This window comes from Prinia subflava, chromosome 3 (genome assembly GCF_021018805.1).
Source record: "Prinia subflava isolate CZ2003 ecotype Zambia chromosome 3, Cam_Psub_1.2, whole genome shotgun sequence".
NCBI lineage: Eukaryota > Metazoa > Chordata > Aves > Passeriformes > Cisticolidae > Prinia > Prinia subflava.
Window position 1 is genome coordinate 43,946,895 of NC_086249.1, and position 144,179 is coordinate 44,091,073.

Consider the following 144,179-nt stretch of genomic DNA (forward strand, 5'->3'; position numbering starts at 1 on the left):
TTGTTGCACGACTCTATATGCATTCTTCCATTTCATGGTGATGAATGCAAGAGATGAGTGGAGTGAGAAGTTCTTCACTTTTGCTGCTCTAAATTGATAAAATACAGCTTTGTTGGCTCTAATGTTACACTGATATCAGTGTTTCACACCTCAGCAGTCTGGAAGTGGCCATAGTGTCGATGGGCTGAGGAGCCCCAAAGTGGAGTCCATACAAACCTAGAGTCTTGCTGGTACCCTTTCCACTGCAGCATCAATGTTAGAGGGAGCAGGAAAAGGTCTTTCTGCCCCCACAGGCTACCATTTGCCTGTGTTAATGATATTTTGAGTAATACCTGTTTTGTCTTCAGTTTTCTGAACCTTTTTGCCTGGACAGGGTTGTCCCAAATATATGTATCATCAAGGAGCCCTGCAAGGGCCTCAGGACATCTGGAGTCTGAGGGAGAAATAGGAAACTTGTGCTGGGGGTGAAACAGGCTGCAGTGTCAAACCAGACATTTAAAAGAGATCCAGACTCTGCAACACATGGACATAAATTAAACTAGGGAAAAAAAAGAAGTGGTAGACTCATGGTATCCTCAGTTAGAGGTGAAAAACACTGTTCTTCTCTTTCCCACAGTGAAATAGGATGATTTCTTTCATAACTGTACTGTCCAAACCACTTTTTCAACTCATGGCTTATTTCCATGATTTTAGCAAAGGTGTGTCTCATTCTGCATGTAGTATTTGAAATAGGGGGGACTTGGTAGAGCTTTCCAGGTTAGCTAGTCCATAACCACACAGAATACTATCATGAAAGAACAACTTCTCAGTCTCATGCAGAGGGAGGAGAAATTGAACACAGTTAAGAAAATGCAGATGCAACCCAGTTTTTGGGAGGATTTTTACAGTTGTTGGATGCTACAGATGGTGGAAGAGTCTCTCCAGAAACTCTTGGTTTGCTCTTTATCCTGGCACATGCTGAACTCATCTGCACAAAGCAAACAGAGACACTAGAATTAAGTCAAGGAATCAAACGCTTTTTCATAGAAAAGCTCATGGACCATTTTAGGTATCTCTCCCCCTTTTTTTTTCCTTTTTTTTTTTTTTTAATTTTTAATGAGAAAAGCAGTTATGTTTAAAACCATCATGGGGAGTAATTCTGAACTGGCAGAGAGATGGGATAGATGATTGAATAGATTCTTTCCATCTCCACATTTTGTGATCTGTCAACTCACCTTTGGGAAACTTTTCTCATTTCAGACTGAGTTTCACTCCCCCAGGGCTGTCTGAAGAAGGTGAGAAATTTAACCTAAGCAGCATTAACACTACCACTGTGTTTTGGCTTTAAATGCTAGCAAGATGTCTCAGCCTGAAGAAGCCATCACAGCATGACTCCTCTCTTGTTTGCTTTCTTCCTGGAGGCCTCTCCACCATTCTTTCTGCTGGTGCTTCACACTGCAAGCCAGAGGTGCAGGATGTGCTGTGGAGCACATCCATCCTAAAGGGTGCTGCACCAAGTCCCCTGTGACCTTTTGCTCCCAGCTTGTTCCTCACAGGCTGAAAGCTCACATGAGGGACGCACTGAAATACAGTGCCCAGTGCAATTTTTAACAAAAAGCTCATATTTCTTCCCTGCAGTGGGTGGCCCCCTTGCCAAGGACCTTGTTGAGGTATCTGCAAGCCCTGAGAAGTCCTGCAGCTGCTGCTGCTTCCAACACCAGGTCGGTGTTTAGTGAGCATGGCAGTGTCCTCAGCCAGTAATCCTGTTTAATGTGACTTCTTGTAGTGCAGGGGAACTGGGTGACAAGCATCCAAGTAGTTCTTTTAACTGAGGAATGTGCAGAGAAGTTCATTTGGGAGGTTGGGGGTTTTTTCAGAGAGCAAACAGCAAATTAGGGGAGAGCCTTCAAAAATGAAAGGTGTGGAGGAAAGGACTGGATTCACCAAAATCAGTCCAAAGCATTTGATCAAACACCTGGGAATGAGGATTTAGAATAGTTTGTAGGAGTGACAGTCTGTGCACATGTAGTGATCTATTGTGAGGCTTGCAAAAGGATCAGGGAGATCCCCAGCTGTAGAGCAACTGATTTTCCTCTGCTTCATTCCAATGCAAATCCCTTCTGTCGCAGTACTCAAGCATTGCTTCACCTAGCTTGATTTCTTCTGGGTGGTTGATTTTACTCCAAGCAACTGCATTTATAGCCAAAAGCCTGGGATCCAGAATAATGTTTTAGTTTACAGCTAAGAGGATGTAAGAAGGAAGTAATGTGGATATCAGTTCAGGGAAGAGAACAGTAACCTGGAAACAGAGACATAAGAGGACATTCACCCATTTCAGCTAGAACAGTTTGCCATGGTGCTAAGAGGACAGCATCAGGCTGATATCCGGTGGTCTAGAGGTTTTCTTTATATTCTTATTAAACTTTCCAAATTAGAGAGTGCAAAGTTATGTAAATAAAAGTATGTAATACATAACTATTTTTGATGTAAAAATTACTTCTGGTGCCAAGAAACATTTTATATTTGAAAAAGAAAAATCTCAGGAAAGTCTCATTTCATTTATATTTCTTTTCAGACTGGAACTTTGTGGCTTGGAGAATGGATACACTGACCTTTTGCTGGTGTGCTCTTCAGCTCTTGCCACAGGCATCTGAGTGCAAGGGAGCTTAGTTGTCCTACCCAAACCCCTACACATGCAGACTCCTGTGATCAGGAGCCTGTGCTGGTCTTGCCACAGATTTCCTGTGCGGTCTTGGATAGGAAGGTGTCTGTATGCCTCAGTTTTTCCATCTGTAAAATAAGAACGATGTTACACTGCTTCACCAGTGCAGCTAAATTTCTGCTTTAAAAGCACTCTGTGACCTTTGGGTGAGTGGTAGTAATGAGCTGTTTGCCTTATTTATAAGTATCATTTGCTGTGATATAAATATATTTTTGTATTGTTCATACTGTGTTTATTTTTTGCAAGTGAATACAGTCCCAGTGAAAGCAGTAGACCAAGTATTTTGCTTTCCCACGTAACTCAACCAGCATTCCCAAATTCTGATCTCTAACACCTCTGCTATTGCAGTCCTGGGCCTCTCTTGAGCAGAAACTGCTGATCATGCCAGATTCTCTGGTGGTTTGTAATGTGGGCTAACATGCACCGAGGTTTGGATGAGACCAATAGACTCATTTTCACTTAGGGCCTTCGGCAGCACTGAAGCTGGAGAAAACAGAAGTGAAAGGTCAGTCTTTCCCATCCCTGAGCCACACAGCTCCTTTTTGAAAACAAATAAAAATATCAAGTGACTCCTAATATTTATAAATATTTTTTTATAGTTTTAGTGCCTCTCTTCTAACTTTACACCAAGAGGAAATTTAGATGTTATTACTTTTATACATTTGCATTGTTTCTTACTTGTAAGGTTTGCTTGAAATAAAAACAACTTGTAGACCTATTACTTCTTGCATTTTTCTAATTTTGTGTGTCTCAGTTTATGTGTAGAGCATTAGCCAATATTTAGTTGGCTTTCTGGACCAAAGTGGGTGAATATGACCATGTACTTTGAGAAAATAAAGTCTGAATATGGATAGATACTTAAGCAACTTAAGGCACAAATTTAGAGCATGATTAAAGTGAGCATGTAGCTTGCGTGAGCTGGGATTATGTGCATGACAAATTACTGTGTCTTGGAAGATGAAGAATAAATTGTTAAATCACAACAAATGGGCAATTTAGCATGTCCACATCCTGAAGGACATGACAGTATGCACTTTCCACTTCTAAACGGCGGTTTCAGCTGCTTTTCCGGATTTCTTCTGGAGCCAATCAGAGAGGCACACAAAAGCAAAGAGATGTTTCAGCTTATTTTGTGCATTCTGTTTTGGAATGGTGGAAATCAAACACTTTGATGGTAAGATGGTCAGATGAATCCTACATGAAATACATAAATGATGTTATTATCAGAACTCCTTCTTTTCTTGGAGGAGTGCAGCCACTGAAGGTTAGAATCCTAGAATGATTTGGGTTGGAAGGGACTTTAAGGATCATCTCATTCCAAATTCCCTGCCATGGACATGGACAGCTTCCACTAGACTGAGTTGCTCAGAGTTCCATCCAACCTGGCCTTGAACACTTCCAGGGATGGGGCATCCACAGCTTTTCTGGTCAACCTATTCCAGTGTTTCACAACCCTCACAGTAAAGAATTTCATCATCATCATCTGTGCACATATAAAATCTTGAGACGAGCTTAGCAACTCAATATATACATCAAATACTGAGAAAGCTGGTGATGCAGCCAAGGGCTCATATACCACTGCCACCACCCCATTTGTTTTGAGAGGAGTTCTACTGTGGACAGCTTAATGATCTAAGAAGGACTGCTTCACAACAGATATACTACTTGAGACAGTCATGTCATGTTTCTGAAGCACCCATCAAAGCAGCACATAAGGAATTACTTCAGTACAGAAAGACAATCCACAAGGACATTTTATCTCCAGCTACTACATACCATCACATCCTGGAACCTACACAGAAAATCACTGAGCAACTGCTGCTTAAGCTCATATCTCACTGTAAACTCAGTGCTGCCTTCCAAACCTTTGTCCAAGACCTGATATCCAGGTCCCTGTCAAAGGAGACACTGGATGGAATGTATTGCATGGTGCTGCCTCATCACAAGCAGCACAGTATAAAAGTCTGTGGCAAGGTATACAGATCAAATCCCAGAAACAGCAATTAGCAAATAAGGGTGAATCACCAGAAATCTGAATCAAGTAGTCACTAAAAGCATTGAATACTGCTGAGAATTTTATGAAAAACCTGAAATTATACTCTCATGAGATTGCTCACAATTTTCATCTCTAATTACATGAGAAGGACTAACAAAAAAACAAAAAAACAAACAAACAAACAAAAAAACCCCCCAAAAAACCAAAAAAACAAACAAAAAAAACAAACAAAAAAAAAGAAGACCAAATAATTTTGTGTTTTTTGTTGGAACTTCTGCTACAGGTACTCATTACCATGAGAAATATGAAGCTACAGAAGAAGCAGAAGAAGGAAAACCAGCTGTTTGTGCAACTTCTGTGAAACTTTGAGTTTATTTGACTGAGATCGGGACTGCAAGTTAACCAAGTATCAGAAAGTTAACCTTTATCAGAAACCAACCTATCTACGTTATAATCTGCCTGCTTGACGTTGCTTTTATTCTTGGTGGTGAGGATCTTCCACTGAAGCAGATATACAGAAGTTATTGTTACCCTGGGTGTAACATCTCACCTTACAATAGTTGCTTTGTGATTGAAATGCGTTTTTGACCTGTCAGAGTTTATAATGAGCCAAATTTGAGCAGTTACAGCCCCAGGTCACTTGAGAACATTACAGGGAGAGAGCAAAAGAACTTGATGGTGACCAAGAAGCTGGCTGGGGAAGCCTTGCTGGTGGAGTCCTCTGCACTTGCTCTTCATCAAACCTCAACAAAAGTTTACAGAGAACAAGCAAGCAGTCCCTTCCCTACTGGGCATAGTATATTTGCATGTGGTAAAGAATTAGGTGGATCCATTTTCTGCTGTATTGAAGAAAAACAGGATATCAGGATGTATACTCTGCTGTATATATGATTGGCATAACAGCATAATTGGAAAAGGGCCTCCATGTTTCTTCTCCTTTCTGGAAATAAATTCCTGTACAAATATAACCAAAGGCAATAAAAGTATCAGTAGGGAAAAAAAATAAAGACAAAAAACATTCTTTGCTGAAGATAGTAATGCAAACAAGCAAGCAAGGATTTATCAGTGTGAGGCGAGGAAAAGGAGAGAACAAGAATAATGTCAAGGGGAGCACACAGAAAGAAGATGTGGCATTTGTCTGCTAGGAGAAAGATTCTTTTTCCAGAGATTAAAGGAATCACTTTATCACCTGCAATTTTTTTCTCAAGAAAAACAAAGTGGCAAACCCAAGAGAACTTCCCCAGAAGCAGGCTTGATGAAAACTGAGGTGCATCCCCTGTGGGCTGCAACTCAAGCGTCTATCAGTGAGAAGAAGGGGGAAGGGTCAGAAGTCCATCACGCTGAAAAGGGAGGCAAGCTTGAGGGTGGCACTTTGACAGCCATGGCCATGGAGGAAAGCCTGGAACAGGCAGTCATGAATGGAGCTCAGATTCAGTGACCTCTATGATCAGGCCATGTATCACAAGCTAAAGTGAGTCCACTAACAAAACCTCATGACTTGCTTGGTAAAATTTCGTTGAAGGCGTTTTAAAATGTGGCCAATGAAAAAGCTACATGCTCCTTTCCAGACTTGCTTAGGGAGGAAGTTTCTCTGCTCCAGAGCTCTCTTCAGAGATACTTGGGGTAGCTCAAAGTATCACTAAGGAACAGTTTGTCATCTATAGGGCACTTCAGTTTTTTGTCCACTTTGATAGGTCCATGTAAAATTCGATGTGGTGCTCTCACCGAAACCACCTTTTCCGTATTTTTTCCCTACAGGAACCAATTGTGTACCAATTCGGTTAAGGGAATGTGGCAGTTCTCAGCTACTACTAGAAATCTGTTATTAGACATGAACAGTAGTGTGGGTTAAATTTACTTGGAAGAAGTCATTTACAAAAATATTTATCATGAATACAAAAAGAAGGCTGAATAATTTTAATACACATGAACATCTTAATTATTTCAAAGCTTCTAGCATGCACTTTAATTTATCTCCTCTGGCTTATATATTCATGTTGGTTCATGCACCTATGTGTAATATTTAAATCTTTTATCCATATAGTTTCTCATATTTTGTGTTATTTTTTATTATATTCTTCAAAATTATCTTTAACGAACCCCCAAATTTTGGTAAAACTGAAATTACTAAAAATATGTTTATAAGCTCTATCTCTTTAAGAGCAAATATAAAATCAGACTGGAATTTCTTTTAGTGTAAGCCACCTTCAACTTCTAAATGAACAAGGAAAGCTTAGAAGAAATTTTTGAAGTGTTCTCTGAAATATCTCCTTACTTAAAACAAAGCCATATCACATCAGCCATTACAAAAATATTCTCTTTTGCCAAGAGACCACACGTGAAGCTTCAGGTGGGAAAAAATTAAGCTTACAAAAGAAGAAGAAAAAAATATTGGGTCTTCCAATAAAAATCAACATGGAACTGCTACTGTAGTTCCATTATAAAGACTCATAAAAACATTTCCATTGCTCTCTAGCAGGTCTCATTTCCATAAGCAAAACCCCTCTTTATTTCTTCCACAGTTTCTTATAAGTCTTTAAGGAGCTATGAAAAGTCTCTTGCCAACAGGGAATTTCGTGCAGAAATAAAGTGTCTTAGGAAACCTTTTTTTATAGATCTGGAAACATATTAATGATTAAAGGCCTGATCCTTCAGAGCTGAGTGTTTGCAGTTTCCATTGGCTTCTGTGTGAATTACAGATGCTGGGTATCTTTTCATATCAGCTATAATATCTGCATACCTCAAGTGTTAGATGACTGCACCAGGATTGTCAGAAACCTTAGTGCTTTGCCTTCTGAACCACACAACAGAACACAAATTCTCATATTGAAACCCATGAGTTTCAAATTCAGGATTCAAATCCTTAAAATCATGGGACAGGCTTAGAATACATGAGCTTTTTCAGGTTTTATGTGATTCATGACTTTGAATCTTTTCTTAAAGTCAGCTTCTTGCCTTTTAGGTTTTCTCTGCAGAAATCCAGGCTGGAAATGCACTTTTCTCTAGAACAGAATGTTTTACTTACCTGTCTCCTGCAGCTGCGGCTAAAGAAAGATGTCAGATGTTAGTGTTGCATTACGGGCCTGGATGTGGCTAAATCATTGTTCCTCTTGCAGGTCTGGTGCTGTGCTCCTGCCTGTCTGTCCTGGCACAGCCCTGTGCTTTCTCAACACTTAGCTGGGGACACAGAATCAGAGCAGGAAAAAAAAAAATCTGTGGGAGGCAGAGCTGCAGCTGCTGGAGGAGCTTATTTTATCTGTCAGCAACTGTACATGAACCCTCTCTACTGCAGGATAAAATCTGACAGAGAGGCATAAGTCCTGACAGAGAAAGTTTTATGTACAGTGAAGTCCCCATCAACCTGTCAATGCATAAATGGGCATGTGCAATGTAAGTGATGATTAAAAGTGATCCAAAAGAAAGCATTTAAAAACCAAATGAACCAACCCACTACACCAGCTCTACACCAAAGCTTCTTGATAAGTTAAACTGTTTTTAAGTCGGAGATCAGCAACAAAAGGCCTGACTGCCAAAAGGCATTTTAGACATTCAGCAGACTTCCTATTAAAATGTGAGATAAGAAACCATCAAAATATAAATGAAAAAAGACCCCAGTCAACAGTATAAAATTTCTTGAGGAATCAGGGAAAGTGTGTCCCATTTGTGGGACTACTTCCAAGGCCTTTTCCTCCTCCTCCAGCTTTTGTGCTTTTGTGTTTATGGCAAAACCAGTTTAGAGTTGGAATGGCCACATTCAGCCTACAGCCCAACAGTGGCTCCTCTTGGAAAGATATTTATCATTCCTGCTGCCTATAATTGCCTGGTTAATCTGTGTAACCAAGTACTGTAATCCATGTAATTCCATGGCCCTTTCACTTGTCCTTTATTGACCAGACAGGTATTTTGTATGCTGCTGCTTGTGTTCTTCCCTCCACACAGGCTGTCAGCTCTTCACATGTGATGATTTCCTACCACACCCAGTGTTTGTACAGAGCTGGCACAACCAGCTTGAAGCTTCCAAGGGCTAAAAGATGAAGCAAACAAATACCTCTGAAGCCACCCTAGTGATTTGCTGAGGCTTATTTGCTTATTTATACCATTGAAGCTGGCAGAGGGCAAGACAGTGAGAAGAAAAATGATATTTTCCTTAAAAAAAAAAAAAAAAAAGAATAGAGAATCAAGTGCTGTGGGGAACCAAGCTCCATCTTTTTCCATAGTGTTCTCAGACCTCTGGGTAGTCACCTTCTTAGGAGGTACCAGACAAAGACTCTGATCTTTCAAAAATGAAAATCAGCTTAATGTATTCTGCAAGGCAATAACAATTAAGTCAGCAATATTTCCTTTCCATCAGTATAAGGCACTCATTTAATTGTGTCACTGAAATAACATTGCAGTTGTGGGTCAAAAATGTAGTTCTTCATTTTCCTGCATTTCTGTGCCACTGAGGTTAACAGATGTACCTAGTTCAGTGATATGTCCATATGAACGTCTGCTCTAGACCTACATGCTGAATAAATGCCTGAGGATATTTGTCAAGCTGCCCCTGGGAGTGGCCTCATATTTTTTGGAGAAGCTTCAGATAAAAATCTAAACATCTGGATACTTATAAAAATCATCCAGAGCTCCTGGATGTCGAGTCTTTTCTCTCATTCATTTGGACTGAAATTGTCAGTGGGCACAGAAGTGTTGTAATGTGAGGCATAATCAGCCAGTGGACAGAAATAAGAATCAGATGTCTTTCAAATAAAACTTGCCTCTCCACCAGCAATCTTCCAGCGAATCTCCCACACCTGTGGATGAGGGTTACGCTGCTGTTACTGCCATTCAGAACTCTTTTAATGCTGGATATATTTTTAAAAGACAGCTCTTGCAGCTTATAAAGCAAGGTTTTGGCTTCAGCTAATGAAAAGCATTAGTGTACTGTGGGAGGTGCAGGGAGAGAAAGATTATAATTAAATCTCTCCACTCCTCTCCCGTCTCTAAGGGCTTGGATAAGAAACAGTTCTGCTGGGCAGCTGAATTTTAGCTAAATAAGATAGCTGGGGGAGGGAGCCTTCTTGGTGGTTTCATATATGCTTGCACATGTGGTAGGGCCAGGGAACATTTCTGATGAAAATAAAATTGTTCTGGGCTCAATCCAGCTGAAAATACCGGCAGCCTGCCGGGCCCTGCAACTTTCATAAGGTTGCAGATCCTGGCTCCTAGCAGGAAGTTTGGCCCGGCCACTGTAGAAGGCCCAGCAAGCAAAACAATAGTTTTATGCCTGAAAATTGCACATCAAATTGGGAGAGGCAGGAGGATATGTGCCAACATGCTCCCTCTATCCCAGTGCTTCCAAGGCTGGCCTCCTTCTTGTACCTTCAATCCCCCTTGCCCCACACCCTGTGAGCACAGCCAAGAAGTTACAGAGGAGCCCAAAGCTCCAGGCTGTGGCTCCTGTGCTCACAAAAAGGGCTGGTGGGCCCTGCTATCTCGCAGGCTGTTGGTGATGACCAGTAATGGTCTGCTGCAGGATGAACATGGTTCTCCTCTCATCCTCCTGTGTGTTCCTTTTACTATCACCCTCTCCTGAGATTGATTTGGTCTTGAAGGGCAAACGTTTGTTGAAATGATTTACGGCTTATATTAATTTATATAGAAGCCTTTAGGAACATCACAAGTGGGTCTTTATAAGAAGTAAGTTTGAAACAATGTAGGTGCAAGTTGCCAAAAAATACAGCTATTGAAAAAAGAAGACTAAAACACCCCAAACAACATTTTTAAACTTCTGAAGGAATTTGATATAAAACCTTTTCTTGGAGGGTAGGGTAATGTTGGATTCATAGCTTTGGATTGCTGGGAGATGTGTTTAATACACTCTTAGGCTGAGAATGGAGACTGAGCCTATGTTGGGCAAAAAAGCCAAAAAAACCCAAGCTCATAACCTTGATCAGATATTAGAGACATGGGCAACAAAAAGGTTTTCAGCCTTATGCTATAGAAGTAATTCCTGCATATGTTTGGACCAAACTCAGCTCTGCATCATCTCAGTATTTGCATCTCATCACCCTAAAATCACTGGTGGTCCAGAACTTCTCACATCATGACAAGATGGCCTCTTCCAGGACCAGAAACAGGGAGCAGCATGAGCAGGGTCAGTTCACCTTTCTGACAGACAATCCAATGCATCTGCAAAATTTTGCTCTAAGTTTCTTTTTAAAGGGAAAAAGACAGGCTTCTACCAAAATGCAACCTTGATCCTGGCAACTCTGTACCTTTCTGAGGATTATTCTGCACTGGAGGAGTGGAAAGGCCCATGGCCACACTGGTTTCCACCCATGGAAAGGTTGGGTTTTTTTAAAAAGTTGTTTTTTTCCAAAAACATTCCTTACAAGGAACATTCACAAGCATAGAAAACATAGAATATAATGAAAATAATGTTGAGCTTAAAGCAGGCTGCTAGTGCCCCTTATCATGTCTTTAATCACTGATAAGTCCTCGCACCCACAGATATTTCATCTAATTTAAACCAGCAGTAATTAGTCCCCATCCAAAAGAGTACCTAAAACCATACATCAACCCACCATGAGGACTGATACCCTAAGATGCTAGACACACCCTTGCACACATTACTGAAGCCTGCATTTTCCCTTTCTTGTAGGGTAACCGTTCTTCAACATGTGACCATGGAGTTAACTTCAAAATTTGCCTGACACTCATTTTTTTCTGCTCTAGAAAAGCTTACCCAAATATTCAAGCAGCAGAAATCCAGTAAGTGTGTGACCTGTGTTTTCAGAGTTCCTCAGCATCTTGGACTAGCAGAGCAGTCTCTCTTTCGAAGCATATATTTGAAGAGAATGTGAATACCACTTATATATGCATGTGCATACACACACATTGGCTCCATGCATGCATGCATACACATACAATAATATTACTATTTTTCCAAAATTGTGCAAACATGTTACCTGATCAAAATACAAGCCAATATTACTTTAATGGTGGAAATCTTTGCTTTTCACTGCAGTTGTCTTTGTTGAATTAAATAAAGACAGCATTTTTATCAGAAATATACCTAGACATGTAATCCAAATGACACAGAACCCTGTTAAGCACAGACAGATATTTTATTTTCAGTTATACCAGTGTAACTGCTGCTCAAGATGAAAGACATCCCTCTGATCTTACACCAGGAAGATGTAAGCAAAATACATGAAAGACCTGTCAGACTTGTGCTCCTCAGTGGGATTTATATCTCTGTAAGTGGGCCTGTTTGAGTTGAAGATGTGTGTACATTCATTATGGGAGATTTTCTTCTTCCCCTAAGTGCAACATATGGACCCATAACTGCATTACATATAAAAAATAAAATGTTTTGCTTGCAAACATGCAATAAAACACTAACACATCAATTTATGGGAAGTATTTGTGCATAGTATGATTCTTGATTTTATAACATGTTTTAATCATAGTATAATGCTCTCTCACTTTGAAGTGATAGCCTGCATGGAAAGATGACTCATGGGATAAGCCAAGAGCCCTTTGCTCGTGCAAATACACTGTAAAAACAGGCTGCAGCTCTCAGAAGAAATGCACTGAATGGGTTTAGACCAGGGGTTCATTGGTCTGGATAGCACTCCATAGGACCCTGGTAGCATTGCTTGGGAAAGACCAGGGTCCCAGCAGTCCATAGCTCCCTGGAAGAACCATCGTCCTTAAGGCCACATTACAGCTGGGCCCATAATGGAGAGGAGTTATGTAGAATGTGTTCTGCTTGTATAAATGGCACCTCCACACCAGATCTTTGATGTGCTCTCCAGGGCAGTGATGATTAATTTTAAATAAACACTGGGAAGGCCACACCTCCCTCCATGCCCCATTCAGCTGCTGCTTTCTGCTGAAGTGCCAGTCTTGTGCATCGCACTGAGAAGGAACATGTTATTCCAGATAGTCCTGTGAGGGCTCAGAGAGTCACTCTGCCTTGGGCCAGGGCAGCTGGCAGTATTTCAGACCACATAAAAGCTGCCACATGATGGAGTCAGGACCATTTGCGAAAAGCTGTGAGCTCAGTGCATCAGGACAAGGGTACAAAATGAGCAGGGAGGGATAACGTGACCAGGGAGGGGGGCAGCAAGACAGTGGGGACACCACGTGCCTGGTGTAAGTCCAGGATAGAAGGGACACATCTGCTCACAGGAATGAAGTCAATAAAATTGCAGTGCTTCAGGAAGCCTCTCAGAGTAGGCAGGGTAGTCTGTAAGTATGCCTAGAAATTCATGTCACAGCATTAGTGATGGACTTCCACAGAGAAGCAAAAGGGGTTACTTTTTGGATCTTAAAAATAATTTCCTTATTGTAATGATGGTACACAATGACACTGTTCTCTCAGTATTTAGGTACTGAATTCCCCTTTTTTAGAAGGGACTTAAACTTGAGTGACCTGTGGACCCACCATCCATGTACTGAACCTTCTTTGTTATTTGTGCTTTTTGGAGAGATTATGCTCTCATGATTTATATAAAGAGTCTGCCGTCTTAGAGGGGATTTCATATGACCCCATGATCCCATTATTTAAGGACTAAGATCCTTCTTGTTAGAGGTTACTTTAAGCACCATTTACACACTCAGCTCCCCAGAATAGGGCTTTCCCCACCAGTGTCAGTAAAGTTAGCTTTTGTTCAAGTGCTCTTCCTCTGCAATTAAATCACGCTTGAATGGCAATAATCCTATTTTTTCATAGCATGGTATCAGTCTGGCTGCATCCACCCATGCCAGTGGCATGTTAAACAAAATCCAAACCCCAGAGTGGATGTTGACTGTGGGTTGTGCAGCCACGGCTGTGGCTGGGAGTCCCATCACAAGTCAGCACAAGAGTGCAAGGACTGAGCATGGAATGGTGATGGCATCCTAGAAGACTGTGATGAACTCCATAAACAACACATGCTCAGGCAAACCCCAAATCATTGTCACAGCAAACTGACATGATGAAAAGAACTAACTTTGAAACTGCTACGTCCTTGCCTTTTAATCTCACGCATGTCATATTTGTGAACCATGTGCTTTGTGAGCAGTTATGATGATAGCATAAGATTAAAAGCTTTGTTTTAGCATGTTTAGGTAAAGAACGCTTAATAGAACTCACAGAGACTAAATACTAAGACAGTTTTAATTATAAGTGGAGATAGGATATTTCAAATTTCAGGGATTCAAAAGAAAAGCCAGGAAAAACCATGGTGAGGAATAATGCCTTTTGGAAGACAAGTGCTGCATGGACCAGAGCATTTCAATTCCACAAACAAGAGACAGAAGAAGATAACTAGGTAGAAAGAAACTACGGTGATAATATATAAGATGTGGCAGGAAAAAGATGATGTAGACACAAACATGGCAATGCGGAAAAGTAATGCAAAAAGTAAAGGCACAGGGAAATAAACAGGTCTATTAAATACCTATCTTTCCATAGTAGAACTCTATAGGTGGATCATGAAAGGAAAAGAGGCCTGTGAGGAATTCCTCTAGGAACTTCATAGTCTAGAGATGGCAAAAATTCTTTTAAAGTTGTAGCCAGTGATGTTGGAATAAAATCATTCCATGAGACACTTCACAAACAGTGGAAGAAGCTAGGTGCTGCTCACATGAGTATTACAGAGCAGTGTACCTACAGAGGCTGTTAAAAATCACCTGTTCTAAAATAAGATACATCTGAGGTGACTTTTGGCATAGTGGTCTGATATTTAGGAGATGTTTAATAGATATTAGTGTAACAGGATAATTTCAGAAAACTGAGATATTCACTTTCTGCCAGGATTCAAGAAGGCAAATAGTTAACTATAAACAGAAGTAATGAGAGGTTCTCTCATCAAACAGAAGTTTTAAGGAAAAAAAAAAAAAGAAAAAAAAATAGAGTAAATGAAGTGAAAATCATTAATAAAGGAAGCAGAATAGAAGTCTTTCCTATTCAGTTTGCTATTCTATTCTTTAAATTGTTCTAGATTGATGACTTAAAAAAACCCTACAATAGGTTGAAGAAATTACTTTATTTGACCCAAATAGAAATATTTTATTTGGTATTGAAGTATAAAGTCTTCTTACAATAAAGCAGAAGCAAATTTTGAAATTAAACATTTCAGACTGAAACATTCAAATACTTAGTTTTTAAAATGTCAACCCAATACTTTTCATAGATTTTTAGGTCCTCCTTGTACTCATACATATATAAAAACATGAGTTTTCAGCTGCAATAATGTCAGAGATATAACATTATTTCAGAAAATTTATTGGTCTGTTTCAATTTGCATTTTTCAATGGGAAAAATGAAGTTTTAAAGAAACTTTTCACTCAAATGTAACAAGGAAATAATAGATGAGAAAATATTGCCAATCAATATGGTTGGAAATACAGATACAATTTTACATTTCTACATAACTGCAGGAACACAGATGTTGGAACAGTATGTACAATTCTGGTCATCCCATATTTATAAAAATAAGTTGAAAAACTGAAGAAGATGTAAAAAATGAGCCAGGAAAAATATTCCAGTGTGGGGCAAAAAAAAATTCTGCACAGTGGAAGACCTAAAAATCTGATCAAAAAGAGGGTTAATAAGTACCTTGAATGTGCCACATGTTCTTTCATTACAAGATATTCTGGGACTAAAGTGAAGAAAAGTACAACTAAACAAAAGGTTTTAGAAAGCCAAAGCAATTTATTGTCCCAAAAGTCTTCACTTCAAGGCTAGATGTCTGTATGGAAGACTGGGATTCAGAGAAACTCCAGGTAGAAAATGTGATATGGAATGAATTTAATTTAATCCAAACAAACAAACACAAAAAAACCCCCACCCCAATGCCAAACAAATCTGAACAAAATAATGGCCTATTTTATCCTGAGAAATCAATCCTGATGATCTAATAGCCTTTCTGGACACATCTGTGTGACTTGCTGACTCTGTTTCTGTGGATAACACTTTGTGGAGCAGACCCAAATCTTCCTGCACATCCAGTTTACCTTTTTTTGGCAGAGCACTGAGAGGATAGTTGTGCAGCTATTGCCAAAGCTAACAAGAAGCATATCTTAGACAAGACAAAGCCCTGCTTGCAGGGAGATTTAATCTGAAGTGATGTATATCTTTAAGCAAACAGCAAGGTCATAAACACTCTGGAGCCCGTTCTGCCTTCGGTTCCTCACTGCTCTCGAGGGGTGTTAAATGATAATGGAATTCAGGGCTGCTGCTGCCCTTCCTATGCACATCTGTGCCTTCCCACTTCTGATGCTTCATGGTACTGAGGAGACAGAAGCTCTATAACATTCTCGTCCCTCTTCTACGACAAAGCCATTAAGACTTCATTTAAATCTGTATCTCTCCACTGATTTCTAAAGGTTTAAGTCAGTATTTTTGAAATTTGTCCACAGTGGTTTGCTGTACCCAGAGCTCCCAGCCCAACTTGAGTTACTGTCTTCAGAGAGGCCTGAGCCTTCAAAGAGCCTTTATTTTCTACCCCTATGCTTCTCAACTTGGAATCTTCAACTCCTCTTATACACACTGACAATTCAAAAAAGGATTTGGGGATCATGTCTAAAATTATTTGGAATTTAACTCTCATAAATCCTTATCTGTTAGAGGGCTGGAATTCTCCTTTTCCTAAGGAAGCAAACAAACATCATTTCTTTTTTGAAGTCCAAGTATCCTGGAAACCTTATTGCAAAACAATACTGACTGTACAGACACCTGTGCATAGTGTTCCATTCTGACTGTCAGCTAACATCAAAATTCAGATAATCAACACCACTAAAATCAATAGGAAAACTTGCTGAGAGAGAATAAAGTTTGCAGGACCCAATCCTCTGCAGAGTTGCTTTGTTCCCAGAGACATTTTGTGCTTCACTAAGTAAAAAATTCATCATATTTCAAAGTGAAATTTTGCAGGCCATTGATCTAGAATGTGAGATAGTTCCTTTGGGTATTTTGAAAAATGAGAAACAACATATTTATTTAATTTAGAAAAATTACTTCCGTCCAAGGCTGTTTCTCAAGAAATATTCATGACAGCCAAACTTGCAAACTCGCTACATATACGTGCCAGGCATAGCATAAAGATAAATAGCTCAATACCTTGTGAAATCTCTCTGAACAAGAATTGCATATTGGATTGTAGCAGATCTTAAAAGAGCTTCCAGTGTCCTGGAAAAATAATCATAGTTTTAAAAGGCTAGTAAATCTTTGCATGGTAGTTAGCAAATGTTTCAATAAACTGTAAAGATTCCTTCTAACAGTTTTCATACCTAGTCACTGAATGATTAACCTTGTTGCTTTTTCTAAAATTTATATTAAAATAATAAGAAATAGACTTCCCAAAATAGTAAAACGTTGTGATTCTTATGCCAATAGGAAAAGCCAAGGGCATTAAAAATTAAAGATGACATCTCCAATCTGGATTTTGACCCTAGCTAAGTAATTTTCATGCTTCTGGACTCCCTTGGTACCCTGAGCAAAACAGACAAAATCATTGTCCCAAAAGCTGAGGGTACACCTGACCTAAATTCTTATAGATTACAAATTTAGGGAGCAGAAACCCATGTCAGCTTAATTATTGAATTTATTTGTGTTGTTACGTAAGACGTGGTACACTTCGGAGAAATAACTGCTGAAATAACTAAGTGAATTATAAGCAAAGTGGTAGTCTGAAAAGAAAAAAATGAGTGTTTGGTTGTGTTACCTTTGGTTTAAACCAAACCTTTGGTTTGGTTTAAAGGAGTTAAATTTTCTCTTCTATACTTCATTATTTTCTCCTTTATGTTTTTAAAGTATATCCCAAACTTGAAATTTGATAAAGGTTGGGATTTTCTTCTCTTAAAAATTCAATCTTTTTTAATAAGAGCCTCTGAATGTTGGGGGAGGAGGTGTGTGGGTTTTTTCTTTGTTTGGTTTGGTTTTTTTTGTTCTGAAAAACATAAAGATAGAACATGCAGAAAATACTCAGATGGCAACAAAACTTTGCTACCAGTCAGAAAGTTTACTTGTACTTCTCTGGAAACAAGATTAAAGGTTCATTTTGTCCTGAACCAGGCATCCTGCACCAAACATCAAAGAGCAAACAAATAGCAGTTCTTCAGAATAGTGTCTAGGAGTCATGGCTCAGAGACTTTCTGTGCTGGTGTTGGTGTGTTTGTATCTAGCAGCACACACAGGATTTGTCCCCTGAACCTTTATTGTCATCTTGTTTGAAGGACATCCTCAGCATAAACACACGTGAAAGAGCTTCCTTTTGCTTGCTCTCAGCCTGACATCTGCCACAGGTCCTGTGTGATTCTTGTCTGTGTGAAAGTGAAAGAGAGGGTTTTATTCACCTTCCCACTTGTGTCATTCAGCATTTCAGCTCAAAACTCTGAGGTCTTTGTGGTATAGACCAGAAGGGAATTATTTATGGACAGTTCAATAAAACAAAAATTAAATGTTCTATTAAGTTCTATTAAGTGCCAAACTTTCAATGAGATTCTTGTGAAATATTTTCATTTTGTAAAACCAGGGAAACCTTTTCTGACAAAAAAACCCCCCTGTCTTCTGGAAAATTTTCAAGCTTATTTCAAGTGTTATGCTACATTTTTGGCCAAAGAAGCTCAGTAAGGGCTCTTTATTTTTATTTTAATACAAGGTGTCAAAATTAATTATCAGAAATTTCACTGACATAAAGGAAAATATTTGGGCCAGGGCATTCATTGTTATAAAGACTATTACCAGAATTTTCACGCTGCAGCCATAACCACATATTCATGTAGACTAACTAAATAAAATACAGATTGCAAGCAAGCAAGGATAGAATTTTTGGCTAATACACACAAGACAATATCTTTTGTGAAGTTTGACTTTTATTAGTTCATGTTGCTCAGATTTGACTACAGATATTTTGGACACTTAACAATCTGCTCATTTAAAGAAGTTGACTCAGAAACGAGGGAGGCCAGAGGCCTGCCAGAGATTTTGCCATCCCTCTTATGGAGCTGTCTCAAGAAAGGAATGGCAAAAAGGCAATTTTGTGTTTGGTATCTGTATCTTGCCTAATCCCACTTTAGCTGCTCAGCTCCTGCAGGAGATTCTCAGTTGCTCAGACATATTTTCGCCTTTATAAATATATGCTGACCTCTCCCAGTCACCGACTTGGCCTTGATATGTTTGGAAATGGTTTTGTTCTAACCCTTTCCTAATGATTGGGTTGAGGGTGACCGGCTTATAGTTCCCTGGATCCTCCTTCATGTCATTCTTGAAGATAAGAGTGAAATTTACTTTTCTCCAGTCCTAGGGAGTCTCCTGAGATACCCATGACTTTTTCAAGACCATCAGGAACAACCTCACAATTGCAACCACAGTTCCCCCTCATTAATGGTAGAGATTGCCAGGTCCCTGGGCATGGGTACATTTGGTTTGTTTAAATATTCCCTAACCTGGTCCTTCTCCACCAAAGGAAGTTCTGCCTTGTTCCCACCTTTTCCACCAGTTTCAGGGACCTGGGATTCCTGAAGGTATATCTTACCAGTAAAAACAAGGAGGAGAGATTTGAGTACCTTGGTCTTTTTCCATGTCCTCTGTCATCAGGTCTCCTACCCTATTCTGCAGTGGGCCCACATTTTCCCTGGTCTTCCTTTTGTTGCTGTGGAAGATTTTCCACATCACCTTTCAGGTAAGCTCTGGCTTTTCCAACCCTGGTGCAGTGTGCTTAGGCAGTATCACTGTGTTCCTCCTAGATCATCTCTCTCTGCTTCTACTTCTTTAACTGAAGTTTAAAACATCAAGCTTTAAAAAAAAAAAACAGAAAACATTCCAGAGAGGGAAGAATAAACCTGACAAACTTATGGTACCTCACACTGCTGAAGAGGCACATGGACCACATTTCCTGAGTGTTGATGGCTCCTGTCATGTACCATGTTGTCCAGCTGAGGAGCAACAAAGATATAAAAAACCCAAAGCCTGATTTTAGCCCAGAAACATCATTCAAAGATGTCTATTTTTGCAGGCTTGGAGACTGCAAGGGCTCCAAGGCTTCACTAAAACAATGGCCTCAGCTGAAATAATATGTGTGTGATATGTCAAACACAAGATCACAAAACCTTGGAATCTTTCACAGGGGTATGGGCTGGGAAATATGGAATATTCCTGAAAGGTTTGGCATTAAAAGTGACACCCATTATTGTGACTTTTGTTCATGAATATGGCAAGAATTGTTCATAACACATATTGATAGCCATGTAAGCTATTTAGCAGGAAAAGTGAATGTCTATTTTTTCTTCTTGGAAGAAGGAAATTCCACATGGGAATACTGAATATTGGGTTGTTCTCCTTGAAGATGCTGGATAAATTGAGAAATTTCCATTCCCCCGCACCTTTTTTTTTTTTTTTTAATAAGTCCTTATTTCAGTGGATTCCAAGTTAATTGTTTTTCAGAAATATTTAGAGGGAGAGAGAGTGTGCTTAAGGCACACTAAAATAGTTGATGATTTCTTGCAGCACAAACCTTAGAGGGTATAGACACTGCTCAAATCTCTTTCTCAGGGTTTGGGGCCCAGGCTTGAGCCAGGTGTCTGAATCCCCAGCTAAGCAGCTGCACCAAGAGGTGCCTCTACAGGAGTTGTCCCCTTTCTCTTTGGAGGGAAGCTTGGTCTGGAACTTCTGAACAGGAGTTTTCAGGAAAGATCTAGTTGTAATAAAGATTTTCTTGTTTCAGCAAATAGTAATTTTCCAATTTAAAATGTGCTGTGGACTAAGTTTCCTGCCTTGCTCCAAGGCTGGGTGTCTTCAGAGTCTGGAGATGTTTGGGAAGGTGGAAAATGCTTCACACAGAGGGCAGAGGGCCCATTATCTCACGAGACTACACAGCAAACATAGGAGATGCAACCACAGGAATGAGCCTGTGCCAGGGCTTTTTGTAGTCACCCAGAACTGACTAGAGTTTGTTGCTTAATGCAGCAGTTTGGCTTGGGGAAGACTGTTGGCCTCTTTAGGTTGTTGTCTTGTCCTGAGGGACGTGGCATTTTCCAGTGCAGGAGGGACTGATAAGAGACTGAGCGAGCCAAGCTAAACCCCCCGAGAAGGACTTCCTGAATCTGCCATGTCATCAGAACAGTGAGAAGTTTTATTGTTTAATAATATTCAATTTTTATGCTTGTGAATACTTTTTTTTTTTTAAAGTGTGGTGGGGTTTTTTAATTATTTTTTGGGAAAAGGTGGTTTTTTCCACTTTTCTCCAAGTAAATCTTTTTCTGGAACCAGTTGGGGGAGGGACCACTTAAATCTGCTTTCTTGAGGGACCCCTTTGGAAGTTTCCTCCCAAATTTGCCCTAAAGAAGGACAGAAGGCTTGGGGAAACTAAGAACAGGAATATGGGAGACTGGTGAAACTTCTCCAGAAAAATAGTTATCTATCCAAAGGATTTGGTGAAAGTTGGCTTTTCTACAAAAGTCCAGGTCTGGACACATGCATGCTGATGGCATAGCAAATTCCTGTTTTGCAATTACAGTCAGGAAGAGAAAGGTTTTCCATTTGCTGCCTCTCCTCCCGCTTGCCCAGTGTTGGATAAGGATGTTATTCAGTTCAGCCAGAAAGATGGAGAGTTGGGGGATAACAGGAGTTTCATGGACACAAAGAAAAAGACAGGAGTATGAGGAGAAATGGACAAAGAGGGGGAGGAGGAGGTAAGTGCCCTGGCACAAATATATATGCATTCAAACTCACAAAACTGGACCTTGTTAGAATATAAACAGTGTGCGATGGAAATGCAGGTTCTGGTGTGATTATTTCTGCTGCCGGTGAAGCTAGGAGGTTAAAACAGGGAAATGATGGCTCTAAACAGCAAATGTGGAGGCTGTCCGGGCACTGGTACACCCACACACACTGGGTTGATGACCTGGGCCAATGGCAGAACCAGAACCCTGTCCAACTTTCCTTTATTTTTTCCCCTTCTTGCAAGAAAAAGCATGAGGTTAAGCTGACCAGAGAAAGCAAAGCTACCACAGCCTTTTGTGGCCAGTAAAGCTGAGTACAGACTGTCATTGTCAGGCTGTGTAACACAGTCCACTTTTGTTGTTTACTTGCAGCAGTGGGTGAAAGGAGCTGCTCTAAGTTATGTTTGGTGATGAGGAGCCAGGAGAAGGGCTGTCGTGGGAGGAGGCTCTGCTGTCTTCCTAAACTTTCACTTTTGATTTTTAGCGGAGCTGGAAATGCGATTCTATTTTGTTATTTTCTTTTAGTGCCTGGACCTGAGGCGAGATCCTCATCTGGGATAAATCAGCTCCTCTTCCCTGTGGCCAAGGGAGGTAGGAGGATGCACAGTGGTTCTGGATACAACCCGCTTTGTTTAGAGACTGGAGCGCTTCTTTTCCCTGGTAAAATTGAGATCACCATATTCATGTGCTCAGTGATGAAGTATGTGAACATTTTTCAAAAGCACAACTTCCCAATGACCCAGAGTGTTTCAATAAAGAAGTGCTGTTGGACCTCAGCAGTGTGAAAGGAGCAGTTGAAATCCCTGTCTTGCCCAGCTGTTAAACCTGTGTTTGATTCCTGAAAAACCTATAGAGAAAAAGGGTTAAAGGAGACCATACAAGAAGTAGAAGAAATAAATTGAATGCACATGTGCAATCATTATTCATACTAACGTTCCTTGTATTACTTCATAACACAGCTGTATACACAAAAAAACCAGTCCAGTTTGGTTTCTTCCTATTTGAATCCTATTAATTTCTGTTTAATGGAACACAAATGTTTGTGCTCTTCATTTTGACGAATACAGCCTCGTGGTGTATTTGTTAAGCATTAGCTAGCACGGTTGTGACGATCTAATACAAATGTCTCTGGGCCTTTCATGCCTCCTGACAGGACATCTTTTGAGCATGACAGTTGCCATGGGGACGGGTGCAATGCCTATTTGGAAGGAAAATTGGGAGCAATGCTCATTACGTCAAAAACTACATTGGGGAGGGAGGGAAGGACAATGTTTGCTTCTTGTGCTGACACTTAGCTGCTTGTTTTACCCGCCACCCACACACTTCCATCAAACAATATCTCTTTCAAACGCAGAAGTCAAAGTTTGCATCTCCTATCGTTCCAGCTGGAACAGGGAAGGGCTGTGTGAAATGAATATCATCGTGCTCAGGGCCGGGGCACTGCCTGGCTGGCTCTGTCACTTCGTAACACAGCAACACTGAGCCCTCTCAGTCTTCCCCTCCTCCCACCCTCGGCCAAACGCTTGACAGAGCTCCCTGGGGCACGGTGGGGACACCAGGGCAGTGCAGGGAGGGGCCAGCTGGGGAAGTGTAACCAGTTAACTCAAAACCATTGGATTTATTGTGGGTTTACTCTGGTGAGAGAAGGATCAGCTTCTGTGTGTATCATATCTTCCACAGATTGGGGAGGCGGCAATAAAAACCCCAAAGACCTTCATCTCCTCCTCACCCCCCAAGATGCTGTGAGAAGTCAAGGGAAAAAACCCTCCTTTTTCTACAAAAAGAGCCCAGAGCTTGTACTTTCCATGTATTCCTTAAATCTGCACATTTCTTCCATTAGAAATTAGCCATCTCTGTATTTTTCACTGACTTGTTCTGTTGACTTAGACTTTCAAAAAACCCCTAAACCTACACTGAGAAAACCCCCAAACCCTGCAAAAACTGGATAGCAGCCAAAGAGTTGAAGAGAGAGACGAGACAGACTCGCCACGAGGCCCAGGTTTGAACAGGGCATGTTTTCAAAGTGCTCAAATGTCTGACTTTGGGTGCTGGTGTAAAATAAAAATATCATCTTGGTGAAATACAGGAGGTATTAACACCTTGCTGATACCTGTGGTGGCCACACTGAATTGTCAGAATGGGAGAGATGCTTATTCCCTGAGATACCTGCACTTTGAAGGATTTGCTTTCAGGTCCTGCTTTGCTTTCTGTGTTTTACAGGGGCCAGGTGTTCATGGCAGCGCCCAGGGGGTTGCATTTCTCCTGACCTCAGGATCATCCAGGCAATCCAGAACCTCTTTAGTCCATGCTCTAGACTTCTTGGAATTACAACTTCCCTAGCATCTGGGCAAATACAAATTATCTCCCATATGCAACAGGGACAGGATGGTGAGGTTGGAGTTGGTCTCTACTATGTGGGGGCTGAGTGTGTCTGTATGTGCGACTTTAGCGTCATTTTGTGCTGTCAGAGCCCTTCTCCATTCTCTTCACCATAAGATTGCAAATATGAAACGTGATGCAGAGAAAGAAGCAGCTTTGACACACTTGCAAGTTTCCTGGCCATCGTCAGTCTGTGGGAGTTCCCACTGGGGACTCCTCACCAGAGAGGCTCCTCAACTGGCTCTCTAACTGCAGGCAGCAGTTAATTTCTAAGGTTCTATTTACATAAAAAAAGCCCCAAATTACCAAGCCTCAACCCTCCTCTCCTATAAATAAATGTCTTTATGTGCAGCTGTAACAATTCTCCCTTTCTCCTCCTCCCTGTTCAGTTGTGCATTGACAGCTGCCTTCAAACTTGAACTTTCTCTACTCCTGCACAGCCTGCTACCACTTAAACTGCTTGACTAATATCACATCATCTTGCAACGGCAGCAGCAGCAGCAGATGTTGTCTTGTCTGGGGAGAGAGGTTTCCAGGTCTGAATGCCAGAGTTGCAGTGGGATCTCATGCATTTCCCATGGAGTCACAGCCCCCAGGAGTCATAAAGCTGATTCTGGACAGGGGAAGTGGGAGTCCCAGGGGGTGCCTGGACCTTGGTACTCTCCTCTCTCCTCTATCTATCTTTTTGGGGCACTCACTAGCCAGGAGGCCATGTCTGAAAGGAGCAGGAGATTGCCTCTCCCTCATCTTGCCCACCATTTGATGATCCCTTTGTGAAAGGCTCATTTAGCCCCATTAGAGGACTCTTTCTGTTCATTAGGGTGACACGTGGGAAAGTCCAACTTCTCTTGCTTTCTTCCACAGCCAGGTGCTACCCTCTGGATTAAGAAATGACAAATTTTTCTAGAAGATTATTTTGTCTAAATACTGATATGTTTTATGTGGGTTCATTGTCTGCTACATCAAATTCTGCAATCAATTCAATATTTATTCTTACCAAAAAAATTATATAAATGCATATTTTCTTTCTAAAACAGTTTTCCTCTCAGTTCCCACAGCTAAAAAGAATTATAACACATGAAAAACTAGCATTGCAGCAAGTTTCAGAGTCAACCTGTGGTATCTGTTTGCCTATGGCAAACACGAAGCAACTGAATTAATTTAGCCATCCCTGCCTAGTCACATCCTCCATCACCATAATTTATTTGGCCATCTGATAATTTTGTTTTGTTCAAACTTTAGGTCCAATTTTTTCTCCAGATTTATGCATGCAATGACATGCACATGTCTCTTAGGTTTAGTGGGAACTATGTCTCTGAAGGAAGAGCTCTAGATCAAAAGTCTACATGTTTTCACAAAACTTGCATGAAAACTACTCTGCAGAAAAGTGGTCTACAATAGACCAGGGCAAATTTATTCTCAATCTTGCTTTTTGTACTGTCTGAAGGTATAATTTTCATGAAAAAATCTAAACTTAGTTGTAAAAACCTAGATTTTTATAATATCTGATATAAGTTACTAGTTTATCACTTTCACAATGAAAATAATATTTTCAGAGCTTCCAGAACTTCTTTATTCAGTTTTGAAGGGATTTAATGTTTAAGTGTTAATTTATTTTTTTTACACAATGTTCTGGCATTTATGCCAGCATCAAAATTAAAGCAGGAGACACTTTAAAATAGAAAAGAAGATAAAAAATTTAAACTTGCTAAATGATACATGCCTCTCTTGCCTCTGTGATTTTTAAAGATAACTTAAATAGGAGTGCTTCAGAGAAGTAGTTGCATGCTGTCATTAATTACACATTCTATAATACTGTGAAAAAGTAAAATAAAAATTAAAACCACATTACATTAGCTAAAAGAAAATAAATTTAAAAAAATAAATTCTGAAATGGACTTTTTCAAATCATTAGACATTTCCAGTTTCCACTTAACAGAAAACTTCAGCTGTATTTAGTGATGTTCTAAGTCTCTGACAATTGAAATAGATGTTAAGAATCTCAAAGCAGGAAAACATATGTCATTTCAAAAGACTACTATTACAATTAATTCTGTTCTCCTACAGTGACTTTTCCCTAATCAGGGAATAAACACTGGTCTAAGTGTTTACTAGGAAGAAACTCCCCTTTCCAAACACTTGAAGTAACTGCTTTTTGTTCTATGGCAACCAGGTTTTGAAATTAAGATGTTTCATTCTTCTCTGGTACAAACCTCCCACACACTTTTGCTTTCTCCTGCTTGCAGTGGTTCACAGAGCTGCACTTGGCAGGCAGAGACCCAAAATCAACCCTGGCACAAACAGCCCCTGATTCCCAGGCTGCTGGCCTACAGCTGTCTATAGACATGTGTCTGCTTTTCTGCCCAGGGTCCAGCCTTCCCTGGGGCTGCACTGCTTAGGAGTCATTTGATTTAACAGAGGGGATGAGTGAACAACCCCCTTGGCCTTCACTGGAAAATGAAAACTATGTCCCCAGCAAAACACTCTCCTTAGAGTTTACACAGTCTTCAGTGGTGCTGTGCCATGAGGTGCTCACTCAAGCATCCTCTCTCCTGGGCTGTACTGTATTTTACGTATTCAGAGGGTGTTCTGAGTGCAGCATTTCCCTTGGCACTCTGAGGATGACTATACCTCCACAGCCTCGTCATGAGGCCAAATTCCTCCTATCTATTGAAAAGAGCACTATTTCTACCATTGGAATGAAAAAAAATTTTTTTTTAATGAGATGGTTATCCTTTTTCTTTGCAGACAGCCGGGGAATTCTTCCCTATTTGAATTTGCTTAGCAATACTATAATTGTTCAGAGAAACAGCTTCCCTTGAGCCAGCAGTATCAAGACAGCAAACAGGCTTGGTTTGTTCCAATCACCTCTGCCTTTCTTTCCAAGCTCAGTGAGCAGTCCATGTGGCCAGGCAGAGGATGGAAAATCCTACTGTGGGTCTTGATCTCTCGAGAAGAAAACAGTAATTTAGGGAAAGGTAACAGAGATTCAGACCCAAGAAATACTAGAATATAAGAAATGTTTGCTTTCCCAGGGTTTTCTGGTCTTGGTGAGGGCAGCAGCCCCCTTAAAACTAGTCAGCAGAAAGGCTTGCTATCTAAGTGCAGGGGATACCTTTAGATATCCTCTCCTTGCTGGTGCAGGAATAGCTGAGATTACAAAGAACATGAATGTCTGGTACAGCTCAAGTGTACTTGTGTCAGAATTCCTACAAAGTGCTCCTGCTGTCATGGTCACTTTGTCATTCTCATTTAAAATAAAATCACTGTTGGTGATTAACACACCCACACACAAACACACAGACACAGAAAAAAAGAAAGAAAGAAAAAAAAAAGAAAAAGCAGTTATGGTTTGATATATTTGCTGGGTCTGGATCACTGGTACATGTAAAAGACCATTGCTTTACCCGGGAAGATTGCCATCAGAGACTGAGAGCCAGGATTGCACCCAGACAACACAGCACAGGTTGTCCAGCTAACCACAAGACACCATTATCCAGACATCCTTGAGGAAAGAACTAGGAGAAGATATGTCTGGAGATAATAGATCTGTGAAGTTTCCCTTTCCTGAGTCAAATGACTGAATCACTTAAACAGGATGATGCTCTCGACATGCCCTTGGAATAGCCTCTCCCTGGACTGCTGACTTTCTCTTCTCCTGCAGTTCTCTCTTCCAACACCAGCATTATTAAGTATAATTAGCTTCCTCTTCCATAACTAAAGCCTAGATTTATGCAATTTTGTGTATTCTGCTGCTTCAGTCTGTGTTCTGGCCCACATGCCATTTATACCAAAGTTGGCATTCTCAGTTAAAGCTGTTCAATCCCTTAATGCATTTCCAGCCTGAGGCCAGTGTCCCAGTTACCTGCTACTGAGGTAATTCAGTGTAAATGGGTTCCTCTGTCCCTTCTAGGAAGTGAAAGTTCAAAATCAAATGAGAATAACAATGTTATCATATTTCTTATAATTCCCTTTTTCCTTTTGCCGTATAGAGTTCCTTGCTTTTTTAAACTGTCCTCTTCCCCTAATCCTTCCCATGTGTCCTTCATGAATCCAAAACCCACACTCTTGCCCAAGGTGAGGTTCCCATGCATTTTCTCACAGTCATAAGGGGATTCAATTCGCTCCTCTTTGACTAACACCCGAATTCAGGCCCTAAATGCTGAAACCTCTCAAAACAGCAGAAAACAATTCCTGCTTGATGTTTTCTTAGGTCTATTTCTCAGGCTTTGCAACCCCAATGCTACAGCAAACCTCACACTGTATCTTCACAGGGTTTCATACTGCCCATACTTCTTAACAATGACCATCTGTGTTGCTTCATTCAACATACATATCAGTCCTAGGTTTTCTTCCATCCTCTCTATTGTGACTGAATGTTTCAGGATTTCTCCACAAATAAAATGGCATGGAATTTCTATCTTCCTGACAAAGAAGGAAGAAAAGAAATCAATTTTTTATGCAATTGCTCCTCCAAAAATGATGCTGTTTTAGGGAAAACAATGAGGACAAAAAGCAGGTTTTATTCCTAATTTTAGCCCCACAGGATGAATTCCCTTTGCATTTGTTCTAGTCAGGCACATTCATAATTCTTGTGCTTATCATTGATTTTGCATCTCTGCTCATGGCTTTCAATCCATGTGGCCCAAAACCCCCTCCAAAGATACAGATCCTAGCAGGAACCTCAAGTTTGTTCTATAATAAGCAAGTACTTTGCATGGGAAAACATTTCTATATCAAGCTCTTATTTCTTCATTCTTTGAAGAGGAATGTTCTATAGTTACTAAAGAAGCTTGTGCCATATGGTCCCACCTACATGTTCTTCCTTCCTGTTTTCACAGTATATTTTGCGCTATTTAGCCACTTTTTTTTGTTTTGCTGTTGATGCACCCACAGTGATCCAACAACAACTCGTTTCCTGCCGTTCAACTGCAGAATTGTGACACCAACCATTCTGTGCCTGAATGTGATTGAGCCTAATAGAGGGATGGTCATTTTTCCATACACTTTTCCTTCCAGTTACATCCTCTGTCTGATCTCCCATTATTAGTAGTGTTAACAGTGTTCTTGTAACAACAGCCAGAGGCTTTGGCCTCTAGCTACAAGAAGCACTGAAATACATTTTTTTTCCTTTTCTTTTTCACAATCTATTAAGATCACAGCGAGATCTGCTTTACATTCTCATCTGGTTTCCCCTTTATTAAATGCAAATATGTTTTTATATTGCTATGTGGGAATGTTGTTAAGTGAAAAAAACAAGTCTGTAAAATTAGAAAAATGCCAAATGCCCTGTGCAGAATTAATTTGCCTGTCTCTGCCCCCATCTGCCAGTGCCCACAATAACTCAACATTTTTTTCTATCATAGTCCAAGAAGGCAGAAACTAAGAAAAAAAGCACAAAGCAATGACAGGAAAATAGGAAAATTTAATTTAAAAAATCACAAATGGGGGAAAAATAATAGAAGTCATCATCAACAACTAGACAAAAAACTCAATGAGCTACAACTCTGGTATCCAGCTGAGGGTCATGTCCTGAAATGTCTATGGAACATCCTGAAAATTTCCTGAGCTATTAGAAACTTGAACTATTTAGTCTTCAGTAGTTATTAAAGAAAACATTAATCACAGCAGATTGTTTTATACTCTACCTGCTATGTGAGGATCACCCCACAATTTATAAGGTCCAATGTCATGGCTCCTCTGAAACAAACATTATTCCTATTGCATGGAAAAATGTGTTTAGATGTGCAGAAAATCAGACTATTTTAAAATAATTTTTATACTTAAAGTTATGCCATGATTATAAATAGAAATAGATTTAATTAAAAGGATATAAAGGATTTTCTATAGTTTCCTATGTTAGTCCTCAATTTCTCTCTCTCTCTCTTTCTTTTTTTTTTTTTTTTTTTTTTTTTTTACTGTGTTACAGATACAAATTAAAACATATGTAAAAAGTAACACTGAACCTGTGAATCTGTCACTTACTCCATGGCATATAAGTTCACCATATTTGCTACATATTAAAGAGGTTGACTGTAAAGTTATCTCTGTTTTTGTTTCACTATCTTGGGAAATTGGCTACTGTTCTAGGTTTAGGGGAAAAGAACACAATCAACCAATCAAACAGAAAAAAAAAAATCATTAGCACAAAAACTTCATTCCTTTTACTTTTTAAGGGATAAAGTCTTCAAGATTTATACATCATTAAGATGAGATACAAACAATGATCATCAGACTTTTGCAAGATTGTTTCCAAAGTGAAACACACTGATTTACTGGCATGACCATGATGAAATAATTAAGTAAAACTTGGTCAGAAAAGTCACAGAGGACTCCTTGGCCCTGTTTGATGATTTTTTTTATATAGGCAAAAACTAGGTTAAACTGGGCCACTTAAATGATGGGTTCAGTCCTGAAAATACTTGTGAGAAAATCCAGCTTTTCACATCTGAGCAGCCTCCACCAAGTCTAGAGGAAATATTCCCATGTGTAAAATTTACTCAGATTTGTAGCACCAGGACTTAAATTAGGAAACAGTGCTGCAGGCCTGCTTGGGGGAACAAAATAGAACAGCTGCACCTAATATGTGTCATTATTATTACTGGTTTAATCTGTCCCCTGTGTAAATAAAATTATGCTAAAATGGCATTTGCCTAAACTGAACTTGAGAAACAATTAACAAATGTAGTTCCAAAGCATAACAGAGACTGGAGGATCCTCTGCCACTGATGACACACATGCTGTGTGCAGTGACATGTGGAGATGTGCAGAGCCAGGGTCAGGGGTGTCCAGATGTCTCCTCCTGCATTCGTGACCATGCAGTGGGGCACAAGGATGAGCTTTTTTGGTGGTGGACTCCTTCTCTCTGTATGTTCTTTCAAAGCCCAGGAGTCTGGCACTGAGTACACACGGCTTCTTTTAGACGTCTTTCTCCCTAAGCACATAGGATTTAAGGCTATTTCCAGGAGATCTGTGTGGATCAATGGTCACTCAGATGATGGTCCACATGGAGCTGGAGAGAATGAGGGAAAATTGCAGACTGTACAGGCTGAGTGCAGGAAAAGACAGGCTGTAAAAAGAAACACTGAGAGATATTCCCCAAGAGGCTGCTGAATGAGTGAAGCCTACCCTGCTGAATGAATGAAGCTGCTTTGATTTGCACTTAGTTCAGCAGAGGTTTTATGTGAGCACCTATCACAACAGCTTCAGCAACCCACCCCAATCCAGAGAGCACTTTGGAGATGCAGGGAACCAAAGGTACTCACGGGCTGAGGGTGGGGGCTCTCAAACACCCTGACAAGGAGAAACTCTTAGCCAAATAATAAATGGGACATGTGAGCCTGTCAGCATATCCTGTACAGCATCACTTTGTTGTTGACTCTCATGCCATTTAGAAGGTTGCAAAGAAGTATCATTGCATGTGGAGAAAGTCTTCCTCTGTGCAGCTGGACTACCAGGAGTGCAGCCAGGTCTTGTTGGGCATATTCTGTGAGACTTCCCTGGTGCTAGGGTTTTGGGAAAAAAAGAGAACATGGGTCCATGCCAAGTGGGAGATGCAGAGGGAGGAATTCAGAACTCAGAAAGGATCTCTAACGGCAGAATCTCCATCGTAAAGGAGGAAACATGAAGTAAGTATCAAAAGACACTATAATCTTTTATTTCCAGATACAACCAGTTGGGTCTTAATTAAATTGTTAATAACAATTTCTCAGGAACCACATGTAATTAAGGACACCTTTAAAAAGCAGAGATGAAAAGACAGCATACTGTTTGTATTGCGCAATTGTCTCAGCAAGACAGAAAGGAGCAAATGCAAATTAATTCTGGAATAGTATGAAGTACTGTGGTGGCAGGTGTGACCCCTCTTCTCCACCCCAGCACTGGCCAGTGCAGGGTTGTACACGGGGGGCTGCACAACCTTCTCTGTCTGGAGCTCTGCCCCACCATGTGGAGCATCAGGTTCTTCTGGGGTAGCATCACCTGTAAGAGATAGGTGTCATGTTCAGCCTTACTTTTCCTGGACTTTGCACGGATGTGAGTTGGGGAATGGGGAGTGCTCTGAGGGATTATAAGAAGGAAGTCATCCTGGACGTTTCTGGCTAAACTAAGTGGTGTGCTGCCCACAGCTGCAGTAGTGCTGACAATCCAGATACCTCCATCTCATCCCATGTTCTCCAAAATACTTGTGAAAAGATTCAAGTGAGGTTTGAAAGACACTAGAAGATGACACTGGCTATCTGAAGAGCTCCAAGGACCCAGAACCTTGGCTTGGACAGTTCTGGTGTTGTAAGGATATCTGCATGGTGGTATGCCATGGTGGAATGTCTACATTCATGATGTAAAAACATCCACATGACACAGGTGGTGATGAGTATATCCACTGCAGTGTCTGGGATGGTCAGCAAAGATTGGATTCATGTTTTCTGGCATCTCTGCTGCTGGGGCTGTTTGGAAGCACAGCAGCTTTGCTGTACAGGTGGTGTCAGAGCTGTAGAGAGTCTGGGCAAAGGGCTGCTCCCTCTTTGCAGCTGCCTTGCTGGATCTCTCTGCTAAATTGAACCAAGCAGGCCCTGCTCTCTTGGGGTCTTGGACAACTGCTCAGAGTTCTCACCTATTAAGCCATCTCTGTATAACTATTTTCTTCTATGCACACCAGGACCCACAAAGAGGATCTCCTAAGACCTTGTTTTGGAGCATCAGACCTTGAGATCATATTCAGCTTTCTACAGACTGCCAGTTGGTGTTAAACAGTTCAGTTGTTTCCTCAGCTACTTTGGTGGGTGGGAAGGAGGGTCATATCATCCCTCATTGATTGGGGCTGCTGGGACATGGCTACCTTTCTAGATAAGAGAGGGCTGCAGCCCTGACGGCAAATTTTTTTAGAAAGTTTTCATGTAACTGTTGTGTAAGCACTGGTTGATTATTCTTTCCAACTTGTTAAATTTATGCATGATATTCACTGCTGTCATTTTTATGGCACAGAGCTTTAAGGCTGTGACTGTGAATGGTGTTACACATTGTACATTTTTTTTGTTTTCCAGAACAACTGGAACAACTTGGTGTGTATTTTTATGCAGTTCTCATAGATACAGATAGGGCTGTGTTGCTTCTCTACATCTACTCTAGCCAATGTACTCCACCAGTGCTTCAGTGCCTGCTAGCCAATATCACTTGTTACAGTGGAAGGAAAACCTGTGATGATCTTCCTAAGTACTGTGCCAGGTGAATGGCAAACACAAGAAGTGTCTTGACTAGACAGAGGATCTTCACACCTTTTGACAGATGCACTATATACACAGAAAATACAGTGGTATTTTTCCAGCCATGAGTCTTACCCTCTGCATAAACATCAAAGAGAACATATCTGGAATATTCAGCTAGATGAAGAGTGTGAATTCATCACAGATTTCTCCTCATCATCTGCCTAGACTTAAAATAAGCAGATCCAGAAAGATTACTGCGTTAGAAGTGGGGAGAATCCTGCCAAAGGTGAACTGCCTCTTTCCTGGATGCTGCCAAGAGGTGGGTAAGGGAACTCTACATGACTTCTATGATGCTTCTGCTTGGTATTTCAGCTAGTCTTAGACTGAGATGACCTTGAAAGGCTGATAACTCCCTCACTCGTGACACTGGAAGATACTGGCAGAATGGTAGAGACTTTGCTATAGCTGTTCCCGCTTTTTGTACAATTGGTGGAGGTGAGCACTCTTAGCACTCAAATCTGGTGCCTGCAGGGCATCTGTTTTCCACTCATGTGAAATCTATATGTAACTGTCAGCTGTTACTAACTCTTACTTATGGTTTATGGACAACTAAAACAAAGTATATTGTAAATAGCATATTTGTGATGCACAGCACTTTTTCAGTACAGGAGAAAGTCAGGGCTTGGCTGAAGGCTTAAAGTCAGACCATGAACGGACCAAGCTGAGCTGGGACTGTCAGAAAGGGAAGAATATTAAAAGGACCAATCAAATTTTCCTACTCTAGAAAAGCAGAGAATCTCACAAAACAACACAGGGAAAAATCTCAAGGCCATACTGTACACACATGGCTTGGAAGGAAAGTCCCTGAGTAGTGCTGCCTGTCATTTATTCATACAGGTCTTGTTATATCAGTAATGCTATGTAGAGATGACAGTCCACAATTCTGCATGGGGAAGAGAGTTGTGCAGAAGGTTTTTTTAGCTGTTTAAGAAGTGCAGTGTGGAGAAGGAAATGTATTGCTCAGGAAGAGCTCTTCAACACGGCTGAGACCTGGGCACAGCCTTGCTACATCCAGGTTTCATCCTCTCAAATATCTGTCACTTCCTTTTTACCCCGTCATTAAACCTGGGGGCCCAGTTAAGGAGCTGAGCCTTCTGTTTTGTGGTCAGAAACAGGCTATTTTTTTCTGTCTTGGTTTCAACCAAGGATGTGAGCGGCAGAGTGTGGAGCTGTGTGGTTATGTCTTGGTTGTTATACTGTACCACCCAAATCCTTGCTGTGTCAGAAGTAAATGGATTCTCACCCCTTCTTCCCATGCAGATGCACAGGAGAGTGTTGGGTACACCAAGGTGTTTGCAGTCAGATCGCGGAAGTTTCATGTGGCAGCAGCACACCCTTCCCTTCCCTTCCCTTCCCTTCCCTTCCCTTCCCTTCCCTTCCCTTCCCTTCCCTTCCCTTCCCTTCCCTTCCCTTCCCTTCCCTTCCCTTCCCTTCCCTTCCCTTCCCTTCCCTTCCCTTCCCTTCCCTTCCCTTCCCTTCCCTTCCCTTCCCTTCCCTTCCCTTCCCTTCCCTTCCCTTCCCTTCCCTTCCCTTCCCTTCCCTTCCCTTCCCTTCCCTTCCCTTCCCTTCCCTTCCCTTCCCTTCCCTTCCCTTCCCTTCCCTTCCCTTCCCTTCCCTTCCCTTCCCTTCCCTTCCCGCACCCTTCCCTTCCCGCACCCTTCCCTTCCCGCACCCTTCCCGCACCCTTCCCGCACCCTTCCCGCACCCTTCCCGCACCCTTCCCGCACCCTTCCCGCACCCTTCCCTTCCCTTCCCTTCCCTTCCCTTCCCTTCCCTTCCCTTCCCTTCCCTTCCCTTCCCTTCCCTTCCCTTCCCTTCCCTTCCCTTCCCTTCCCTTCCCTTCCCTTCCCTTCCCTTCCCTTCCCTTCCCTTCCCTTCCCTTCCCTTCCCTTCCCTTCCCTTCCCTTCCCTTCCCTTCCCTTCCCTTCCCTTCCCTTCCCTTCCCTTCCCTTCCCTTCCCTTCCCTTCCCTTCCCTTCCCTTCCCTTCCCTTCCTTTCCCTTCCCTTCCCATCCCTCTTCAAACTAGAAACAGGAGCTGTTTCTATTTTGGCTCCTGAGATATACCAAATAAAAGCAACTTTAATTTCTACTACAAGCTGGAAACATCAATTCCAGTAAGCAGTCCTCAGATGTAGGCCAATACAAGACTAATGAAGAAATTAACAGCAGTGAAGCCTGATACTGACTGCCTCAAAAACTTGAAAATTATGAGGTTATTACCCCAAATGAGACTGGATGAAAAACAAGCTATTTTCTTTGGAAGCATGATTCAGGCTGCTTTTATGGAAAGTCTAAAGTCAGAGTGTAGTTTCCAGGTCCTGTGCTCACCTGCAATTTTTTCTCTTTAAGTGCAAACATCCCTGTAATTACATGACCATATAAACTAAGACGTTATTGAAAGAAAAGAATCATTGCCATAAAAATTTAAAATCTGATCACATTGTGGCCCTGATGAGAAAAGTGACTTTTCTAAAAGAGAAAAAACATTTGGGTCAGTAAGGTTTCTTTTTTCTGGGTTTCAGTATCTCAAAGATAGTCATGCAGAACAATATCAGCCCATCTGAAAAAATAAACAAGATATATATATATATATATAAAACAGTAACTTATCTTTTTGTTAAGATTTTTCACCACTTAGCTCTAGATTTCACCAATAGTAGTATAAAAATTAAGCCCTTCTCCAGGGAAATAGCATTAGTGAATTAAACCCTTCTCCAGAGAACTTGTATTAATGAATATCAATAAAGGGAGAGTGGGAGCAATGAAGGCTACTAGATATTATTATTATGTTTTTAAAATCTTCTATATTTTGAAAGCATAGGGTTTTTTTTTTACTTCTAGTGCCAAGAAATAAAGGCACTTTGAATGGAAAATACCTGAGTTTTTTCACATAAACATATACAGCGCTTTGACCTTTGGAACTTCTGAGAAGCAGCCCTGGTTTATAAATACAGCAAGTTGGAATAAGTAGCTGTGTAGTGAGTAGTAGCATTATCTCATCAAGGAAACTCCTCAAGTAGAAAATTTAAGGACATACAGAACTGTTTATAGGGTCAGGATTTCAGAGCAAGTGATGAGTGCAATGGAAATCCCTAGACCAAAGAGACAAGGATCCACATCTTTGATCCATCAATTACACAGCCCTTTGCATACACTGACTAATGACCATACATCAACCTTGTGTAACAACCATCACAAATATTTTGATAGTCCTTATTTTACAAGCAGTAAAGACCTGGTGGAGAAGGCAGTAATTGTTCTGATTTATGACTGGCTCAGAGAAGTGTTTGCTCCAAGGTAAGGAAAGGGCTTTGAAACAAAACTTAAACCATGGTGACTTCCATCAGTCTTTGCTTCTCAATTAGCTAGATGGCAGTGCTCCAGCCTACAGTGAAACTATCTAAATGTTAGATATCTGGCCAAGGCTATTGCTTGGGTTCTCCTTGTAGGTGATGAGCAGACTCACAGCAGCCTTCGTGCTGGACTGGAATACATAAGCTTGGGATGAGAGACAGCCTTGGAGGTGTTATCTCTCTCTGCACTAATTGTAACTGGGTGAGTGACTCAGAAAGGATGCTAAACCGAAGGTCACCTAACACCAGACTGAAGGAGTTTCTGACCTTACTAAGCAAGTTTTGACCTTGGATGCTTCACAGTTGAGAGCCACTATGGAGCCATTCAGAGCCTTTGGAGGCATCTCCTGACCAATGGAGCACAATGAGCTCAAAGCAACTGCCCAAAGACACCCCACGTCTTTAAGCGTTCTGTTTTCAGGAGCATCCAGAGCTTGAACACAGCCTCTTTAAGCATGGCTTGTATGTCAAAAATGTGGTATGATCTTGGACATCTGGGAAGTATATGTATATGCTTAATTGAGAGAATAAACATTCTTCAAAGATGCGGAGTCCTGAGATTGCAACCTTGACTTTAACCTTTTGACTTTCTTCCCATCCTAGTAAATGCAATCTATTCACACATACCACATCAGAGTCTACCCCAAAGAAACTGGAACAGATCACAGTTCTATGATGCTGAAAAAAATTATTAGTGATAGGATTTAGAAATGTAAGATTACATCGTAATCCTCTCTTCAAAAAGGAAAATGAAAAGAAAAGCTGAGGAAAAAAAACCAAGAGAAGCAAATTATTCCTGCTGTGGCATATGAAAACTAGAAGAATTTAATTTTCTGGTCTGTTTGTCCTAGTATGCTTCTCGAGGCTTGTCATCAGTTCCACTGGAACACGGGGAATGTAAAAGATATTTTAATACAAATTACTGAATTTGATTCATTCCATTCTCCTTATAAAATTATCTGCTGTAAAATTATGTCTAATGTGAAACAGTTATAATTTGCTTGCTGCTCACTGTATTAATACCTATTAAAACTGACCACAGCAGCATGCACCCAGTTGTTGCAACATGCAAAAACCCACAAGATTTATTTCAGTGTGTCTGGGGAGTGTCAAAGCATGAAAATATATTGAAATTTAAAAGGTCTAATGTAACTATTATATAGATCCTTGAGAAAACTGCCAGTCAACTCAAAATAGTACAGTCAGCTATTTCTAAATATCACAGACCTCTTATAAATCTATTTTTGTGACATTTCCTACATGAGTTACACCTATTACAGGATTTTTTAACCTCGATTTCAAGACTTACAGTGTCCACAGACCTCTTTAAGGACTGGATTTTTCACAACACAAAACAAATTAATTTCAGAAAACACATCTATAAGCTGCACTAAAGTCACCTTGCAGAAAGCCCTTACGAGCAGTATGTTTATCATCAGTGTTAATTAAAGCCTGGAATCTGACCCCAGAGTTAGAGACTATCCCAGTGCTGGCTGCAGATCAGCCCATCTAGCAAAACAAACCCTCTAAGCAATACCACATGGAAGACCAGTGGTCTCCAGTAGGATTGGCTTTTGGTGATAAGATCAGTGGGGAGGCAAACATGACTAACAATATTTCAGTGCTTTGATACTCTGGGGATAGGCACTGTGAAAAACCTCAGACAGCTTGTACCAACCTACACTCACCAAGCATGGCAAAGTGCCAGCTCAGCCCTTTCTCTTGATGGACAAAAGCAATGCTGGGGATGGTTTTCCTTCCTACAAAACAGGAAGTAGTGGACAGAGGTTCCTCAGTGGGTGAGGTGATAAATTGACAGCATTTTCCTCCTGCAGGAGTCACATAATTTTCTCATAGGAGGATGAAAATGGCAACCACAGAGTGAGCAAACCAGCTAATAAAGATTATTGTGGGCCTGTTAACATGCAGAGTGCTAAAAATTTGCAAACTTCAATCCTTCCTGTGTATAATGTGTATTCAAACTAACTCTTACTGCTTCCAGCTGTGGGAGGTTGAACATATGCAGCAGGAAACCTGCAGCTGCATGTAAAGGGAAGCAGGCACCCAGATGTGTGTGCACAGATGGAGCGAGCCTGTGCTGACAGCACTGCCCCTCATCCAGCACCAGATGACACACGGGAGCTTCTGGGAAGAGATAGACAGCTGTGTGGGGACACTGCAGAGCCTCCATGCCGTGTGGGGTTTATTTAGGCCTCATTTTGATGAATTTGGAGGTATCCTGACCTTGGTCTGGCCTTCTGTCCTAGGGGCCCTATGGAACACTTGCTCAGGGGAGCATGTGGGGTGGATGAGGCTTAGTCAGAGGAAACCATGTAAATCTCAGCAGTGGCTAATTTGTGGCTTCATCTACAAATCATTTAGGCAGACAAGGGCAACATAGTTCCACTGCAAGGCTGTAAACACATATATGTTTCCTAATGCCCCTGTTCTATCTGAACCCAGAAAGCATTTACTAGCCTGCCTGGAATGTCTTCTCTGCACCTAGTAGCTTCTAAAAAGGGGCTGGTTTAAGACTGTAATCCCAGAACACAACAGAATCCCCCATTTGCACTGGAGGGAGCATCTGTAGAGAGACAGCTCTGGCTCTGTGAAGGAGGGTCACCCTGCTCTTCTCTAGGACTTTCCCCATCAGCTCTCTTGGGTACCTGTCAGCTTATTGGCCATTGAAGATCCCACTGTCTGCTCAACAGATGTAGGGCCTGTCTGAGTGAAGGGGACCCTAAACATGAGAGAATGCAACACCCAGGACCCTCTGCCAGCACTGCAGCCCTAAATACCTTGCCTGTGGGGGCACACAATAATGGGTCTCCTTGCTCGATTCGTTGGCAGTGTGCTATGTTAATGTGACAGAACAGATTAGAGGACTGATGAGAATAGGAAATATAGGAATACAGGGAATGAAAACAAGAGCATGAGGTCAGAGAAATTCTACTATCAACACTAATAAATTGTGTCCATTGCTGTAACATTGAAATAAGGATAGTGGGCAAAGGCTGGGCTTCACTTCACTTACACCATGCAGATCTTCACAGAGGGTGACCACACCTAAAGATTTTGAGGGGAATGGTTGGTATTCCATGCGTACTCCCAAAATGAAGAGTGTTTGAGATACTGGTGTTTGGGCTGCACTGAAAAATCTGCCAGGAAGAGCAGTTACTCATTAACAATAAACACGACTGAGTCTTGGTGCCCAGACATGTGCTCTGGCATTGTTCAGTTTATTGTCACGTGCTTTGCCTTTGAGAACCAGTGGCCATGTGGATTAGGTGACACTTGTACCACTGCAATGTGTTAAATGCTACGTTTGAAAAGATAGTCTTCTGAATATTGTTGCAGGAGGCAAAACAAAAGGAGCAGGAGCTTCTGAAACTACGAGTATATCAAACACAAAAGCACCCACTCAGTCTCTGAAAGTAAGACATCGTTTCTTCACACAGAGCAGCAGCAAGGTCACTCTGATTAGATGAACATTAAAAGAGCAATTTAATTACCTGGTAAACCTAACAGTGGATGGGACCATCTTCCCTTTGAGTGACATTCTTGACACATTCTCATAGCAAGGACATAAATACTCCCTTACTGTATTGTGGAAAAAAAAAAAACAACTGAAAGAGGAAGAGAATATAACCTTTAGTGAGACAGAAATTCCCGTTCAGATCAGTCAAATGCCTTCTGCAATCTTTTCTTCTGCCTGAGTGCTGTTAGCACAGGTGCTTTGAAGAAAGGTGCAAACACAATGTACCACTACCCAATGACTTGCCCGTGGAACAGTTTCTGCCTAAGACATGCATTATGTCCCAGAGCATGACAGTTTATTGCAGCTTGTGTGACTGCTACATTTTTATCCTAGCTTGTGTAAGGGTAGATGGGATGATTCATACATATCATTTGGTGCTGCTTTTAAAAGCATTTGTGAGGAGGTGCTAGCTGTTTCCTCTAACCCTTTGACTGATTCTTACCACTGGAGTTACCAGAGGGGTAGTGACAGAAGAGGCAAAAACAGGTGCTCTGGCTTCAGCTTGTAACACAATTAGATTCGGGTAATTTCTTCCAGACTCAAATTATCAGGAGCTGCAAAGGGAACTACATGGTATTAGCAAGGCCAGCCTTGTTTTTAACTATATAACTTGCAGGCTGAGCCAGACTTTATTTCTGTTTGTGTTGTGGCATGACACCTCGTGACTTTGATTTAAGTGGGGGAGCAGGTGAGGGCATTGGTGACTTTCCACTGGCTGGAGATTTCCCACCAGGAAACCAAGTTCACCTGCTGGCTTCAGCTGTGAGCCTCCAGGCACCTCCAGGCTTATTGACTTTGAAGCCTTTCTTGCCCCATGGGTGGGTTAACTAATGACATTCCTTTGCTCCTGCCACCTTCTCTTACCCAGAGAGCCACAGAGCTCTCAGGCCCCATTGATGTGGTCCCATCAATCCATCATCATGTAATGTGGTGTGGGCCCCGACACCTCCTCCCACCCCTCATGCCAGCTTCCTCACTGGAATTGCAGACCTTGTTTCCATTTGCAAGCTTGGATCTCTGAGGAAGGAAGAAATGCTTTATGAGTCACCACCCTCAAGAGCTTTACACTCTGAGATGTAAATGTAGGAGGATATTGTTCAGAGGTCTCTCAGTTTGCTCTAAAAGCCTGCAAAATCTAGTATAGAAACCAAAATTATTAATTTCTCTATTTGGCTATATGGAAATGATTATCACAAAATGCTGATACCTGCAGAACTTTCCATCTAATTTTCACAGTTAGGAAACAGCAAACACAAAGCTCCTCAGCTCTAAGCTGACTCACGAAAAGAGTTTCCATTTACCATTGTGTGCTTTGCTCTTGCTGGTGCCAGTAAACTCTGAGCAAGTTGTCTACAATAGCAAATACTTACATAAGTATAAATGACATGTTTTTACAAAGGATTCCAACATATTGGCTACATCACAAGGGGAAATAAGTGGAAAAGATGATGAAAATATAGTTCTTAAATGGCTTGTAGCAAAGGGAAAGTCCAGCTCCTAATGTATTGTGGAACTATCTTATAAAATTATGCTCTTGGGTTCCATTTCATCCACAGATTAGAAGCACTAAAGATGCCACAAGAGGGGCCAAGAGCATTGGCAAACTAGCACACATACTCCACCCTTGGAAGATCTGTAAATACTGTACTCCAAACCCATCTGACAGCCCTCCAAAACCACTACAGGAAAGTTAGGTATTAATAACTGCTGCTAACATCCAAAAAGAGTAAACTGGGATTTCTTCTGGATGATGGCTGGTGTCTAAGACCATCTCAATAGCTCCTACTGTGACCAAAGTTGGAAAGAATTGAAGAGAGGAGGCCTAAGAAATGAGGAAATCTAAGCTAATTCCAAACACTGAATTTAATCCCTAAAATATTAGGAGTTTAAACAAAACAATAGTTGTTTGTCTTTTGATCTGGACTCGTAGACATCACTGGGTTGACTTGCTGGACAATTCTACTTCAGCTAAGAGTGTCCATTCCTTTTTCTTTTTAGGAATTGGTAGCCGCTGAGAATTTGAATGTCAAGGAAAATGCTAAATACTATGTCTATGACAGATATAAAGAAGCAGAGGAGGGAAATACCCCTGATTAATCAGCCTCATGAAACCTTTCTTGCAGTTTTAGTCCCCCTGTTCTGCTTGAGAAAGCAGATGTTGAGGGTGCCAAAAAGGTAAGATCAGAAGAGTTCTATATGATCTCATTTGACGTTGGATGTTTATGGTGGAGGTTTATGGGGCTATATCAAAGACTGGCTCAGGGGCCATCTCAGTGAAAGACACACACACATTTTTGGGATGCTTGCTATGCTCAGACTGAGTTAAAGCCAGGTCTCTGACCTTTAGAACACAGATCTATTGATGAAGCCAGGAGTGTTTCTGCTAGTTTATCAAGAATCAAAGAGGGGGTGCTCAGATCAGCCTCGGCTAGACTCACAGGAGTGCTGGAGCCCAGTCTGCCCCAAGATGAGAGGGACCAGTTCTGAGGGAGAAGCTCATTGGTGCAGATAATGCTGTCATGGCATCACCCTTTATCATCAGTTGTGGTAACAAGGAACTACCGGGGACAGTTGCAAGTTGGCAGAGTCCTTATAGGGTTTTGTGCACAACACGTGCTGCAGGGAGATGGATGCTAAATCAATTTCTCAAGACAAACATGGCGCTCAAGCTTTCAGCAAAAGGCCCCAAAGTCCCCTTTGACCTTAGCATGGCCAGAGATTTTATTGCTGCTTCTGCCAGACATGACTTAATTTTTGATGGAATTTTGATTTTCAAAATGGCTTAGTCTTGATCATAGATAGAATCATAGAAACTTTTATGTTTTGAAGGGGCATTTAAAGGTTGTCTAATCCAACCCACCTGCAATGAGCAGGGGCATCTTCAACTAGATGATGCTGCTCAGAGCCCCATCAAGCCTGGCTTTGAATGTCTACATCCACTGCCTCTCTGGGCAACCTCTTCTAGCTTTTCAATACCCTCACTGTAAAAAAAAATCTTCCTTGTACCTAGTCTAAATCTACCTTCTTTGAGTTTAAAACTATTGCCCTTTGTGCTGTTGCAATAGGCCCTACTAAAAAGTTTTTCCTCATCTTCTGTATAAGTGCTCTCTAGGCACTGAAAAGCTGCAATAATGCTTCCCTGGAGTATTTTCTTCTCCAGGCTGAGCAAGGGAGGTTGTATATAAGGGACCTGGAGTGGGGCCAGAGCCACAGGGCTTTGCATGCCCAGGTGCCAGTGCTTGCAGAGACTGGGCTCCAGGGGCAGATGTTGGGCAGGCTGACAATCCAACTCCATGGACGGAGGCACTCACATTACATGAATGTGTCCGTTTCCCACTCCTAGAACTTCCTAGAACTGCCAGAGAGCAGGACAGGATTAGCCCATTTGAGCCACATGTCTATGTGTATTTCTGCCTGTGCTGATCTGTATGGCCAGCAATGTGTGTGTGTGCATGTTGTGTGAGTGTGATGAGCTCCTGTGGTGGCTGGGTGCTCAGCCCCTCCACGCCACAGTCCTGGGGCACAAAGATGTGGCTACCCTGCCTCAATCAGGCTGCTGGGTTTGGCAGTCCCTACAATAGATTACTTTGCAGAGGCAAGGCTTGATTTCATTTAATGTCCATTAATCAGTTTTGCTGAGAGTACATGGAATAAAGTACTAGCAAAAAAGAGAATTTGGGCTGATCAGGTTTCCTTAAAAACAACAGGTGTGTCTGGACTGTAGAGCTAAGATCCTAAGATCCTAAATCAGCTCTCTATTAGTCTTGCTGGTGTAGCTTAAACTTGAGTGTACTTTAAACACCCAAACCATTTCCCAAGCCTCTCGGCCTCCTCTGTCAGACACCTGACACAGAGAGGATCACTCAGCGTGCAGCATTGCTTTTGTTTCTCTGCAGGTCATAGATTTTAAGGACAGGCCTCACCAAGAACCTCAAAGGTTCTTAAAATCTGCACTGAGGTTGCCCCTGGTTCTAAAAACCTGCAGCCCTCTGAGGTCTGGCCTCATCTTCAGTCACATCTCTTCATGAAAGATAATCATAAGGAAGAAAGAGCCACTGACACAAAGCTGTGAGAGAAGAGCCTGAGATGAGAGACCCACCTCACTTGCCTTCATGTAAGACCGGCTCTACCCCAACAGCTCTTTTAGCCCGTTTCCCTACTTGAATCTACAAAAGAATTAAGATAAAATAACCCAACAATAGGGCTCTGTGTGATTCAAGCCACAATACTATGTCTGTCACAAAAGAAAAAAGCTTTTGTTTGTATTTGGCTGGTATCAATGAATCACAGAGGCCACAAAGATTTGCACCAACCTTTGCACCATCTTTGATAGTTTGCAGATGTTCCCCACTGCTGCTTAATTTCAAGTTAGAGCTGCTTTAGCAAAGACACATTGGAGGCAGCAGCTCTGATGGCCTTTCTCTGAACTGGCTTTTACCTTACATAGTGCTTCTTCCTTTTTAAAGCTTTCCTTGTTTTGGGGTTTTTTGTGCTGTTGGGAATTAGTGACACTGCCAACTTGCTCAGTGGTGTTTTCACAGACAGATATGATGGCTTGAAAAAGAACAAAGCAAAAACACCGTAAGATTTCCTCCTCCATCTTATTTCCCCAAAAGGACAAATCTCTTCAATAAAGAGTATCTCTTCCAGTCTGAGGAAATATTTGAATATGATGTGCTTAACAAGATATTGAAGATGGTGAATAACCACTCTTCTCCCAGTGTGCTGTTTGCTGATTTTATCATTAGATTATTGCACTGTGGCTTTTTTGAATGGTCAAGCTGTTACACTCACCCTAAATAACTACACTCTTCTGAATGAAACATGTCCTTGATTAAAATAATTTCTTTCACAAGGAGTGGGGCCTCCTCTGTCAGACACTTGACTCAGAGCAGATTGCTCAGCATGCAGCATTGCTTTTATTTCTCTGCAGATCATAGATTTTAAGGACAGGACGCACCAAAGATGCTCAAGCCAATGTTCTTTTTCCATGGACCACAGGACTTACTGAGACCAGTTCAAGCTTCAGATCCAAAGACAATGGTTGGAATAAAACAGATTTCTCTGGAAAAACTTCCAGTATAAACATTTTTTTAATCCATTGTGAGTTGTTCTGATGTTGAAGTACTTTCTTACAGTAAATTACTTTTAATTAAAAATGTATTTCCAACCCCAGCCACTGGATCTTGTTTTGTATCTTTGTCTGCCAGACTGAAAGAGTCTCTCCAGTTGTCTGTCTGTCCAGTTGTCTGTAGGCAGCTCTAGGTTGTAATCAGACCACCTTCTGGTTTGCTGGTCCCTTTAGACCTCTCCCAGGTACGTTTTTCAGTCCTGCATATTTTTGTGCTTTGTTTGGGAAGAGTCTGAAGAACATCAACACCAGAGTGAGATCCCTAATTCCCACCTGCTTCCTTTCTCCCACGATTCTCTCTCTCATGATTCACAGAAACACATGTATAACAGAAACATCTTTAGATGATGAACATACCCCTGCAGAAGAGAATTTGAGACCAGAAGATGACCTATTTTTGGTGTATCTGGCACATTCCCCATTGATTCTGCATCACCCTTGCTGCCTGATAACAATGTCATGCTGTACCAACTCCACTTTCTAGGATCCCCATCGAGCTGACAGGTCTACAAATTATCTGGTTCATGCCACTTATTGTGCTAGCTTTCTCCCAGGCATCTGGAACTTCCCCAGTGTGCTAAGATTTATTTTCTTTGGCTTGCCCTTTTTTTTTAGATTGCTGGATACAGGTTACTTGGATCCTTGCCTGACTTTATTATCTGCTGTTTAACCTCCTCTTTAGTTACAACTAGAACAAAAATTAGGTGAATACTGTTGGTTGGCATGAATAAATGATTAGGATTTGGGTTTTTTTCCCTGGACTGAAGACAAAAATACAACAGAATAAGCCTCTTTTTAACATCTTTTCCTATTGGCAGTTTTACTATTTTCATCTCATAATGGACGCATGTCATTTTTAGTGTTTTTATTCTGGAAATTCTAAAATAAAATTCTCAAAATACACAAAAAAAATCCTCAACAGGCAGTCTTTGCTCAGCTCTGCATGTACTTGTGATCTGTTTCCCCTTTTATCTATTTTCTCCAAAATCTACCTTCTAATTTACAGGTATTGACATTGGGATCTTTTTGCATTTTCTCCTGCGATCCAAGTACACATATGCATAAGCAGTTTTACTTCCCTTCTGCAGCAGGCCATTTAATGAATGCAGATTCTTTTGCTGGGTGGGGCTTTTTTGGGCATCTCCTTAAGTATTATCCAGTATTCTCAATCATCATTCAGATTTTTCTGTTAATAAGTCTTTCTCCCAGTTGAATTTCTCCCAGCATTGTTTTTAGTTAAACTGATTTTTTTTCTTTAAAGCACAATTAATATCCTTTATTGGCTTGGATTTCCTTCTGTTTGGAGATAACAATAAATATAATCCCACTGTCATAAGCTATACCCAAGCCATTGCTAATTGTTCATTTTTTATTTAGTCTTTCTGCTGTAGTAAAGACAAATCTAACCTAGGAGATTTCCTAGTTGAATGTAGCACTGAAACTGTTGTCTGTAACATTTTCAGTGGTAGCCTCTCTTTTATTTAGTAGAGAAAATACGAACTATTTCAGAAAGTCAAGCTACACAAAAGATAAAAAGCCCTGGCAAAAAAACAGGTCAAGAAAACAGCCCAGCTTCTTTGCACAGCTGGCTGTATTCTGTGGAAACATCCTGCTGGTCGCTCAGAACACCAGTCCTGTAATATTTTGCAGACTTTAATAGAAACAGCACCTTCAGCAGCCCATGACATGTCACCGTCACTCAGTACCTTCCTTCAGCAGGGATTCAGAAGGCTCACAGGCTCACTGTTTGCATAAAGGGGTCTCCTCTGATGCCAAAACCAAAGGAGTCTGGCTGCAGAGACACCACAAAGCTTCTGGTTAAAATGGAGGTTTAATGCACTGTGCACCCAGTTTGACCTTTATTGTTATCAGTATAACAAAAAGGATTAAAAAGGAAGATGCACTTGAGAAAAAAGTTTGTAAACACAACCCCTGGAAAAATATCACCTGGGTGTCTTTTTCTGCACAGCACAGAGATGAGGCAAATACAACTGTTTCATACAAATGTAGGAATAGCAAGTCCTGAAGCTCACTTTGTGTCAAAGGGATTCACTGTTAGATTCCTCTGGTCCACCAACATTCATGGCATTCTCTCAGTTCCATTTTAGAAGCCCAGTTACTCAGTGCAGCAAAAATTGGTAACATTTTGTGTCTCAGATTTCCCAATATTCTGTGTTGCCTTCTTTGTGCTGTGATGAGGAGTGATAGATAGTCTAAAATACTATCCTAATGTAAATCTCCATGTGATAGGGAGGACATATTATTCCAAAAGACTTACATGAGAAGACAAATTTTTAAATTCCATTTCTCACACCTACTTTTAGCACACTGCCAGCATCTGCAATGCTCACCTATACCACAAAGCCTGAAAAAAGTACCAAACAGGTCTTGCATGAGGATTTCATTTTTTAAAAGAACAGCATTTTAAAACATCAGTCTGATTTCTGCAAACACGTGTGCACTTACACAGACAACCAGACAGTTTGCCAATTTTGAGTTTAGCTTGCAGCATGCTCAATGTCTGCAAGAACTTTTCCTCCTTGCTGGACTTTTTCAGACAACCCAGGAGAATTTAGATTTTGTTGTGAGAGGATTTTTCCCTTTTAACTATTTAGTCTTTCTTTCTTTCTTTCTTTCTTTCTTTCTTTCTTTCTTTCTTTCTTTCTTTCTTTCTTTCTTTCTTTCTTTCTTTCTTTCTTTCTTTCTTTCTTTCTTTCTTTCTTTCTTTCTTTCTTTCTTTCTTTCTTTCTTTCTTTCTTTCTTTCTTTCTTTCTTTCTTTCTTTCTTTCTTTCTTTCTTTCTTTCTTTCTTTCTTTCTTTCTTTCTTTCTTTCTTTCTTTCTTCTTCCTTCCTTCCTTCCTTCCTTCCTTCCTTCCTTCCTTCTTCCTTCCTTCCTTCCTTCCTTCCTTCCTTCCTTCCTTCCTTCCTTCCTTCCTTCCTTCCTTCCTTCCTTCCTTCCTTCCTTCCTTCCTTCCTTCCTTCCTTCCTTCCTTCCTTCCTTCCTTCCTTCCTTCCTTCCTTCCTTCCTTCCTTCCTTCCTTCCTTCCTTCCTTCCTTCCTTCCTTCCTTCCTTCCTTCCTTCCTTCCTTTCATTCTTTCATTCTTTCTTTCTTCCTTCCTTCCTTTCTTTCTTCCTTTCTTCCTTTCTTTCTTCCTTCCTTCCTTCCTTCCTTCCTTCCTTCCTTCCTTCCTTCCTTCCTTCCTTCCTTCCTTCCTTCCTTCCTTCCTTCCTTCCTTCCTTCCTTCCTTCCTTCCTTCCTTCCTTCCTTCCTTCCTTCCTTCCTTCCTTCCTTCCTTCCTTCCTTCCTTTCATTCTTTCATTCTTTCTTTCTTCCTTCCTTCCTTTCTTTCTTCCTTTCTTCCTTTCTTCTTCCTTCCTTCCTTCCTTCCTTCCTTCCTTCCTTCCTTCCTTCCTTCCTTCCTTCCTTCCTTCCTTCCTTCCTTCCTTCCTTCCTTCCTTCCTTCCTTCCTTCCTTCCTTCCTTCCTTCCTTCCTTCCTTCCTTCCTTCCTTCCTTCCTTCCTTCCTTCCTTCCTTCCTTCCTTCCTTCCTTCCTTCCTTCCTTCCTTCCTTCCTTCCTTCCTTCCTTCCTTCCTTCCTTTCATTCTTTCATTCTTTCTTTCTTCCTTCCTTCCTTTCTTTCTTCCTTTCTTCCTTTCTTCCTTTCTTTCTTCCTTTCTTCCTTTCTTCCTTTCTTCCTTTCTTCCTTTCTTCCTTTCTTCCTTCCTTCTTTCCTTTTTTCTTTCTCTCTCTCTCTTTCTTTCTCTCTCTGTCTCTTTTTTCTTTTTTTCTCTCTCTCTTTTCTTTCTTTCCTTTCTTTTCTTTCTCTCTTCTTGCCCTAGCAGGAGCAGGCTGTGTTTGCACTATTGGCCCCCAGTTGCTGATTCAACAATGCAGGAGCACAAACACTCAGGCTCACTGTCACACACACACACACAGAGCTCCACAGGAAAGTGATTGATGACCACTTTTCATGTCAGAACTGTGATATTTCTGGCTGAACAACTTTCTACTTTTTTTGTTTTGTTTTGTTTTGTTTTGTTTTGTTTTTTGTTTCTTTTTTTTTGGTTTGTTTTTTTTTTTTTTTTGGGTACAAAAGCCATGGCATAAAGATAAGAAGCAGAGCACTTAAGACATGTTTACAAAGATTAAACCACTGACTTGGCTTCAGTTAAAGTAAATTCTCCTGCTTCCCACTGTGCAATGTAGGTTTACAAAGGGAGGACTGGCAAAGGTTGCTTTATCTTTTTTGCTGGCACTGTCTGTTGGCTCCAAAACAAATGCACAACCTAAACCACATAAAAGTGCAGCAAGGTATTAGCACTTTTGGAAAGTTCAGCATCTGACACATTCCTAATCTGCCTGGGTAGATTTTTGATCTGAGCTGTTGCACTGCCTTTATAATGACAGGGCAATTTAACAAGCCCAAAATTCAAGATTCTCTCTGCAGCAGAGGAGTTACCAAGCCAGCACTCAGCCCCTCTCTGGTGTCCTGTCACTGGGAGGATGCCTGCTCCCGGCTCTCCCCTGAGGCCAGAGAGGTGCAGGGAACCCCAACCCCCCCTGTATTATAGCCCAAAATGCTCTCATTTTCCCCAAGGTTCAGATCACAGTAGATCAACCTGAGGAAGGATTTTAGGAAGTTATAAAATGGTAAAATTGCACAACTACAGACCTCTGGCATGAAAGATAATGTTTTACTGAAGGGAAGATGCTGTCTGCTCAGACAGTACCTGGAAGCAGAGGGCAGCAGAACAACCGTGGCACAGCAGGGAGGAGGAAAAACTATAGAAAATAGTAGGGAATGGCAGAAACACAAATCTCAAGAGAGCAGATAAAAAATAACTAGGTAAGGCTCATGGAAAAATTCATTTAAAGATCTCAAGTACATCTAGAAGTGTTATATTAATGTATTTGCATTAGTGTTACTGTGATACGCTATTATGCTCTGCTTGGAGGAGGAGATGGTCTTGGTTGTGGCAAGAGAACAAAAAAGGACAAAGTCATGTCTACCTCCGAATAAATGATGTGCCTAAAGATTATTTATCTCAGAATTCATTATTACAGCAAATAATTATTTATTAACAGTAAACATGAGCATGGAGAAAGGAAAGGAATTGAACTTTCACTTTAGTTTTTGTCCCTGATGAGGAAAACAGTCATTGAAGTCAGCTTTGGTGAGGTGTAATCCAGAGGAAGACGTGGTGGAGCAGGAGGTTTGTACCGAAAGGATATTGTCTTGCCAGCCCAAGTGGAGGGACATATGGGTTAGGTGTGGCACAGCCTCTCCCAGATTTAGTCATATTCAATATTTTTATTCATGCCCTAGACGATGGAACAGAGAGGATATACAGATGGCAGCCAGCAGGGAAGGACTGTCAGGAGTTTGGAAGACATGATTAGAATTCAAAATGAACTTGGAAAACCAGAATTTTTAAGGTCTAACAGGAAAACTTGCTACTCTGGAAACAAGCTTGCAGATTCTTCCTCACATGGGCAGTAACTGGCTGTATACCGCAGGAAGGATCAGCTTCCTGGGCAGCAGCTCTGCAGAAAACCATCCAGAGGCTGTAGAAGATCACAAGCTGAACAGCAACTTTGTGTTGTTGTGGAAGAGGGTAGCTCCAGACTTGCAATGCATAAAACCAGAATTACACCCTGTGAAACATAACCAATTTTCATCCCTGCAAAGGGACTGTGAGTATCCGTGTGTAGCCTGGTAAACTGCTCTCCCAGAAAGATGTGGTTTGGCTGTGCTAAGTTGAAATAACAGCAAAAGGGATAACTAAAGGTCTAGAAACACAATGGAGGAGAAAATTTAAATTATGGAGTTGCTTGAGTGGAGAGAATTTTCTGCCATGGCACACAGGGTGACAAAAGACAGACATAAAGAGAGGCAGACTGATGTTAGAGATCAGGAAGCACTGTCCTAATTCTAAAGGGAGATCCTACAGGAACAACTGAACCATGGCATGTCCACCAGGGTAGGCTTTTGAAATGCTTGCTGGAATATCTGAGATGTAGCTGATTGTGGTGGACAATGGAGGGATGGTCCTACAAGCCATATAATCTCATATAAATGAGATCAAATGGCTATATCCCAGCCCATTTCCTCAGGGTACACTCAAACCACAGTTTCTAGATCACAAAATTGCCTCTCAGCACTTAGCCCAGGGCAGGAGAACACCTCAGTGGAAGAACCCAAAACACAATCATGGCTTAAAGTGTCTCATGATCTACCACATCCTTCATCATACTTGGTTCTGGGAGACACATCCTTTAACACCCAGCTCCCCATCTTTGGGATACAGCAAGCTGGGGTCAGTGCTAGAGAGTCTGAGGATCTGCACAAGGCCACTGCAAGCCTGGGAGGCATATGTTATGGTCTTGCAGGTCAAGCTACAGTCATAATCACTGAGCTAAGCTCATTTCATTAGAAATAGAGAGAAATAAGTCTTACTTGGCAAAAAACCCCATGTACTCCAAATTAACAAGTGAGTCAGAATAAAAAGAAGATGACTAATAAGATTTCTCTTCTAACCCCATACATTGTGGCCTTTGCTACAATACATATACAAGGAAAACAGTCTTTGGTAACCCCTTTTCTTTAGAGACAAATAAATTTTGAGTCAAAAGAAATTAAAAGCAGGCTTAGGGTACAAATCTAGCAACAATCTCCAAAGAAACAAACCAAAGAGAAAGATGTAATTTTTGAAGGATTTCTCTCCATTTCAAAGCAAAACAATGCTTTAACATCAAATTTCAGCCAATACTGTTAGTGCGTACTGGCAACAATAAATATTTATGTCACTCAAAAAAAAAAAAAAAAAAAAAAAAAAAAAAAAAAAAAAAAAAGAAAAATCAAAAAAATAATATTGCAGACAACAGTGGGTTAGAGTCTTGGGAGGGTTTAAAAGGCAAAGCATGGAACCTGTTTATCAAAATTCATAAAGGAATAAGTGTGTTTTAAGAGTTTTCAAGGGCAGTACAGTACATTTTGCTCACACTCAAGAGTGTGAGTGTGGCACAGCCAGCTGGGTTTTTAAATGCCTGCCATTGTGGTTTGCTCCAGCCATCAGTCAGTCAGCTCCCAGATAAAGCTTATTGCAGCATTCATTTCTGGGCCTTAATGCCCTTAAGAACCAATGAACTGTCGATTATGGGGATGCCTCAGACTGTCAGAGGGTTTCTTTTACCATCATTACATGGCTTAGATGTTGGTGGGAAATAAGCAGATAGAGCAAACTGAAGAAACATCTAAAGACCGTGAAAGAACGTATTTTCAACAGAGACTCCTACACAGCCCTTTTGCAGAACTTGCAGACATGTCTATTTGCATTTGGCAAGTGGGTGAATGAACAGAGAGATGACATTTTATACAGGCATTTGCAGTTACTTCTTTGTTGTACACAAAGAGGTTGCACAACCATGCAATTTTCCACACACAAAATGGATGCAACTGTAAATTTTTCAGGTGCACTTTAAAATGCTGTTAAAAACCTCCATATGACTCTTTCAACATGGAATTCACTGTTCTCACTTCCACTTCTTCCTTACCTCATATCTTTAGCCAGAAACATTAAAAATACACAGAGCTCATAGAGAAGCAGCAGTCTCAGTTCTCAATCTCCATGTTTTTCTGTGTTTGAATAAAACGTTTGATGTTACTTGAGCTGGCGAGAAAGGTGGGGGGTTCTGTGTGTCTTAGTAGAAATTAATGTTTTGGTTGGCTTGACAAGCTCAGGAAATTTCTGTACTGAGCATGATGAGAGAGGATGTTTGGCAAGATGTTTTCCAACAGCTGGTACAGGTGAAGGATTAGGGAGAAAAAATGCTTAAGAGCCTTTCCCCTAAATTTTCTGCTTTGTAGCCTCTTAGATATACAATTAATTTTAAAGTCTCATACAAATCTCACCAAAATCCATGGGTGTCTTTCCACTGGCTCAAAAAGACTTGAAATAAATAGTCCAAATGCTGTGCTGGTTATTAAAAACATTTTGACATTCCTCCCTGCCCTCTTAAACACAGCTATTTTGGGAAGAAGCAGCAGATACTGGCCTCTCTATGCAGTCTGAACTCAGAGAAACCACCCAGGTGACTCTGCCCTTGGCCAGGGGCTAGACGACCTGTCGGGGTTCCAACATGTTAGGAGATGGGGTGACTCGTCCCAGTGTTCCCCCATTTCTGCACAGGTGAGGGGTGGGGGAAGAAAGGCCATGGGGGGCACAGGCCTTCAAACTGCCTGATGGCAAAGGAGGTATAGAGAGGGGAACAGGTTTGGATATGGTGTGTTGTGCCTTGTGGGATGTGAAGGGTGGGGATGGTCCTTAGCTGGTGCCTTTGCCTAAGGCTCTTTGCTAAAGAGTGCATGATGCAAAGAAAGAGCAGGATCAGCCTTTAAAATTCAACATAATTTGTATACAGAGAGTTTCCAAATGTCTTCTCCCCATTCGCTCAGCAACAGAACTCTGCAACACCATTCATAGAGTATTTGGTATTTGTAATTTATAGGTACTTCTGAAAAGTGAGCATTTATTGACTTCAGAGTTGCTTTTGTTTCATTATGAAGACCAGAATTATTGTAAATCACACAAATTGGAACAGCATTTTGGCATGCCTCTGATTTTGAACCAAGTCAATAAAAACAATGATATATAGTATTCAGGTATCATTTAATCTTAGGAATCCACAGTGAGCACAAGGACCAAAATAAACTCTTGCAACACACGTTTATTCACATATTAAGATTCCCTGAGACTGCTCTGCATTACTGACTTTCATATGCTTGGAAAATAAGGCTTTTTCATATTCATGCTCAGTGAGTGAAAACACATCACTCAGGAGACCATCTGCTTCTCTCTGGAGTGTGGATCTTGACCTTAACACATTGGGCTGCATACAAACTCTGAGGGGAAAAGATGTATTTGGGTGCTTCAGCACAATCTTAAGAGCATAGATATTTCAGTCAGCATTCAGAGGATTCAATGTTAATTCAGCTACTACAGCAACCAGAATTATGGCAGATGATTCACGTTTTCATCTATCTGCTGTGGTGCAAATATTCTGCCACAACCCATTTGCCATTTTTTCCCAATTCATTTACACACGGCCATACCTGGGTCCCTAAGAAACAGATGACAGTTTTGCCACTGACTTCCCTGTAACCATGATTTAACCTGTGGCAAGGAAAAGAAAAATAAAAGAAAAAGAAAAAAAAAAAAAAAAAAAAAGAGGGGGCAAAAAAGGAAAGAAAGAAAGAAAAGGAGAAAAATAGAGGCAGCAGAAGGTCCATCTGGAGAGTGGCGAGCTGCCTGCCACCTCGGTGCCCACAGTCAGCGCAGCCAGAACAAAGGCAGAGAGGAGAGAGCTGTGGTTTGGATATGCACTGGTTTTATCCTCCTAAGGGCTCCCCAGGCTCCTGGGGTTTCACAGCTCCTCCTTGGGGGACCTCTCTGGAGGGAGCCGCTTTATCTTCCATCATTATAAACAGAGAGCTGGAAGAGGCTGCCCCACAGCTTCTCTGCTCTCAGCTTCAAGTGGCTTCAGGATTAAGCTGAAGGTTTAGCTAGGCTGGGGTGGAGAGAGGACTTGCCTTTAGGATATCTTGCAGCTTGGAGAGTCAAGGTGTTTTGGCTGGTGGGGCTGTGCATGGAGGAGGAGCTCAAATGCTTTAAATGTTTTCAAAAACCATTATTATTTCCCAGGTTTGAGTCCTAGAAGGACATTGAAACAAGTTCCTGACAGATGCCTCTGCTGAGGACATGCTCTCTTCTTTCTGAGTAAAGATAATTGCAAAAGAGCATTTTAAGAGGAACTGGACACAAGAGTGAGAAGAAAGTTGCCATGATGGAGTGTTCCCATGCAGATTTAAGGGCATGGAAACCACAGGGTACAACATAAACTCTGATAACCTGCAGCAAATTAATTTCTAACTCAGGGTTTAGGAGTTCCCAAGCTGAAGCTGAGCCAAAGTAGGGTTTTCCTAGTTGAGGTGGCTCTGCCACAGGAACATACACTGTAGATAAGTCAGGTAATAGCAGGAGAAGTGGTAGTATCATCTGCCAAACCCTTCAGGAACTTGAAGTATTCAGGTAGCATTTCCCTGCTGCCACACCTGCTGCTGTCTGGTTACCTAAAGCAGGGTAAAATTTACTTGAGCAACTTGCACTTGGTCAGGGCAAAATTGTTGTTCATGACTGCTCTGTCAGCATTGCTTCAGGTCTAGGCTGTCATTAGACTGTCTCAGGATAAAGATACAATTCATCTGCCTTGAAACCACTTCTCTGAGGTTACAGCAGCTTGGTGTGAGCCGTGTACACAGTGTAATGCAGAAGTAGAGGGTTTTATGGGTGGGAGAACATAGATGAGAGAACTGGTCATTTTATCCTGACTTGAGGTGAGGGTCCAATCTAGTCCCAGGAGAAAAATTAGGTGAATACAGCTACTCAGTGTCAGTGAGAAAACTGCTCCTAACAGCTACCTACTTCTACCAAGGAGAGAAGAAAATTAGAGGCAGTAAATCCACCAGGCAGTGGTGGTTGTTCCTTGTATCCACACTCAAATGAGCCTTGATTCTTGCCCACGATGTCATGAAAAGTCCTGGAGTCCCACAGGTATTGCGGAGTGTGATCAAATCCCACACATGCATGAAATGACCACACTTTCCAAGGGGCACATGGAAAATGCTAACAGGAAAAGCACCCCTCTCCAAGTCTCAGAAAGGAAGTCACAGATGCAGAGAGTGAATGTCTTCTTGTGTGAGCATTCACAGTGGCACATGGGTGTCTAGAGGAGAAGCAACTTCAGAAAGAGAACATTAAAGGCATAGGTTAAGGACATAAAAATATCTTGCAGCCTATGAGAAGCCCAAAGGGACCAAAGAATAACCTGGTAATAGGGTGAAAGACAGCTTTTCCTGATGAGAAACCAAAGGAAAAAGATGAGCTGCAATGACAACACACCGGTACTCAAAGGTAATTTTCATTTGGAAAAGAAAAACTACAGATTGTAATATCAACCAACCAAAAAGACTGAGACTTCAGAAAACTCCTTTGTGAATGAGATGGCAGAGACTAGTGTCCCAGTGGGAGACCGCTGGAAATATTGTTACGAAAGCTGCAAGACAGTAGAGCAACACTTGGAAGAAATCCAGGTACAAAGAACAAGGGATGGTTTGATAAAGACCCTGAAGAGTCTTGAAAACAGCATGTGGCAAGGGTCACATGCTGCTAGGCTCACAAGATGATAATTGTGGGGTGAAGGAGACAGAGAAGGAGATGCTCCTAAAAGCATCTGACCAAGGAGGAGTCACGGAGAGTGTCAGCCTCAAGGAGCTTGGACTTGTGGGAGAAAAAGAAGTTTCTCCACATTCCAAGGCACACCCTTGACATGGAAAGAGGCTTTGGCTTTGCAAAATACCAGTACACAACTTGCCACCTCCATGCTCATAGCCCAAGGCCTGAGCTGCTGCAGGAGGTGCCTGTGCAGCCGCTTGGCTACAAGCACAGTAGCACACATAGCAGGATGGAGCACCTTGTTGTCACCTCCCCAAAAGGACAGTGTCAAAGGAGAAAGATTGATGACACCTTTCCTGCCCACAGAGCAGTTCTGAGCCAATTCCCGAAGCATCCCAGTGGTAATCAGATAAGGCCTCAGGAAGGGTCCAGAGCTGGGTTTTAATAATGTCCTGTTTCTGCCGTGTTATTAAAAACAGGGCGTGTAAATTCAGTCAAAGACTTTGAGAATGAGTTTTGTAGACTGGATGGCTTGAATTGATTCCAGGGGAATGGCAGGTCTTTTGCCTGATTGTGCACAGAAGGGACTGAGAAGAGTCAAAACAGGCTGGAATATCTCCTTTCCCAGTGCAGCATGCAGAGGCAGAGCCTGTCCATCCAGACACTTTTCACTGAGCAAACAGTAGCAGAGTATCCACATGAGATCAGAGGGACAAATCTTGGCAAGGTTGGCCTGCTCTCTCTCTGAAGTTATGTGGGCACATTAGGGCTTTCAGCACTTAACTTGGGAACACAACAGAGAAAAAATATCCAGGGGCCACAAGGGTGTAGCCATGGGATAGAACTGACCCAAATCTTCTTGCTATTTTTTGTTGCTATTGTTTTTCTATTAGTTCCTATTACAACATGTGAAAGGTCTTTTCTCTACCCAACAGCAAAACTGGCCTCTTTTGAAAACTCAGTCCCCCATGGCTGTCAGGATGGGAAAGTTGTTTCATGGGTTAAAATTTGTGTTTTGACTTCACAAGTTTGGAAAATTTTAGAGATGAAATGAACCAGAGCTATCAGGGTGTGGGAAGGAGAGAGGGGAAAGAGTTTAAAAAGTTACAAAAGTGTAGATATGAAACTAAGGAAAGTCAAATATCATAAATCACACTTGATAAAATGCAGAAAGTATTCTTGTTTGGTTTCTGATTTCATTTCCCATTTGAAGTTGAACTATTGAGTTGTTATTGCAGGAGGTAGGTCAGAGTGTGCAAAGGAATGCAAGAAAGAAAATACCCTTTGGATTATAAATACTGGCATCATCAGTCATTAGCCATAGTGAGGTCTTCTCACTGCCTAGTGTGCAAATTAATTCAGAAAGATTTTGAACTTGAAAAGCAGTGTGTGCTCTATTCTAGAATGAGACACAGGAACATTAAAGAAAGTGACAAGACTAAAATGATCTGCAGACAGCTCCCTGTGGCCAGACCAATAGGAACATTCAGCATAGAATTAGCTTAAAATTAGCCCTAGTTTTCATTCAGAGCTGGTACGGCTCAGAATCATTAGTCACCACACTCTATGTCAGCTGCTGCAGGACCTGCTGAAACCTGGCTCTGGCATTTCGGCTCTCTGGCCTGCCAAGCTTCTTTCTACAGAACAGGGAAGTTTTGCAAGAAGTCTTTGCAAAATGTTGTAATAATGAAAACTTTAAAAATACACAGCTGTTTTGCAAAACCCTTGTAACAAAGACTCCTTTGAGATCAGGTCCACACAGGCTCTGTAGTGGATGTGCTACCATCAGTAGTCTCAAGAGAGACATTATGCAGCCTGACATTCTCTCCACGCCTCTCTCACCCCATGGGACCCCTGCCTGGACCTTGTTCCTTTCAGGCAGTGCTGCCTGCTCAAATCCCTGCTTCAGTGCCTTTATTCAGACGCCAGAAACTGCTTCCAGGGGTTAGGCACATTTGTCCTTTGGGGTGACCTCCTCATAGGACTATTTGTCCTGCCTTGCTGCTGCTGTCGCTTAAACAGGACAAGCTGCAGTGTCATTTCGGGTGAAATTCAGCTGCAGCTGATCTGAGCAATACTGAGGAAAAGAAGTCTGTGAGGTTTACAAACATCTAAGCAGCTGAGCCCCCACTGTGTTGAGTTAGCCTTCCTCCTCATGCACCAATATATTTGCATGCTGTGGGCACTGTACAAGGTGTTGCTCTTCCTGAAACCTACCTATTGGCTGTTGGCATCAAGCTGGACTCCTAGATCATTCTTACTGACAAGTGTTTAGTGGAATCCATTTTCCAAAGTCAATAGATTATTGGGATTTGAATAGTTGAAGGGAGTTGATTGTTGCAAATAAGATGGTGATGACTGGGACGTATATTTAAGGTGCTTTTATTACCACAGGGAACATCAGGTTCGGTTTTTCTGTGTTATGAGTATTTCGCTGACGTGATCATTAGAAGAAATAACTCCTAGATGCTCAAATGCTGGTATCTGTACAGAATCTATATTTACAGTAAATTTTAATGACAAAAGAAAGCCAGCCAAGGCAGTACCTGATGGCTTTCACTCTCCTGGGGAAGCCAGGAAGAACTTCCCATCGGTTTGAGCAGGACCTGGCTCCTCACATCCTATGCTGCTGTATCTCTTTGCCCTAGCATCAAAAATAGGTGAGGTGGGATTCACAAACCTGTCAGGAAGGAATAGATGGGAAGGAACCAGCTTGTCTCACACATCCACAGGGTGAAAATTCTGTATTATTCTTCTGTGATTCTTCTTCAGGGTCCTGAATACAAACAGGGTAAGAATAAAGTGTGGTCATACCTGATGGAACTAGAGCCTTGTCTGCCTTAGTATCCAATGTCTAAAAGTGGTCAGATGCACTCAGTAGGAGAGAGAACAGAGGAAACATATACCATGCTCCCTCAAAACACCCTGCCAGACTCAGCATTCTACATCCCAGGGACTGCTGGTGTCCCCCAGCCAGGAGACCAGAGGACGTTGTTTTACCAAGCATTGTGGCTGACTTGAGGAGATGTTGGACCAGGCTTTCGAGGGGGTACACACTCTGTGTGACACTGAGTCATCAGCGGTAACATTTCACTCATGGGTCCTGGCTTTTTGGCCACAAAAGACTGGAAGAGGCTCAACTTCATCTGATCCATCACACTGCTGCAGCAATAAGGAGTATATGACCCCTGACAGATGTTATTCTCACCTGCTCTTGAGGCGAGCAGAAGGGAGAGCCACAGCCTCCCCAAGCAGACTGTGTTTCATCACTCTCCAAGTTGGGAATTTGCTTTGTAACATGGAATCTGAATATTCTTTGCTGCAAATTAAGCTAAATTCCTGTTGACCTTTTCCTGACAGCTACAGGGGACCATTTTATTCAGTGGTCTCTTTGTTGCAGTCTTTGCATTCTGGAAAATGTATCATATCCCCCTTTGTCTCTTCTCCTCCAGAAAAACAAGCCCCTTTCTATCAACCTTTCTTTGTAGGTTATGTTTTTTAAACCTCTTGTTACCGTCTTTTGGGTTCCCATAAGGGTGTCTGCTTAATAAAATAGAAGCTTAATTTTACAAAGGTTGCTATGTTACTTGGCACAGCAGAAAATAATAGCAAAGGCTACACTGCCACTAGGAAATCCAAGATAAGATCAGAGAGTGGAGGGATAGGGTGGATCTCAAGAGATCATCCAGTCTGTTTCCTTGCACTAGGGCAAGCTCAAGTGAAACAAGAAAATCCCTTAAGATTTGTCAGTTCAACGATGACAACTCTCAGTGATGGCACATCTCCAGTTTCCTGGCAGTCTACCCCATGTATTTTACTGTCCTTGTATGAATCTGTTGTATGTTGTTACAACCACGAGGATTAAACTTCTTAAAGAAGATTTTAAAATCACATATGACAATTGAGCTCCAAACCAGAAAACAGTCTGAGGGAATAGAGGTATAAAAAGGGATAGATTTACCAGCTATGAAAATGAAGCCTTTTTTAAATTTTTTCCCTGCTCCTGCAATTGACTGCTAATTTCTTTTACCTTTAAAGCACTCAACCATGCTAGTAAATGCATAAAACAAAGATGAGATAGAAAGGTAACATTAAAGGACCTGGCCTAGAAATTCTGATGCATAACTTGAACTTGGAATTTTCTTGACAGTATTTCAGCCACAGAATAGAATTTTTCATGGTAGAGGTGTCAAAATGACAGAGTTCCCTGGCAAAGGCCAAACTAATTCTCCCCACCCTTTGATTTTATTTGTTCTAGCCTGATCTTATCCAAAACCAGATGAAAAAATTAAGCTCTTTCTCCTGTCAATTCCCTATCATAGATACATTGTCAGAACTGGCAGCTGTACTTTCCTTGGGCCTGAAGCTCATGGCAGGTTTCTGAAGACTGCAGAGAAGGTTCTTTTGGAGACATTTTGAAGGTTCCAAGAAAAGCTGGCTGGAAGTTTCATGTAGGCTCAGAATGTTCCCCTGAAGATGGGATTTTATACCTATTTTCTCCTTTCAAGGAACAACCCTGTGTCACAGACAGCACAAAAAGAACTGTATGAGGACACACTGGTGAGCAAAGCAGGAAAAGGGGCAAGTTTATTTACAAAACTCAATTTTATACATTTCCTATGGTGCCCGTGGATTGGAGGATGGAATCCCACCTCTCAAACCACATTGGTCAAGCCAACTCTCAATCAACTTTCTCTGCCTACCTAAAAATATGTAAACAATGAACGACAGTTAGCAAAACATGGCTATTTTTTATAGTAAAAAAGTGTAATAAAGTAAAAATTCTGACTCCAGTATGAAGAACAACACAGAAGGCTTAGAAAAGTCTTCAAAACGAGGGCAACAACCCTGTGCACAAGTTCATGTAAGTGGACCCTCCATCCCAGCAGGGTCCTGTCTAAACCACTTCTCCATGCCCTGTATTTATGGCAGGGTCTTAGGCCAGCAGATGCCACCTGTCCCAAGGTGGTCAGGGTGGAAATGTTATCCCACAGGCACTGACACTGGAAGGTCTCTTGTAAGCCCTGAAAGCAGCAATGCAGATCATGCATGTATGGCTGCTCTGGCTCCTGCTCAACTATTTCATTGTTATCACTGCTCATAAACAGAAATGTTTCACTCCACAGGGTTTCCTTGCATGAATCCTGATGTCATCTCTCTCCCCTGCATACTGGCAAAAAGTTTCTACCAGGACAATCAACGTGGGAGCATAGAAAAAGAGAAGTGATGTGCTTTTGCTTTAACCAAATGGCTCTTCCAAAAGCTGAAGCTAATGACGATCCACTTAGCAACTCTTCATATAGCTCTGATAAACAAAATGTTTCCAACTGGAATTTAAAAAGCTGAACATAATCATACGAAGAGGGAATAAGAGCTTCCCCTTGTCAACTGGCTACTAACAAAAGAAAAATATGAGGAGTGAATACTTAAAAAAAAGACCAACAGTGCTGTAATATAATTAAAACCATTAAAAATGCTGTACTCTGGTTTTGCTCCCTGAAGCACTATGTTATTTTTCTTTTTAAAGCTGTCACCACATTTTGATACCATAAGGAATAAACTAAATCAAGACAAACCCCCATTTCAGAGTTGGAGAATTTGCTAGAAATGGTAACTTAAGCTTCAGTAACTCAATCAATTGCAGCCATCAACATCTCTCTTTTTATTTGTTGACAGTAGGTATTCCTCAGGTACATAAGCACAACTGAAGTGAAAGAAAGACAAATGCAGAGACTAGGCGCAGAGAAAGCACCCACAGAAAACCTGCAATTTTAGAAGCTCAGAAAGGGCCCCATTCAGCAAAGTGCTGAACTAGAATGATCCATATATGTGTAACTTAAGAGTATGCAACATTGGGCTTTTTTCATTTGGCAGCCTTCAGACAGAGGTAAGACAACCTTCCTGTCCCTTGCTATCATATTCCAAAGTTTTCCTGATGCCATGGAGATGATGTAATTCTGACACTTGAGCAGAGATTCCAGTTGCCAGGAAACTGCATGGGGTCACTCTTCTGCTTGAGACATAAAAGTGTGAAACAAAGGGTTGGAGGACTGAGCCAACTCATGCATTTACCTATTCTACTTTCCATCTTGAGGAAAAATGCAGTATATTGGCATTGGGAATGGGACTAGAGGGCAATGCACAAAGCAAGGCATGTTCACAAAAATTATTGCAATTAATGTACAATCATAACATCTTAAGCAATAAACCATGAAGAAGAAAAAGAGCGGTCAATGTATGAACTAAGTTCCTGTCTAGTCAAATTTCCGTTATCATTATTGAACCTTGTGAGAAAACAGATTACTTAGGAAACTCAGTCAACTTCTACCCCACCAGCTTCTAAAAACTCAAATCTAGAAAGAAGAGCATACACTAAGAGCATATTTCTCACTGAACTTGTGGCTCTACACAATAACCCAGACAAACAACACTGGACACCCCAGTTGTTATCTTCCCGAGAGTGACCAGAACTGTTACTTGCACCACTCTGCAGGGACTTGGGACATTGCAGAGCTGGGAACTAGATGCACCAGATCCTGCAGAAACTCTTTTTAAGATCTGAAGATGCAAACTGCTCCTTTCTCATCCTATACCCTCAGGAAAAAGAAGATAAGAAATGCAAAAAATGTGCTGTGAACAACACTTTCAATGATAGGGGACATGGAATACAGTATTGACATGACTGTGTAATCACAGTATATTCAGTGTATTGTTAGGGGATAGAAGAATAGTTGCAAAAAGAATCTTTTCAGTGTAGCCAATTACTATAAATCGGCTACTTTTCAGTAAACTATGCTGCAGAGTTGTGTTTTGCAGAGAAGCTTTATAAAGTTGCTGGTATTGTGGTAGAATAACAAAACAGAAATGAATATTGCTGTTCAGGTGGAATATAGCTCATAAAATGTTATCTTCACAATTTCTTTACCTTATAAGCCAAAACCAATCGTTTACCACAAGCTCTTGGTATACTGTGCCCTAATTTTACTCAGTTTATTCCAGCAAATCGTTGGTAGAAGAGACACATTGTTGATCCAAGGCCTTTACAGATTCCAAGCTGACAATATGAAGACAAGTTTCTAAGTAATACAAATGATCCCTGGCACCAGCCTAGCAGTCAAACACAACAAACACTCTCAGCTGGAGATTCACAGACCTGCCTACTGGATTCTCAGAGGGCATATTTGTTCTCTGCTATGTCATGATGAACATTTCAGCTGCATTCAAGTGCTTGCACATAAGATCTGCAGAAGAAAACATCTTCCTTTTCTTTTTTTGTTTCCTACCACTCTGTTTTCAGTGACATCTGGGCCTTTCAGATGAGGACAAGAGTATTCCACCTGTAGGAGAAGATCCCTTCTCTTGATGTCACCAATTTTAACAGAAAAAGGCCTGGAAAATGCACCCAACAGGATCTGAGACCAAATCCTGAAAGCTGACTTCTCTGGCCTAGTGCTGGAGAAGAACTTCAGCCACTACTTTTCCACAGGGATAAATCTCCAAACAGTGGTAGGAAAGGCAGGCACAAGGATTTGTCTCAGGGCAATAAGGTAGTAAAAAGAGTTTGTGGTAAAACAAGTCTAGCAGAGCACTTTGTGTCTCTTCTGACCACAGACAAAATGATGGGGCCAGATGTGTCTCGTGGGCCACCAACCAGAAAAAACTGGTTGTGAACCTTCCTTGGACCAACATGAAAGAAGCCTAAGGTTACAGAGCACCAAAGCTGCCAGTAGATGAGACTCTTTGATGTTTTTTATGAACAACAAAAAAAAATGGACAGAAACATTTTTAATTTTGCATTAGCATTTTCTATTGTATGGGGTTTTTTTCCAGCTGACTCTGTGATTGTTGATATTAATTAAAGTGAATGATAGATTATTTTCTAAAGGCTATAATTTAAACCAGTAGTTGAATATAGACTAGAGTGTAACATTCTTCAGCTCAAACCACAAGGTATGCAAGCTGGGAATGAACTCTATTTCTTTCCTGTTGAAGGACAGATTAAATATTTTTTATTAATTCTAAAGCTAGCAAAGAAAGTAGGATCCCCATTTTTCCTTCCATTTCTCTCTACATTTAATTGATGTATTCTACCAAGCTGTCAAGCTGCTTATAAAATCCATTCTTTTTCATAGAAATATTATCCTCCTTTTATTAGTTTGAGTTGATAAATGAATCAAGAGCCTTTGAGGTATTGTGTACTGTCAACGGAATACATCTATCAGATGCATCCACTACAACAGAGCTGAAAAAATATATATCATGAAACACTTAATAAAAAAGATACACAGATTTGTCTTTTACAAGATCATGGGACTTGAGTCTATCTCCAGGGAGGAGTTCCAACATGAGAAAGAAAATACATAGTTCAAAAGCCCATGTTTTCAATTTGCAGCCACATGGTTTAAATTATCCCTGTATTTATTAAGGGCGCTAAATGGGCAGCTTGACTTAGGGGAAAGGGTCATTCGAGTTGAGAATAGTCATGTTTAATCCCTCAGCTAGCTGCAGGTTAAATTCACTTTAAGATGTTGAATATTCTTTACATAGCATGTGTTAAAATACCACATGAGACACAGCTGGAAGGGTTTTGCCATTTATTGCTGGTTTATTTCGGTCTTGGGGTTTTTTGACTTTTGTATAGCTGCATTGTAAACAACAATAGAAAATTGTTAAACACCTAGTGTGGAAGCACAGCATTGTTGTATGTGCCGTACTAAACCTATCATTTTGTCACCCCTTGTACTTCAGTTTTACACATGTTTGTGCACAGTGTTTTGCGGTCAACTCATGATTTCCCTGGTACTAAATATTGTACATTTTCATGTAATCAAAGGAAAAAAAAAAAAAGTAGTGTAAGATATATTTTCCACTTTGTGCTGAGCCTTGAGATAGTAGGTTTTTGGGGATTGTGTTTACTTGCCTGTGAACTTGCTTGCTCAGCATTTCAGGAGGCAGAAAAAGAAAATTAACCAAAATCCAAAAAGCAGAAATTAGAGCAAACAAAAGAGCATTTCCAAATAGACAGACAATATGAAATGTAAAGATTTTAAAGATTTTAAAGATGAAAATAAGTAGCTAATAATTATCATGGCAGTTTATCCTAATGTTAATATTTTTTTATATTGGTAGTTTGCCTACAGACGTGCCCTGGTGGGAACTGAACTTTTCTTATCCTATCTGTTAACTCATCCAGGTAATCGCCTGGATTTTGTTCATGAGATGAAAATTGATAGTTGTAAACATCCAAAAGGCTCTCTGTGTTTGAAGCAGACCTGAGATTGTTGCTTTGTTCTTCAGTTGGGCTGAAGCTGAAGGCTGTGGAAACTGGGATCGCCTGGGTGCTCACATCTAGCTTCAGTGTCTGTATGTTTTCAAGGAGAAAAAAAAGCAACAACAACCAGAACACAGAGGATTTCTGACCAAAGGCATGTCTAAAGTCACTTTTAAATTCAAATAAATATTTGTGGGAAAACTGCTTTCCCTATTCTCCTAGCACTAATAATTTAATTATAGTAGCCGCCAGGCATCTTTAACTTTTGTGACCAGAAGATCACTCTGGGTCTCAGTGACCTTGGCTGTTGTAACAGGGTAATATTTTCACAAGGATGAAATGTTCCTGAATACATTTCTCCAATGTACTGGTGTTTGCAGGCATTTCTCAGCGGATCTGACCTGCAGTGTGAACATAATTATTTTGTTTCACCTAGAGGTTTGTTGACAAACTCCAGAAATATCGTGTTCCTCTTCCATTTGCTGAATCTCACTCTCTGTGAGAAGACAAAGATGCTGGTATTCTTCCATTGAGCCCTCCATCATCAGTGGGAGTCTAAGCCAAAGGTCTGAGCCTGGGAGCCTTTGAAAATCATCCAGTGGCCACACATCTAAACATAAAGAGAAACAAGAGGCAATGGAAAGAAGCAAGAGAGAAAACGGGTAAGAACTCAGTCCTCTGGGTTTTTTTTCAAGATATTTCAGTGTAATGCTTCACATAAAATTGCTCATAAAGTTCATTGGAAACATTTGTCAACAAAGTTCAATGAAAAAAAAAATCCAGGTAGGTGGGAATTAGTGTTCTAAAAATGCCACTCTTTCGCTAACGCTTTAAGCAATGGTTGTGAAATGCAGGAATTAAGTCATCAGCTCAAGAAAGATGCAGTAACCAAAACCTCTGCATCATTTTGTTGATGGACAGTCTTCTATTCTACACTAATTCGATGTCACTTTTGCCAAGTTCTTCCGAAAACATCACAAACTAAAAAAATCTCATATATTAAGACCTTGAACTTATGACCTATGGCCCGTTTTTCCATTTTGGATCATGTAAAAGCAAATCTTTAGCTTTAGCACTGGATCAGAGAATCAAAGGATTATTTGAATTGGAAGGGACCTTAAAGATCATCTAGTTCCAACTCCTCTCCCGTAAGCAAGGATACCTTTCACTAGACCAGGTTGCTCAGGGCCTTGAACACTTGCAGGGATGGGGCATCCACCACTTACCCAGGCAACTTGTTTCAGTACCTAACCATCTTCATAGAGGAAAAATTTCCTCCTGATACCTAATTTTAACCTACTCTCTTTCAGTTTAAAGCCATTCCCTAACACTGATCCCTGAGGAATGCCACTTGTTAGTGCTCTCTGCTTGGATGTCAAGCTGTTGACTGCAATTCTTTAAGTATGACCAACCAGCCAACTCCTTATCCACTGGGTGGCCCATCCACTAAATATATGTCTCTCCAATTTAGAGACAAGGATGCCATGCAGGACAGTGTCTATTTCTTTGTACCAGACCAGGTAGACGACATCAGTTTCTCTTCCTTGATCCAATTCTATCAGGGCTTTAATTTTCTTAACATGATCTCTGTTTGCTTAGACAATTTATCTGTATTCCCCCTAGGTTGCATAGCCTTCCTTTCACTCTCTATAGGGTTTCTTTTTTTGCATGAGTTTGTCCAAGAGCCTCTTGTTCATCCATGCAGACCTCCTGGTGGTTTTTTTTCTTACTTCTTCTATTCTTGAATATCATCCAAAATTCTTGGGTCCCAATTCCCTCCAGGGGATTCCATGGTAATCTTCCAAGTAGTTCCCTAAAGAGGCCAAAGTCTGCTCTCCCAAAGTCTGGAGTAGTGATGCTGTGTACTCTCCTTGCTGCTCTAGTGATCTTGGATTCCACCACTCCATGGTCACTGCACGCAAGGCTGTCCTTGAACATCCCATTCCCCTTATTGGTAAGAACAAGGTTTCAGCATAGCACCTCTCCCTGGTGGCTCCTCTATCACTTGGAAAAGAAGCTATTATCAGTGCATTCCAGAAACCTCCTGGATTGCTTATGCCCAGATGTGTTGTCCCTCAAAAAGTTATTGCGGTGGTTGAAGTCCCTCACAAAGACCAGAAGTTGTAAAAGTATGGCTGCTCTTTCTGTGTATAGAGGGACTCATCCACTCAGTTTTCCTGGTCAAGTGGCCTATAGAAATGGCCCTACTACAATGCCCTCCTTTTAATCCTGGCCCATAAGCTCTGAGCTGGCTCTTCATCCATTCCCAAGCAGAGCTCCATGCTCTCCAGCTGGTCATTGACGTGGAGGATAATACACCCTCCTCTTCTCCCCTGACTGCACTTTAAATCACATTGATCTGAACTGTCCATAAAATTTTCAAGGAAGCTTAAAAAGGCATTTTGAACACATTCGTCTCATTCAGAGAAATGATGTACAGCTTACTTTTCCAAATGCCATATTTCAGCTAGGTACAGTGAACCTTTCTCTGCTGGAAACCACTGTTACTCCTTGAGAAATCATGGTAATATAATATAGCAAGGATACAAGTCACAGCCTTAGGAAAAAATATAAGCTCTTGCATTCTTGCATGGTTAAGGCTATTTTCTTGAACAAGGGGATAAAAAGCCCAAAATTCTGGACATCTAAGAGACAAGGAATAGGTCTTCTCAGAAAATGTTTCACCTAATTTTTCAGACGGCTGAGTTTGAATAGATCGTATACTGATACAAATATTCTCATAATCTTTGTACTCTTGTGAAGTGGAGAGACAACTCCAAATCAGTTTAGCCTTTATTTCTATATCAAAGGTAGATTGATCAACAAAAAACAGAAGGTTTTGACTATCTGAAGTGGTTACAATGGACCTCAGATACTTTGCACCTAAACCACAAATTCAGTCTTTTTCAGTTTCATAATGAAAAAAATCTTCACTGAAGAAGGTTTCATTAGCTAATACAATTTGATAAATAACAAGGACAGCCTTGACCTGCTGGGTTTTGCCATATATGCATATATGCATTCTGTCCACAGTCCTGTTTTTCCTGAGAAAAGATTATTTTTTATTTTAAATTTAAGGGAGTGTTTTTACTCAAATGAAGTCCCAACACATACGTCTAAAAGGTTTATCTGACTTTTATGACTAGAAAACCACCATATAAGCTACTGTCAAGTAACCCAGCAGTCCAGAAAAACTTCAGTGCTATGGGCTATTTTGCTAGGTAGTTTAATGAATCTGAAGTTGAAACTAGGAAATTTCAATAAGAGCAAGATCTGGAGAGCCAACAGTACACCTACAATATCCATCTACTCAGAAAACCCCAGGTACTTTTGGCAGGAGATAAATGTTTGCCTTTTCAAACCAGGAGACCTCTTACCATGCTCAGAGCTTGACTTAAAATTCCTTGAGTCACATCTCATGAAAATTCCGGGATGCCTGAATTTTCTCCCATGTTCCTAGGTTATTATGATCCCGTATTTAGCGTGCCACTTAAAAACCAAAGTCTTTAGTTTAACATACATGTCGTGTTACTAATTCAAGTATGTAGGTACCCCAAATGCCATATAAACTTGTATTTAATGTCAACTGGGTTACCTTGGCTTCCCTGCCTAGAAATGAGATCAAACAGATTCCATCACAGTACTGTAAAAGCACAGACCCTCTGAGTATTAAGAAAGCAACCACACCTACAAGGTTGTGACTAGTATTTTTAATAAGAATCTTTTATTCAATTTACTTTCTCTTCAGATTGTTTATGGAGGTTTGACAGCAATGCATCTCATTCTACCATGCTGGATTGCAGCTTTTTTTAGCAAAATAGGTAAATATTCAAGGTGTCAAAGTTCAGCATTTTGGGGGCTACACAGTCCATGTCCTGCTATGATCATGAGAGCAGGGGATGAGCAGGAGTAATGAAAGAGAAATCCCAAGCACAGATGTATGGAGCATAGACCCAGTGCAACCAAAACCAGATTGTTCATCAGTGGGCTGAGGCCAATTGTATGAGGTTCAACAAGGCTGAGTGCCAGGGGGTCACAACAACGCCAGGCACGGCTACAGACTGGAAAAGGGTGGCCACAAAGCTGCCAAGCAGAAATCAGCTTGTGAGTGCTGGTAAGTAGCAGCTGAACATGAGCCAGAATGTGCCCAGGTGGGCAAGAGGGCCAATGGCATCCTGGCCTGGATCAGCAGTCATGTGGCCAGCAGGACCAGGGCAGGGATTGTCCCTCTATACTCATAATTGGTGATGCCACACCTTGAATCATGGTCCAGTTCTGGGCCTTTAAATTCAGGAAGAAGATTGAGGTGCAGGCTGGAGTGTGTCCAGAGAAGGGCAATGGAGCTGTGGAACAGTCTGGAACATATTTCCTATGAGTAGCGGCTGAGGGAGCTGGGGTGTTTAACTTGGAGAAAAGGAGTCTCAGGGGGACCTTATCACTCTCTACAATTGCCTGAAAGGAGGATACAACCAGGTCAGGGTGGGTCTCTTCTCCCAAGTAAATAGTGACGGAACAAGAGGAAAAGGCCTCATATTGCACAAGTCAAGGTTTAGATCAGATATTGGGAAAAAATGCCCCTAAAGGGTTGTCAAATATTGGCACAGGCTCCTCAGAGAAGGGATAGAGTCACCATCCCTGGAGGTACTGAAAGATGTGTAGATGAGGCACTTGGGGACAAGGTTTAGTGGTGGACTTAATAGTGTAACATTAATGGCTGTACTTGATCTTAAAGGATTTTTCCAACCTAAATGATTCTTTGTTTCTATGGTTTATTTTTCTGCCAACAGCAACATTAGGGATGGATTTGCTGATTTTAAAGAACTCCAAGCAGCAGTGTGTTTGCTGTCTCATCCAATATTTTAGTCCAGTGTTTGATTACCTTTACTACAGAGAGAACATAGTAAGTGTGCTAGAGGGATATTACAGATTTAAGAAATCACACTTAGTGGCATTGTTTCTCTGGTATAATAGATCTCATTTTAAAATTAATTCTTCATTCAGTTTCTATCTTTCTGTTTGTTTCTGTAGGTATAAAAACCAGAACCACCCATTTAACCAACAGACTTGGAATAGTCTAGATTAGATTGCTGAAGACCATGAAGCCCAAAGGATTTTGAGCCCCCTGCTCAAAACATGTCCAGCTGGGTTAGGTTGCTCAGTACAGTCAGGCTTTGAACACCTCAAAGAACAGAGACATCAAAATCTCTCGAGACAACCTGTGCCAATGTTTGGCCACCTTTCTGAGGAACATTTTTTCTGATGTCCATCAGAATTTCATGTGTTGCAATTTCTGTATTCTGCCCATTATTCTATCAATGTGCACCTGTATGAGCATTATAAACCTGTCTTCTCTAAATCCTCCCATTAGCTAATGATTAGCAGGACCAACAGCACACCTTACCTAATTGGCTCATGGATCTGCAGTGTCAGGAAATAGTTCTTGCCAGTCTTCAGAAACTTGTTGGATTGCCTGTGCCCTGCCATGTTGCCCATTTGGGTGGTTACTGTCAACATGAGAGCCAGGGGCTGCAGTCAACTCCTTTCTTCACTCTGCCAACTTCTCACAGACCAGTAAAGCAAAACCAAAACAGTGTAGTGAAACTGAAATCACAGCTGTGCTAATGCGCCTTATGAACAGTGACCAATTTTTTCAAACCTAAACATTTAAACCACAGCATTTTGGTGAACATTTATTGTTCTCTAGGTTTTTTTTTCATCTATGAAATGACAGCAACTGTGTAGCAAAACTTCAAAAGTCACTCATTCTCACAGTTATGCTAGAAATTAATCATCATCATCTCCACAGGTAGTAAATTTATGTGTCCGTGGCATATCTCTCTTGGTTACAGCTAACATCCTATTCCCACAACCCAGCATTTCAGATGGGCAAAGAAAAACTTATCCACCTTCCTCTATTTTTTGTATTGGCATTCATGATTTTATCATGAGTATCAACAGGCAAAAAATATTTTGGCTTTTTACAGGCTTAAAAAACTAGCTTATCTATTTAACTTCATTAGGATCAGACCTTTTTTTCTGTTCTTTATATGTTTTTTAATGTTTCATTCTTTCTTTGTTTTACTAGGGAAAATTTTTACAGGTGGCCTTCTACATAACCCTTTTTTGATTGATGAAATCATGTGGTTTGGAAAAACAAACATGATATTCTTCAATAATTCGTGATTTTTCTCAGTGCCTTTCCACTTAAAATGTGTATGCTCAGCCAGTTATGCCATCAAATGCTTTAAGCTTTGGAAAGCTGTCCCTATTAAAGTTCCAAATGGGCAGATTTTGGTCAGTGCCTTATTTCATTTGTATAAAATAAATCTAAATTGACTGTGATCTCTGGTACCTCAGTAGCTGCCCTTTTTTGTAACTAACAATTTCTCATTCAGCAGACTTAAGTCCACTATCAGGTTACCTTTTACTGGATACAGGATTTCCTGTTTTGCAAAGAAAACATTTTTATTATTTGTAGAAACACTAAGGAAATTTTTTATTGGCTGCAGGACATCAGCACCAAATGCCTCTCTGGTTGAAGTCATCCATGATAAGTTTCTTTCTTTCCTTTATGACTGTCGTTATTTCCCTATAAATTATTCCTATAAATTATTAACTGATGCCTAAAGAAAGGCCACTTTTATCTCCTATAAATTCTTACTGAGATATGAAAGACCCTTATCTGTAACATATCTTTTGCTTTAAATAACTGTGAAAACTGAGCTTTCAGGTTTAAGCAATCCTTAAGACATATCTAGAGAGTATGAAGAACTGGAGTAGAGAGACTGGCACATTAGTAGAGATCTTTGGATACAGCACAACACCTTCCTCTTTAAGAGGATAAGGTCCAGAGACAACTCAGTAACCCGGACACTGCACAGGAGACAGTGTGAATGATGTGACCTTGTTTGTTTGGGCCCAGACAAGCATGGTGAAATTCATCTGTGCACTTGCCCTCCTTCCCCAGCACACATTCAACCAGCTCAAATGCCTCCACCACCCGACTTTCCTGGCACTAAGGGCTCCAGGTTTAATGTGGAAGAGTAAGCTTAGATATGTCTGAATCTGTCACTGTGATCAAGATCAAAACCTTCCCTCAGTCTTCTGTTTTTCTCCTTCCATTCTTCATCTGAACCCTTGGCTTTCTGGAGCAGAGGCAGGGCATGGTCAAAGACTGAATCAGGAATGAGAAAAGCTGACAGCACTAGCTGTCTCATTTTCCTTTTCCTTTTTACCATCGAGTATAGGCACTGTTTTAAATTACACAAAAATAGCCTGTAAAACTCTCATCAATCTCATTTGTTCAAATGCAGCTTTTCCACAGGAATCATTTACTGTGACATAAGTAAACAATGCCACATGTTTCAGGCACAGTGGTGCTCTTACATTATTCATTCAGCCCAAGGTGCACTGGTTTGCATGAAACCTTACTCCTTCTTCTCTGTCTTTAAAAAAATTGCATGAAAAAGAAACCGTGCAACCACCTTTTCATTAAAGAATCACAGACAAGAATATTCAGGAAGCAGTTTGCAGGCTGCCCAGCCAAGGAAAGGAAAGTGTCACATTTCAGCCTTCCTGCACTCATCCTTCTTTTCCCTTTCTGCCCATAAACACACCCGAACTAGCTCTAGACACTTCCGATCAAATATTGCAAATAAGGCTGCTTCATTAGCTCAGTGTGCCACAAAATCTAACTTCACTTGCCTCTAAGTAGACATATGGCCAAACTTCTTGCTAGCCCAAACCAGCTTGCTGTCTGAATCCGAAGGTTTTTTCCTTTTTTTTCTCCATCCAGTGTAACATTTTGGTGTAAGAGAGGGCAGCATCCAACAGTTATTCAAGAAAATTGACTTCCCACTTTTACACTTAGTGAGTTATGCTAAAAAGTCATGAACAGGTTTTAACCATCTGTTCATTGTGCTGTGCCATTTAGATAGACTTCATACAATTTTTTTTTATTTTCAAAATAGATTTCAGAGTAGAAAAAACTTCAAAAGCAGAGGCTGAATTTCAAACCCAGAAGCATTCAGTCCTGGGGTGTAAATTGGACTCTCCCCACAAAAAAACAAAACAAAACAACAAAACAAAACAAAACAAACAAACAAAAAAAAAAACCAAACAAGAAAAACCCCAAAAAACAAAAACAAAACAAAAAAAAACCCACTCCCTTTTGCTACAAGCTCTCCTGATTCATCCAGTGTTTCACAAATGTAAAGCTGGTATTCAAGTCCCAACTTGGAATGAAGACACTGAACACAAACCTCAACTTTCATTCCTACAGGAGAAGTTTCCATCCCTCCTGTTTGCAGAGAAAAGTTTGAAAACATGACCTGACTGGGCTCAAGCGAGTTGCTGGGGAGGGAGGAGGAGCTGACTCATGATTTTTGCTACCCGGGGATTGCAGTGCTGGGACATCAGCCAGAAGGAGAAGGAGACTTTGGAGCCTTATTCATTATTACAACTGTGCTGTTACTCTGGAAGGTGGCACTCTTTGCTAAAGAGGAGGCGAAGGCAAAATGTTTTGGTTCTGAGGAGTTATCAGTCAGGTGACCTCTCCCCATAACCAAACTCACCTTGGAGAAGGCTGCATTCAGTGTATCACAAACAGAAGGTCTCCGATGCCTGGTTCCCCCGGTAAATGACAATAAGCAATATTCTACCACCACATTTGCCCACATGTCAGCACCTTCTGAGGGATGCCTGGCTTGTTCTGCCCATCACATTCAGTGGGGTTCCCTTCCTAAGGTAAGAATGTTGACTGTGCTTACCTCAGTGTCATCATTGCTTACAAACTTCCTCCATCAATAGCCCCTAGTGAAATAACCCGAATGGCCCCATCTCTTTGTGTTGGCTACCTCTACACAGAGTTCAACCTCTTGACAAATCTTATATTAAAAAAAAAAAAAAAAACCTGCTCTAGTTTTATAAGAACTTCCCAATTATAAAGCATAAAAGTACTAATACTGTACTAAATAATGATAGTAAAGGGAGAACTGAGTAGGTGTGGTGGTATGTGGCACTGATGTATAATGGTATACCAGCTGACCCACTCTAGCTCACAACTGGCTAGGAAAAACTAGGGAGAGGGAAAATGGTGAAAGGTTTTTTCAGAATATGAGAAGAAGAAGAAGAAAGAGGAGAGGAGAGGAGAGGAGAGGAGAGGAGAGGAGAGGAGAGGAGAGGAGAGGAGAGGAGAGGAGAGGAGAGGAGAGGAGAGGAGAGGAGAGGAGAGGAGAGGAGAGGAGAGGAGAGGAGAGGAGAGGAGAGGAGAGGAGAGGAGAGGAGAGGAGAGGAGAGGAGAGGAGAGGAGAGGAGAGGAGAGGAGAGGAGAGGAGAGGAGAGGAGAGGAGAGGAGAGGAGAGGAGAGGAGAGGAGAGGAGAGGAGAGGAGAGGAGAGGAGAGGAGAGGAGAGGAGAGGAGAGGAGAGGAGAGGAGAGGAGAGGAGAGGAGAGGAGAGGAGAGGAGAGGAGAGGAGAGGAGAGGAGAGATTTTAAGTACGATATATTGCTGAAGCTTCCAAAGCTGATAAGAGTTTCACTGTCTATATTAACACATGCCAAATTAGGCCAATGGAGAGCACCTCTAAAAATGCCACTCATCAAGTAAATTCTGTCTTGAATTTACATGCTAAAATCAGCAGTAACATAATCTTGGATTAACAAGAACCTTGGCTAGCTAGAAAAATATATGAAACCTTCATTTAAACTGTATATTCTCTGACTGCGAGAGGAAATGTTGTCAGGAATGGGTGAATGGCAAGAAGTGATGCAAGAGGACTACCTGAGAGATGACTGCTCTGCTAGATTTCCAGCTGAACAAAGCATGAGGGTCTACACTGCTCCTTCAGAGCCCTCTGTACCTGGCTACATGCTGGATGCTGAGCTACTTGCTAAGGGTTTGAGACTTGTTTCAACAAGCAGAGAGGTGCTGTACGTGCCCAGTATCTGAATTTCTCTTCACAAATTCCATACATCTTAGCATCTATCTGGAAATCGGCTTAGCATGAGACAATAAAGAAGTAAGGAAGGGCAGGAAGGAGAAAAGTATTATGTGTGTGTGTGTTTTGAGATTTTTTTTTACCAGATTGCATTATTTTTTTGGCATTTCATTTCTTACAGTTGTCCTGACCTTTGGGTGTGGTGGGTTCTGAGTTTTGCCCTGTGTGCCTTTAGAAGCACTGTTCTCTGGGCAAAATTGCTTTTCCATTTCATTGCAGCATTGTGGTTATGCATTTATTTCATAAGGAAAGTGGGTTATTTGGCAATTTGGGTTCATACTGGGGGTGTGGTCCCTGACCATAGCTTCATTCTGGATTAAGTCTTCGTGAGCTATTATTTCTCTGGTAGAACATCAGTGACCACCACACCATTCTCCAGACAGGATTCATTTTATCTCCCATTTTGTGAAATCACCTATTTCATCTGGGCCATTAGCTACACTTTGCTGTGACAGTCCTGGGCTCTTCTCAGGGCAAGTGGCTTGGCTACCACCATAACTTAGCTGAAGCACAGAGCTTTGCACAGTCATATTTCCTCATCACTGGCACCCTGCAGTATCCCAGTGCTCTGTCCAAAACTATCTCTTTGCATAGCACTTGACTGTGGAGCATAAACCCACCTTCCCCAAAGAATCTCTTGTAGCTCTGGAGTGAGAACACAGGAGAGAGGAAGGGACACAGCAGCTGGCAATGGAAGGCCATTTCAAGTGCCACACCAAGTGGTTTTTATGCCTCATGATCACTCAAGGAGCAAAGAACATTTCTGTTCAATCACAGAAGCAAGGGAAGGAGTGTATTCATACCTCCCATGGCAGGTGTTTATGTTGGGAAGGGAGTATCCCTCTTGGCACTGTGCATTCTTTCTCTCTCCAAGTACCAATAAGTGCTTGAGCAAGATTTCTCTCAGCTGACTGTGGATATGGAGCTAAGGAGAATAATTCCGGGTTCTTCAGATATATGTCTGACATGCATTAATGGGAATGTATCTTTAGACCTGTTGAAACATTTCAGAGTATGAATCTCTTTGCTATCCAAAATCATACCTTCTGCAAGCTAGGCAAGCTTCCCAAGGTTTGCACTGGTACCTGTCTGTTCAGAATGTCCAGAATATTTCACAGAAAATGCAATTCCTAGCCAGTGGATTGGGTCACACCTTATTCCTTAGACCCAAATGTCTGGAAAATCAACCTTAAAATGAGAGGAGGTGGGGGGCTTCACTGGCCAAACAGCAGGCAGACATCCCTCCAGCAGCAGGGCCTGTGCCTCCAGCACCAGGAATGTGACCTAAGGCAAAGCTTCGCCTCCAGCTGCAATGGGAACTGCAACTGTAGCAGAGCCATTACTATGGAGAGGCAGTAAAATCGCACACATCACACCACAGTATTACAGGCACAAATTAAATCAGGTGTAAGGCCCTTTTAAAAAAAATAAAAAGGCCCATTAGGTTTAATTTAGAATCTCTTTTCTCACAACTACATAGCAGATTGATAAAACAGACTTTTTAAATCACCTACGAAACTTCAGCGAATGACAGGATACCAAAAAGACTCTTTTGTGTTAAAGTGTTAATTATTAAAACATGACCAAACGGTTAGTTCAATTTACAGCATTGCCATTAGAAGGAAGGCTGGAAACAATGTGCACATTAAAGGGCTATGTTATATGTTCTGTTACTTGGAGAGTCTCTGAAGTGAGAAAAGACAAGTTGAGGAGCCAAAAAATCTCCACTGGAATGGTGGAAGCTCTTTTTTTTTTCTCTCAGTAGAATCTCATTTATCGAAATGCTATAGGAAGCAAAAGAATTTCAGCCAACAAGAGATTCAAATCATGAAAAGAAATCCTGGGGAAGCAATTCAGCCAAACATTTGAACAGAATGAACAGTTTGGATGAAAATGTCAGTTGCTCAGGCTAAGTGGCAGTTCATTATCCTTCATCATTAGTTTGTGGCCGAACCCCTTTTCTTGCAGTTTCCTGTTCAGTGATCATTTGAACAATTTATAAAGCAATTTACAGAAGGTTTCCGAAACATTCAAGAACAGATGGACGTGAACCTAGCTGTAGCTTTCAGCACCTCCCCTCAAAAATGTCTCTTTATCTGCCCTGCCTGGAAGACAAGGAAGGGTGTCAGGCTGAAAAAGCCACTTTGCTGACTTAGAGAATTCACTGCACAGTCAGACAAAGGAGAAAGATACCAAGGTTGCAATTCAGTGATTTATTTCAAAGCACCTAAACACCAAAGTGAGGTCTGGGTTCATTTTGTAGCAGCATAAATCCATCGAGTGGAGACAACAGGATGAGTATTTCTGTATTGACCTGAGCTGAACAAGTACAGCATATTTTCAAAAAAAAAAAAATAGCTAGCCATATACAAAATACTGAAACAATTTTAGCAACTATTTGTATAGTTACCTATTATTTATAACAGCAAAAACTGAAACACATCCAAACTGACCCCAAGAGCCCAAATCACATCAGCTCTTCTGAACTCTTGAGATTTGTGTCATTTACCCACATCTGTGGACCTGTCCTGGAATCTACATGTATTTCACAATTTTTTTTTCCCAGACTTTTTTTTTGCTCTGACCTGTTATGTACAGTAACAAAACAAACTCTGAAGCTGTGTAGAAGTTTTTAGGTCAGTGATTGCAAACTGGTGGGAAGCAAGAGCAGAACCAGATCCCCTGAAGTGCTATGGGTTTTTTTCCTTCACTCATTCTTTCTTTAATTTACAGCCTCCAGTTCTGTTCATCTTCCTCCATTCCCAAGTCCTTAGTAATAACCTTACTTCCTTAGCTCTTTTCCCGTAAATATTTCTCCTGAAATAACACAAGGAGATCCTACTTTGCTAGCACAGTCCCCCTCGGAGAAGGCCAGGAGATCAAATACTCCCATTGAAGCACCACAGGAAAAGGACAGTTTCAGAACAGGATTTCACACAACAGTTTATCACAACAGGGTGGGAGAAGGAAAAGCAATTAACAACTTTATTGTGTGCTCCTATGTAGCAAAAGAGTTAAAAAGTACCCAAACATCACTGAAAATTATGCTCCTCAGTGCTTATTTCCAATCACCTTTTTGTGATGTCCAAGTGTTATCATCTCTTTGATAGCTACTACAGCAATATACAGACAACACTGCATAACTGTTTCCTTCAAGTTAGAGTACCATGAAACCAGTCATCTGTGCCACTAATTCACTGCTGCATTGTACAGTGAGACAATATAGGGAAAGGACTTAAAGAACTTAAAACTAATTCTGGTTCAATGGAAAAGATCTCTAAAAAACCTGTTTATTAAATGTAGCAACTGCTTTTACTAAATGTGTTTTACACTTGATGTAATTTTCACTGCTTTTGCATAAAGTGGTTATTTAATTAGCAGTAAAAATCCCCCCATCATAATATTTGTAGCTAATGTATGTGGACTATTTCTGATGCCGTGCAGGTCTGTGAATGCAAATAGCATTATTTCAACTTAGTATATGGTTGAATTAGGACCAGCAAAGAGCCCAGTAGCAGTAGTTTTGAATAAAAAATACATTTTTGAGCGTGAGGAAGGGAATAACTTGTGTTTATCCATATGGTATCTAAATGAACCTTCCTTTTTCTCCCTCTCTTCAGAATAACTTTCAACTCTAATTTTAAATGCAGAAGTAAGTTTCTTAATTTCTCTGATTTTCTAGATTCAGTTCAGTCAGTTTAAAAAATAAAGATAAATATGTTTGGAGTGTTGCACTTCTGAATCTCTCATCCAGCTTTAGGGCACTTTACTGGTCTTCTCCATTTTAAAGAGGCTTTTCTTTCCTCCAGGAGCAGGGGGATCGGAACCAACAAAAATGTTCTGTCTTTGGATGCAGTGAACAGGTGATAATCAGGGATGTTAAAGGCTCAGTTTAAACACACCAGCAAATGAGCTAAATAAGAAGCACAAAAGAAAAATTTTCTTTGCCCTCTTTCAGTTATGTTTCTTGGCATATTAATAATAATTTAAAACAAATGAACAAACTAATAAACAGCAACAAAACTGTTAATTTTAAACTCCCTAAATTGCCAGCACAAATTTTCCACTGATGTAGCACAATGTAACTCAATCACAGAACTTTACCTATTTACACTGACTGAAGATCTGTTCCATAACCTTCTATTAGATGTGCAAGTTCTTAAACAATGAGCAGGGTATTTTACTGATTTAGAAACATCCTTCCTTTCTTAAGAACGTGCCCTCTAATTTTTCATGCTGATTAGTGCCAGTTCCATCAATTTACCTTTGGGTTTTCAGCCAATGCAAAAATATAAAGGACAGACCAAGAAGATGGAGGCAAATTATTTGTAACGAGAAAGCTTGATCTGTCTCAAGTGTAAAGGATTTTTACCTCCTGCAGTGACATCTCCTGGGTCCCTGATAAAACACTGACTGTCAAAGGCAAAACTGTGTCTTTTAACACAGCAGACCTTGAGCAAGAAAAGAAAGTCCAAGGAGAAAGCAACAAGGTCAAGAAAAAATTATTCTGGAGGAAAGATGGAAGGTCTGGTGCTGTTTAGTCAAGAGGAGGCAAAACTGGTAGGGATGGTATGGCAGAAAAAAACCCACCATTCCATGTCATGCTGAATATAGTGGAAAAGTAGAGCTGGAATATATTTTAGCTGATATGAATAGCTTTCCAGCCACAGGACATGATTGGGTTGGAGACATCTGTCTGCCATGATCCAAGCATGGGACAGGTGGACATCACTCAGGAGCGAGGGTGGCCCAGTCAGCACCGTCCTTTGCCACTCCATGGAAAGGCTTACAGTGGCCAGGGAGCAAGAGAGCACTCGGTCTGAGTCAGAGCAACACATCTTTTAGAGGATTAAGAGATGATGTAGGAAGTTGAGACTGCAAGTTGCCGACAATGAATACCAGACGGCCGATGAGGAGCTGCCAGCTCATCAAGGACCTGACTCAGCAAAGGGCTCTGCTTTCTGCTATTGCTGCGCCAAGGGTTTGCTGCTCCCACACTACACTGCATGCCTCAAAAGCCAGAACAATCTTTCTTCTTCTATTTTTTCTTTTTTTTTTTTTTTTAACCGAGGGAAATCCTAAGCCAGTGTCTCCCAAACTGGGAGGACAGAAGACAAGTGGCAAGGGAGCTGAAGAAGAGGATCACTACTCCAGGACTCCATGTTCTTCATGCCCTAGTTCTTCTTATAGATGCACAACAGCTCTATAGGCATCTGTGGTCTGTCAAACAGCTGCTTGCCAGTCATTCCCAGCCCAGCTACTGTGGAAACCCTCCTGTGACAGCCACAGTGCCTGTGCTCCTCATCTGCTCCACTTCCCTCATGCTGGGCAGAGGATCCCTCCCTGAAGCCAGAGTGGGCAGCAGCAGCATTCCTTTGCCATTCCTTCTACCTGCACATGGGACGAGGATAAGCTACTCAGTGCACAGTCAGGGGAAGAGAGACAGGAAAGGGGCTTCAGTAGATAGCAGATTACAATAAATGGGAAAAAATGGGGATAAAGTGAGCAAAAAATACTTGCTGAATGACACAGATCAATGGTTGGTGGAAGTTTGCATCTCTTATGAATGGCAGATGAGCATCCAGTACACTTCCTTGCTTCCTGCCAGCAATTCCCAGGTTCTCAGACAGTCTTTTGTTTGCCCTTTCCACCAGCACATGGACACCAACTGATCTCATGGTCAATATGAAGCTCTGGAAACGGGTTTGCATTACTGTCTCTATTGTAAAAACAGCTGAAAAATGTGAATTTTCCATGTTGAATGTGAATTCTGATGCTAATAAAATTTCTCCTCTGAGCTAGAGAGACAAGACTACCACAGATCGTTATTCGAAGGGAAACAAAAAGATCTAGCTGATTTATTCCAGAACAATTAATTGGGCTGTTGCCTGTGGCTTGGACCACAGGGTCTAAGGCACCCAGCAGAGTTGTCCTCCCTGTCCTCCCAGGGAATGGATCTGATTCCTGACAGACATCTGCCTGTAATACACAGGGATACCTGTAGGTCTCCTCAAGACTTCTGCAGTAAAATGCTTGTTCACCCACTCCAGGTGTTCAATCAGAAAGTTTATTGGTGCATTTTTCACAATCTCGCCTGTGATATTTGGTCTACTTTTATTATTTGTTTGGTTTTAAATTGTTCATTATAAGCTTTGATGCCCCACAGATAACCTTTCCATCAGTGTACTACTGAAGATAACCTATTAACATGTTCCTCTTACGAAGCAATAATAGGGTTAAGAATTTGCATGGCTTATTTATTAGAAAAATGTGTGCAAGTAAGTCAAGGAGTTTTCAGTGAGTTACTCTTTATGAGTTAGATTCAATCAAGATTTCTCCTGGCTTCAAGGCTGCGGTAATTGTCCAAGGCAGATCAGCTGCCCAAGCCTTGGTGCCTGCACCAGGCTGATGTGGCTTCTCATGGCAGCTGAGCATGCACAGGGTCTGTGGCCCTGCTCAGCCACCATGCAGCCAAACCCAGCAGATCTCGAAACCAAGGACTCAAGAAGAGATCCCCAGGATCCCAGATGGCCTCTTTGCCACGGCGGTGGTGTGGTATCCCAAAGGAATCCTCAGATGGGCCAAGTGTCAGAGAGTGCCAAAGGTGGGTTGGAAGACCCCAGCTCTTCAAGAGCACCACGTTTGTCTGAGCAAATGGTGACATAGGAAGTTGTCTTACTGAGTGCATCTCTGGATCTTCCACATGGGAAAGAGACCTGCTCAGCAAGCCTTGTCATTGACCTAACTGCAAGCACTAGAAGATGGATTTCTCGCTCTCTGTCTCCCCCATACACAACAGATTTTCTTATTTTTGGACAAGATTTGTTTGACCTGAAATAATAATTTTTATTAGCCTGGAAGTATTCGTTCCCGTTTTCAAACTGAAATCTTAAATTGGTGTTTAGAAGATGTTTTCAGTTAGAGGCTGACTCGTTTTATTTATTTTTTTTATTAGGACTAAGCAGGCCAAACCCAAGTTGGTCTATTTTGGATTAAATAAACCATTTCAGGTTGACTACCCCCTCTCATGTATTTGAAGTATGAAAAATAAATAGGCTTTGCTGAAACAAAGATAAATGTATAAAACACTTTCTGGCCCATTTTTCACACAGCTGCAGCTCAAAACCCCTCCTACTTGGACTAACTCTTCCCACTTCTTCACACAGCCTGCTCTATTCCAAGCACTCAAACAGAAGATGTAAAAACCATCTTCAAGTAAATAAAAGCTACCTGCCAGCTGCAAAACAAAACACTGGAAAGCAGAAATGGATCTCTTTTAAATCTGAAACAGAAATTGCAAGCACTGAAATTTTAGCATGTGGCCCCACCCTTACAACTGCCTGCTTTTGGTAAACCAAGCCACAAACAGAATGCTAAATCCTTTGGCAAACCATATCCCTATGGAGCAAATGCAGTGTGAATGACATGGGGGGCTATGTCCTTGGTAGCTTCTATTGGGGTAGCTTTGCTGAAGTCAAAGATTACACAACTGGAACAGCAACAGCCAAGACCCAGCATCCAGAGGTCTCTGAACCTTGGGGCAAATATTTAGAGTCCATTCTTCAAAAACTTTGCTCATTTTAATATGAGATAGTCTCTAACAGCATTTATTCAGAGGTAACTACCAAGACTCTGACTTCATTGGGTGAGGGATTTTCAGCTCCTCAACGTGTGTTCTTCACATGCTGGGGGTAATACACAAGGTTAAAAAACAATTCTGTTCCCTTAGCAGACATCAGAGGATTTGCAGCTTACAGCACAGACATATCAAACAGGACAGGTTTCCAGGGACTATCTTCAGTGCTGTTTGTACACAGAATATGGACCACTGTGAGTGCACTGGTGTAACAGTTATGGCAATAAAGTCCTTGCCCACTGGGACCCAGTTTGCATCCTTTTTGTTTTGTTTTGTTTTGGTTTTGGTTTTGTTCTCTTGCATTTCTCAGGGTCCAGCACCAGGTCCTAGAAGACTATTTCATTTATAAACAGTCACTCTCTATTGCATCCAGCCATCTCTAAGGTCTTTTCCCTTCCTAAGTCTGTTGCTTTTATCAAATCAGCCTTGTTCCAGCTCATGCCCATTGACAAGCAGCCCGTTCTGTGCCCTGTCTCCCTTGCTCCTTCACACAGAACTTGGCTGTTGATGGGGAGTTGCATATCACAGCTCTCAGGCTGGAGGGTTTTCTGTTTTTTCAGAAGAGAAAGAATAAATGCTTCATTAATGTCCTCTCCTCCTCTTTCCTCCAGGACAAGTCTGCAGGAGGTCTCTCTGCCAGGATGATGGGACACTCTGGGCACAGAGCTCGCACACTGTTGGGGAGCACTTTGTCCTTTCTCGGATGGTCTGTTCCTACCACAGCAGCCTGTCTCTGACTGCAGTACCATTCAGATTGGTGTGGCTGAGCCAAAGGCTAACTCAGCAGCTTTTCCCACTATATAAAGCAAGGATGGGCTTGCATTGTGAACACTTTGTACAGTCCTGGATGTCCTTCACCCACACAGCTTTAAAAAGATACAGTGCAAACTGCAGTAGGGTCAGAGGAAAGCGACAAAGAAGCATAGAGGTACAGTGCTGTTTGCACACAAGGAACAGCTGAATGCCCCAGAATGATTTAACCTGGAAAACAGAAGACCTGGAAATCAAGTAAAGGATTTAATATGGTCAAAAATCAAGTAATCATGAGAAGCATGGAAATCTTAAGTAGAAAATGCCCATTCACTGTCTTTTCCCATGCATACTGTGGAGCTCACAGCTGATAGCTGGATTAAGTCCTATGAAAAAGGGTGGGTTTGTACAGTGTGTGCATTTTAACTATGGAATGCCAAGACTGTACGTGGCCTCACAGGAAGACTGGACAAGCAAAGATGGTTTGCTGTAGTACACGGAACCACTGAAGGTTCAGGTAGCCCTGTAGTGAATGGTTGGATGCTGGGAAAACTTCTGTGGAAGTGGCATGTACACTTGGACCCTCGTAATAGGCATTCAGCCACTGTTGACCACTGCCTAAAACTTGCGATCAGACCAGACAGACCTTTGGTCTGCCCCAGCATAATTTGCTACCACACATTCCCCACACAGAATCATGCTCTTCCTTTTTTCTCTGAGGACTGCAAATTTCACTGGTATGATATGTAAGCACTGATGCACCAAAGTGCTTCCTCTCTTCTTCAGGGTATGGCACGCCACACCCAGTCCCACAACCAGTCCACTCCGCTGGGGATCAAGCCACATTTTTGTGCTAAGTTTTGCTCTTCTGCCTGCTCTCTGAAGGACAAAGCCTCCCAGCCCTTCTATGCCATGTCCTAACACTGTTTTCCCCTGGCCCAGCATGCCCAGAGCTAACTGAAGACTTGTCAACTTCAGAGGAACTTCTTTAGTGGGCAAAAGTTTTGCTAGGGTGGGAGGTTGAGCATGGCCCCTGAGAGAAGGGATTTCTGCACCCCTGTCTCTAAGGACTGGCCAACATAAGCAGCTGTAATGATTTCTGGACATTCAGCAGTTTTTGCCTTGGCTGTAGAAGGCCGCTTGTGTTAGAGATTCCATAGTGGTGCCTGCACCAGCTCTGAAGGCATCATCAGAGTCCTCGTAATGGTCTCAGGCAGACAAGTCCTTGCTGGGCCACCCTGATCCAGGCAGAGCAGGACAATCACGATCTAGCTGGGGGAAAAACATTCATATAAACTGAATTGACAAATTTCCTTTTGGGTCAGCCCAAACCACTACATTTGACCCAGTGTGAAATATTTATTTTACTTTTGGAAACAAAAGTCTTCTCCTTGTGTTCCGATTCAGTAAAAGATCTCGTTTTGAAAACGCTCATGGCACAAGTGTGTTTCAAAAAAAATTCTTTAAAGGGGTTTCTCTGACTTCAGCACATTTGACATATTTATTAGTTTTTCCCAACCCTCCTCACCAAAAAAGAAGTGTCACTCAGCTAACCTCACCATGGGATCTCTGGCAAAAAGACTGCAACATGGTGCCATAGCAGTTTTCAAAACAGAAATGATCATGACCACAATTAAATAGCCCAGAGTTGGGGATGGATCTGACCACAGACTGTTGAAGTCTAACTCATTCAAACTGGAGGAAGCAGCAGCCCAGCCAGTGGGGTACAGGCAGCACCACAGCACTGAATACAGGCAACATCCATTAATGTCTTGACATGGTTCACTTCTAGGTTCCAATGCTCCAGGGGAGTTAATGGTCACTTTAGCCTTGTGTACAAAATCAGGTAAGAAACAAGGGCTAAGTAGGGAAAAAAATGCTGTCCAACTCCCCATAGCTCCTCTGCTCCTTGTACCTGAGCACTTTGGCCTCTTCTTCACATTTTAGGAAGAATCTGGCATTCACCCATACATGTTCAGAGATATGCACTGGTTTCACTGAATTATCCTCGAAAGCCTATTTCATTCAAATTAAATTTGTTTAACAAAGTTAACTTTCTTCAGCCCAACGCTATGTTCTTCGGTCTTTTTCAAGTGTGTCCAAAGGCTCTGATTCTCTGTCAACACAAGTTACTAAGAAATCCCAAGAAACTTTGGAAAAAGCTGAGTCTACATTTAAAAAGAATATGCTAAGCAGCTTGCCAAAATATCATGCCTAGCCTCAGAGAGATGTCTTAAGAGTGTGCAATACGTAATACGTGACTGTAGGATCACAAGATAGTACCACAGGTACCCTAAAGCCCTGAGTCCTACAGCACTCCCAGGGGTCCTATAAAAAGTCTGTTTCCTATTCCCATGAAAAGAGCCCATTGCAGCCCCTTGACTAGAGTCATGACATTTCTATCCTCCCCAGAGATTCAGCTTTAACATTTCTTGTTTTCACAAAACCGTTCACCACGGTAGCTCAGTCTGCAAGTGCACCTAATCACAGTCAGTTAATTCATCATTTCTGCTGGTCTCATTACTCTCCCCCTCCCCTTTCACAGATAAACCACATTTAATGGCTGTGTTAAATAACAAGTAGCATGCCAAAGAGTATCTGGCATACTTCAGAAGGGTTATGTCCTACCAGATTTATCTGGGAGTTTAAATCCCATTTTGAAAAAGTTCTCTTGGTTACTGCACTGCTGAATACAAATTTCATAATAATTTATTTCAGAAGAGGAAAAGAAATGAAAAGTTCTTAATTTTTTGTTATTTGTCTATACGTTAATATTTTGATTTCAAGTCCTCATCATAGGGCTTTCCTTAGGTGCAACCTGGCATGTTATCAAAGTATTTGCCCTGTAAATGTGTCTCAGTTTCCTGTTCCCAGACGTAAGCACTCCATGGAAAGATCTCTATTCAGCCTGGCAGGGGCCATGCTAAATCCACCTCCCAATCCTATCTGCTGCTTGTGTTATCCCAGCAAAGAGGCAATGGCATCCCACCATTGAATGCTGACAGTACCTGTGTACCCACATGGCTGGGGTCTGCACGGACAGCAAGCAGCACGCTGCCTTCAGTTCTCACCAAACCCCTTCTGTGTCCACCCAGCGTGCCTGTGCGCTGCAGAAACATCATTTTCCATTTCTTTGTTTATTTTTTAAAGCCAGGCCTTTGATCTTCTAGGTAGTAATAATTTTCCAGCCATCAAACAGGCATTAGGAGTGTGGTATGTGCGTGCCACAGCCCCAAACCACAACTGAGAGCCCTGAATACCCTCGATCGTTAGCCCCAACGGGACACCAAAGCCAGGCTCAGATTCTCAGCCCTCAGCTAAATTTATGTATTTTGCTGTTAACTATTTTTGAAACAGGATGGGAAGGTGTGGCAAAAGCCAGGCATGGGGATCACTTGAATCTGCCTGCATCTTTTGCTTAAAGCAAGGCCACCTAAAATATAGAATGGCTTTTCACCTTGAAAGTGGAGATTTCTTGAGGATTCTTATCATAGATAGGAAGGAGAAATCCAAAGCCAGAAGGCAAAATTGTTGAAGGATTTTCTCAGAATACAAACTATGACTAAAATCACGCATTTCTCAGAAACACCTCCCTTCGTTTTTTTCAAATAATCTTTTTATGGGTTTATTTCTTTTTAATTGCAACAGAATGAAAAATCTAATTAGGAAGCCCAGGGAAGGAAACACTGAAAAATGTTAGCATAGGAGAATCTGTGACCAAACTTAAATTAAAATTATTTTGAATCCTTAATCAACAATGCTTCTCCAGCCTCTACCATCCTGACTATGATTTGCTCCTGCATCCCTCCTTCAGATAAGTACATGGCAGTGTGGTGAGTGTATCTCTTAACAGGTCTGTTTTCAGCCACAGTGTGCTTTTTTGAGGGACTGTTTATACTTCCTTTGAAGAATATTTCTCTAAGTATCATAAGGTTGTACTGTCCCTTGGCATTTTAGTAGTATTTACGAACTCTCATCTCTTGTATGCTTTCATTGAACTATTTTGTTCCTCACCAAAAGATTTCAAACCAACCTACCACATGCATCAAACATGACTAAATAAGTGTGTGATGTCTGGAAAACAGTCTGATGAGAATTTTTGGTGTAGAGATAACTGTAAGGCAGAAAAAAAGCAAGGAATTGAATTTTTATTAATCAGGCTTTTTTCTGTAGCATTGCAGCATGAAATGGTGTCAATTTTTTGCCATGCTTTGGAAGGCTGCCGGCTCCCCATGCTGTGTGCAGGAGAGCCAGAGCCTTCAGCGGGCTACTGCTGTGGCTACCCTGAAAAACCACCTGCAATTCACCACCCTTGATGCACCACGGCCCCTGAAATGAGACAGAAATCTGCTGGGTTTGTACTTTTATAATCATAGGCATTCTACAGACAGTTGTATCTCTTGTAAAACACACTAGTAATCATGGCCAGAATTTGTATCTACAGTCCCTGCCATTTTCACACAGGAATTACATATGCCTACTGCAGAACAGAGTGATCACTGTGGACCAGGATCTGATCTCATTACCCTGCAGTAAATCCAACATTATTCAGTCACTCACGGCTGGTACTTTGGACTTGCACCAGTGTCACTGTGATCAAACCATCCCTCTGCCTGTTTCAAAAAGAATATTTAGAAAAGATGCCAACAGTATCTTTTCCCCAGTACAGGCACCAGCTAAGAGCATGCCCTACATTATTAGAAACTTCTCACCATCTGGTCATACTTATTTTAAATATTACCACCATACTTATTTTAAATATTACCATCACCTCTGTAAAATTCATACTTTCCTGCAGCATCGGGTGCTCCAGGGGGCACAGTGGGACCAAGCACCACAACGAACACAATGTCATTGCCTGCAGAATATTTTGGGTCACTGCTCAGCCCATTTGTTGACCAAGTCTGCACACAAGGATCCTGGCAAGGCTGGAGAGTGAGGCAGAGACACACACAGCCTACACTTGTCTAGTTTCATTCAGGAAATGGCCCCTTTTATCTGAGTCAATGCTCCATGTAGGTTGATTACGCTGCCTAGAACACTGGGCTCAGGGATTTGACTGCCTGGGGAGAAAAGTGACATTTTCCTCATTGCCTTGGAAGAAAAGATGGAGTATAGGGCATAAGCAGCCTGACTTGATTAGATTTTACACTTGTTTCTTAGAATGAGAATTAGAACTGTCTCAGCTGAGTAGAGACTCAGACCTGCCACTACAGCACATTGTGAGCATCAGCTTCTGTCCACCAGGACAGAAATTGCAGCAAATCACCCTTGCATCCCCTGCCCCTGAGCTTGAGACTGACATGTGACTTCTTCATGTGTTCACTGCTTGAAGGTGCTACTGAGAGATCAGATGGGAGTTAGAGGACGCAAAATAAAAGAAATTATATGTTTGCCTTCACATAGTGTCTAGAGAACTAATTACTCTTTGTTTAGGTAAAAACACTGGGGGATAATGATACCAATCAGCGAAGCTGACTTGCCATGTTCTGGAGATCTTCAGTGCACTGAAGGAAAAAGACATTACTTTATGATTCTGACACCAACACAACTCTATGCATACTTTCTACACGGTGCTGTTGTTGGCTGTTTGTAGAGGAAATAAAAACTGCCTCTGTCTTCCTGAATCTCCTTTAACAGTCACAGTCCTGCATGCCCACAATGCTTTTCCCTGTGGGACACCGGCAGCCATCATCAGCTGGAATTAGCCCGAGCAGTTCGCCATAACTGGGGCCCTAGTTAGTGCCTCTGTGGGAGCAGGAGCCCTCAGGAAGCACGGTCCCTCTTAGGGTGCAGTCCCAGGGCAGAGTAGCTGACACAAGCTGGTGCAGCAGGAGGCTGAGATCATCAGGATGTCAGACAACCTGAACACCGTGAAGACGAGCAATAATGAAATAACACCAGCAGGATCACCCTCAACGACAATAACAATTTTAGCTATGAAATTGAAGTTCCTCAGCATTGAAGCACCAAGGAGGACAGAAGTCTGAGTGTGCTGCCAAGTCGCAGGATAAAGATGCTGCAGAGATGCATGGAAGCCTTGTGCCACTGGAGAACACCAAAAGAGCCATAGAGATCTGCAAGGCTGAAGAGCCCTAAAGACCTAATGCCACACAACTAGAGCAACCCTTAAGAGCAATCTGTCATAGCAGAGTCAGGCAGTCAGGAGGAAATCAGGCAGATCAACAGCAAGATGCCCTGTTGGTAAAATTTAAGTAACAACAAGCAAAACATTTTAAAGCAAGGGAATAAATACTGTATATATCAGAAGAGAAAGGTTTACAGGCCTGAGGGCAGTGAAGAGACTGTCATAATGAAGAATAAAAAGAAATAGGTGGAGCAGCCCAATAGAGCCCCTGTCTAATCCTTTCACAGCATAGCACCATAAAAGGTCTTAAAGTAAGGCTGGTCAAAATTTTCCATCCAAACTTCTCTACTGAACAGTAAAAAGAGTACTTTTTATGATTATTCTGATTTTTTTTTTTTTTTTTTTGACCCACAGCTGCTTTCCATGAAAATTTTCAACATTTTGTGGAAAGGCCAAAAAATACCCAACCCTCTGTTTATGGCAACTAAACTGTTTCAGACAAAAAAAAAGCTAACATTTTTGGTGAGAATTAAAGAATGGCCTGTAGTTTTGAGACATGACTGATCCATTTGTTGCCAAACAGCAAATACTTCTTGGTTTTCCACTAAAAAGTCCAAATTATTCTCTGGGTAAGAGGGGCACTTTCCAAACCAGCAGCACTATAAATATCCAAATAAAAAATTCAAACTCAGTTCCTGCCTTAAGGGATGGCCAATGCTGAGATCTTTGTAAAGAAGGAGTACTGGGAGCTGGTCAAAGAGCAAAACCAAGTGGAATAACAGACTGATTCTGGGCAGGATACAAAGAGAAATGGAAAAAAACCCAGGAAAACCAGTGTGGTAGGTTGATGCTGGCTGGCTGCCAGGTGCCCACCAAAGCTGTCCTATTGCTCCCCTCCTCAGCTGGACAAGGGAGAGGAAATACAACAAAAGGTTCATGATTTAAGGATGGGGAGAGATCACAGGCAAACCAGACTCCACCTAGGGAAAATTAATTGAATTTTTTAGCAATCAGAAGAGGGTAATGAGGGGAAAAAATCTTAAAACACTTTGCTATCACCCCTCCCTTCTTCCCAAGTTCAGCTTTACTCCTGAATTCTCTACCTGCTTCCATCCAGTAGCACAGGGGGTTGAGGCATGGGGACTGTGGTCAGTTCCTCACAATTTGTCTCTGCTGCTCCTTGATCTTCAAGGGGAGGACTCCTTACAGGGTCCACACCAGTGGGTCCCTCCCACAGGAGACAGTCCTTCATTAACTTCTCCAGGATGAGTCCTTGCCACAGGCTGCACTTGATACTCTGCTGCAGCATGGGTTCCTTCTAAAGGGCTCAGTCCTTCAGGAACAGACTGCTCCAGCATGGGTCTCCCATGGGCTTATGAATCCTGCCAGGAACCTGCTCCAACATGGGCTTCCCACAGGGTGACAGCCTCCCTTGGGCATCCCACTGCTCTGCCATAGAGTTCTCCACAGGCTGTGGGTGGATCTCTGCTCACCTGGGCCCCCATGGACTATGGGGAGCACTCTACCTTACCATGGTCTGCACCACGGACTGCAGAGGAGTCTGAGCTCTGGCACCTGCAGCACCTCCTGCCCCTCCTTCTCCACTGACCTTGATGTTTACAGGGCTGTTTCTCTCACACATTCTTACTCCTCTCTCCCACTGCAATCAGTCTTGAGCAGTAATCCTTCCCCTTGTGAACTCTGTTATCCCAGAGAACCCACTGTCCCTGCTAGTCTCAGCTCTGGCCAGTGGCCAGCAGCCAGATGTGAGTCCATCTTGGAGCTCCAGGACATTGGCTCTGTCAGACATGGGGGAAACTTGTGGCAGATTTTCAGAGAAGTCACCCCTGTAATCCCCCTGCTACCCAAACCTTGACATGCTAACCCAATACAACCATTAAAAAAGAAAATAATTTAAGCTATTAAGCTGGGAGACACTGTGAGAGAACTGGAGCTCAGACTGGTGGTTTTGTTGTAGGAAGTGTCAAACGGTTTGGTTTTGGATGGCTGAGAAGCAATTTCCAACTGAGCATCTAAAGACTTGGAGACCAAGCTGCTACAGTCTTGAATACTTGGCCAGTCACTGGTCCTGTCTGCCTCAATATCTTTGGTTGCTTTATAATGAGAGAGAAATGCAGGGTACATTTTTTAAATCTGCCTTTGCCAGGGCAGGCATTGTCAGGCCAGAGAGGTTTCTCTAGCCTTATAAAATATCATCCAGTAAAATAAATACATTATTCAAAGAAGCTAAATCAAAGTTTAAAATACTAACATTTATTGCAGAAATCCTATATGGTGCTGTATATTAAAAATATTTATTTAAGGAAACTGTTCTGTTGGACTGGAGCCAACTCTTGTGTTTTTAGTAATAAAGTATTTCATCTCGTTTCACCTCTAACTTTTGATCTTGCAGCAGGTATCACCAGAAGATGGCAGGGTAAGCCAAGGCAGCTGTAAATGTCATCATGCATTAGTATAGGACCTGGAGTTAATTTAAACCTATTTATTTGTGTGATTCACTTGCTTTCCTATCACCTAGCAGCTTACTTCACAAATGCAACTGTAGCCTGGGGTAGATTTTTCTCATGAAATTTCAGGCTTAAACATATTACTGCAAGACTCGCAGCAGCTGAAGTGATAATAGAGGCCAAGTAGCATAAACTTCTGGAGGAGAAAAAAAAGACTCTCCATGGGTTCCCCATAACCTCTGAAATCTTCATCAAGCCTAAAGAGAGCTAAAATGCAACACATCTCTCAAAAGGATGCAGCCTTCTGTGAAAGCAGGGGAAGAAACTGATGGACCTAATAGTCTGGTATCTATGCTAGAGCAGAAAAGGTAGTAAGAGGAACAGTCCTGGAATAAAAAATTAAAGTGTTGGAGCTCTGTCCAGCCATGTTAAACAGGAGGAAGAGAGGGAATTATCCCCCTGCAAAAGGAGAAAGCAGGTCACACAAGGAATTAAGGTGAATTAATCAGAGATTAGGCAAAACCAGTCAAAGCCTGCTTACAAAATCAAATACTTCTGGTGCTGCATTCTGCTGGTAAAGTTGCACAACATGAAGTCAGGGAGGGAACAACATGTTGGGAATGGCACCCTCAGCTCAGCAATGTGGATGTCAAGTATTTAGCACCAGAAGCAAGAGCACTCCTGTCAGACAGGGGCACAGGGGTATCACATGGCATCACAAGGGGAGGTCTGAAAGCAGACCCTGTTCTGGCACTACAAAGGTTCTGTCTTGGCAGTGACCTGGTCACAGAGCCATTGTCATCAGCATGTGTCCACCTGAACTGGGGAAAACATGGTGGGGAAGGCAGGCAGGCAGGCAGGCAGGCAGGCAGGCAGGCAGGCAGGCAGGCAGGAAGGAAGGAAGGAAGGAAGGAAGGAAGGAAGGAAGGAAGGAAGGAAGGAAGGAAGGAAGGAAGGAAGGAAGGAAGGAAGGAAGGAAGGAAGGAAGGAAGGAAGGAAGGAAGGAAGGAAGGAAGGAAGGAAGGAAGGAAGGAAGGAAGGAAGGAAGGAAGGAAACTCTGAAAAGGATATTTAACAGACAGTATAGGAGTGGCAACAAAGGATTCACGAAAGAGGAAGAGGCTGGTTTCCTAAGCAAGGATAAAAGGCTGTCTAAGAAAAGGAAAGTCTGATTTTTAGTCTCTTCTTCCTTCAAAAATCTTACCAAATGGACATATGTTGAAGGATATCGTTTTTGTGAGGGAAGGAGTCCCAGGTAAGCATGGGGCAAGCATCATACTCAGATTGCATTTCTTTAGAGACTCAGTGGAGATCTGAAAAAACTAAAAGGCGTCACAGACAGCAGTGACAGGAGAAGAAGTTTAAGAACAAGTAGACACAAAGAGGGAAGAGGAAAGCATGACTGGGACATGTGGCTTAGTCCAGGGTAAAAGGCAAGGCTATGCAGTTCCTGAATTTCCTCTGGGACCAATCCCAGTTAATTGACTTTAAAGGAGCTCTTTTCATTTCAGAGTAGCTGTTTTGGTTCCCATCCTTGTGCATAAAGTATTATGGCCTTTTTATTAAGAATGTGCACAAATTTCACTCTGTAGTGACATTCATGTCAGGCTGGACTGTGGGCAGCAGGTTAACTTCAACCTCACAAAATAAGCATTGCTTATTTTCAGTCCCACAGTAGGGTGAAGAAAGCATATAGTCCCTTCCGTTGGTTTGCTGCTTAAATAAAACTAAAAGACATTAATGTAAACTGTGAAATACAAAATCTTTAACTTAATTAATTCTCCTTCACTAACTTGAATTTTTAGGCTCTTTTCCTTAGAGCAGGATAAATTTAAAAACCTACTTCTGAACTCATTAAGGCCAGTATAAATAAGGAGTAATGGCTCATGCTAATGGTAATACACTTGTGTATAAATTAGCAAAACCAGATTTAGTTTCACTCTAACTGTTTTGTGTTGTACTACATCTACTTTCACTCCATCCTCACGATTACATTTCAAGAGGTGTTGCTGTGCCTTGCACACTTGCACAATAAGTAAAACTATTAAATAAACAGGGATACAACAGAAATATGAAGTTTCAGAATATTCAGGAAATCATCATTTCCTGAAGCTGAATAAACATTTTAGAAAAAACTCACCCAGCAGGAAATGAAGCTATCTGAAATAGCCAGTAGGTTCAGGGGATGTGGAAAGGGGTTTGTTCAGAGGCGTTAAATAAACAGAGTAAAATGCCTTGGGAAATAGTTCCCTTTATTTTCTTTCTTGGCTAACAATGTTCATGTTACATTCAGCCTTCAGCACAAGAGACACAAACAGGCGACATGCAAGATCACCAAGCTGAGTGCAAACAGATACACAGCCTTCCTGGTTCTGCAGGCATCCTGAATTGATAGCTAAAGGACATCTCACTCCCCTGCTCCACTGCAGAGTACAATATCTGGGCATATTAAGTATTAGGCAAGTTAAATATTATCAAAATAACCATTTCACTGCTCTCAAACTTAACCAGTCTGCTTATCCCTTGGCCAACTGACCTCCAAGCCACAGGAAACAATACAACCATATATTGATAGAAAGGCCTGTGGTACATCAAAACCTACTAACCAGGAGATGACATCAAACCTTAGGTCTAAACATCAATGACACAAAAGGGAAGAATGTAAATCATTACATTCATGCTTAGATCTCTACAGTCTTCTGTCTCAATACATCTGTGAAGATAACATAGAATTTCACAAACACTGTACTGGAATATCACATAATACAAGGACTTTGCTGCATTTTTTGGCTCTAGCCATGGCTCAGGAAAACAGGTGTTTCAGTCCAGGGCCTTGAGCCAGAGTCAGGTGGTGAGTACAGACTATAAAGTTTCCTTGTTTTTTGTCCCACTGTTCTCTCTCCTTGCCTTAAATTCCAGTGGGTTTTAATTCCCCTCCATGAAACTGTGGAGAGAAATGGATGGTCTTGGACTCTCTGAGTGTTCTTGACTTGGAGACCAAGAGCAAGTTTTTCTATGTTTTCTACATGGGTGTCATTCCTATGCCCCAATAGAATCAATAGGTTGAATGCAATTGAGACAGTCAACATGCATAAGGATATCAGACTGGGGAGAAAAAATGTGTTCACAACTTTAAGTGCCAAAACACTTTAAAAAATTTATACTTATTTTCCATATGCCTCGGTTGCTGGCATGTAAGATTGAGGCTGTAACCCCTTTACGCCTGTGGAGGGCATGAGGACTTGTGGCACAAGAGCTGTGTTTTCCTGCTCAGCTACACAATGCTTGGCACCATGGGTCCATAGCATTAGTTATTAATAAAATATTAACAGCAGCAATGCCATCTGGACCTGCATCTCATTGCTGCTCTGAAGTCTGAGAGAGTAGCCTTTTCAAGGAATATGCTCCATCACTGAAGTTGTCATTCATGGACCTTCTGGAGAAAAGATGAAAATGTGGACATGAGGAGTAAAACAAGACAGTCCTGAGAAATTAAGAGGAAAGGCAGAGAAAATGGAGGAGGCAGTAGAGAAACACAGTGAAGGAAGGTGTGTGAAGAAAAAAATTAGGGGAGAGATTACAGCAAAAGAAGCCAGAAAACATAAATTAGCGATTTTGAGAAGCAGAAGATGTGGAGAGAATGTGAACCAGGAAAGTGAGGAGAAAAAGTTCCAGCAGGTCTTGATAGCAGAGCTCTGATGAGAGTTCACACCCTTCAAACGAGAAGTATGGGCCCCTCCCCAGCAAAACTGGGCTTCCAGTGCCAGCAAAATTATTTCCACAGCTGAGAATGCAGTGCCAGCAAATGCCTGCAATCAGCCCATCCAGGTGTTCTGTGATACAGGCTGCACCAGACTCAACCCATCAAAACAGTGGGAATAAATCCATGAGCCAGGAATTGGGCCCCTACTTGGCTGCTGCTGTGCAGAAACGAGAACACAAGTAGCCAAAAAAAGACACATTTAAGGTATAACTCAACAAAAATAAGAAACAGACCTTTTGATAGCAGACATGCTAGCAAATCAAGTTAATGGTATAAGAACCAGCTATCCTGCAGGAGAGACAAGGACTCTGGACTCTGCTGTCGGAGTCTGATATGCTAACTTGCAGACATTCCATCCATTTCACTTTTTAAACTGCATTTACACAGGCAAACTATCCTATCTGAGCTCTTAATTAATATTGTATGAACTACACAACCTGCAGAGATTCGAACCTTCATCATTTTTCAGTTTCTTGCATCCCAGTGAACACCAGCATGACTTCTGTGGTGGGCCCTTGGTCTCAGCAGGTGAGTGCAGCAGTGTCAGTGGCTGCTACATCATCACCACCACTGAGCTGTGCTGCTCGGTGTTGCAGTGCTGCTTTATGATGTCTCAGGGGAGCCAAGGGCAGGGCACTCAGCACTGCTTGTTCCACAGGTTGCTGTGCAGACTTTGGGAGGGACTGTTAATCCAGTCAGGGGGAATCGGAGCATGACAACTCGGTCTGATGGAAAAGAGAGAGACACTATGACCCAGATCTGTTTTTTCAAGCACAGTTCCAACACATTGAGTGCATTATATAGCAAGGGGTAGGCAAGATTTTCTATAAACAAAATAGCAACCCAAATCCCAGTGATTGCTCATGTATCTGTACCAACAAACAATAAAACTGGGCTGGAAGGTGCTCTCTGGGGCACCACATCCAACTCACTGCTGCTGCAAGCAACCACGTCACAGAGTCCCCTCATAACCATTAATTCACTTTCTTTTACTAGGGCATCAGGGTGTTATCTATTTAACTATGCCAGATATTCATCTTTTTATCACTGCAACACAGAGTTTTGTGAAGGAATCCAGTTCTTGGACCGGAGAGGGAACAACATGGCTGCTCACGAGTCAGATTGTCTTGGCCTCTGTCTGGTCTTTGTTTGCACAGGACTCGAATGTTCACGGCATATATTTAAACTCACAATCAAATCCTGATATGATTCAAAATTATGGGAGTGTTTCCTACTAGCAAAGTCTTGCTCTGCTGGATGAAGATCATTTTCAAGATAACCACCCACTTTCCCGGGAGGCTTTCTGCAATCAACAGCTGAATGACTCTGAGTGAATGTAACCAGGCTCACATATGGTGCTCAGCATGTGACTGGCAAGATCCCTGCCCTCGTGTTACATGGGATATGGGAAAGCTACCACATCAGGACATGGCGTTTCCCCCAGCACCCCACAGCGCTCCATGTTATGCTTAGGCTGTTCTCCCTCTGCTAGTCCCTTGCCTGGGCTGGGCTCCACTTCAGCTGTGGGGGAAGGGACCCAGGAAACTTTTCACCATTGCTCTTGTCTTGAATTCTTCTTCATTGCAAACTCTCCTGGAAAAATATCCTCCTGCAGTTACATCAGCACTGTGACAACACTGAAAGTTTGCAGTGGCACCCAGAGGGGGTTAATTTAAGCAAACTGTTGGGCAGTTTTAGAGGAGAGCCAAGAAGGAGCAACTTCACTTTGTATTTTCTCAGCCCATTCCCTAAAACTTCCACAGCAAGGAGCCATGGATCCAGATTGGTTCTGTCAGCTGCCTAATGTGCTTGGGGAAAGTGCAAATCAAACAGAGGTAACCAAATCCCCTTTGCCTGCTTTCACATCTGCCCAAACACAGCATGCAAAGTCAGGCAAGACACCAACTGGACACTGATTTTGCAGCCTTCGTGATTTCAGGCTCCCTTTGACTGCACTCACAGTCCCCCAGTGCTGACAGCAGCCCCCTTCTCTGCATGAGGCAGAGCAAAAAGGATGGTCTACTGATCCCATCCAAAGCAGGAGGCTAGCAACCTCCCTCTTTGAAAGGGAGATGCAAAAGGGAGCCACCTGTCTCCTGAGGAAGCTCAAATCCTCTGCAAAGGAGAGAAAGGAATAAAGGAAAATTTACAATGAACTTCCAAATGAATGATATGCCTCCTGGGAAGAAGACAGTAAATTTCTTTTGGTAAATCATTAGTCACAAAACACATTTCAGGTTGGCTGATGATTCTCCGAAGTTTGAACAATTTCAATAAACTGGTTTTGCCAAAACAAATTAAGATTGAGTGGGGGGCAGAGACAAGGGGGGGTGTTTAATCTACCAGAAGCAGCTTGTTTAGACACTTTCTGAACATAAGCCCTTCACATTTTGAAATATTTAACTTTCTGTGTACTTACAATTGAGGTCATGTAAATAGAGGTCATGTAAATAAAATTGATGGTAGTTAACTTTCCATCCAATAACACAAAATTAATACTCGGCTAAAAATCGAAGATGTAGGTTTGATTTCTTCCTGTGGCTCAAGGGGCTGCACTCACATTCCAGAAAACTCCATTGACCATGAGTCAGTACTGGTGAGTTTCTGCTCTCCTGGATCTTTGTGGATGGTGTTGCAGAGTCTGCAAGTTAAGTGTCCTTTCTGATTAAAAGGACTGGCTTGAAGCAAAGCCCTGTACCCCTTTGGAGGACAGTAGCCACTTAGCCAGTTGTCAGTCCCTCCCAGTTTTTCCTGGGGCTCTGCCAGCACCCCACGTGTGAGGCTAAGGATGCTCCAAGGAGGAGAGCACTGCCAGGAGGTGAGGATGAGGCCAGGAGCAGAGCTGGCAAAGCTGCCTCCAGCAGCACATTGTACACTTCCTTGCAACATGAACAGAGGAGTAACCAGGGGCTCCTTTCAAGTCAAAGAGAAGTATAACCTACTGCCACCTCTATTAATTTAATTTTCTTGGCTTTTACCTCAGAACTCCAAGCAACAAACTTTCCATGACTTTTTACCCCAGAGTTTGAGGGGTTTTTTAACCTCTTTTCTCTACAGCAATTTAAAAATCCTGATGTTAGAGAGTACAACATGATCTGCATTTTAGTGATTTATTTCAATTACTTTGCAGATCAGCAACAAACTTATAAGTCGGTTGTTTACTCAGTCCCTCCTTGCTGCCCTCATTTAACCTACTTCCACTTTATTTAGATACTTGGTAAAACAGACTGGTTTTTTTCCAAATTATCCCAGGAGCAGTTGTCTTTTTGCTTTGGATAAGGCACCAAGGAGTCCTAATTGCTCACTCTATCCCTGGAAAAAAAATTTAAATTTAACCTTACTAACACTAGCTTCCAAATTAATTTCATGCATCAATGCCTATATTTCTAGTAGATAGAGTGCAAAATAAAGAATCCATTTGTTTAGCATAAAAAGATTAAAAACCTAATGTAATTTTCCGATTTCATGTTTTTTAACGTGGTACATTGTATAGCTGAGTGAGAAATCAGCTGAATTTCCCTCATCCCTGACCATATGATCAGGAGGCAGCTACTGCAGGTACAGCCCTGTGAGGGAACTCTTTTGAAGTCAAAAGAAGTCAAAAGGACTTAAGATGCCTTTTTTAATGTGGTCTCTTTTCTGTGTGGAGTGCAGGCCACACTTAAAGGGCTTTCTGTGTGCCTGTGAGAAATGCCCTTCTTGAAACTCATTTTCCGTCTCTGCTCCACAAACTGTGTGTAAAAGCTGAGACCACTCAGCAGATCATCACATGCTTCAGTGTGTGCTCATCTTAATCATGCTTCTGTGAGGTCCCAAAACCAACAGATTAGTCTGGATCAGATAATGTAGTTCACAGTCTAAAGGCTGAATGCAAATATCTATTATGAAAGTAACAAAAAACTTCTTTTTCTCCTCATTCCCTTTAAAGTCAAGGACATCTGCTTTGCACTGAACTGATTCTACTTTTCACAGGGCAAGCTCATTGTATCTATTTTGGGGGCCATCACTCAGTGATGTCCCAGGCAGGTACCAAGCTTGTGGAGGTCAAGTAGGACCAGGTCTTTGTGTCCCTCTAAACACAGACTGCATTTCTCAGGGGTAGGATAGGCATCATTACACTCCAAAAAGTGCCTTCTCAGGGAAATACTGGTGGGCATTGCCTCAAAAAGGGCAGAGGGGTTCCTAAAATGCTAAGTTTGCTGTTCTCTCTAGTCACAACGTGTCTGGTAGGGGCTGCCTCAGGTGCACAGTGACTTTGGGTAAGGCTTGGTCTTTCCTTCATGGCACCACAGGTGGGAGACAGCAGCTGTCTTGTGCCAAAACACCCCCTGCAATGTGCTGGGCACCATCAGTGAGGCCCATCACGGTTATGGAAATCGGGTGGCTGTATGTCCTTCCATTGAGCTTTGAGCCACAGCAGAAAGAGTGGGTCTGGAGTCACCTATTTCTCCCATTCCTCACTGACTATCCTTCCTAGTGCAACCATTCAGGCTGCAGTGCACCAGCAGAATACAACGGGGAAAAGAAAGAAAAAAAAAAGAAAAAAAGAAAAAAAGAAAAAAAGAAAAAAAGAAAAAAAGAAAAAAAGAAAAAAAGAAAAAAAGAAAAAAAGAAAAAAAGAAAAAAAGAAAAAAATTCCAAAGTTTCTGGAACACATTTCAGTTTTCATAGTCTTGTCACCCAGTCTGAGTGCAACAGTCAGAGTAATTATGCAACCTTTTAAAATATCACAGTGACATATGAGGTAATGCCACTTCTACTCAGGCTCCGTTGGGAGCTGCTAGGCTGAGCCCTGCTGTCTGCAGTGTTTGGAGCAAGCACTCATCCACCTTCATTTTCACGGGGAAACAGGAGTTCCCAGAGCCCAGACAGGATCTCATGGCACAGAAACACCCCTCTGATGTGAAAGTCCCCTTCATTTCTGAAGGACTGTTTGATGAAAAGAGGAGTTGCTGTAATTATGATTTGGAAAGATAGAATATTTTTATCTGAATTGTTTATAGATCAAACTGGCTGAGATTGGCTGTGAGAGTGTGTTTAGCCATAGAAAAACATGGAATAAAGCTAGAGCTGCAACATTTTCATAGCCTGATTGCTAACCTCTCTCCATGGATTTTGCCTAAAGTCACCTAGAGTCCCTGGGAAAGCAAACAACATGTTTTCTTTTACTAGACCCATTAGCTGTTATTTTAGCATTTCTTTTGCAGTGAGCACATGGAACAAGCAAAGCCTGACTAATCCCACATCCTTTTCTTCTACTCCACACAACACAGGAAGCCCATCACATCCCCCTGGACTGTAGAGGAGTGAGAAACTGCCCATCCCGCCCCACCCCATCCACTTCACAGTGGGTGGGAGCCCATCACCCTCATAATTTTTGTCTTTCTCACTGGCTATTTCTTCAAATGTGGCCTAGACTTGAAGCTTACTTGAAGTGCTGAGGAATAGTCATGTTTGGGGCATGGATCAGCAGACCTAGCTGGAATGTTTGGTCTTTCCTCTACACAGTCTGCTTCAGTGAACAAGGTCTTTGTCCTGTGCAAATGTGCCAGACGTGTTTAGACTCTCATAAACAACTCCAAAACACAGCCTGTGCCTACACCTCAGCATATGTTTGCACACAGAAAGAGAAGCTTGAATCAGGAAAAGGAGAGACTCATGATTAATGGACAATAATGATGTGTCTGGAGACCCTGAAGAGCTGTACCCCAGGAAGTCCCTGTTGCCCCAAGGAAATAGAATATTTTTAGGTTGGAGAGGACAGACTGAGGACAGGCTTATTATTTACACGGGGTGTGATTCCTCTGCCCAAATGTCGCCATGGAGAAGAGATGTCCTTGAGGAGGACTGCCTCTTTGGGTCTGCAGTAAGAGAAAAAAGTGGTTTCTAAAACAAGTGACAAAGAGGATCCAGGCAGCTAAAAGATAGTCACTCTTTCCTGGGTTCTTGGAAAAATTAAGGAGCAGGTCTTTATGCAGGCCATTTCACTGCAAGTGAAAGGAAATACAGCAACTGTGAGCAGCCAGCATGGATTACCAAATGTTGAACCCATCAGTAACCTGGAGAGGGGAATGTAATAAGCCCTCAGTGAGTCTCTTGGTGATGCCAGACTGGGACTGAGAGGTGTGGCTGATATGTTGGATGTCACCCAAGGACCCAGAAGAACTGGAGCAACGGGTCAGAAGGAGCTTCATGCAATGTTACGAAGACAAATGCAAAGTCCTGTGCCTGGGATCTACCTGCCGTGTTCAGCACAGACTGGAGTCAGTCAGCTGGGGCCCTGATTTGGGGATGTGGATCTTGCTGATCCCCACTGTGGGAATGAGAGCTGTGCACATACTGAGCTGTATTAGCAGAAGTGTAGGCAGCGTTCTGAGCAAAGTGGTTATTCCTCTCTTCTCAGGACCTGTGAAGGTACATCTGGAATAGTGTGTCCCAGTTTGGGCCCTGATCAAAAGTAAGGAAAAATTTTTACAATGATGGTGGTTGAGCACTGGCACAAGTTGCCCACAGAAATCGTGACATCTCCATCCCTAGAGGTACTCAGAATGCAACTGTACAAGACTGAGCAACCTGATCTAACTTCAAAGCTAGCCTTGCTTTCTGCTGAAGGCTGGACTACAAGACCACCAGAGATCCAACCTGAATTTTTCCACAATTCTATGATTTATGATAGCTCTCAGCAAATCCTGTGCCATTATGTTGTTGAAAAAATGGTCTATACTTTTACAAGGGGAATGTTTCAAGCAGTATCAACACTTCGTATTAAAATTTTGGCAAATGCATATGTCAATATTTTTAAAACATAATTGAACATTGCTGCTTTCATTATTTTCCCTACCTTCAGGAAGAAAATAGATTATTAGTAAACATGAATTTTCTAAAATTATATCATAAAAATTCTGGCAAAATCCTCTGGAAATATGTTGTAAAAATAAGCAGAAAAAGTATCAATTTCAGATCATAAGGAGTGGAAAGATCTTCAGAATGTCAAAAATAGTGTAATAATTTAACTAGCTCTGTAATTTCTATAATGCAATAAACATATGCATTACCTGCTGGGTAAAAACCATGAAGACATTTTCCATTTGAATTAAGCGAATTCAATCCCATAATTTCCATTCTTTGGTGCTCATTTTCCTTAAATTATCTCCTGAAAGATTTTCTTGGCAAATATGTTCCCTGGAACAATTCACTTTAAATAAATGTTGCACACATTGCAGAAGAAGCAAATTTCACTTTCATAATTGCCCACATTCTCACTACAAACTGTAGCATGTGAACAGTGGCACTCCACATAACCTTTATGCAGCTCTGGACACATGAGTTTCCAGTAGCAAATATTTCTGATTGTTCTCTCGCAACCATCCACGCAGATGAGGCTGGCCCTCCCTTCTTTGTTTATGCTTAGCCACGCCTGCAACACAATGACAGCAATTGCTTCTTCTGGTGCTCCTATTGGTACCGCCAAGAAAAGTAACTACTTTGTGTATCAAAAAGCACTGGTTTTACAGGAGCACCTGGGAATCAAAAATGCATCTGCCTGAGAAACCAAGACAGCTCTGAAGTATCAGAGGGGGCACAATCTGCACCCTTTCCACCTGTTTTATTTTGTGGGCTTGCACAAAGTGTTGTTAAGGCCTTTATAACTAAATTGTCCTGATCCTATGGAGCCTTGTAAACTGATTTAGTTTGTGTGATTGCATCATCTCAACATGACATGACTGTACTTGGATTTTCCTCTACAGAGGTCCAGCCCCTGGGCTAAAGTAATTTCCAAGGTATGGCTGAGTGCTCATGCAGCACACTGTTGGAAAATCTCATCTTGGGAGTAAATTCTGACCAACAGTGATCTGAGAGCAGAGGCATATCCTCAAGACTGAGTTAATAAAAAAGAGATCCACATCACTTCCACCAAAATCATTGCTTATTGAGCTGGCCAGTATTGTGTCACTGCTCTTTCATTTTCTTTGATTCTCCACATCCAAATTTTACCTCTTCTCTTGTAGTAAAAGACTGCTCTTTATTATTCTGTGTACCAAAATACTTCTAGTTATGGATGTTAATAAATATGTCAGTAACTATGTAATGTCAGCACCAAGCAATTCTTTTACTAGATAATAACATAAGGAAAAGAATGGAAATCCTTTCCACAGAACTTATTTAATTCAAATGAAAACACATACATAGAAGATACAGAATTTATGACAAAACACACACAACTCTAAACTCGGCTTAAATCTTTAGGCATTAAAAATGTACTACTGCTTTCATGTTTCTTCTTCATTCTATCAGTATTTTTGAACTTCTTTCCTTAAAAATATCATATTTCTATTATTACCCAGCTTTTCTCCCTAACTCGGTATATATTCTTTATTCTTTTTTTTTTTTCCAAGTGTTTTCAGCATGTACCAGGCTGCATTAATAAAATTTGGACTTTCCCTGGATTATTAAGAAAGCTAGTAATTACCATACATTTTAGAAGCAATCTTTGTAACACCTAAAAGCACTCCAAATTGTTCAGTTTTGTGGACATTTAGACAGATTTCATGTTATGTAAAATGGTTTTTAAATTTTTGATTTCATTTTTTGAGTAAAACTTTATTTGACTTAGAGAAATGCAGTTCTGAAGTATAAATGCTGTTCTTCAGCTTGCTTTAATAAGTATGATGAAGTCAATATGGTTATGTTTCCTTTCTCCAGCTGAGACTCTGACCTTCAGTATAACATTTACCTCATTTTCTTCTTCCACTAATTAGTCTAGGCTATAAAAATGGTTTGTCTGGCAACATTTAGTCTTGACAAAACAGTACAGGTTACTGATGATAATTTTACTGTCTTCTAGATGTTCAAAGATTATTTTCCTTATCAGATGTTGAGTCTTGGACTAAAGTACTTTAAAAAATTGTAATTACTAAAAATATTCTCTTTTTTTGAAGATTCCTAGTGTTCTCTTTTCATTCCAGTCATTTCTCAGTGCTTTCAGGTTTTTAAAAAGTAACTGCTCGTGGTCTGGTAAGTCCTTGAGCTTGCTGAGACCTAGATCATATTTCTTAACCTTACAGTAACCATATGATGGAATTCTGAAAAATTAGCAACACTTAATTCTTTTAGAAAAGCACTTTATAAAGAAATTCATTGCCTTGATCTTGCATTGCCACTAATTGTATGCCTGTTCACAATTTATAGTAGATTGTTTCCTAGATTTTTAATCTTGCATTCTTTAAAAGTTAAGGATGAGAATTTTATTTATCTTAAAGGTATAGAAGGGAACCATTTCTCCTCAAAAAGATTTAAAACAAAAGGAGGGAAAGCTTTCCTTTTCTTTAACCTCGATGAGTAATTCACAGGACACACACCAGTTTACACTTATTCCACACCAATACCAATAAAAACTACTTACTGAATATAACAGTTTCTGAGTAGTCTTTACTAGGTTTCCTTACCCTTCCCCCCTGCTGCATATTTTATTACCTGTCCCATTGTGATTTGAAGACACAATCAATGGAACAATCTCTTGAGGCTACATGTGTTCTTCTCATCGGCAGTCTTAATTCTCTTCCATTTATTGCAGAATCACAGAATTGTTGAGGTTGGAAGGGGCCTTTGGAGCTCATCTGGTCCGACCCACCTGATAAAGAAGAGCCACCTACAGCAGGCTGGCCAGGACCATGTCCAGTCAGCTTCTTACTACCTCTGGGGAGAGACAATCCACAACCTGTGCCAGTGATTGGTCACCCTCACAGTAAACAAAACTGTTTTCTGATGTTCAGAGCGAACCTTCTGTGGTTTAGTTTGGGGCCATAGCCTCTGGTGCTGTCTTTGGGCACCACTAGAATGAGCCTAGCCATGTCCTCTCTACCCTTCAGGTATTCATATACACTGATAAGGTCCTCTTCCTCTTCCTCTTCCTCTTCCTCTTCCTCTTCCTCTTCCTCTTCCTCTTCCTCTTCCTCTTCCTCTTCCTCTTCCTCTTCCTCTTCCTCTTCCTCTTCCTCTTCCTCTTCCTCTTCCTCTTCCTCTTCCTCTTCCTCTTCCTCTTCCTCTTCCTCCTCCTCCTCCTCCTCCTCCTCTTCCTCCTCCTCTTCCTCCTCCTCCTCTTCCTCCCCCTCTTCCTCCTCCTCCTCCTCCCCCTCCTCCTCCTCCTCCTCCTCCTCCCCCTCCTCCTCCTCCTCCTCCTCTTCCTCCTCCTCCTCCTCCTCCTCCTCCTCCTCCTCTTCCTCTCTTCTCACAGGAGAGGTGCTCTGGTCTCTTAAACATTTTTGTGGCCCTTTTTTGGAGTGTCTCCAGTATGTCCACATCTCTTTTGTTCCAAGCAGCCCAGGAATGAACCCAGCACTACAGGTGAATTTCCCCATTCACATCAGAGAGGCCATGGACAAATTTTTTGGTTTTTCATAAAATTTTGCAGAAACTAATGATCTGTGCACTGCTACAATGAGTAAGTCTGTCCTTGTTGTGATGAATCAGAGAAGTTTTTGGTTGCCAGCCTGCCCATTATTCTCAAAGCAGCACTGAGCAACACAACAAACCTCGTTAGAGTCTATGTAAAACCTGTGGTGATTTCTGTTGGTGGAACTTTGACCAGGACCCCTCTGGGTTGTACTGCACCTGGTTAACTTGAACAAAAACTATTTGTTACAGTTTCTTAGATGGATTAGAAAGAATTTTTCAGTTCATGTAGGAGGATATTTAGATGAGTTTTTAAAGCAATGTTTTCCTCTACTCTCCAAGGAAAAGGTGACTGCTGCTCTCATATGTTTACCAGATTTAAATTAGTCATCTCTCCTAAGTCCATTAAGAAATAATACACTTTTTTTATGATTTTGCCAAACAGCAAGAATGTAAGCTTTCCTGTGCTGCTCCATTTATTACTTCATGGCTACAGTGGAAAGGTTGCTGCACTCAGGGGCCAAAGGGTGATTTACTCAGTACAGTTAGTACAGTTAACTGAAGCTTTGGCTTATTGAGCAGAAAGACAGGCATCTGCTAACATGGAGGCAACAATTTTTGAAAAACTGTCTGCGAAGAAATGACTCATATTTTGGGAAGCTCCTAAAAAGTCATATTTAAAGTGAGGGCACTTCAATTTGAAGAATGCAGCCAGTGTAATCTAACAGCAGCAGTGACTTCAGTGGCGGTTTCGGGAAGTATCAGGTTTTCTGATCACTTTGGGAGAATTGGAAAGGGAATCTTTAGTGATTGCACAGATATAATCCCAATTACCTCAGCTATAACCTTGGATAGTTTCTACAAATGCCAGCATTGCTTCATTACAGAGAGGGGACCATCATCCAGATCCTCTATGCTCTCTTAGCTGGAATTCAATCACTTCTTTTTTTTTCTCTCTCTCTTCTCTGTCATCCAAACTCTTCCTCCAAGAGTTTCCACTAGACAGCTGTCTTGAAGTAAATTAAGTAATCCCTTACGTGTTGCAGCAAAGCACTGCTGGTTGGGCTGAATATGCTGGGCTGCACAGAAATCAGCAGTAACTCTGTGCTTCTGGGCTTCCTCACCCAGTGCTTCAGACTATGAAAATGGCTTTTCACTGGAAAAAAAAGCTCCCCAATAAGGTGTTCAGTGGAGGGAGAAAAATTTTCTTGTTCAGATGTAGAATGAAGAACCATAAACCAGGCTGGATGGGGCAGTGAAACACCTGATCTGGTGGAAGGTGTCCCTGCCCATGGCAGTGGGGTTGGAACTAGGTGATCTTTAGTGCCCCTCCCAACCCAAACCAGTTTATGACTCTCTGACCATACAACAAGATTCACTTTGGTATGTATTGTTATCATGCTGGTAGTTTTTCTTTAATTGACTAAACCTCACCTCAAATAACATCAGAAAAAAAACCAATAGTGAGAATAGGGTTCATGCACTTGCACTGTAATTTAAGGGTTCTGCTGTTTGAAAACCTAACTTTGTGGATACAGGCATCAGATTAATGCAGAGGTTTCCTCTTCATTATCAACACCACTGTAATTGTCTACTGGCACATTGGACTACTACCATGTGCTGAAATAACCAATATATGAAATAACCAATAAATAAACAACCAATGAACTACCAGGACACGGCCATACGTGCATCAAAACAAGGATTATAGGCTTCATCTTCCTTCCCCCACAGACATGTGCTATTGATTCAATTACTACAGCATTCTCCAGGCAGTGTCTATCAGAAATTGAAATACGGGGCTACGTGGCTACAAGCAGGAACCTTGAGCAATATGACAAAACTTGTTTCACAGGCATGGCTGACCCATGGCACTGCACACATTCTCAAAACATAATAAACACAAAGATGAAAGAAGAGATTACAAACTGCAATATTTTTCTTATTAGCTCAGTAAGAAAGCCACTGATGGGAACTGACCACAAAAGATGCATGAACAATGAGGAATGAAAGCCAGCATTTAAATACTGTGTAGGAAAAATATAAAAATGAAGTGGTCTCAAGACATAGATCATTAATAGTGAAATCAAGGAAAATTTTCACATAGATTTTAGCTCTTAGGAGCTGATCCAAAGCCTACTGAATTCAGTGGAAAGATCTAACTTCAATGGACTTGGGATCATTTTCACTTTTGGCTGAGAGAGTTGCAAGTTAAAAGTACTCCATGTTAAAAGAAAGGAGAGTTGGCAAACAATAACTGAGACTACAGCACATTTAGAGTCAAAAGACCTTAGTTGCTAGACCAAATCATCCCTGATGTGATTCCACCACATCCAGAGGATTTGCTGAGTCAGTTTTGTAGAGACCGATGATGCCATTTGTGACTTTCAATGAGTTCAGTTTGTAATTCAGGATAAAATTTGATCCAGTGGATGCGACCAAACATTAAATTTAGTTAATTTAAATACAATAGCCCTATTGGTGTAAATAACTGCAGAAGTTTTTCTTAATGCATTAAATGACTGTACTTTATGACTATAACCTCACAGCTGTGAAATATAGCTCTCCAATGATATAACTATCCTATATAACTTTCTTCCCAACAGCTGCTGGTGGGAATTTCACTATTTCTGACATAAATACGATATGCATACATACCATACATGGAGGGAAAGGGAGAGCAATAGGAAATACAATGAGCTGACTCAAGATGTGTTATTTATTTGCACACGTTTTTAATGATCTCATATCTCAGAAGTGGTGGAGGGAACCTGAGCCACTTGTGAATTATGAAAGGTCATCAATAACTCATAGCAATATATGACACATCCATTCAGGTCATCCAGACTTACTCCATGCTTGGATCTGTTTATCTAACACCAGTTTTAGTTTAGTCTGTGCTGTGTGTTGATTTCATAGTACATCATGTAGCAATGAGACCTCTTGGCTACACTCCCATGTAAGATGACTAAGTTTGAAGTATAAGAGAACCTGAAACAAATTTTCAGAGTATCAGTTGGTTGAACTGAACCACACGTATCTACTTCCAATGACATGTTGTGAGCATTAAGTAAAATAACTTAAATATATCAGATTGGTTGTGTGCACGTGCATCTGCAAAAACACTCTCACATTTCATGCAGTTGAAACTCAAGACTTTTCCTCATGCTTGTTTCTCTTCCTAAGAAACTGAAATAGCAAACATGCAACAGAGATTACTTTGATTGTAATAGCACAAGACACTCAAGTACTACAGAGATGAGCACAGTAGAAGAATGAAATGAATTGCAATCCAGCTTTTTACTGTCTTAAAGGAAAGTTAAAAGGCACATTTTATTCCCAGTCACGTATCTGAAATTCGACAATTAGGTATAATCCATATAGAGACAAGGGTATAATTTACTTTGCTATTCTTAAAAACTGTGCAGGCTACAGTTACACATTTTAATTATAGCTACTTTGCGACAGCTCTCAGACAATAAACCATATTTGAAAGTGCAGTTCTGAAATAAACCTCATGATTTTAAATGGGGTTTGTCCAAGGAATCTTTGTCAATTGATTAGAAAATACTAAACTCCTTTGCTAGCTCCTCTTGGTAACACTCATGGTATCAAACTGACCAGGCAGTGCCCATTATTGACTGTCAAAAGTTCATGGCAATACCCTGGGGCAGAGCTTGTTTCTTCCAGCCCCGAGCATCCCAGTGGTTATTACTTCATGAGCTAATGTAAGCTCAGTGTGAGAAATACATGGCACGTGGCACACCATGCGGAGCTGTGGTGAGCACACGTCCTAGGCAGTGCTGCATACTTACAAGGTGCCTGTCATCACTACTCACACGTGCAAATTCTCACTACAGACCAGTATCCAACAGCTATATGGCAAGACAGGGTGCACTTTAGTCACCTACAGATGTGCTTTTTGGGATGGCTGCAAACTTTCAGGCCTTTGGACAAGCACCCCACCTGGCTCTATATCAGCCCAAATGCTACATAAACTATTTTGTAGTGTTCTTGCACTTGGCATGAAAAAAAATAAGTCTCCAAACCAAAATCCTCTGAGCACTTCTCACATCACACGTGCTGTTTCAGGCAGACACCGAAGTCATTTATCTGCAGAGCTGTTCTCCAATTTGACAAAAAAAACCAAGCCAAAGGGTCTTTGATATCAAAGAAAAATTAATTCCATGCACGCAATTCTTGGTCTTTTCAACTATTTTAATCAAACTCTCATGGTAAGTCATTTCACATTTTATACATGAAATAGGACATTCTGTTTATAAACCAGAACACTGCACAAACATTGTTTTTGCCGGGGAAGGAGAACAGCTCTCAGGAAAATGACAACACAAAGCAACACTTTCTACAGGCTGCTGGGCACTCCACACCACAACATAAAGTGGGGGTTACCTGTTTACAGCCAGATGATGGAAGAAAGTTTGGTCCTATCTTTTGCTGTCAAATCTTTCCCTCAACTTGATGCTAAATGTGCCTATCTAAAAGTGACAGGACACCCTGCAATTAGTTTTAATTCTTTCTCCTTCATTTGCCTGTTTAGAAAGTTTCTTGCTTTTTCACTCCTAACACTTCAAAATTGGCTTTAAATAGTAAAAGCTGTTTGAAATTTTAAAAGTTATCAACTTCTGCCAAACTGGTTTTTTGGTTGGTTGATTGGTTAGAGTTTTTTCCAAACAGGACAGCTAACTTTCTCAAAGTTAAAATAAAAGTATTGGTTGCACAATGACAGCTGAGTGAGTGATGAAGCATAGTGGATGATCCCTACCACAAATACCCAGAGCTGCAACCCATAAAGCTCAAAACTGCACAATTTTATAACTGAAAGAACCACCAGATTTAAAGCCAGAAGGGGGTGGTAAGGATGGCTGAGGTTCTGCCAGGAAGTGTTGCCATACCTGACACGTTTCAGAAAGTAAGTGCAGGGTAAAAAAAGAGTCCATCTGCTCGTTCAACAGGTTGCCCACTGGTTCTAAGTATTAAAGCCAGCTCAGAAAGCCAGGCTACACCAAATTTACCTCCTAAGCCGTGAGAGGACAATCTTCTGGAACCAAACCACCATCATTTACAGAGCTCCACAGAAGTTCATATATCAGCTACCAGCATTGCTCCTGCCCTGGGGATGAATGGAGGCCAGAAGTCTACAGTGTTTCCCACAAGGCTACAACTTTCAGATCCAGATGTAAAAACTTCAAGTAAAAGAAATAAAAGCAAAGATAAGAGCCTATTGTTTTACAGTTAGCACTTCTTCCAGTTATTGTATGAGCACACTGGTCAGATCAAATCCTATGAACCTGATTCTGACATCACCACATTAAATGTATTGCACTGTCTCTGGCAATTTAAATCAAATCACTTCTGATTTTTCCTGCTATTAGATCAGAGTTAGGCAAAAGAACAGTTCAATATGACTGCAGAAGTCAGGTGTTCTGAGTACAATATTGATGGGTCATATGCACATACTTAAACACAACAAAACAGAATACACCAGAGCCTGACTAACACAAATCTGGCATGAGACCAGGACGTAAGCCTTGTTTTTCTCATTCATACATCACCACCACATTTTTCAAGTGCCACTGTCATTAACTTAAGATACAGAGTGATCTATCATTTAAAACCATTAAATAAATATTTTTTGGGTCAAAAATACGGCCTTTCATATAAATTGGTCTGAAAAGAAGAGCACTTTCACGATGTGGCAAAGTGAATTCAGCAGAAGAATTCAACACACTATCAACAAGTAAATCAAACAGCTTCATCACTAATTAATTATGATTTCCACAGGATTTGTGTTTCATGGTTGACTGCACCTTCAAACAAATCACAACAATTAACTCATCCTTTTATTACCTACAGCCTCACCACAATAACCTCAGTTCCCTCATTTCTCCTCACTGCAGGGCTCCTCAGTCCCCTACCACAACACCCTTATGCCCTTTCTATTCTTTCTTCTCCTAGGTAGATCTTTTTTATCTACTTGTCTAGCTTGGCTTGTCAAGCCAAGAGATATCAAGACCTTTTTAGGGACAAGGGGTCCATGAACACAGTTTGACTGGCCAGGACAGCTCATGTTGGTTGCTCAACCAGTCAGTCAGAAGTCAAACATTTTTCGACAACAAAGTCCACTAGAGTGCTTCAGGTGCCCTGTGATTAATTCAGCCACACTTTTCTTTTGGAAGGAGAAGACAGGGCATGGTGAAAGTCAGGTAACTGTGGATCCTTGTATTCTTTCACCATACATCTCACAGACCTTTTGCAGATTTTTTTTTTTATATTGGAGACTTAACCCTCTGTTAAATCTTGATGAAATTGGCTTGTGAATCATGGTGAGAAGAAGAACTGACATACCCACCCACAGTGTGAATACAAACATAATCTCCTTACACTAAGAACTACCACTGATATCATGCAAGCACATAAAATGGTGCCACTTTAGTAGAAGGTAGAGATTTGCTCACACGATTTAAAATGCTCCCTGTTGTGCAATTTTCATGTAACTGCTCAAAATAGTAAAGTGATGGACAGTTCAAGCCGATAGGGAAAATCTGGGAGTTGCAGAGGTTGGTTGGTATTACTCCCCTTCTCTGACTCAACCACCTTGGCCAACAGGAGGAGACTTTCTTTAGCTGCTCTTCACCTGTCAAATCTAAAATAAAAATTATCAGGGCTAAGACTTACCTAGGGTCTTTTTGAAACTTCTAGCAGTGTTTAGAGGAAGAAAAATATGAATTCAACTCACAGATACACAATCTTATTTTGGCAATAAATTTTCAATGCTTTAGCAAGTCCCGCTGTCAATAATTACCCTTCAGCTCCAGAACAGCTCTTCTGTGCTCAGGCATTTGCTTCTATCCTGAACAATTGCTTGCTCTGCATTCAAGCCATAGGCACTGCAACTATTCCCAGCTACTTTGAATTCTAGTCAATATTTGTGATGTCCAATGTTTTCCTCCATTCAATTTATTTAGGCATTTGTAACAGATGGGTGAATGACAACAGCTGATAAAGACAGCAGCAGAAAGGCATACCAGCTGAATAAGTTAATTCACAATCCCACTTAAAAATCAGTCTGTTCTGGTTATCACCTTCCTCTACTCCAGTTTCAGCATGATTTTAGCAACCATGCTTCTCACAAATTCCTGGACTCAGCAAATAATGCTTAAAAGTTAAATGACTCAAAATGGAAGTAACAATGTTCTAAAATTGTCTACTGTCTCCATCCTTTAGACAGCTGCTGCTCAAATGAGGATGGTATAGAAGCAGAGAAGAAAATGGAACAGGCAATTATTTTGCATTTGCAACTCAGTAAGATTCTGTAGAAATATTGTGTATAGTTAGAAAATAAGCATTCCAAAGGTGTACAGCATTTCTTTTCTGTTCATGGTACTTCATGATCATGAAGATTTGGAAATACCCACATATTCCTTTCATCCCAGCAGGAGCTAAGGCTGTTAGTCAACATGCCAGGATGCTTTATTACCACTGGGACCTTGGGTCAGTCCATCTGTACCATTACTTGAAGATGGAGAGTTGTCCTCTGGTAATTAATACATTTCCTCCTCTGTCTAATTAAAGAGATCTAGTGCATTCATTCTCATTAAAAAAAGAAATGTGGAGCTTTGCAGTTTCTCCTGTTTGGGGCTGTAAAAGAACTTCAAACATCAGAATAATTTTCTAAAAGTAATGAGTTCCCTTGTTCTAGTTGGAGCTACAGCCCTGGTAATAAAGCATCTTTGCTAAAAACTGCTGTCTGCAGACTGATTCATTCTGGTGGCATGAGAGAGAGATTCAGACTGCGAGTGCTCTGCAGGGAATCTGTGACAGTCTTTCATCAGCTGCATATTCTTGACTTATAAAACAAAAGCAAAGGCATATTGTGAAGATCATGGAGCTTCATTTCTGGGCTGCAGAGTGTTTTAGCTGAAGATTTCAGACTTGGATACAACAGTGTACTTGAGAAAAGGATGCCATATGAACTTAAAATCAAGTGTGAGATTTCGGTCTCCATTGCTGTCTGCACAAATCAATGAAATCTCAACTATTCTCCCTCAAGGCATCTTGTGGATTTTATTTTTCTCTTAACAGACCCACTCTACTCCTTTGAAGTGGAAAGTGGAGACAGGGGCTTGCCCCTCTGGGGTAATATGCATAATGAATGTGTTCACATACAACTGCCTCCTTTCTTGGCATATCTACAGGATACTTCCACCAGATTCACATCCAGATCATACCAGTGTAAATCTAGAATAATTTAGATAGAAATCATTACAGCTGAGGAGAATAAGTGCCCAACAGGCTCCAACAGGAGACTGGCCTAAGTGAAGTCTGCAAAACTACTGTAAAGATACCTCCCAGAAATGTCTTCAGAAGGCAATGCCAGGGCACTAGGCTCCTAATTTACATGAACTTGCTTGGCTTTCCAAATTAGTCAGAATTAGGGAAGAGACAGAAGCTTGGGCTACAGCCCACCTTCCCTTTGCTCTGCACCTTGTGACACTGCTGGGCCCCCTGGGAGGAGCAGCTATTCTACTCCTTCAAGAGTGGGAACCACAGGCATTTCTGGCACTTGCATGCAGAACATTCAATATACTCTCCCCTCTACTCACACCCACATTAGGCATAAAAGACAGTGTTTTCCATCAACACTTATCAAAGTGCCAGTACTTTGTGATGAAAAACTAAGGGAAGAAGGGGAATTCAGCTAAGAAAATCAAACTGCTGCCTTCAACGCATTGAAAACTCTTCTAAAAGCTTTTTTATTCCATATTCCCCACCAGAGTGCCAAACAAACAGTAATTAAAACATATATTATGCTCAAAGGCACAGATTATTCTTCCCACAGGATTTCTTGAGTGGTTCTCCTGTCTTCTTGCATCAGTGTTTCAAACTATGAGCTTTCTGAGACATGACTTTCATTATCTCTGGGTCATTAGCAGCTCATAACTCAATGTCAGATAATACTGATAAAGAGAGACAAAGGGCAGACCCTTTTCAAATTGTGGAGCCAAACATATTGCACTGCATTGTGTAAAGTCAAAGCTGTATGCATTAGTTACCAGGCAGTGACAATGCTGGACACTTGTCTGGCTGAGAAAAGTGGATGGCACGGCACATTGTCTTCAGCAGTGGGATTCACACAGCTGCTCAAAGGCACACATTGACAGCCGCGTTGTGTCAAAGATGGGTCTTCGGGGATCTTCGTCACCACAACAGAACCCATGACTCAGGTTAGTTTAGCTGGGGCACAGTTGTATCTTCAGAAAAATAATCTAAAAATACTCATGAAAACCCCAAACCTTGCACTGCACTGTGATCAATGGGAACCACGACCAACAGCGATGTGTTTGGACTTCCATATAACTTTGGGATTTCTGCACCAAATCAGAAGATGCCTCCAGCTACTCAGCACTTGCAGAGCTCCATGGGATCTACCAAAATCACCTTGGAAAGCAGGCCTAGGATCACTCTTTTAATAAGCTCAGTATTTTATAGGGAAAGTAATTTTTTAAGAGTATCCTAGTGACTATGCATTCACTTGGAAAGCAGAAGTCCAGCCCTGGGATGCATTGCACCAGATGAACAGGCTGACCCTGAGCAGCCTGAATCATCTCCCATCTTGGTTTTCATTCAAGCCACATGAATCCCTTATTATATGCAACACCATATCTGTGGATGATGACAGAGAAATTTTTAGGCATCAGGCAGCAGCAGAATCGGGAAGGCAAGTCAGATAGACTTTCCCATGCCTTGCTCTGGAGGAAGACATTCCAAACAATTTCTAATCTCCCCACCTACTGTTTTTGCAACTTGTTTACTTGCAAAGACATTTATGAAAGGGTGTTGGTCTGAATGACCAATCACGTTTCATTGTATCTGAACACTATATAAAATGGATATGCCTTTTAATAAACAATGCTATATATGCCCTCCAAGAAGATTGGAATATATCATTATTTCAGCTGTCCTAAATATAATAAAGATACCATAACACCAGTTCAGTGGGAAAGGTCGGAAAACTCTCCCACAGGATTTTATTTTCATGAGTATGACTCAAGATTCTCCCTAGTTCAGTTATGAATGCCCTCAGTTTGAATGCCCTCAGGCTGATGAGGGTGGTGTACCCAGCTTACCTATTTCTTAGTCCTTGCACCTAACTCACAACCTAACTTGTAAAGACACTGAGGTTTTTTGTGTCTTTTGTGTCTTTGCTTTTTTTGTTGAGGCTTTTTTAACTGAGGAAAGGACTGCTGATGGTGAGCATGTTCCTGTCTCATGTTCTCTGTGCAGGGAGCATGACTCTGCAACGACATCTTTTGGGTAACCATGAAAAATAGTTCTCTAATAGTCAGGAACAGGATGCAGCCCAGACTGTTGGGTCTGTCAGCATCCAGAGACTGTCAGGGACCAAACTGGAGATGGCTAAACAAGGAACCTGCTGAGAGAGAGTTTGGAGAATCACAGACTTAATTCACCTAAAACTAAACAGGGTGGCGGTAATCTCATTACAGATCTGGCATCATCTGGTTTTCCTGCACTCACCTGAAATATCCTCTTCCAGGACACCACCCCTTATCAACAAACCTCACCAGTTGCCTGAGACAGGGCTCCAGCTCTCAGCCTTCATTGTGGCTCACTTGAAGCTTTCTGGAAGCCACTGAACAAACGACATCAGGGTGTGGATACTCTTTAGGACAGCTGGTCTCCTAAGAAGATGAGTTATTAGGCTGAACTGACAGCAGTATATAGGATTTTTTGCCAGAGGATCTTCGAATAAAATAATAAAATTATTTTCAGAACCTTTTTTTAGTAGCAGAACAAAAAAAAAGTTCAATATTGCTAATTAGGAATTCTTTATTTAATTATCATGTCAATAATTTTTCTTTGTAACTTTTTATTTCTTTTTCTTTGCAAATATTTATTATGGTTTAAAGCCTTCTCAGTTAAATAAACTAAAAAGCAACTTCAGTTTTGATCCTAGACCGACACAGCTGAGCCGTGTTTAATTAGCATGGATTTTGTTGCTAACTATATTTTTAAAATGAAATCCACATCTTTGCAAGGATGGTAGGGGGAAAGGATGAAAATGCAGTATTATACAATTTGCTGAAATTCTCTGTTACTCTGGTGTAACGTCACTATGTTAGAAATCACCTCTCCCACTACATACACATCTGAACATATTAAGCAGGAAAATGGTTTTGAAAGTTGGAGAAAGTCATGATCAAGTTTAGAAATGGGGAAATGAGTCTGCCATTTTCAACATGTAAAATTACACAGACATCTCAATTTAAGTATAAACTCTATGCTTGAGGCACAAAGGTAAGTGGCAATTCTACCAGTACTTGGTGAAATATTAACAACACAAATTTGTCTCCCTGATTTGAGAAGAGCAAGGAAAGTGGATCAGTTCTCTGATGGACTTATGTGACAAGGTTGAGATGTTGATCTGCCCCAAAGCTCAATAGGCTGAGGGTACTACAAAGCACAAAGTGCCAAAGGGGAAGGAGGCTGAATATGGAAAATCTGAGACTCCAGAGAGAGTTTCATAGGATCAGAGGAAGCTTTGTGTGCATATTTTGGCATAAACGTGGCCTTGGATATCAGGCCTATATAATCAAGATAGCAGGAGAGTGATTTGAAACAATAGTGCCTCTATTGAGAAATGGCACCTTGGACACTTTGGAAACAGAACATCTAAAAAATCCCAGTTTGGAACCATGTGCCTCCTTTTTCATGATAAGGGTCTGCTGCCACCTCCAGCTCAGTTTTCACTATTGCTTTGTGTCTCGTGCCTTCAATCTGGTGAAGTAAACACCATGATCATGATGGCCCCGCCTGTGCTATGGCACTGAATGACCTGAAGGTCTGAGGCATCCAGGAGCCCCCATCACCCTGCTAGGCTACAGAAATCCCAGCACTGCTTGCTGGGAGGGACTTCATCTCCAGCCAGGGTTGACAGTGCCATCTCCACCTGCAGGGTAGGCAGCTCCCATGTTCCTCATCTGTTCTTGAAGTTACCATGTCAGGCTGGAAAGGCTTTAAGGCTACATGATCCTTCCCAGAAGAGCCACGACAGCACCAGGGCAGGAGCTGTGTGCTGACAGCCCAAGCACAGCCCATAAGTCTGTAATGAAAATCACCAGTGAAGACCTCATGCAACCACACCTTTCCCCCAACAAACCTGCCCTGTGGCCACAAGGAGATTACAAAGGGTGAACAAACTATTACACATTTCAGTACTACTTGCAAACAGGTGTGTCTCAGATATTATATAACTGTGCATGAAGGAAGGAGTTTTGATTGTTTCAACATCGCAGAAGTAACACTATTAGGAATGAAAACAGCTCTGCTCTGAAGATTTTTGCAGCTGAATGGTCATACCAAGTTTTGGTGTGATTACAAATAACAGGGAGGAGCAGCTCTTTCTTCTTTTCATTTGTACCTTCCGTAGTGGTGCCTCTGTGAAAATACCAGACAGTTATGAATGACAGGGGCTGCAAAGCAGGACTGCCATGGGATGGTTTAAAGGCAGAAATGGAGATGGACAGTTAATCCTTATAACAAAGTTCTAAGTCTGACAAAACAGATCCTGGGATTATAACACAGAAAGAGAAGGTAGATTCAGGAAGGTCACTGTTTCATTTAACTAATTTGAGGTCAGTGCAAGATAGGTGATGGAAAAAAGAAATGGAAAATGTTCTTTAAATGGTTTTATTAATCATGACAGGATGTAGTGCTGTGGGCAGGAAGAGAAGAACTTTATGCTTTTTACTAGCATTTTAAAATAGTCCCACCTTCAAATGAACACAGTAAGGGATGGTGAGGAAGACCTTAAAGTAGGTTTCTGGAGCTTTCATAGCATTCATAGCTTCTTCCTTCATGGTTTCTACATCCATAACAGAAATAGTAAGGAGCACTGAAGTCTATACTGATAAATACAGTAGTAAATTAAACATGCTGAGTTCTAGTCCCTGTTCCTGAGGCTAGCAAGCTGCAAACAGCCCACATCTGTATGACTAATTTCACTTACTCTCCAAAAATGGGTAGCCATTACCAAGTTGTTCATTTGGAGTTTCTCCTCTCCTCCACTAATTCTGGACCTACCAGCCAGACACAGAAAGCTGACCAAGGCCAAACCAATTCTAAGGACTCTGTTAACTGTTCAGTGCTATGGGCAATTGCTTTCCCATAGCCTAAGGGGTTTGGAAAAATGGAGCCACATTCAGCAGCTCTAAGTAGGTGGGATCCCACTGGACCTCACTTCCAAGACAAACTATCTCACAGACAAATTTCATTTAGCTTAATCATCTTCCCCTTTGCCTATGGTTAAGGGGGAGCAGCTGGAAGGCTTTCATCCTGATCATTTTATAACAGTGGAAAATTCCAGTATAAAGGTCCTACCTTAGCTCCCTGAACAGTGGTGTAAATGTCTCTTCTGGACCTGAACTTATCGCAAAGACTGGTTGGTCTTTTGGGAGCACAGAACTAAGTGGCCTTTGCTGTTCTCCTGGTCAGGTGTGGCATCTGGAGGAAATGGGGTCTGCAAGTGTGAGAATCACAAAATTTGAAAAGAAAGTTCTCCCATTAACAGGAGATGAAAAGGTGACAGCTGTCACCTCATCTTTGTCGTTGCATTAGAAGCGCTCTAGTCCCAGTTTTGGGAAAAGGACCCTGTCCCAGCCCCAGTCCATGGAGTGGGGGCCCAGCAAAGCCTGTTCATTCAAAATTCAACTGTTAAGCATTTGATCTTCCATATTTCATGAGGAACAGCACCTACAAAAGAAGACGGGAGCTTTGTCTGAGAGGACTCTGCAGAATTTTTGTATTTCATTTTAATGGTTAAGCAACTCCGAGTCCCGACCTTCAGCAGGGCTGAGGAGATCTGTACAGATGGGAGAATGCTCCTTCTTTTCTTGTGGTAAAATTAAAAAGAAAAAGAAGCTCATATATCATAAAACGTGACAATTCCCAGAGTAGTTCTTTAGGGCCTCCTTCTACCAAAGAGTTGTAGCACTGCCAGGCAAAAGGAGAAATTATCTTAATCACCTAGACCCTAGGAAAACATTATATCTTTTTTGTGAATCAAGTTTAAACAGAAGTTATGCAGGAAAGACCAAGTCAAAAAACACTTTTTCCAGATGTCAGAAAGATTGAAACACACATGAGGGAAAAAAGCAGAGTTACGAACTTTTAGCTTGATATATCTTGTAAGTGAAAGAACTAATGCTGTAAAGAAAATGTTTGTCTAGTGCCGCTGAGTCTGCTCTAGACTATAACACTGGTCAAACAGCACTTTCACTAAGCATTCTTTAGCCACTCTGCTGTTTGAAGAGCAGAAAGTGCAGGGAGGAGGAGAAAAAGCAAAACCTAAATGTGAACGCTAAGTTCTATTTACTGAGATAAAGATTGAAGAAATAGATATGGATGTAGAAAATGCTCTTGAAATATGTTCCTTGTTATAAATAAACCATCTTGCCAGCACTTAAATAAAAAAAAAAAAAAATAAAATCCCTCTTGAGAGTCACAGGGGAGCAATACCATCGCCGGAATATCTGCTGATGCAGCTGAACTATGCTTAAGACATCTGCTGAGATGAAACTACTTTGTGGCTGGAGGTATTAGGAAAAAGAGAGTTATTTCAACAAAAAAATAGCCAGTGTGTGAAAACAAAACCACACCAAACGCGAAAAGATCACACGCTTCTACAACTGTGGCACCACCACACCGTAGTTATTCCATCAATCTGTCTGCCTTGGAATTGAAGCAGAAGATTGTAAAACAGGCTGATAAAGGAAGAATCCTCCCCCACAGCACCACTTTCCGTTGAAACCTCTATCAGAGCAGACTCGCAAAACACTAAGAGAAAGCGAGAATCAGAAATAAGCGAGATTTGCAGCCGATTTATTCAAAATGAGCGCCTTGTTCACTGTGCTGCAAAGCTCTGAGTTGTGCCCCCGCGGGGTCTGCCTGGCAGTCCCTGCTGCTGTCGCTGCCCCCAGACCGGGGGCAGCAGCGCCGTGCCCAGCACACGCCCCGGGTGCAGCGCTGCAGGCAGGCAGAGGAGCAGGGAGCGGGCAGGCAGCGGTCTGACGACAGGCAGAAAGACAGACAGACAGACACAGACAGACAGACAGCCTTATTCATGTGACATGCACCGCTTGACCACGGGTGAGTTTTAAAACAATTTCCTTAACTTGGAGTGGCTCTCACTTCGGCTTGCAAGTAACCACTTAATGCTGGCTTTGCTGCAGTTCATCCCTTAGTGTCTGCAGCTGCATCAGATCAACTGCTTGACCACAAGACACAAAAGCACCTCATTTTAATTAAGCTGCTTTAAAAGCCAGCTTCAACAAAACAGAAGTTGTTTCTGCACACAAACCTTGCCTTTTGAAGGCTGCAATCTCCCATTCAGTTTTTTATAATGAGTATGATTCTCTGCACCTCTGTAAGGAACGTAGGAATTCTTGTTTTCACTTTTAGTATGAACTCCTTATTCCTGCTTTTTGAAATACTGCATTATGATTACTGACCGTTGGTCAGGCCTTCAGGCAATAAGGGACAGACTCACAGACCTAACACACATGTACATCAGACATACAGTTCAGGAGTACTGGAGAACAGGTACCCCCTCCCATGTCCAAACTCACTTGAAATAGCAAAGCATTACTGCTTCTCCCCTTCTCTCTCTTCTCCCCCCATTCCCTTCTCTCCGATTTCTTCTCCTCCCATCTAAAATTATCACAACTCTTATACACAGTTGTTGTCTCAGGTGTCACTTAAGAAGTACCTTCACCCCACTTCTCTGTTTTCCCCTGATCCTCCTACACCAGGGTTATAAAAATATTTGCCAGCCACCATACACAGTTCCCATGTTCCCCTTTCTTGCCAGCCTAATGATATAATTTTCTTCAGTTTCTTGTGTTGTCATGGATTTAAAACATTAATAAACTTAAGGATTAGCTTTTATCTTCCCAGAAGAACGGGGGTGGGAGGGGGGTGAGGGGGCAATCAAAAGCCCAGTTTCTCAAACAGTCATAGCTGATACCTTTTTACCTGTACATAAGGGTCAGGCCCAGACATGGGATGCATTGCACAGCCAAGAAAGGGTCAGGGTTTCCCAGAGAGATGATTCCACAGATAATTTACTACCCCGTGGCAGCTTTTTTATTGATGGAACAACACATGAAACTTTAACTCCCTGCTAGAGCATTATAGTGAATCAACAGCTCACAAAATTCTCGAAGTCCCCTGTTCACGTGGAAAAGCAGTGGTACCCTCTCTGATTTACTTCTGGTCCCTTAAGTAATAACTCAGTAACTGAGGTAACTTTATTAATACCTACTTGACAGACAAAAAAGGTAATGACAGTCTTGTCACAACAAGTCTCATTGTGGCTTTTCCTTTTCCTCCCTGCTGCTGCTTTCAGCTCCTGTTTACTGGGAAACCTGACTCATTTTCTACTTTTGCAATACACAGTAATGCATAGCTGGGGGATTCCCCAATGGAAGAGCTATTTACAATTTAGTTGTAACCAGAGGTCCTGCAGGATTATGGGTATATGTCTGTTTGTGTGTGTGTGTGTTTGTACACACTCTCTCCTGAATCTAAGGTGGTCTTGTATGGTAGGTTTTGCAAAACAAAATAGTAAGGACAAAAATAAGCTTCTTACAGGTACATAGAATTACCTCCACAAGCAAAATAAGCTGACGAAGTATCGACTTTTTTTATCTTCCCCGATGTATATTACTTAAGGTACTTAAGAAACCTATAGGTCATTAGAAAAATTTTACAAAAACACAGCTCTCTAAGGTCAGACAAAGCACAAATATTAGCCATCCTAAAATTATTGAAGGAAGAAATGAGATGTTTGGCATTAGGTACACCTTTTTGATCACAAATAGAGAATAGGTGACAACATGATGCAGATGATCTGAATGACGTTTTAATAAAAATGCTGCAAACTCCCATTGTGTTAAGTGATACACAACAGGGCAAATTCAGTGAGACTCATTTTTAAGCATATCTGTATTTGTTGCTCACATGTGTTGTAGTTCCATGTGTAGTCCTTTTGAGCATCAAGTGCCAATCCCAAGTGCAGTAGGTTTTGAAAATCATTCAAAGAAGTTTTACTTACAGCCTTTGTGGGAGTGCATTCACATCAAGAATAACTTATGACCTAAGATATCTCTTCCAAAATAAATTTCTTCAGAGGAAACCAGTGATGTCCAACACTGAACATTAATAGAAGGAGTTCTCCTCTTTCCTGAGAATCACTTTGGAGCAGTCATGCAGGGAATATGTACCACGTTCATTGTGAATAGAGCACATGCTCATCTCTCACGCTGCAGAACATCCTATCCCAATGGTGTGTTCTTCACTCACCCAAAAGCCCTGAGAGAGAAGAAGGGGTTTTATACAACTTATTGCTGCAAACTGGAAAAATAAAACCAGTATAAAACAAACAAACAAACATTTCAGAGACAGAGATGCGAACTATTTCCATGAATACATACATGCTTGTCTTTTCCACCCAAATAAATCTTCGTGCTACCATAACTATTACTCTGATTTTACTTCAAAAGACATGGGCATATCTGCAAACAGTTTGCTCCCCATTTTTGTGGTTTTCACCCTCTCAACCCATTTTCTGCTATGGAATTAATTTACAAACAATGCGTGTTGTCCCCCAGATGACTGTATGTGAAGGATACTCTGTGCAATAAGGCATTTCATACCATTAGAGCCACCCAGTCTGCCCCTGGAGACACATCCTTCTGAAAACTGTGTTTATGTTTCTATTTTTATATAGTATTTGAATCCAGAATTTTCTCTTAAATGCTTGACATAACCTTTTCATTACTCCATAGTATATTTCTCCCACAAAATAACAGGCAAATAAGAGAAGAGGATCTGAATGTATTTTTTATGGCATTTATGTCACAGAACATCTGGTATTACCTTTGATTTTAAAATTCTTCTAGCATGTTAGAATTTGTAGAATTATTTCAATCAAAAAGCATTTGGTCCACAGATCTCAATGTGTGTAATAGTAGCTCACTAGTTCCTGAGAATTAAATGATACCAGTTGTTGACAGAGGAAAATTTTTTCACTGTAGGTGGGCTCTAGCACCAGGTACCCAGAACAGGGGGTAAAAAAAGAGCTTAAACCATGACAATCTTCCATATTTTAGACATGTCAGCACATATGATTCTTCACAGAAGCCTTGTTTCAGACTAGGATAGATATAGGTGATAGACGCAACTCCACACTATTTCTGCTACCTCTGTAATCAAATTTAAGGCAAAGCATTAGAGTTCACAAAGCCAGCATGCAGTATTTGTGTGCAAGTGGCCCTGCACCATACAGACATAAGTATCCTGAACAGTCCAAAAAGAAGTGATGATGCAAGTGTTGGGTGTGTTGCTTGCAACCAGCTTTGCTGCAACACAGCTACTCCAAACAGAAGTCCACACATGGTCCTGGTATGGTTCTTCTTACTTCTTAAGGGTTTTTCACTGCTGCAGCAAGCTGGTCCTTCCTCCTCCTCCTCCCCCCAGCGCTGGTGTGTGGGGCCCAGGTTTTGGAGGTGTGGGGAGGCCACGCACAAGCAGAGGCAGCCGCTGGCATGAGGGCCCTGGCCCACCACAGGGCAGGTACCAGCCCAGAGATGCTGGCAGAAGCTCCTGCCCTGAATGCCCATGGCAAGCTGGGGTGCACCTGGCCCCCAGCACTACAAACGAAGCAGAAGATCAAGGATCTTTGTCTGCGGCTGAGTGCTATTTGAGCCCACGAGCTTCACATTTTCTAGCTTTTGCCCATGACCACAACAGCTAAAACTTAATTTTCTTTTTAATTTGTTAACCAAAGCTGGACGCCTGTCTTATAAAATTCAGATTTGAATTCCCCTTGTGCCCATCTAGTCTCTCCCTTCTCCTCTCCTCTTTCTCCTCTCCCACAACACTCAAATGCTCAAATTTAGGAAGATTTATGCTTGAGCTGCTGGAGCTGGCAGCATTATTTTAGCAGCAGAAGGTGGTATTCGAGTAAGGGCCAAAGCGACGCAGAATTGCAAAGATGGATACAAGAGCAAACAAAAAGAAACACCTACCATACGGTACTTTGCATCAGAGCTGGCTGTAAATTTTTCACCATAGCAAATTTTCAGTGAAATTTGTTATTCTTTGTTTGGCCAAAGAAAAATTCTGCATGTGAGACGCCCACTTTTCATTTGTCCTTCAAATAAATGTGAACTACCAAACAAAAGATATTACAATAAGCACATACCCAGTTTTCAGACAAATTGTGTTTGACAAAAATCTGTCCATTCCCAGGGGAGAAAAGAACCTTTTTTCACCCAGTCCTATTTTATAAGCCTACAGTATACAATACCTATTGTTTTCTGTGTTGTTAAACCTCTTACCATGGTTCAGTATTGCAGCTGGCTGTCATGCTTCTGTTTGTACGCTGGATATCTGTGGGCTAGATTACTTCATTATTTATGTGTATCAATTCCCCATTTGGAAAGGGAACATACCACACTTTGTCTTTTCAGCTGATAAGCATAGCAACTACTGTCTCTTACTGTGCTTGGGTACAGTGCCACTTAAATGGGCCTTCAGTTTTAATGAGCACTAATGTTGTGCTAATGTCATGCAAACAATACAGAATAATAGTCTTATTAAATTAATATCTTATGATCAGCTCCAAATCAGGAAAAGAAACACATGCTCAGGTTATTTTTTTTCCACAGAAACAGGCTTCATGAAGCAAATCTCCCTGGTTCTCTGACAGTGGATGATGTCTATAAATCTTTGCATGTCCATGCTGTTTGCTGAGCAAACAATGAGGAAAGGGGTGTCCTCTAGGATTATTTGTGCACTAGTGATAGAAATCACATTGATATGAGGCTAACTCAGTACTCATTCTTTCCTGTTCCTCCAACAGCTCCCCAGATTATTCTCAGTCTATTTTTTCCCTCCTTTCTCAAAAGGATTTATTTTTGCACTGCCAGTAGAAATGTCCATTACATAGTGGTGCCATTTCGTGGCAGCTGCTTTAAACATGCTTGCTATCATCAGAGCTGAGCTAAACTTCAGCATGAAGAGGAGCTGCATTTGCAGGACTGTCCTCTCTGTGTGCTCTTCCCAGAACAAACCAGTTTGAATTTACTGCCAATGCCCAGAAGAGAGGGTGTGTCAGGAGAGGTCCAGTGAGGCTTCAGCAGTGCTGTCATGTCCCATCCCCACTACAGGGAATGCAAATGTTACTTGGATGTGCAGGAGAGCTGGACTTTCCTGCACAGGTGGCCCTTCAAACGATGACAGGGTCCTGCATTCTCAACACTGCCACTGTACAGCACCAACAGTGTCTCCAGCCACTTGGGTCCTGCTGGGTCAGCCCATCACAGCATTGCTGGCAGGGAGGTGTAATCCAGCACAGTACCACAGTTAGAAAAGGGGAAAAGCTCCAGGAATAAAGATGAGGGACAAGCTGAGGATGTTACAGTCTGCTTGCTTTTTTCTAGTCCCCGTTTTCAGATCCTGACGTGGCTCTTCTGCTGGCTTCCCCCTGAACCGAGCCCTCACACAACAAGTAGTGCAGACCAAGTTCCAGAGGTGTGCAGAAACAGTATGATTTAGGACTCAGCTCTTGACAGAAACTGGAGCAGTCTTGTGCAGGCAAGTGCTCAGATAGCAAAGGATGTTACAGGCATACAGAACTCACTGCTTTCCCTGTATATCTCAAGTCTACATATCTGTAGTACTTGGCTTTGGTTGCTTCTCTGAACTTTGCCTAAAGCACATAACACTCATGAATCTGCAAAATTGAACTGAAAGTCTCCAGAGAAGAGGATTACCCAGGAGAATTTTAGTATTTCCTGCTTCCAGTTGGGTTGGAACCAACACAAAAACAGCTATAACAGTATTTGGCTTTGACATGCCTGGTCCCAGCCAAAAGGCAGGAAATTTAGAGGTATGCAAAGATGAAAAAAAAAAGAATGAGAGGTTGGGGTGAGGAACAGAGCTGAGTTTTTGAGAAACTGAAGGGCAAAAAAGATTAAGTGCCATCAGTTCTTATTTGTTTCTTAGGAATTTTGCTAACTTGCAAGCCTAGATCCTCCCCTCTGAATAACACCTGGACTTGCATACAAAAAGAACAATCCCTAAAGGCTTTGGGCCCCTTGGGCCCTTGGCACTGCCTTATACCTCCCCAGAACAGAATAAAACTGCCAAGTCAGACTGGGATCTAACCCAGGGTTTGTATTAATTAAATTATTTATTTAGCTAATAATTACAGTCCTGGGCCTGAGTCTCTTTACACAAGTACTCTTTGGAGACCTCTGCTGAATTCAGAGGAAAGCATAATCTTCTGACTGTTCTTCAGCAGATCTGGCAATCTGAAGGACTGCAGCAACCCTGCATTATTACAGATCCATGCACAAATTTAGCACTTCAGTCAGAAACCACCTATCAAGATGAACAGTGGGAACTTGCTTTGTGTGCACATCTGGAAATGAAGGGTTTAGATGTAGCACTCTCTGATTTTTGCTGCCTGTGCCTTCCCTCACCAGCACAACAAACTGCACTTTGTCAGGGGGGAAGATGGATTTGTATATCTATGTGGCATGAGCACAGTCTCTCTGACTGCTGACTTCATTGCACTGCTGTATGCAAGAGAGAAAACAGACCCTTATAAAAGCGGACAACTTCAGCAGCAATCACAAGGCATGACCCGAAGTTTGTACCTACTTACAGCATGGTGACCATGAAGATTGCCTGGAAAGCCCTGTGGTTCTGGAGGTGCACAGCGAGGTGCCTCACCATCCTCTCTGGGTCTCGAAGCAGCTCATCCCAGCTGGCAGTGCACCATGGGGTCTGCATCGATCAGCACGGACGCTGCCTGAGGCTGGCTGTGGCCACATTGCAAAGTTCTTACTTCTGGGTCTTGCCTTCCCACAGCCCTCTGACAGATGGGACAGCTGATAGTTCTCGACTCTTTGTATACTTTGGTATGAAGCTCAGAAATTTGGCCATCCCTCTCTGATGAGTCAGCCCACGTGCATCTTGATAACTGGAGATGTTCATCAACTCCTGAAGAGAGGGAATAATCTAATTAGGCTCTCACTAGACATAAATTTGGAATTGTAACAGAAAATTTTAAAAACAGAGTGTTTCCAACTGGGTTTCAAATCCCTGGAAGAAAACAGCACAAATGTTTGGGAAATGGTCATCTCATAAGATATATATTTACCTGAACCCATTCCGTTGTGGAAAAAGAACCTACAAAAATTGTTCTTGAGTGATAGCTTGCTTTAGTTTTAAAGCAGTCACCAAATGAAAATCCTTTTAAAATCAACTCAATCCCAGTTTTTGTTCAACAAAAAAGGGGCAAGCACTTTGAATACCAAGGGCCAAATTAAAAATGAACCTGCTAATAAAAAGAAGAGAAAAATAAAAGCCTTTGGATTAACTTACAAATAAAAGCATAAATGCTCTTGGTTTAACCTTTCTGTGCCTCTTAATCACAATATATTTACATTGCCACCCAAACGCTTGAAGAGGAAAACTTTCCCCCAGGATCATGACCTTCTCCCTGTTTTCTGTGGTCCTACACCCCAGATTCACTTTTCAGAACAGAATAAAACTCCTACTGCATGTGCTACCAGACCACCCCATTTGTAGCTTTGCTACATTTTTGTCAAAGAAAATCGGCAAGGGCTTTGCCTTCAGCTGTCTCCTTTTTACTGGCATCTTAACTTTGACATCTTTCACCACCTGGGGCTTAAGAGGCTTCTTGTAATTGGGAAAGAGCAACTCCAGCACTTTTTTTTCCATGATCCTGTGCCATACAGGTCCCGCTTGGTTATCAATGGCAGTGTTATGAAAGTTCAGCAAGGCTAAACACTCATTAACTACTTAGAGGATTTTTTGGCTCAGCAAGTAAATCCTTCAACAGTTCTGCTTGCTTGCTCTGTTGTCCCATTAGACAGCATAACTTCGGGGCTAGACAAGAGGAGTTTTCACAATCCTGTGCCTTTGCAAGCAGAAAATCCTGAGTGTTTAAGGAGAAATCCTTGCACAGCTAAGATGACCCAGACTCTTCATGCACAACAGTTTTGCCCATTCCAAAATCAGAGTACAACTTTGAGTGTAAAGGATCCTAAAGACTACAGCAAAACAGATAATAAATAATAACGTCACCCTCCCATGTACTCTGGGGGCAGGCAAGCAGGATGGTTGTTGTTGTCACTTCTTTTTCTTGGAAAACTCCCATCTCCTTCTCCTTCAATAGTGGGGTATCAGAGATACAGAACTAGATCTAATGATGCCTGGAGTTAAGCGGAAATTCAGACAGCACCATACAATGATCCCTTTGGCCCAAATTAATCTCATTTAAACTGCAGTTTAGTCCCTGTGCACCTTTAGGCCAAAACACTTTTTGGGGTCCAGCAAGAGCTAGGATTCTTCAATTTAGACATGGCAGTGGGATTTAGGTTAAATGAGGATTTCTTTGGCCATGAAGTTTAGAAATTACATCCTTGTCCAGATAAGGCAAATTGGCATTGACTATAAGTATGCACCAGTACTCTTCCTTCCCTTTCAGTGAGAAGAAATCAGCCTGGGCAATAGATTTGCAAATTGCCAACAAGAAGGAGAAAGTTTCCACAAACCTCAGTAGCACCTACAGTGTTTCCTTGGCACAGTGAAAGCTGTGGTTATGCTCTTTTCGTTCTCCCAGCCTTTCCTCTATGCAGAATTTCTGGCATCTGGATCTTCTTCATTCTTCCCATAGTAAAAATCTCTATCTTTAGTTTCATACCCACTTCAGACTCACCTTTTGTATCTTCTACCTTTCTTTCTTCTGTTTGGACCCACATGACTAATACCCGTTCTTTTACTGACTGCTTTTTCCTTCTTACAAAAATTATGGAAAAAATGTAATAAAGTGTCTATTGTGGTTCCACCCCGGCCAGCAGCCATTCCCCAAGGAGCCACGCACTCACTGCCCCACCAGCAGGACTGGGGAGAGAATCAGAAGGGTACAAGCTGGAGAACTCGTGGGTTGGGAAAAAGATAGTTCAATAGGGAAAGCAAAAGCCATGCACACAAACAAAACAAGGAATTAATTGACTGCTTCCCATGGGCAGGCAGGTGTTCAGCCATCTCCAGGACAGCGGGGCCCCACCATGTGTAACAGTGACTTGAGAAGATAAATGCCATCACTCCAAATGTCCCCCTTTCCTTCTTCCTACCCCTCTTCATATACTGAATATGATTTCACAGAGTCTGGAATATCCCTTTGGTCAGTTTTGATCATCTGTCCCAGCTGCGTGTCCTCACAACCCCCCATGCAGCCCCAACTTCCTCACCAGTATCCCAGTATGAAAAGCAGAAAAGGCCTTGGCTATATGTAATTCTTCCTCAGTAATAACAAAAACATCTCTATAGTATCAGTTCTGTGTTCAGCACAAACCCAAAACACAGCCTCATACCAGACATGATGAAGACAATCAATTCTGCCCCAGCCAAAACCAGCACAGTATCAAAAACTATAAAAATAAAAATACGTCATTTACCAAAATGTAGCATATTCATTTTAGCCCAGTTTCTTAGTAAAGACAAAGTTAATATTTGCTTCAGTATTTTCATAGCTTCTGCCCTATAACAGAAGCCACTGATTAATTTTAATAATTGACAGGTGTAGAGAAATCTCAAAATATTAAGTTCCAACAACTTTGAAATGTTATATAGTGCAGCTGAAGATATAGTTTCAGCCCCTGGGAAATCAGAGCTAAAGAGAGGAGAAAAACCCTAAACAGCGCTTCTGCCTTTGGAAAAGCTCAGTAAGAGCTGACCATCTCTCAGGCCATGTGCTATTTTAATAATACTTCCCTAGGTTTCTATTTCTTACCTTTAAGCCATGTGTCTCATTTGTTAGGGGTTTTGAGTTTCTTTTCCCTCATGTTCAGGGAAAACACTGGTTTCACTTGTTGAATGCTTTTATTTTCCCTTCCATAAGCCAAATATCTGGTCATCCCAATAGTCTTGTGGGGAGTTCGTCATGCATCATGCTGCACAAAATCACAAACTTGGCCTTAATTTTTAGACCATTCACATACTGATCTATTGTTTCTGCATATCTGCAGGAGTCTGATATCTGGTAATAAATAAAAAGAGATATCCAAATGTCACATATTTCTTGGAGCTGAAATAGTCCTGGAACTGATCCATTAGAAGAGTTAACTTTGCATTATCCTTTAACATTACAGAGCTGATACTATCAATACATCATGCCCAGTCACGTGAGGGAAAGCAGATGCTTGTCATTTCTTTCCTCACCATCTTGCTGGTACATAAATACTGTTCAAGCATTTGTCTTCCCTTTCTCCCGAGCAGAGATAAGACCTCTGTAAAAAAACCCAAGGTTTGTCAGGGTGCCATGTGTCTGCTGTTCTCCCCATCAGACCAAAGCAATAACAATCCAGCTGTGCTGGGGTCAGAGACACGGTGTGCAGGAAGAAAGGCAAGGTATGAACTAATGTGTTGTATGTGATTGCTGTAGCCAGAAGCTGAACTGAGAGACTGAGGTCCTTGACATAAATCCAAGCACCACGTGGACTGTTCCAATCTGGTTAATCTGGTATCTTGCAAGAGTTATGTATATCAGTATAATGGGTGCCTGTGCTGGAAAACCAGAACATGCAAGAAAAGAGACCCTTGAGAATGAAGGCTGCTAACACACTGCTAAATATTCAGTGCAGGCAGACACCATCGTGTTCAGCACTGTGGCATCTGGTCAGCCCATGGGCTTAACCACAAGCAGCTGATGTGATGTTAAACATTACAGTCCCTGTCAGTGTTCAGTGTTTAACAGCATGTTTAGCATTGTCTTAGTTACCAAGATTCCTTGGGGTTGTGCTCCATCATGATGAAATTTTCCAGTGTGGAAGGGCTCCCAAAGGCTAGTGTTTTACAACCACTGGAACATAAGACAGGACATAAAGTGTCAAAGAGGAAGAAATAGGTTTAGCCAGTATGCTTGCCTTGTGGCTATAAAGAGGTTTTCCTCCCATACATGATATTGCCACAGGTGCGATCCTGGGCAAAAATATCTTTTGTTTAGGAAGGAAGCACTGGTAGCAGGCATTTTTCCCTCTGGAGTCCTCCATTCTGGAGCAGCCTCCACCATCTTTGTATGAAGAACCTCAAACTCACTGTCTTGGGGACTTCCTGGCAAGATTCACTTGTTTTTTAATTTTAATTGGAGATGAAGGCTTGAGTGAACCAAGATTTCAAGTTCAGAAAGCCTTTTATTTTGGCACAGGAACTGTTCCAGTAAGGGACATTAAGATATTTGGATTTTTATCCATAGCTCTGGTGTGTATTTAAAATAATTATGCAAGTGTGGGGAGCCATCATGACGAGTGCTTTTTAAATAAATGTTGAGAAATAGGAAAGGATAGCACATTATATCATCATATAACTCCTGGAGTCCAAGTTCTCCACTCAGCCTCTTGCCAGATATTTAAGGAACTATCAAAGAACTATTTAGACCCAGAAACAAAAACAAACAAAAAAAATATCAACTTCGGAGAAGGTTGGATCTAGGTTGACAAGCAAGTTCTGTATATGCCTCCTTTATTAGGAAATAAATTCAATCTTTGATCAGAACCTTCCTTAACCTTTAGACATTATGAGTATGCTTCAAAAACGGATCTTTGCCTCCTCCCGTTTTTGTCCCCTGGACAGATGGATTCTAATATGATTGGTCCTGAGGTTCTTGGCACATTTGCACTGCATCGGGTTGCAATGGATCCTTAGATCCTTGACAAAGACTTCTTAAGGAATTTGGAAGTTCTCCAGCCAAATATTGCAAAACCTGTGTAACTCTGCAAAATTAAACCTCCAAACAATACATCTAGGTATTTCCTGTGCTCACGTTTGTTTAAGAAACAAAGTAAAAGAATGGAGAATAATTCACTTTCCTGAAACACTAAAGTTAACTAAAGGAGGCAAAATCAGGGAACAAAAAGCTATGGCACCTCTCACTACTGGCATGTCATCCACATAGCTGATTGGAATTTTAGTGAAAACAAGCTATCTTAGACACACATTTTATAAAAACATCACTGAAAAATGTTAATTGGAAAAATGTTTTCTGCTCTTACCTTTGCAATCATACTGGCTATGCATAACAGGACAAACCAAAATGAATTTGTATTAGCACTGGCGTTCTCTGGCTTTTGAGGAAAATAGGATGAATGATACTTGGTGGCGTGATCCAAAGCCTATGAAAGACTGTGGAATTTTGCCCATTCACTGCATCGGGTATAACATCAGGCCATACTATTTTAATGCAGTCCCAAGCAAAATGTAAATCAATTATTACCTTAATCTCTTGCTTTTCTCTGTAAATTGACCATGTAAGTTCCAAGAACCAGTATTTATATATTTTATTAAAATTGGTTTTGCTCATTACTGTTTTTGGTTGCTTCTTTAGGAATAAGACAACTTTTCATGTACCTCCACACATCCCAAAGATTTCTTTCTTTGGGCAGCTCTTTTTAAAAACCCTGAATGTTGGACAGTCGTTTTATGCAGATACAGCAAATTGATTGTCTCATTTGGTCCTTTTCAACAATTCAGCTGCCAGATAAGACTCACCACAGCACTTTTGTCACTTGTACATCTACGTCAATGTGGCTTCAAATTCTGGAAACCCAAGATATGAAGGCAGACTCTTGTAAATAACAATGTTGTTTCATGCTTTTCCGTGGGGAAAAAAAGTCAGACAGAAGCCAGATGAGACATTCAGCCACCCTTGGTATTCTCAACAATAGGTCCTGCAAGGGGAGAAAGGAGTCTGCAGGAAAAGTTCTGGTTTTCTTTTGTTTTCTTTAATTAGCATCCCAGACAATTATGAGAAGACAATGTCTGATTTATTGAGCAGCTGAGATACTATCAAGGCTTGTATCACAGCACCATCACATATACTGTTGTGTCCATAAAAGGTACCATCTTCAGGATAGTTTCAGTAAGGCTTGGAAGCTACGCAAGGTAAACAAGATGGTTGGTTTGTTGTTTTTATTCCTGGTGTACCCACACTTAGAGCAGCCAAAAAGCAGGCAAACTTTTGCCTCCAAAAATAAAAAGTGATTATACTCTGTCTAAACAGATCTACTCTTAACTGCACAACTGCCTATCACAAAGAGAAGCACAGATATGTATTTTGTGGTATTGTTTTTGGAAACTTACCATTCAGGAGTTTACAAGAATAATGTGGGTGTGTTGCTGGTGTAGAACTGAAACTTCTTGAGTGTGTACTCATGGTCCTATAGAGCACCCCACACTTACCTCTGCATCTTTCTATGGGCACTGGACATAGATTTTTTTTTTTTATTATTCACCAGAATATCACCAGCTCTCTCTAAAGGACTGATTCAGTACCACTGATGTCTGTAGGAGCCTCTGTGCAGACTCCAATGGAAGTTATGATCCAGTCCTTTGAGGAATGATGATCTTTCCCTAGGAGACCACCTTCAATCAGCAAAGCAAGAGTGTGTGCAAATGTCTCCTCATTCAGCCATGTTTACCTGGCCTCAGACCAGTTCCTGTGATTCTTCTTCAACAGCTGCCTTGCCCAGACTTCTTCCACATCATTAACAAAGACAAACCTTGGTCCAACTTTCAGACTTCTGTGCAATTTTGAGTAGAGGTCACAAAATAAGCCTTGTGACAGGAAGAGCAGGAGCATCAGCATCGCTGATTTGTTGAGGTATTATTTATGGCTGAAGACTGAAATTTTAGCCTGTCTGCATTACACATGTATGTGAACAGATCTGAGCCCCATCCGAGGGTGCTTCACCTTGAGTTCTCAAATGGTAAATGAATGGCCTCTTACACTGGACTTTATTTTCACCTACTTTTGTTACTGCTACTGGCTTACCACCTGAACTTGCATAAGTCACTCTCTCTTCATGCTTATGTTTCTGTCCCCGTCTTTGTACATCTTACCACTTGAGCCCTTCAGTGTCAGGTGCCAGGGCTTGAGTTTCACAGGGTCTGTAATGTGCTTACAGATGGTTTCAGCCCTGACCATCGTTTGGAGATCATGGCACCATCACAACACCAAGAGTAACAGCCCGACATGGGCAAATTCAGGCTGTAATCCTGCAAGGGAAGAGGCCCTGGATTAGGCTTTCTTCACACTAGCATCTGAATTTTCAACGTCCCTACAGAATCTACAGAATGATGGAGGAACCAAAGTGATCCTGAGTGGTTCTCTCTCTGGCCGTCTTGGCTCTCACCCACCTCTCCCAGCAGACCAGGCAGATGTGCATGGCCACCTGGAGACGTGCAAGATGCATAGGAGAAGGGGGCTGGATCTCAGCTTTGTGTTTCTCTGCATTTCAGTTCCCTGCTAGCAATATGGCACTAACAACACATAGGCTTCCTGGCTAGTTTGTTATTTAGAGCATCAATTATTTAGAGATTACATATGTTTCTAATACCTTTGGGCTGTTACCCAAAAAGACTGAGCAAATTTCGGAGTTTGAATCAAGTATAGAATTTATGTGACTAACAGAGTATACTCAACAATGTTCATGGAGATAGCAAAATAAACCCATGCCAGAAACCCAAAGAACAGTCACAATTCTAACCCCAGGATAAACTGAGAGTTTCACGTATCCTTTGTGAACAAATCTTTCCCATAATGTTTCTCCAAGCTGTGAAAAATGGTCACTCTTTTCCAGGAAAAAAAAAAAAAAACAAACCACCTTCCATGCTAACAAAATTGTGAGAAATATTCAGAATAGCCAAGTAAAAATTATGGAAACAAAATTAAAAAATGACTCAAGCAATCCCCAAGCCACAGGTACAGCTGCTTTCTCCAACTGGTATCAGTTCTCCAAAGAGTGGCATGTTTCATAAATGAAACACTTCTTTCTTGTAAATACGTTAATTGTCTTTTGACAAGCCAGAACTATCTTCCCACATCTGGACTGCCCCAAGCCATGGCAAGGACACTGCATTTTTTCAAAGTCTCACCTACTGTCACGCTTTTCAGGCATAGCATTATTTTTTCACTGTATTTTACAGGTCTCAATTAGCAGAACAGGGCAGCAAAATATTAGCCAATTATCACAGACAAGCAGTTCTGCCTTGCAAAGCCTTTTCCACACTCAAAATTACATGGGGTTAATTAAAGGTGTCTTTAAAAATCAAATTAGTTAAGCCAGTGCAAACACTGGAATATTTTTAAAGTTGTATTGTATTGATTTAGCTTAATGTGATCAGGAAATGGTTTATACTAAATTGATACAGAGCAGATTCAAATCATTCTGAGTGACCACATCTTCTAGCAGTTCAACTAAATAATTTTAGAGTCAATTTTATATGGATCATATCCCACTGTTGTGCCAAGAAGCATGAGCTGAAGGGGTGAATGAAATACCCATATAAAAGAACCTGATTAATCACTGGAATACTTTCGTATAAGTCTGCTGTTTTAGAATTGTAGCTGGCCATAGCAGTAAAATTCAGAATACAGCATAGCTTGATAGTGCCTCCTCTAAGCAGCATTTAGTAAGATTTCTAATTCTAAAAAAGGATGAGATATTTTGGACAATTTTTGGACATGAACTATTTTGGATTTTGTTGGGGTTTGTGTGGGGGGGTTTTGTTTGGTTGGTTGGTTTTTGTTTGGTTGTTTTGGTTTTGTTTTGTTTTGGTTGGTTTTTTGTTTGTTTGTTTGGGTTTTTTTTTTTGTTTTGTTTTGTTTTGTTTGTTTGTTGTTGTTGTTTTGTTTTGTTTTTAATAGGCCTGGCAGTAGTTTCCAGAAAAATTTCCTGAGTTGCACATTCATTTTTCATGTATTTATTTAAAATTTCTGAAAACTTCTATAATTTCAGGCCTAAAGAAAACAATCATGTTAAACCTTACCTGACTCCTGTTAAGAATTATTGCTTTCTAATCAAGGTTGACAGTCTTGCCTTCCTCACAGAAATTATGTAAGCTCATTTTTATCAATAGTGTATTTCCATCCAAGATCTACTCTTTTCATTCTGCACAGGAAAGAAATAAAGGGAGGTGTAGCATTACTGCATTTACAAATAAAATTTCTCCAAATTAAATCCTACAGAAGCTTAAGGTCTGAGAGAGGTGTCTTGTGGTGTTTTTACATTGTAAATACTGAGGGTTTAGATTACTTGCATAAGTTTTAGTAACCAAAAGCGCTGACTATAACAAAAAAAAAAGAGAGAGCTAGAGAGAGAACTCTGAAACAGCTGTAGCCCTGTGGATGAGTCACTGGGACTGTGGCAGAGATGTGAGTGCTGAGGTAGGAGTATCACTGCTCTGCTCTGAGCTTACCGAGGCACCTTTTACCTCCAGGCAAAACATGAATAATGTCTGCTGGGCTCTGCACAAACACCGTGCTGCTGAAAACCAGGTAGGCACACCAGTGGTTTGTTGAAACACGCAGTCACCAGAGAGCCCATGGGTGAAATAGCTTGTCCAGCACTGTGGGCAAACAGGAACTCGTGCTGCAAGGTTGGGTGTGTGTGTGTTGGAGGGTCTGTCCTGGTGACCTGCGCTGGCAGGGAGGAACAGGACATTCACCAGATAAGTGTGGACCAACAGAGATGGGCAGAAAGATGAAGGTAATATTGATAAACTGGGATTTTGGGGGGCTTCTCTGCAAATCAGCATGGATAGTTCTGTCACCCACACCCTAGCAAAAATTGTCATTTATCTCTGGAAGCAGCAAGCATGTTACCGTGAATTACAGCAGTTTAGAAGCTCACATTTGCAATTGGGAGCTGGCAATTATTTACCAAGAAAAGCAATCATTAATGTCATTGATGACATGATGACAATTGATGACCTTCCCCCACTTTACCCATTCAGTAACTTTTTGAAGACTCTGTGAAGTCTTTGTGGGGGGATGGAATGAGGAGCACTGGCTTCCCTCCATCACTGCTACCAAAACGGGTGTGTATTTTGGCAGTGGTTTTGCTTGGAATATTCAATTCAGATTAATGTAATTTCAACATCAACTGTCCCAAGTGTGTGGTGGTGCCACTAAGCATATACATTTCCCTAGAACTATGAAGTGCAGATTGTGTCATTCAGCACAGGAGCAAAGTGATTCTTATCTATCTCACATGTGTGTACCTTTCAGATGAACTCCACCAAAACCAGTGACATTACAAGAGTTTAAAAGCAGCACCAGTGCGAACAGGCCCAAGAGAGGCAGTAGATTATCAGGCCATTTGAGATCAGGAACTGTGTCCTTTTGATCATAAAAATTGTATTAAATGAAGATGTATCACCATATTGTGACTGCAGTCACCCAGCCCAGCTCCTTCTCCACTTGCACAAACATAGGGGAAGCGGGAAGGTGGCGAGAGGAGAAAGTCCTTCACTGGGGCCAACAAAGCCAAACCTCTCTCCAGTCACTGCTCTCCCTGCTCAAGGGGGCGATTTTGTCTGGAGCTGTGTGTAAAGCAACCCCATGATACAATGTCTTAGGATGGAGGCCATCCAGGGACTCTGATGTAGCTGTTCCTTCTTTTTTGATCTAATTTGTAGCAAACATGTATGTCAATTTCCCCAGTATTAGCTGAGGATTTTCTACCTTTATGAATCTAGTACATTGTTTAGAAAAAGCCCTTGGATTGCAGACAGTGAATGCACACCTTCTTGCTATTTTTTCCTGTCCCTTGCATGTTAACTGTATCTATTGTAAATTCAATCTACTTCTGAGACTTTCCTCGGTTTCCCATTACCTCATCCACATAATTTTGTAGGGCTAGATGTCTTCTCCATTCCTGCTGCCCAGTTATTTGTTTGCTTGCTCGTTTACATGCTGATAACCTTTCAAATTTCATCTCTTTATGAAGGCATTTTCAGTCTTCGGCAGAGGAACATCAGAAAAAAGTATTCATGCCAAGAAAAAGAGACTAATTTTATTTTGCTGAATCATCAAGTCTCTCAGAAAAAATTACAAGCCTCATCCTGCAAGAAACTACAGATGGACAGGCCACATAGGGAATTGCTCCTACAGAGGTACAGCTTGCTACAGCCTGATCAGCCCAGCAGTGCCATTATCCTTTGATCTTGGCCAACTCAGTGAAAATCCCTGCTTTTGGGCAATCCTGTTATAGTGTCAGCCTTTGCTCCTGAGCAGTCCCATTCAGCCAGACCCTGCTCTGAGAGCTATGTAGATATTCAGTTAGCAGCAATGATGACCTTCTCAGGGTTTGAGAATACTCCTAATTGCATTCACCACATTTTTGCTTTCCCAAAATCTGGCAGTGTCTTCGTGAGACTACGAAAAAGCAGAGCTAGGCAGAAAGCCCAGGAGATGAGCCCTTGTGTTCCCAGTGACTGCACAGGGTGCCATTTGCTGTATGGATGCTGTTATACATGGGAAGAGATTACTGTTCCATCCCTGTCATTTTAAAATTTATCCATCTGCATGGATCCTTTCAGGCACAATATTTCATAACCCTGTGGGGGTTTTTGTGCTTTCATGATAATAAAATGTTATGGAGGAGCAGGGAAATATCTGCCACTGCCTCTAAAAATGTTGATTGTTTTCAGACTATATTTCTTGAAGAAATAGCCTGGTATATGCACAGCATGTCAGAAGGCTAGTGAACATGCGTCAGGCAGAAGAACTAGCATTTAAAAGCATTTTTTGTTTCTCTGTCAGAGAGGGTATCCACACCAGGAGCTGGCTAAGGACATATCACCTGTAAGCTCTGCACTGCCAAAACCAGACAGTAGTTTGCTGAGAAAACCAGTGACCAGGTCCCTATCCACAGACAGAGCCCAGACAGCAACCTCTCCATAAACTGTGAACCAGGGCTTCAACAGAAAGCCTCAATTTGTCTAGGTCCCTGTGGGTTGGAAAGAGAATACATAACTAGGCAAACCTCCTCAACACACCAGCACCAGCACTAGCAACAGGTTGGATCTAAATCTCAGGCTGAAACAGGGCAGGGCAGGAGATACAAATGCTGATGTCAGCTGGAGTCACTTCAGGATGCTCCCTCCATCCCTCCCCCATCAAAGCTGTAACCAACCTGACTCCTTCCTCATTAAAGCTAGGAAGAGGGAAGAGAGGAGCAGAGAGGAGGGGAGAGAAGGGGAGATTGTCAAGAAGGAAAACAAGCAAGGAATTAAGAAAGAAAGATACAAGGTAAAGAAAGAAACACATATAGAAAATGCCTGTTACTCTTAGTTTATTGACTATCTTTTTTTGTCTTTCTTTCTAGTTAAGTCACACCAACATGATCAATATTTTCCTTGGTTTTCCAGGCCTTCACTGGGATTTTTTCACTCCTGATCATTCAGCACCTTTTTAAAATCTTCTAATCAAAACATTTTTCTCCAAATTACAAATGACGAGTTCTCCACCAAAGTGTAACCATGTGTGATTGAACAGGATAAAAAAAATTATGTGGAAATACAGCTCTGAGTAAGATACAGTGAAGCATATCAAACTAGCAGTGCTTTCAGTTAAACATTTGATGCTAAAGGTACCTGACAGGCACATTTGGTGTTTGGTGTTGGATTGTTGTCTACCAGGGCAAAAATGTCAGGCCACAGTAGGTCAGCATCAGGAGGAGTTAGACCAGTCATGCTGTTAACCTTTTATGAACCTGGAGAGAGTCATTTCTCCTTTCTGTGACTTTTTGTCATTTGTCTGCTTCCCTCACCAGGAGTCCCCAAAGTAGGGACATGAATGTTTCATGTTTATACATTGCCTTAAACCTGCCAGCCTGGAGTAAAGATTATATTGCAAACACTGTATCACTGCATCACTATACTGCAAATCAGTTTGCAAACACAAATTTCCCTTGGTAGCATAATTCAGGAGTAGAAGAAGGTGTATGGGGTGGAAGGGAAAACACAGTCACCGAGTTCTGCATACTCCTGACTAGCCAAGAAAAGCTTATGGAAAATAACACATGGGGGGGCTGTACATAGGATTTTTCACCCATAACCTTCTTGCTGCTCTTGCTTGGGCTGTGACTAAGGAGGACTGGTGGCAAAGATCCCCCAGCTCCCTGATGTCTGGGAAAGTTTCCCACTACCAGGTGATTTCCTTCTGCCAGGATAACAACCGTCTTCTTTTATACCCCTCTTCTCTTTTTTAATGCCACTTCTTTATGGGAGACTTTTTTGGGCAATTCTGCTTTCCAAGGCAACAAGCCCTACCTTTCACAATCTAAATAGTTTATGTGCAAAAGCACAATATTCTGTCAGTCTCCTAAGAGGTGTCTCTGTTTCACATCTCTTTATTAACATGAGAATTTAGGGCTAATGAGACTTTAACCCCAAAATTGATAACCAGCATGTATTAGTTGCAACTAGCAAGCAGCAGGCTTCTGCCTGATGTTCAGAAGCTCATTTTGGGCCATTCACACACACATACATACACACAGTTTTCTTCTGTCTGTTAGCATTTACAGTTTAAGCTGTTATTCATCTACAACATCCACAGTTCCTTGTTATCCACTGAGGGATTATCTGTCCAGGAATAAAGCCGGAGCTGTGAAGATTTTCACATTGCTGGAGCATGTGTGACACCTCCTCTCCCAGCAGACTCACTGGATTTCTGCTAAGGCTGCTCTTCCCAACCCTTTGTTCTCTACAGTGCCTAAAGGAAATATATAGAAACTAAGCATCCCTAACATAACTACAAGTGAAATTGGGATGGACTTGGCCAACTAGGGCTCTCATGGACTGCTCTTCACCTAGAACACAAAAAAAATGGGCAGCCAGAGAGAGGGTGAATAGAATTTTCTGAAATTAATGAAAGAGATGAAATTTCCTTTTTGTTCATTTTTTATTTTAAGCCAAAGGAATAGGCTCTGACCTGGCTGAAAATTCCATGAGTCAGGAAAACTGGCAAGACCCTGACATGCTTCACATTTCTGACCCATTTGAGCATTCCCATCAGCGTCATCATCACAGAGCCAGTCATCCAACTAGGGAAGGAAAACTGTACCGCATGGCTTACAGTTAGTAACATTTTTCAAAGTTTCAAGAGAAATAGCAATGTACTTGGAGAGTTTTCAGGGTGAAATATATCAACAAAATTATTCAGTAAGAATAATTCTTAAAGTACTATTTACTGTCACACATTAGTATCAGGAAGTAGAAAAGGACATGTGGGACAGAGAGCCAGAGAGAAAGAAAAGAAGGCAAATCCCCTCCCACACACTCAAAAGATGCACATTTCTGTTCTGCCTTGCTTCAAATTGAAAAGAACCCAATAATTATGATTTCACATTTCCAAGTGAACTAAGCCCAGTACCACACAAATAGCCTCACTGTAGTAATATGCTGCTAGCCACTCATCCTAACCCTGAACACACTCTCCAGAACTGATCCAGCAGACTAGTAGCACTAATTTTGGTTGTGGCTAGCCTTCATCTGTTGAGTTTTCATTAACTCTGTATCACCCAGGTCTTCATTAAACCTATTACTCTTTTTATCTTTTGATGTGTTCATCCTGACATGTGTTGAATGGTCAAAACCCAGACTTTGTGCTCACAAAATAGGAGAAGATTCAGGGGCATCTGCTAAGAGTCTGATTTGAATTGGCTCATGAAAGGACAGCATCTTACAGATTTTTTATTCATTTAAACCCGAGCCTGCTATGGTTTTGCTAGAAACAAAGCTGCTTGGTGGCCTTCCTGTGAGCAAGAGTTGGCTCCTGGGATAGATGGTCCAAGTGCCTGCAATGCAGGCCAACCTGAGTTCTGTAGCCAATGAGAAATGACGCAAGATTCAACTTGCTTGACTAGCTCTTTTCAAGAATTTTAAGACCTTCCCCTAGGAAGCACCTCATGTGTACATTGGTTTAAGTCAAGAGAGCTCAGAAATGCACAAGGTCAGAGCAAGGCTCAGGCTGGCTCCCTGAAGTCAGCTCTGCACAGGCTTTGTTGCTACACACAGAGTGGTGTTCAACTTGGAAGACAATAAAGAGCTTTTAGTTCAGTGATCCTGTCTATGCAAAAGGCTTCTGCAGTATAAGTGCTCTTGTAAGAAATCTTGTTCCAAACCATAGTTCTTGTAGCAATGAGAAAACTGCATGAAGACCAGGTCCTGAACACATGCTTAAGTCAATGCATGCAAGCAAATCCTTTGATGTCATAGGACTTGCTCCCAGGAGTTCTTCTGTTCATGTGTGGAGGCCACTGGGCACAAGGCATTTGTCTTGCAGCAGAACAATGAGTTCACAACCCCAGAATGGGAACAATTCTGGTTTGTGTACATTTTCTTTTATTTTTGAAGCAATGTATCAGCTTTTTCAGTGTCTCCCTAAAAAAGGAGATTCCTATCTGACAGAGCACAGCAACAAAAGGGAACACAGAGATTTTTATGGCTTTTGTCATCTTTTAATATTATTCCATGAACTTTGGTTATAGCAGTTTCAAACCATAGCCATTGCTTGCTGCTTTGTTTCTACTTATCAGATGGAAAGCC

The 144,179-nt window shown here is 41.4% G+C and overlaps 1 long non-coding RNA gene across 2 annotated transcripts; it reads right to left on the reverse strand.

The window, feature by feature from the left end:
* Positions 1 to 29,654: 29,654 nt before the first annotated feature.
* On the reverse strand, positions 29,655 to 96,839 carry LOC134548619 (uncharacterized). Of its 2 annotated transcripts, none has more exons than XR_010079827.1 (3): positions 96,714 to 96,839; positions 58,968 to 59,063; positions 29,655 to 31,748 (listed from the first exon to the last, which is right to left on the reverse strand). It is a non-coding gene; the product is annotated as an uncharacterized LOC134548619 (long non-coding RNA). The 2 variants fall into 2 exon arrangements; XR_010079828.1 differs by having other exon boundaries at positions 96,698 to 96,834.
* Positions 96,840 to 144,179: the final 47,340 nt, after the last annotated feature.